The following is a 144,179-nucleotide window of genomic DNA, read 5'->3' on the forward strand; positions in this document are numbered from 1 at the left end:
AATCGTGAAATTATAGTTACAGCTGAGAAATTTGATAGCTGATGGCCAACGCCTAGAACATGTGAACGAGGAAATCAAGGAGTATAAAAGGCAACGACAGATAGAGACGGTAGAATCAGTTTCGATTAAGTACGCTATCTGTCGCGCAATAGTAGAGTTATTTATTGTGAAGTACTTTAATAAAGGCCATTTTGCATTATTAAATATTGGAGTTATTTATTCAACAGTTTAGTGATTCGAACTTAGCAGAAGGTTGCAAATAAGAGGATTTGCAGTAAATTCGTTACAATATATATAATATTTCAAATATAAACTGATTTCACAAATTCTTACGGAATGAATAAATTAACATGCCCAATGAGTACATTTCGTTATGGCAACTCCATTATCTACTAATAACATCTTTACGTGAATCGGTTAACTAGTGGAGTTTTTGACGTTGAACGATGAATTTCGAATCGGCTTAGGTTTCGTATGTTCCTAGGTTTACGAAAGTGTACGATTCCTTGGTGACCGTACTTTTCATAAATTTACCTACATATATTCAGCCAGACCATAGCATAGTTAATAAATTTATCATAAAATTAAAAAAATTGTTCTAAGGAATTATGCAGTTCAGTACTTATCCGGTATTTGTAAACTGATTGTTTCCTATTTCTACTACTAATCGAAAAATCGCAATGAAACAACACAGTTAACGGATATCAACTCGATTTGGGAGCAAAATGGCTACAATTGTCAAAAAATGTGTCACCCGAGCAAACCTCTTGATCATGAGTAATACAAATATTTTTCGTTTATTATTGTGTTAAACTAATTTTGAAAATTATTTTTACCTTTTTAGTTCGATATTAGCTGTGTTTTTTTTTACACTATTGCTTCAACACTTAAGTGTGGTATGGACAGCTAAGTGTTAAACTTTATCTAGAACACTAAAATTGTTGCGCAGAATACTCAGTTGCAACTGAAATGAGTCTCTCCATTTTATCTCTACGCTATTCTCCACTAAGTGTGTGCTTCCACGATTCATCGCAACCGATCATTCCGCTATACATTATACATTATAACCAACAGAGGTTCGTGTCTCAACTTTTAAGCACAACTCATGTTGTAGCGAGTTCTTTAACCACTGCCGCAAGTCTTCAATAATTGCCGCTATATGGGTCTCCTAACTCTCCTTTGCGTGCCTAGCCTAGAGAGTTACAAACATACATACATACAAGTGAAGCTAATATAAGTGTGAAAAAAAACAATGCTACGTGTACGCACCGTCGCCCCTATTATGGATACGTTATGTGTTATATGTTTTTAATAAAATAAGGTCCAAGTTATTTGCTGTCATAAATGGAAGAATGGCCGCATTATCACGCCGTAACTGTTGATATGTATGTATGTTGTTGGATATACATTCGAAATTGCGCTGAAGGTTGAGTTCCGAATGCCATGCTGCTCGGCCGGAGATACCCAGCCCAAATAGCACTCTAGTCACCATTTTGATGAACATTCTCCTGGAACTAATTATTTAATATACTCCGTGTGAGTGTTTAATCCAAACCATATGGCAAGATCAATATACCTATTGGTGTATTTTATGGAACTTTTTCATAAAACCCTTAAAATGGACGGCACATAAATAAGTAAAGTAAAAGACCTTTTCTTTGCTGCAGCTCTTACACCTGTCATTGAAGGGGATTCCCATTCTTTCTACGTGTAGACGAATCTACAAGTGTACTCTTGTTGTGTTTGTGATCCTGAATACTTTTTTCGTGGGCCTACTCGGTAATTTCTCTGCTCTTTTCTGATAGTTGTCAGCCCAATTTTTTTGTGATTTTACAGGAATCCGCAGAGTGCAATTAGCGAATTTCACTTTTCTTTATTTTGGAAAGTACGTCTATTTGTACTGATGTAAGTGGCCGATGCACCATGACTGCCGCAGTTATGCCTAACAATGTATTGGCTTTTGCTAGTTCAATATTCTTGCAATTAGATACCCAATTTGATGTGATTGTCGCATTATTTTATAGTTATCGATGGGCCCGAAGGACTTATATGGTAAATGTAACGCCGTGCGAGATGCTTTGCTGTCCGAATGTATGCATACCTCAACAGAAAACAACAGGCGCTTTCTACTCCTAGTTGCTTCGCTTGAAAGATACTGGATGAGTTTGGAGAACGGAAGGAGATTAAAATTTTTAGATGTTAGGGAAAAGCACCTGCACCCACGTCGCAGTCTACTTATCACCCGTTAGTGTAGAGTGAGATGACACCCTACTTGCCAACTATGTCGCTCAATATGTGAAGGAAGTGAACCTGTCGATAAATCCATGTTGGAGAGATTTCTTAGGATCCACTCTGGCCATTTTGCTTTTCGTATCAGCATCTAAACTCTACAAATGTGTTGCCTGAGCCAGTAGCTATCAAGATAACATTTATCACAACCGAGGTTCACCTCTTAGCCCTGCGCATGCTTACCATTGTATCTTGTTGAGTTTTTTAATATTGTATTGCTTGACCAGAGCCACACCATTAGCTTTAGCGTTAGGCTCCAGTTCCTTCTAACTTTTCCCTTCCAGGGGTAGTATATAATGTATGCATTCTCAACTTTTCTTTCAATATTCAACATTGACTTTCCAGTTAAGTTTGTTGTCTTTTCGACACCAAAGTAGTCATCCCTCATTGAGTGTGAGATTTGTGGTGACAGTTAGCGAAGGTAGACGGAGCCGTTTGTTACTGAAGTGAATCAGTTTTGTATTGCTTGAGTTGATACTAGAGTATTCTTGTCCATTTGGTAACCAGAATTAACATAAAAAAAAAAACAATGTCAACCTGGAAATCTATCGATTAATTACACTGGACCACGAATTTCAACTTTTTTTCTTTACCAGAAACGCCGTTATGAAATTCGTATGTAAAATCACCCCCTGATTTCGAAAATTGAGTTCATTTTTGATTCTATGGTACCGTTTTTGAGATATTTGCAATTTACCGTTATTCGAAAAAACCAAAAAGATGGTTCCCTTTAATTACGTATATCTCACGAACAGGTCAAGCAAATGCAAATAAGTTTACAGAATCCGAAAACGATAAAATTTTCTATAAATGCACCATACATTATTTTTTGCTCAACCATATAGTTTTCGAGATATTAGCTCATCATTTCAGATGTTTGTTTTTTTTATGAAAAAATATGAAAAAAATTACTTTTTGCGAGGGCAGCATTCCAAACCACAACTTTTTTTCCAAATATTTTTTTATTTACGTAAAGCTCTGTTTAATTATAAAAAAGATAAGCTATCATCGAGGAAAACCTATGCAAAACTACGTAAGTTATAAGCGATCAAATAAAAATACCCAGGTTGCGCAACTTCAATGTATGTATACATACATATATAAAAGGTATAAAGTGCAAATGGGATATTATCCTGATAAACGAATAACACCATAACAATGATAATACTTTTTCTTTAAATAAATCAACTAGTACTTTTAATACTCGAATTGTTTTATAGTAGGTATAGTGGTTGCATCGAAAGGAAGAGTGGTTGGGTTCGAAAGCTGCTGTAGGCATGTAGTTATAAACATGTATTTCCGTCACTTATGGGTAAGTATGCAGGTAGATTTTCAAAATTATAAGACACAGAAACTTTTTAAAGCCTACATCTAAAGCAGGTAGTATTTTCTTTTCCTGGCTTCGTATAAAAAGGAACCTTTCTGTCTAGGTAAGATTTGATTTTTTAAATTTTATTCTTGTTCCGATTATAAATATGAGTTAATGCGCCTTGAAACTTCATAACATCTGCAAGGCTCGCCGGAGATAGTTCAGTTCATAAGTCAAATTTCAAAACCGTGATTTAGTAAAAAAAATAAAATGAGTATAAGGACGCGAGAATTTGAGTGTAATAACGATCCAGATATGTTCTGTTTCATGTGTGGCCAATATACTATCATAAGGCGACGACAAGTGTTCTCAGATCATATCAAAACTTTATACTCCAAGTATTTTGGCATTGAGCCTAAAAATGCTGAAAAACCATGGACACCGAACACTTTGTGTACATCGTGTCGAGTAGAATTGATTCAGTCGGAATCCGGACAACAAATAAAATTTGATACACCAATGATATGGAGAGAACCTACTTGCCATTCAATAGAGTGTTATATTTGTCAAACAAAAGTTGGAAGATCAAGAAGAGTAACCTATGCCAGCGTACATATAGTGACATTACCAGTACTACATTCAACGGCACTTGCGGATCCAGTTCCATTGTCAAAAGTAACATCTGAGTGCGGGGAATCAAGTTGTACTGAATTTCGCATGGGAAAGGAGAGAAACGTTCTATCACAAGCACAACTTAATGATTGCACAAGAGATTTGGTACTATCCAAGGAAAAGGCCGAGATCCACACTTCTCGTATGCAACAAGTTAAATATGTATCATCCGATGTTAAGGTGATATATTGTAGAACTCATCACGAACCATTTTCCAAACACTATACCAAGAAAGACAGTATATGCTACTGCTACGACATTCCTGGTTTATTCAAAGAGTTTGGTCAAACATATGATTCAAAATAGTGGCGATTGTTCATAGACAGCAATAAACTGAGTTTAAAGGCTGTATTATTGCATATTGGTAACAAAAAGCCTTCTATCCCGCTAGCACATGCAGTAAATACAAAGGAAACCTACGAGGAAATACAAAAACTACTCAAATTTATCAAATATGACATGATTGGAAAATCTGTTCTGATCTCAAAGTCGTTGCAATGCTATGCGGTCTACAAAGTGGCTACACCAAGCACTGCTGCTTCCTCTGCAAGTGGGATAGCCGAGCTCGTAAGGACCACTACGTCAGAAAGGATTGGCCGGAAAGAGTCGAGTTTACCGTTGGTGTGGATAACATCAAATACACCCCTCTTGTCAAGAAAGAGAAAATCATACTTCCACCCTTACACATCAAGCTCGGTCTCATTAAAAATTTTGTTAAGGCTTTGGACAAAGAAGGCGAAGCATTCGACTATTTGAAAACAATTTTTCCAGATATTTCTCAAGCCAAGATAAAGGAAGGTATTTTTGTCGGACCACAAATAAAAAAGTTGATCAACAATAATCAATTCAAAGGACTACTCTCATCAGTTCAGGCAGCAGCGTGGGAATCCTTTGAAAAGGTCGTTGCTTCTTTTCTCGGTAGACACAAAAGCCCTAACTACGAGCAGATAGTGAATGACTTAATCAATAATTATGCGAAAATGGGTAAATATTAAAGGCCTATTAAAATTAATTTCCCAAAATTCTATAACTTGTTTACCTAACTAATATTTTCTCCAGGCGTAAATATGTCGTTAAAAATTCACTTTCTGCACTCACATTTGAGCTTTTTTCCGGCAAATCTTGGCGACGAAAGTGACGAACATGGCGAAAGGTTTCATCAGCTAATGAAATTAATTGAAAATCGATATAAAGGATTCTTGGACGTCGCAATCATGGGTGATTACTGTTGGTTTCTCATAAGAGAAACCGATCCTAAACTGAATAAGCGTCAAAGTCGAACACATAATTATTTCGACTACATAGTAAAATAAAATTAAGATAAAGATTGTTAGAATATAGTACAAACATAAATAAATTAAAAAAAAAAAGTTAAAAATATGGGTAATTTCATTCATAAATTGAACTTTTAACTAAATAGAAACAGAGCATAGCTTGATATTTCACTCTTCTTTATACCATACATACGTTTTGAGGTATACGTTGAAATTGCGCAACCTGGGTATTTTTATTTGATCGCTTATAAATTACGTAGTTTTGCATCGATTTTCTGCGATGATAGCTTATCTTTTTTCTAATTAAACAGAGCTTTACGTAAATAAAAAATATTTGGAAAAAAAAATTGTGGTTTTGGAAAGCTGCCCTCGCAAAAAGTAATTTTTTTCATATTTTTTCATAAAAAAAAAAACAAAAATCTGAAATGATGAGCTAATATCTCGAAAACTATATGGTTGAGTAAAAAACAATGTATGATGCGTTTATAGAAAATTTTATCGTCTTTCCGATTCTGTAAACTTATTTGCAATTGCTTGACCCGTTCGATATACGTCATTAAAAGGAGCAATCTTTTTGGTTTTTTCGAATAACGGTAAATTGCAAATATCTCAAAAACGGTACCATAGAATCAAAAATGAACTCGATTTTCGAAATCAGGGGGTGGTTTTACATACGAATTTCATAACGGCGTCTCTGGTAAATTTTGGCCGTCGACCAGTGTTATTAATAAAACAATTAAAAAGTAAACACCCCTCATTCATTTTCCTCTCATATCTGTCCTCATGGCCCTAATGATTAACTTTACTCTGGCCGCGTTTTTCCGGCGTTATTTCCATAACTTACTTCTATACCATTGAAGTGGGTTAAAACTACATACTCAACAGGTGTGTTAATAAAAAGAGTTTGGTTAAACGTAAAAATTATTAAGAACTACAAATGAAACACCTACAAAATAAGTGCAACAGAGAAAGCTATAAACCAAGAAAGTGAGCGAGAACACGATTTAAGCTATAGTAAACAACCACCAAGCAAACACTTTAGTGCTTTCACATACACATATTAAACAAACATATACATACAAATATTAATGTGGCGCATACTGTTGTTAGTGCATTTTACTGTATCAACTTGAGAGTAAAGGTAAAAATTTTAAGCTTTTTTTGGGCAGCCAGTACGTTAAAAAGGAGAGAATAAGCTAACAGGTGCATGTAATAAATCAAAATTTATGCTTGTTGTTATTGTTTATATGTATATGTATATCTTTCGAAACAGGAGCGAGCCGACAAATGAGAACAGAGCAATAAAACAACAACAATCTCCTTCGCAATATGAAATTATTATCGTACTTCTGAAGGCCGTTGTAGTATGAAACTTGTGAATTGTCAAATAACCGTTTTCATGTTATTGTGTTGTATTGGTATTGTTATTTGTGTATATTATGGACATATATGCTATTGTCTCATATTTCATAGCTTTACCCGCGCACAGGTGTCATACGTAAATATATACATTCATACATTAGCATTGCATTTATTTATGCAACTGATTTTTGTTATTTCTCCATTTTGTTCAAAATTGCAGTTGAGAGCGTTTTGTAAAATTTGAAGCATGCGCAGTGACGCCAAGTTAACAGCGTTTTCGTGTTGCAACATAGTCGAATGCAAGAGTTTTATAATATTTTTATACTCAGTTGAGCAGAGCTCACAGAGCATATTAACTTTGATTGGATAACGGCTGGTTGTACAGGTATAAAGGAATCGAGATAGATATAGACTTCCATATATCAAAAACATCAGTATCGAAAAAAAACTTGATTGAGCCATGTCCGTCCGTCCGTCCGCCTGCCCGTTAACATGATAACTTGAGTAAATTTTGAGGTGTCTTGATGAAACTTGGTACGTAGTTTCCTGGGCACTCATCTCAGATCGCTATTTAAAATGAACGATTATCGAACTCTAACAGCGCCCACTTTTTCGATATCGAAAATTTCGAAAAACCGAAAAAGTGCGATAGTTCATTACCAAAGACGGATAAAGCGATGAAACTCGGTACATGAGTTGAACTTATGACGCAGAATAGAAATTTAGTAAAATTTTGGATAACGGGCATGGCACCGCCCACTTTTAAAGAAGGTAATTTAAAAGTTTTGCAAGCTTTAATTTGGCGGTCGTTGAAGATATCGTGATAAAATTTGGCAGGAACGTTACTCATATTACTATATGTATCCTTAATAAAACTTAGCAGAATTGGAGAAAAACCACGCCCTCTTAAAAACGATTTCTTTAAGTCAAATTTTAACAAAAAATTTTATTTCTTTACAAAATATAAGTAAATTATGTCAACATTCAACTCCAGTAATGACATGGTGCAACAAAATACAAAAATAAAAGAAAATTTCAAAATGGGCGTGGCTCCGCCCTTTTTCATTTAATTTGTCTAGGATACTTTTAATGCCATAAGTCGAACAAAAATTTAGCAATCCTTGTGAAATATGGTAGGGGCTCAGATTCTAGGACGGTAACTCTTTTCTGTGGTAAAGGGCGAAATTGGTTGAAGCCACGCCCAGTTTTTATACACAGTCGACCGTCTGTCCTTCCGCTCGGCCGTTAACACGATAACTTGAGCAAAAACAGATATATCTTTACTAACTTAGTCCACGTACTTATCTGAACTCACTTTGTATTGGTATAAAAAGTGGCCGAAATCCGACTATGACCACCACGTCCACTTTTTCGATATCGAAAATAACGAAAAATGAAAAAAATGCCATAATTCTATACCAAATACGAAAAAAGGAATTAAACATGGTAATTGGATTGGTCTATTGACGCAAAATATAACTTTGGAAAAAAACTTTGTAAAATGGGTGTGACACCTACCATATTAAGTAGAAGAAAATGAAAAAGTTCTGCAGGGCGAAATCAAAATAAATAAATTAGCGGTACCCGACAGATGATGTTTTGGGTCACCCTGGTCCACATTTTGGTCGAAATCTCGAAGACTCCTTCACATATACAACTAACACAACTCCCTTTTAAAACCCTCATTAATACCTTTAATTTGATACCCACATAAAAACAAATTCTAGAATCACTCCTGGTCCACCTTTATGGCGATATCTCGAAAAGGCGACCACCTATAGAACTGGGGCTCACTCCCTTTTAAAATACTCATTAACACCTTTCATTTGATACCCATATCGTACAAACAAATTCTAGAGTCAGCCCTGGTCCACCTTTATGGCGGTATTCCTAAATGGTGTCACCTATAGGACTATGGCCCACTACCTCTTAAAATACTCTTTAATACCTTCCATTTGATATACATGTCATACAAACACATTCCAGGGTTACCCTAGGTTCATCTTCCTACATGGTGATTTTCCTTTATTTTGTCTCCATAGCTCTCAGCTGAGTATGTAATGTTCGGCTACACCCGAACTTAGCCTTCATTACTTGTTGTTTTTGTGCATGCATATTTATGTGTTATCACAATAAATTTTATTAGCCATCTACTACGTATAAGGAATTTGAATCTTTAAAAATAGTCTGCACATATATGTAATCAAACTGCTTTTCAACTAAATTAATAAACGCTGTCTAGTCCACTAAATGAATAACGTTTTTACTCCGAACTTAGTGTGTGTTTTAACATATTCGAAGTACTGTAGCCAGAAGTAATGTAAAGAATGAGAAAATAGAGATTAAAGTTTTCACCTTTACAGTTTGTTGTTAGAAGCTTGCCTCACAGCAGACCTATAAAGTACTGAATACATACTTGTATTAAATAAGTACAAGTACTCAAGTACTTCAATTCTAAGTACAAAGTATAAGTACTACAGTACTCGTATTTCGAATCCGAAAGTACAAGTAAATATACAACAATATAGATAAGCAACAAAAAGTAAAACAACATATTAAGTAAGTATAAATCGTACAACAGCTAACAATATTAAAGTAGTTTTGTATTTGCCTTCAATAGTACTAGCTTTTCAACCAAAATTCCGTCATTGAGTGGCTTCTAGGACTATAAACAATGCCTGCTAAAGAAAATATACGCTCTACTGGGGCGGAGGAAGCTAAGGGCGTATTAATTTTGAGAGATACGCTCTTCGTAAGAGGATACCTCTGAAGCATATTGAAATTTGTTGATGTATCATTAGATATCTGTAAAACTCTTCTTTGGCCATTTTGCTAAAGTTAGGTGATCGTAAGGTTGCTGGTTGATCATGGTCTATTTCTTCGAATAGCTCATCTATTTTAAAAAACTAAGGGTTAATAAAGAAATGTGTAATTTTTATTATTTTATATTTTAGATGAGCTTCATCACTCTGAACTGTGGAAAGGGAATCATTCGAACAAATGTTGAAAGGAACTTCGCTAAAGGTGACGTTCGAAATTGTTGACTGAATTAGCGAATGATTTACAAAATTTTTTAGTATCACAAAAGATCTCATATTTGTGGAAAATACTGTTTCGATCAGTAGTTGAGCTGATTGTTAAAAATATTAGTTAATCCGCTTCAAAACCGTTCAATACTTGGCAAAGTACAACCACTTCGATACTTATACTTGTACTCATTATTCTAGGTACTGAGGTGCTGATACTTGTACTTGTACTGGTACTTTTTTCACAGGTCTAAATAGATAAATGTGAGGCGCGATAACCTCCGAAGAGATTTTAGACCGAGCTTCTGCTCCAATTTGCGTCGCGCCCCTTTTTAATTTTTCCTACAAATTGGACGGACGGGACCTACATGTTTTATGCCGACTCCGAACGGCGTCTGCGAGGCAGATGAGTTTTCACTGAGAGCTTTTCATGGCAGAAATACACTTGGAGTGCGTGCCAAACACTGCCGAGGGGCGACCCCGCTTAGAAAAATTTTCTTCCAATTGAAAAACCTTATTTCTAAAATTTTGATGTTGCTTTGCCCGGGGTGTTTTTTCAGGTCTGCTTTACAGTAAATTTTATTAATTGTACCTATTACAGTTTTGAGAACCTAAATGATTGTCCTTTGAAAAAAAATTTTTTTACAAATTTTTTATAAAATAAAATAATTAGTAAATAAAGAAATATATATAATTTAAAAAATAAATAAATGTGAGTCGCAATAACCTCCGAAGAGATTTTAGGCCGAGCTTCTCTTCCAATTTGCGTCGTGCCCCTTTTTAATTGTTCCTACAAATTGGCCGGACGGGACCTACATGATTTTATGCCGACTCCGAACGGCGTCTGCGAGGCAGATGAGTTTTCACTGAGAGCTTTTCAAGGCAGAAAAAAAACTCGGAGTGCTTGCCAAACACTGCCGTTGGGCGACCCCGCTTGGAAAAATGTTCTACTAATTGAAAAAACTTTTTTCTAAAATTTTTATGTTGCTTTTCCCGGAGCGTGAGCCCAGGATCTTCGGTGTGGTAGGCAGAGCACGCTATAATTACGCTTCATAGTATATTTATTATGCCGATAACTACTCCCTATACAACCTTCACCCCAGTCATTCCAGAGAGAGAGGAGTGTCGAAGAGGAATTATCTGGGGCATGGGACTAGTTAACTTGTTCACGGATGGGTCGAATCTGGATGGAAAGGTTGGTGAGGGTCTTTTGTCAAGAGCTAAATTTAAGCCGCAAGTTTAAGTTGGCTGATCACTGCAGTGTATTCCAAGCGGAAGTTGCTGCGATTAAGGATGCGGTGGATGGAATGCTATCCAGTGCTGCTACGGTTAGGGAATTTAACATCTACTCTGATAGCCAAGCGGCTATCAAGGCCTTGAGCTCAACTACAGTGCAATCTAGGGCAGTCTGGGAGTGCCTGACCTCGCTTGCGATTGCATCTAATTATTTTACAATTAAGATTATCTGGGTCCCGGGCCATAGTGATATCCCGGGTAACTGTCAAGCGGATCTCTTAGCCCGCATCGGTACAACTGAACGGGATGAAGATGGCTGTAGGGATTGCGGGATCCCTCTGGCCACCTGTGGATTGCTCCTCCATAGCTGGGCCTCGAGTCAGCTCAGCAATCGTTGGGCGGACACCATGTCTTGCAGGGTAGCAAGATCTTTCTGGCCGAAAGTGGATGGCAGGAGGTCTGCTGAAATAATTGGGTTCACTAAGGCTCAGCTATCAATGGTCATTGGGGTTTTGACAGAGCACTGTCCCATGGGTATCCATGCGGTACGTCTCAATATACTGGAAATTCCATCCTGCTGCAGCTGTACGGAGGATGATGAGGTAGAATCACCAAATCACTTTATGCTTGATTGTCCAGCCTTTGCCAGAACTAGGCGAAAGTAATTCAGTCGCGACTCACTTGGATCTCCCGAGGATTTATCCAATGATGAGATCGGTATCATTCGCAGATTTATCGTTGCTACCCAACGATTCTCTAAGTAGCTAGATCTAAGTCACCGTTATTTTTGGTGTATGTGGTATCACATCGGACCTTCGTGTTGTCCAAGTGAGCTATCCTTATCAGGGCAGCTACCACCTAACCTATCGTATTCTATCCTACTATATTTATTTCTCACAATAAACAGCTGTTGGTTTTAGTGGTACCACCTTGAAGATTTTTTTCAACTCCACCTCAACTCGATATGCACTGTGGGATATAAACTGGAAAAGTGTATTGAATATTCATTTGAGAATTGTACATTTCTCAAAATCTCTCGAAATTAGGATAATAATTGGAAAATATTAATGACGTTGGAGATCAACTCGAAAACTTTTAATTTTACAAATAATGAAGTTGGATATTAACTCAAGAACTATCTGGTTTAAGAATAATTAAATAATAATGTTGGATATCACTTCCGGAACTAGATATATATTTCGCTGGAGAATACTTTTTTCCATGTTTGTTGGGTAAGCAAAATACAGCTGTTGTATCTACAAACTATCTACTGCCGTACTAAAAAGCATACTCAATTCAGCCTTGAACTGTGACTGAAAAACTTCACAGTGTTTTAGCTGAAATTTAAATTTTACCGTAGTGTGATGGTAGCGTGCTCCGCCTATCACACCGTATGCCCTGGGTTCAACTCCCGGGCAAAGCAACATCAAAATTTTAGAAATAAGATTTTTCAATTAGAAGAAAATTTTTCTAAGCGGGGTCGCCCCTCGGCAGTGTCTGGCAAGCGATCCGATTGTATTTCTGCAATGAAAAGCTCTCAGTGAAAACTCATCTGCCTTGCAGATGCCGTTCGGAGTCGGCATAAAACATGTAGGTCCCGTCCGGCCAATTTGTAGGGAAAAATCAAGAGGAGCACGACGCAAATTGGAAGAGAAGCTCGGCCTTAGATCTCTTCGGAGGTTATCGCGCCTTACATTTATTTTTTTTTAAGAGTTTAAACAAACTTAATTTAAGCTTCGCTTAACCAACTATTGAAAAACCGGGCCTAAATGAAATAAACTTTAGTTTGAATCTGTTTTAACATAATCAAAGCTGATGTTAATATAAATTTAAGCTAAAATACATAAGTTTTTTTTATTAAAAGTTAAAGTAAACAGCAAAAATCTATTAAAAATTCACAAAAACTTTAAATCAGCAAAACAAATGTAAATAAAATGAAGATTTTTTACTTTCCCTCTTTTAGTGGCCATTTTAATGACGCAGAAGCTTCTGACCTTTGTGTTTGTTGCTAACTTTCACTTAGCGGCTTATCGAAATCACCCAAAACTTGATTTTCATGCATCCAGTTACCTACAACAACTATTGACAAATGTTGGGCATAATTCAGCGTAATATACATACATACAAATACCTCACAAACTGCTTAATAACATAACAATAAGCAACAATGTGGGGTTACGTAGTCTAATGTAAGTTTGAGTGCGTACGTGTGTGTGTGTGTGTGTGAGTTTGTCTAGATTTCAAGGCTGGGGTTTAAGGAAATGTACAAGGAAACTTGGCGCCAGTCTGTCGTCTGTAAATTACATTCAACTACCAAGGAACATTATTTTATATGTAAAAACTAGACGTGTTTACGTGTAATGTTTGTGTAGTTGTATACCAATTTAATGTGTTAATGTAGTTGTGCATATTTCTATTAAGCGTTGATGATGTTTCATCTTTTCATGGTTAAAACTCACGTAGCACCATAATATGTCATCAACGTAAGAGTAACAAATGCCACATTAAACAAATAGAATGTCTGAAGAGGCAGACAAAGGTGCAGACATAGAGTGAAGTTCTATGAAATAGAGTCAGGCACTCGCAAAACTATTTAAAGGAAAATTACTCAGCTACTGGTGGTTTAAATTTTTTTTTATTCTAAAAGGTGGATAAGGTGTATTTATGGGTTAAATATTGAATTATTTTTTTTTAACGTACAGCTTAAACCGTAATCCTGAGAATACAAAATCCATTAGTATATCCTTTTATCGCTGGGACAAAAAATATAGGCACGTTCAATTTCTTAACTTGATAGTCTTGTTCTGTGGCACGAGTCCTTGAGTTTTCAGGAAAAGGTCAATAGAAATGGTTGAAATATAACTAATTTAAGTTCAATGTTTGTATGACTATCAATTATTTTCGCTAGTTTCTGTACAGTGCCTGGACCTCCCATCTACTACTTTTATTAGGATTTGGCAGGGATGCATAATTTTCTGGTCTCCAAGTTACTCAAAATTGGTTGAATAGCTGTCTGTTTGACCCACTTTGCTCTCTAGTCGTAAAGTTTGTATAGGACTACCGTTCAACAACTATGTCGGCCAGTCTAAAATGTCAACGATATATTTATTGCCTGAACTATTACCCAACCCATTTTGACGTTAGTTTTGTTTCTTTATCCTACTTGGATATCCACCGAAGCGATTTATTGAACTCTGCGAATCACAATATAGTTTCACTATAAATCCTATTGCACCATATAGAATCCAGCCTTACCCCAAAATGGAATTTGGGAACACAGTAAAGTTACTAAGTAAATAGTAATAATTTGGTGACAGGAAATTAAAGTAAAGATCCTTCAATATTGAACCCTTTCTTTGGAACACTTTTTAGATAGACATGGCGATAGGACCATAATAATTTAGGTATGATTCAAACCGAATTACTAAAATCTATTAAAGTTATGGGTAATGGTCAATAATTTAATAGAAAAGAGGAAACCAAGTTATGATATTCAAAGTTTTCCATGAAATTTTTTTGAAATGACTCAGAAGAATAAGGAACCCAAAGTCCTGAGCCAACAAGAAAACCTATCAAAGGACTCGGTCGTCAGATCTCAATATGATAAAAAAAAAATGATATGAAGCTTTTAAAGTGATTCAAGAAGTCACCTATTGATCAATAAATAGTATCCATAGCGTCCAACAAAGGGTGCATTTCCTGCCTATTCCTATCAGCCACTTGGGTACTAGGTCGTCCGTCAAAGCTCAACAGCCACCAAAAATAAGGGGACTCCCGAACAAGTATTGCGCTGATATTAAGTGTCTTAAATCAATTTGTATTCAAAGTACTTTGGAATTTCAAGCAGTCACATCACTGGATACACCTAGGTTAGGTTAGGTTGAACTGGTCGGTCAATAAAGACCTCACATAAACTAAATGTGTCCATAGCGTTACCAGAATTTGTTTGACGACCAAACAGAAGAACTTCAAGCAGGTGCCAGGAATTATGTTATAGAACAACTCTGTCTTCTTGGGAAATGCTAAGTACTAGAAGTTTTCTACGACCTAGTTTAATTGCTGCCTCGAGATATGGAAAACTCATATATATTGCCGTATATTGCCGCAACTGCAGCTTAAGCACGCTTTCTCCAGAATTTCTGATGCTTTCTTCACGGCTATAATTTCGGCCAGACAGACGATGCAGTAATCGGGCAGCCTGTCGGATCTTCTTATTTCTGGATCGACGCAGTTAACAGAAGACGCGACCCCTTTCGTTATTTAAGACCCATCGATATATACGATAGTTGTATGTTCTGCCATTTATGCACCCTGCCACCAACCCTCCGGCTCAATCATGACCACAATATATCTTTAAAAATGTGGCTCGGGACCCTATATTGCGTTTACCTGATATTAGATGCTGCTTTTCCTCTGACACGAGGCCTCAAGCCTTCTTGCAGTTGCTAATGCGATATTTTTGGGCATAAGGTCTGCAGGCGAGATGTGTAGAATAGATACGATTAAAGGTAAGCAATTTCTCCAGGCTTTATTTTAAATTACACCCATCGAGATAATGGTGAAGACTTTATTAATTTAATTGATGTATTTTAACGAATTTTGAGAAATGCTGCTTATGTGAAACGTTCTGCTAACGTTTGAATCGCTGAGCTGTATAATAAATAACTCCAATATTCATAATTGTCTAATGATCTTTATTTAGACTACTTTGGAAGTAGTATTTCACGACTAAAAGCGTGTTTAAATCAAAACTGATAAGTTATTCCTCAGCTTCTCGTTCACACATTCCTCCTGAGGTCTAGACTTTCCACGAACATGGAACAGTTGTATCGCATACTTGGTTAGCTTACTATATACGTGTGTATGTGTGAGTAACAACTTCTTCTCTTAGCTGATGACTACATGTGCGTATGTGATATATCTCTTCGCTTCGAGCTGCTGGTTATGTGTGTCGAATATTCTTCGTTGCCTGGTACGTAAGTGCAGCTGCTTGTTTTATGTGTATATGTATGTACATAAGTGTGACTGCTTGCTGTTTTTGTTGTTGTGATTTTATACTAGCAGGATAGCGATGCAAATATTCGCACAGTATCCATTTGAATCCTATAGATATTATTTTCTTGCTATTCAAAAAACTTTGAGTCCTATGCTTTAGTTTTTTTATCTATACGATGTTAATAGTGCTTGGCTCTCTTTCATGGAACATTACTGTATTACTATATGTTTGCTTGCAGTTAAGCTGAGAAAAAATCTTAAATAAATTAAGACGAGCAACTACCACGCAATGGCCGACGACGACTTTTGCGTTTTTGCAAAAAAAAAAAAAACAAAAAAAAACAAGTAAGGAAGACTAAGTTCGGGTGTAACCGAACATTACATACTCAGTTGAGAGCTATGGAGACAAAATAAGGAAAATCACCATGTAGGAAAATGAACCTAGGGTAACCCTGGAATGTGGTTGTATGACATGTGTATCAAATGGAAGGTATTAAAGAGTATTTTAAGAGAGAGTAGGCCATAGTTCTATGGATGGACGCCATTTAGCGATATCGCCATAAAGGTGGACCAGGGCTGACTCTAGAATTTGTTTGTACGATATGGGTATCAAATGAAAGGTGTTACTGAGCATTTTAAGAGGGAGTGGGCCTTAGGTCTATCGGTGGACGCCTTTTCGAGATATCGCCATTAAGGTGGACCAGGGGTGACTCCAGAATGTGTTTGTACGATATGGGTATCAAATGAAAGGCGGTAATGAGCATTTTAAAAGGGAATGGGCTTTAGTTCTTTAGGTGAACGCCTTTTCGAGAAATCGTCATAAAGGTGGACCAGGGGTGACTCTAGAATATGTTTGTACGATATGGGTATCAAATGAAAGCTGTTAATGAGTATTTTGAAAAGGAGTGATCCTTAGTTCCATAGGTGGACGCCGTTTCGAGATATCGCCATAAAGGTGGACCAGGGGTGTCTCTAGAATGTGTTTGTACGATATGGGAATCAAATGAAAGGTGTTACTGAGCATTTTAAGAGGCAGTGAGCATTAGGTCTATAGGTGGACGCCTTTTCGAGATATTGCCATTAGGGTGGGCCAGGGGTGACTCTAGAATGTTTGTACGATGTGGGTATCAAACGAAAAGTGTTACTGAGCATTTTAAGAGGGAGTGGGCATTAGGTCTATAGGTGGACGTCTTTTCGAGATATCGCCATTAGTGTGGGCCAGGGGTGACTCTATAATGTTTGTACGATATGGGTATCAAACGAAAGGTGTTACTGAGCATTTTAAGAGGGAGTGGGCACTAGGTCTATAGGTGGACGCCTTTTCGAGATATCGCCATTAGGGTGGGCAGGGGTGACTCTAGAATATGTTTGTACGATATGGGTATCAAATGAAAGGTGGTAATGAGTATTTTAAAAGGGAGTAATCCTCAGTTCTATAGGTGGACGCCTTTTCGAGATATCGCCATTAGGGTGGGCCAGGGTGACGCTAGAATGTGTTTGTACGATATGGGTATCAAACGAAAGGTGTTACTGAGCATTTTAAGAGGGAGTGGGCATTAGGTCTATAAGTGGACGCCTTTTCGAGATATCGTCATTAGGGTGGGCCAGGGGTGACTCTAGAATGTGTTTGTACGATATGGGTATCAAACGAAAGGTGTTACTGAGCATTTTAAGAGGGAGTGGGCATTAGGTCTACAGGTGGACGTCTTTTCGAGATATCGCCATTAGTGTGGGCCAGGGGTGACTCTATAATGTTTGTACGATATGGGTATCAAACGAAAGGTGTTACTGAGCATTTTAAGAGGGAGTGGGCATTAGGTCTATAGGTGGACGCCTTTTCGAGATATCGCCATTAGGGTGGGCAGGGGTGACTCTAGAATGTGTTTGTACGATATGGGTATCAAATGAAAGGTGGTAATGAGTATTTTAAAAGGGAGTAATCCTCAGTTCTATAGGTGGACGCCTTTTCGAGATATCGCCATTAGGGTGGGCCAGGGTGACGCTAGAATGTGTTTGTACGATATGGGTATCAAACGAAAGGTGTTACTGAGCATTTTAAGAGGGAGTGGGCATTAGGTCTATAGGTGGACGCCTTTTCGAGATATCGCCATTAGGGTGGGCCAGGGGTGACTCTAGAATGTGTTTGTACGATATGGGTATCAAACGAAAGGTGTTACTGAGCATTTTAAGAGGGAGTGGGCATTAGGTCTATAGGTGGACGTCTTTTCGAGATATCGCCATTAGTGTGGGCCAGGGGTGACTCTATAATGTTTGTACGATATGGGTATCAAACGAAAGGTGTTACTGAGCATTTTAAGAGGGAGTGGGCATTAGGTCTATAGGTGGACGCCTTTTCGAGATATCGCCATTAGGGTGGGCCAAGGGTGACTCTAGAATGTGTTTGTACGATATGGGTATCAAATGAAAGGTGGTAATGAGTATTTAAAAAGGGAGTAATCCTCAGTTCTATAGGTGGACGCCTTTTCGAGATATCGCCATTAGGGTGGGCCAGGGTGACGCTAGAATGTGTTTGTACGATATGGGTATCAAACGAAAGGTGTTACTGAGCATTTTAAGAGGGAGTGGGCATTAGGTCTATAGGTGGACGCCTTTTCGAGATATCGCCATTAGGGTGGGCCAGGGATGACTCTAGAATGTTTGTACGATATGGGTATCAAACGAAATGTGTTACTGAGCATTTTAAGAGTGAGTGGGCATTAGGTCTATAGATGGAGGCCTTTTCGAGGCATCGCCAATAGGGTGGGCCAGGGGTGACTCTAGAATGTTTGTACGATATGGGTATCAAACGAAAGGTGTTACTGAGCATTTTAAGAGGGAGTGGACATTAGGTCTATAGGTGGACGCCTTTTCGAGATATCGCCATTAGGGTGGGCCAGAGGTGACTCTAGAATGTTTGTACGATATGGGTATCAAACGAAAGGTGTTACTGAGCATTTTAAGAGGGAGTGGGCATTAGGTCTATAGGTGGACGCCTTTTCGAGATATTGCCATTAGGGTGGGCCAGGGGTGACTCTAGAATGTGTTTGTACGATATGGATATCAAATTAAAGGTATTAATGAGGCTTTTAAAAGCGAGTGACCCTTAGATGTATATGTGAAGGTGTTCTCGAGATATCGACCAAAATGTGGACCAGGTGATCCAGAAAATCATCTGTCGGGTACTGCTAATTTATTTATATATGCAATACCACTAACAGTATTCCTGCCAAGATTCCAAGGGCTGTTGATTTCGCCTTGTAGAACTTTTTCATTTTCTTCTACTTAATATGGTAGGTGTCACACCCATTTTACAAAGTTTTTTCCAAAGTTATATTTTGCGTCAATAAACCAATCCAGTTACTATGTTTCATCCCTTTTTTCGTATTTGGTATAGAATTATGGCATTTTTTTCATTTTTCGTAATTTTCGATATCGATAAAGTGGGCGTGGTTATGGTCGGATTTCGGCCATTTTTTATACCAAGATAAAGTGAGTTCAGATAAGTAGGTGGGCTAAGTTTAGTAAAGATATATCGGTTTTTGCTCAAGTTATTGTGTTAACGGCCGAGCGGAAGGACAGACGGGGGACTGTGTATAAAAACTGGGCGTGGCTTCAACCGATTTCGCCCATTTTCACAGAGAACTGTTACCTTCATAGTATCTATGTCCCTACCAAATTTGAGAAGGATTGGTAAATTTTTGTTCGACTTATGGCATTAAAAGTATTCTAGACAAACTAAATGAAAATGGGCGGAGCCACGCCCATTTTGAAATTTTCTTTTATTTTTGTATTTTGTTGCATCATATCATTACAGGAGTTGAATTTTGACTTAATTTACTTATATACAGTAAAGATATTAAATTTTTTGTTAAAATTTGAATTTAAAAAAAATTTTTTTTAAAATGTGGGCGTGTTCTTCATCCAATTCTGCTAATTTTTATTTAGCACATATATAGTAATAGTAGTAGCGTTTCTGCCAAATTTCATCATGATATCTTCAACGACTGCCAAATTACAGCTTGCAAAACTTTTAAATTACCTTCTTGTAAAAGTGGGCGGTGCCACGCCCATTGTCCAAAATCTTACTAATTTTCTATTCTGCGTCATAACTTCAACCCATCTGCCAAGTTTTATCGCTTTAACCGCCTTTGGCAATGAATTATCGCATTTTTTCGGTTTTTCGAAATTTTCGATATCGAAAAAGTGGGCGTGATTATAGTCCGATATCGTTCATTTTAAATAGCGATCTGAGATGAGTGCCCAGGAATCTACATACCAAATTTCATCAAGATACCTCAAAATTTACTCAAGTTATCGTGTTAACGGACGGACGGACGGACATGGCTCAATCAAATTTTTTTTCGATCCTGATTATTTTGATATATGGAAGTCTATATCTATCTCGATTCCTTTATATATGTACAACCAACCGTTATCCAATCAAACTTAATATACTCTGTGAGCTCTGCTCAACTGAGTATAAAAAAAAACACACATCGACGCAATCTAGTGTAAGCTCACCTTTCGACCATTAGTTGAAAGCTATGACGTATCTAAGTGTATTTATGAATAAATAGTTTCTTGGTCATACAATATTAATCATTAAGACGTACATAGGTAAATACATATACAGTAGTATGTATATTTAAAGCCCCGTCACATAAGAAGTTTTTTACAATCTTATTCATTATGAGTAGATTGCACGCATTTTTATGGAGAACAGTAGATTTAGCGACATTGGCGTCATCTGACATGAATCAGTAGCCAACTTGCAACTTTTGTTGCAAGCAAAGCATAAGAAGGCTAAGGCCAAGGGTGCTAGCACATTTTGCAAGTGAAATTATTTTATACGACACTAGCTGTGTTTTTTTCACATCTAAATTAATATGTGCAACTACCACGCAATGGACGACGAAAACTTTTGCGTTTTTGCAAAAAAAAAAAAATTGAGCGACATTGGCGTCATCTGACATGAATAAGTAGCCAACTTGCAACTTTTGTTGCAAGCAAAGCATAAGAAGGCTAAGGCTAAGGGTGCTAGCACATTTTGCAAGTGAAATTATTTTATACGACACTAGCTGTGTTTTTTCACATCTTCATATATACGTTTACGCTTAAACTTTATATGGACTGCTAAGTGACAAACTTTAAATACAACTCTGAAATTGCTACGCATAAAATTAGTACTACTAAATTTCAATACGCATTATACTCAAATGTAACTGAAATATGTGTCTATGTTTCACCCTCTGCACTAATTCTATGTATGTTATGCGCATCCACTATTTATCACAACTGATTCAGTTATATGTTATCCACAGAAATGCAACAAAGGGTTGTGTCTCCGCTTTTCGGTACACCCTGTGCTGTAGCTGGTTGTTTAACCACTGCCTCTAGATGGGTCTCCTAAGCATTATCTAAGAGAGGATATAAGTTTTTTTTCCACGCGCAAACGAAACGTATTTTGTGAATGGGCAAGGCGAAATAAACTTCAATTGCCAAATCTAAAGTTCCTTCATATTTATAAAAGCAACATCTTGCTTGATTGTTGCGATATTACTGGAATGCACAAACATATGTTAAACGCATCTATATGAAATATTGCATTGTGCCGCGGTCTTTAAATATGCGTATAACCAAGTCTACGTAATATATTTTTACTTAACATTCAATGAACCTGAAGCAGTCCGTTCTCCGGTGTCATCAGAATTTTACTTGACTTTTTCTCATATCTACAAACATACACATCTACATACTGTAACGTAGCAAATTCTAAGCCACAATATCTATTTCCTATTTAGCGCCCACCCCTAACATTATATTTTCCATTTACTGCCCACCCTAGTAGTGTATGTACCGACATACATATATACATACATACCGGCCCAACAACCATCGCGCAAGCACAAGGCAAGCCAGCGATGTTGAACGCACAATGCTTGGGAATTATCATTCGTGGCGCGTTGTGCGTACAATGCGAGCATAATTCCCAATTTGTTCATAGTTACATATGAATAAAATGATTGGCCGGAATACACCAGGCACACTTCGCCGTAGGTAAGTGAAGTGCGTGTCGGCCGCCATTGGCGGTCGACAAGGGGTGCCCTTTGGGTTAGGAGGGTGCGTTACAAGGTCTGTTCCACCGATGGTACGCCCCCGCCCTGCTTACCGGACGCCCCGCAGGTTTACCTACATTTCCGGTGAGTAAGATGGGATTTACACCCCTTATTACACATCGGAAAGGTAATGCACGAGCAGCCTTCTCGGGTAGGAAGGAAACCCGTCCCAACGCCAGTGGCGGGGCGGATTTCCCCACTACCCTGGCAGACTGCCCGAGCCAATATAAATACATTGTAGGGGCTCCCTTTGGGTCGACGGGGGCTAAAGTTACAAGGTCGGTTCTGCCGATGGTACTTCCCCTCCCGGCCTATTGGGCAACCCTAATATTTCGTTATCATCTCCTCTGAGTAAGACGGGGCTCAACCCCTCCTATTACTCAGAGGAAGGGTAATGCACGGATATACATCTCAGGTAAGAGGGGAACACTTCCCAACGCCTGCGGCGGGACAAACTCCCCTACTACCCTAGCCGAATACCCGAGCAAATATATTGTAGTTAGTTAGACTAGCCTCATTCTAATATCGACACTTCGTCGTAGGTACAACATCATCGCCATCCCGATCCTTGGACATCCCATCCCGAAGTCTAGCCACCACCGTCGTCATAGCTATTTGGTGAGAGCCACCGTAACTCAGTACTCTCTCTTCGGGCGTGATCCTAACTACCGCCGTCATTACTACCGTCGTTAGCACCTCTTAGCGAGAGCCACCGTCGTCTTCACCATCTCAGCCAGCGCTTAGCTAGCACTCTATCTCCCTCTCTCTGTGGAGAGCCGTCGTCCTTGGGTTACACTATATTGTCAGCGACACTACCTAGTGAACATCTCTATCTCTCTCTCTCTCTCTCTCTCCTGGATTCAAGGATGTGGATATTTTAACCTGAGAGCCGCGTGTGTGAGTGTGTGTTCGAAATCAACACTAATTTACTGTGCATTTATTTAGTGGGGGAAGTGGGACCTCCATCCGACTCTGGATTGACTTGAGCATACCTCAGCCTTTGACCAAACCCACCTCATAAATGGCGCCCGAGCAGGGACCCGTCTCCTCAGGCGACAGTGCCAAAACCAACGAGAGCACCAACACAGTAGGAACGGATTCACCGAACACACCACCAACAATTGACACAAAGATAAGCGAAAACACCACCACCACGCTCAACGTCGACTCTCTAGGCTGGATTTACCTGCTGAAGAAAGAGAGGCTAATCGAAGAATGCAAACGCTACCGAATCTACACCGAAGGACATACCGTCGCCGAATTGCGCAGCACACTCAGTGCATACGTCCAAGAGCAACGAAAGCGTAAGTCAACAGAAAATCTTTTGAGAGAGGTAGAGATGGAGATCGCCGCCTAAGAGGCCCTGACAGTCACATCTACGCGAAACACCACGCCGGCCGTCACAATTAAAGCAATATCCCCCCAGCGCGAGCAGAGTGGCATAAGTAACACGGAGGTCATGGATACAGTCCGCCGCTGGGATGTACATTACGCTGGAGGCGACACATTATACGACTTCCTGGAAAGGATTGAGGAACTGGCAGAATGGTATCTGATTAAGCCAGATTAACTCCTCCCAACCCTTCCAGAGATACTGCGTGGCAAAGCCCTTCAATGGTTCCGCCTACGAAAACAACAACTACGCACATGGGCTGACTTCCGCTCCGAAGCCGGAAAATTCTTTTTGCCAAAGCGACACATTAACCAGCTAGAGGACGCTATCCGCCAAAGAAAACAGAGGAGCAGAGAAAAGGCCAAGGACTATATCATCTAGAACGCATATACGGCGGACTACGGGTTGAATATCGACTTTTTGTGAAGCGGCGCGAGTTCCAAACGATAGAGCAGCTTGTGGAGCTCACCGATGAGTACGAACTGCTGCGAAGCGAAGAGGACAAACAGAGCCGACTGTTAGCACATAGCTTGAGAACAGTAGTAATCGAGGAGCTGGAGGAGCAGAATGATCAAACAACGCACTCCCTGTCCACACTCACTAACCGTTACGATGCAAGAAACACCTGCTGGCGATGCAAGAAACGCGGCCACCGCCGCTTCCAATGCACCAACAAAAGACGACTTTTTTGTTCTAGATGCGGCCGAGGTGGAACGCTCTCCAGGGATTGTGCATGCTACGGAATGAACCGAAATAATCCGATAACACCCGCACTATTATCATCCGTAGCCAAAGGGAAGGGGAACGACGGACGTTTTTACATACAGGTGTCCATCGAAGGATTGATGTGCCGCGCCCTGATCGACACGGGGTCCACCGTGACATACATCAATGAAGCCGTAAGAAGGCATCTGGAACGAGAAAAAATTTCACCGTTATCCAATCGTCGCAACGTGCAACTCGCCGACCAATCATGCATTGCGAGCACCCACTCCTACCTGGTCAAAGTCAAATACAATGATCAAACAGCCAGTACGTTGGTGTCTATTATCCCTAATTTGGCCGAGAGTGTTATCCTGGGTGTGGACTTTTTGGCAAAGCGCAACGTTACCGTCTCACTGGATGGAAAGCCCCTTACCACAGCCGGTAAAACCAAAGCAAACGCACCCGTAACCCTGCATTACATAAGAGAAACGGAACACCTCAACGAAGAGCGAAAGATAGAATACCTAGAGCTCATAGAAACACATCAAAAAGCACCCACACACCTAAAAGGGCCAAACACTACCGCAGAACATAGACACAACACAACACTAAAACAAACTTATTACCCGGCCATCCTCCTCAGCAAAAATGGTGAGCAAGTCGTCACTAACGCTCCGGCAACGATCCTGAAGGATCATAACATCATCCACCGATTTACCAAACCGTGTGCCCCCCACAAAAATCCTACCGAACGCGTTAATCGCGTTATCAAAACAAGGGTGGCACAACGTACGAAACAAGACCGTCGGAACTGGCAACGGGAATTACCAGAAAAAGCGTTCCCCATAAATACGACCCAACACAAATCAACCGCCGAAATAAATTCTAACAGCAACTTCGTTGGGCCAAGAGAAGCACGAACAAAATATGCCATGCCCGAAGAACCGCCTCCATTCGACGCAGTACCGTGGCCCGCAAATAAGCCACGAATACTGGACGCTAAGATATTCCTGTGCCCGCCATTAATAGCCGGCCATCTAAACGCCATCGTATGAGGCAAACCAACCGCTGGTGACACTATACCGTATGCACCAAACCGAGAGCCACACGATACTATTAATGGAAACCACACCCAGACTTCTTTGCCCGGATTATGGCTAAATCGCAAAAGGGTGTAACACGGCGCGTAGGGTGGACGAAGATCACGCCATAATCAAGCTGAAAGAACACTCCAAGATGCTACGATTCGCTGGCTGAGGAGAAGCAAGATCCGACCTAGTTTGATAAGTTTTCTATACATGAAATGTATATACCTTAATTTTGAAATATAAATTTAAAATGTAATATAAAAATGTACATATGTATATACCTTAATCTTGAAATGTAAATTTAAAATGAATTTCTACTTGCAATGTAAATTTAAACACAAATGAAATGTACACATTATTGTTGAAAAAAAGAGAAGAAAAAAAATCAATCAATCATAATAATAAAAATATCAACGAACACATATACACACATGTCGGCCGAGCCATCGGATTCAACCGATGATAAAACATACCTGGGCTCTGCCCATGGTAGTTCAGGCCTCCGCGCAAAAACCCTAGAATACCACAACCTTTCGTCCGCCGAAGTAGGAGGGGGACTGTAACGTAGCAAATTCTACGCCACAATATCTATTTCCTATTTAGCGCCCACCCCTAACATTATATTTTCCATTTACTGCCCACCCCTAGTAGTGTATGTACCGACATACAAGTTAATCTCTCGTGTCCTGAGAGATATAAAAAATTAAAGGTGCGGCGAACCCACTGTTCGCCGATACTGATTTAAGAGTAAAACACGAACAACTTCAATTTAAATTAATCACAATTTATTACGTGCCACTTGCACGTCCCAAAATTAACTGAACTAAACATCCAAATTAACTTATTAGCTAACCTATTACTGCTAACTATTTATGCTGCGGTTGCAGTTCCCATATTTCGTAAGTCGAACGCTTGCGCGTGTAGACAGGAATTGCTTATATTGCATTCCCCATGATTTCAATAATTTCGATACCTGACCTGATCGTTGGTTGCGCGTGTGCTGCGTCAGCGAAGTTAGTAAGTGGAACAATATGATCACATGCCTGGCAACGTGAGTAAAGGGTGCGCCATTAGTTAGTATTGGGATTACAGGTGACATAACTTACATATATACATACATACCGGCCCAACAACCATCGCGCAAGCACAAGGCAAGCCAGCGATGGTGAACGCACAATGCTTGGGAATTTTCATTCGTGGCGCGTTGTGCGCGACAATGCGAGCATAATTCCCAATGTGTTCATAGTTACATATGAATAAAATGATTGGCCGGAATACACCAGGCACACTTCGCCGTAGGTAAGTGAAGTGCGTGTCGGCCGCCATTGGCGGTCGACAAGGGGTGCCCTTTGGGTTAGGAGGGTGCGATACAAGGTCGGTTCCACCGATGGTACGCCCCCGCCCTGCTTACCGGACGCCCCGCAGGTTTACCTACATTTACGGTGAGTAAGACGGGATTTACACCCCTTATTACTCATTGGAAAGGTAATCCACGAGCAGCCTTCTCGGGTAGGAAGGAAACCCGTCCCAACGCCAGTGGCGGGGCGGATTTCCCCACTACCCTGGCAGACTGCCCGAGCCAATATAAATACATTGTAGGGACTCCCTTTGGGTCGACGGGGGGTAAAGTTACAAGGTCGGTTCTGCCGATGGTACTTCCCCCCAGGCCTATTGGGCAGCCTCACCCATCCAGGGACTCCCTTTGGGTCGAGGGGGGGCTAAAGTTACAAGGTCGGTTCTGCCGATGGTACTTCCCCTCCCGGCCTATTGGGCAACCCTAATATTTCGTTATCATCTCCTCTGAGTAAGACAGGGCTCACCCCCCTTTACTCAGAGGAAGGGTAATGCACGGATATACAGCTCAGGTAAGAGGGGAACACTTCCCAACGCCTGCGGCGGGACAAACTACCCTACTACCCTAGCCGAGCCAATATATTGTAGTTAGTTAGACTAGCCTCATACTAATATCGACACTTCGCCGTAGGTACAACATCATCGCCATCCCGATCCTTGGACATCCCATCCCGAAGTCTAGCCACCACCGTCGTCATAGCTATTTGGTGAGAGCCACCGTCACTCAGTACTCTCTCTTCGGGCGTGATCCTAACTACCGCCGTCATTACTACCGCCGTTAGCACCTCTTAGCGAGAGCCACCGTCGTCTTCACCATTTCAGCCACCGCTTAGCTAGCATTCTATCTCCCTCTCTCTGTGGAGAGCCGTCGTCCTTGGGTTACACTATATTGTCAGCGACACTACCTAGTGAACATCTCTCTCTCTCTCTTTCCTGGATTCAAGGTTGTGGATATTTTAGCCTGAGAGCCGCGTGTGTGTGTGTGTTCGAAATCAACACTAATTTACTGTGTATTTATTTAGTGGGGGAAGTGGGACCTCCATCCGACTCTGGATTGACTTGAGCATACCTCAGCCTTTGACCAAACCCACCTCATAATACGTATATTGCCATAAATCTTTACTCTTAAATATGTTGCTAGTTGATGCTATAATTTCTTGTCTTTTGTTCTTCATGTTTGCCCATCAGAAGTGAAGCAACGTCATCGTTTGCTACGCACTATTAATTTTGGGCCATGAATTTAATATTTTATTAACTCAATCAATTCTTATTACTTATTATTAGTGAACTTGAGTAATAAAAATTGTCGGTTAATGGAAAATACATATGCACGAAATTTGCTACTCATTTAATGTGTAATATTTTCACATATGTATATATATCGAATATTCCATAGAAAATCATAAATTTGATCGGTTTTGGGATTGTTCTCCTTATTAGTTTTCAATGCCAATATATAATATATTAACTATTCTTGCTACTTTAGCTGTTTTTATACATGGAGTTACACGCCTTTCGTATATGGCAACATTTCTCCATTTCGTATATGCTAAGAAGTGATATACATTTAAAATTTCCCTATGCAACCAGTGCTGCCGCTCACATATTTTCCTTCGTATTAAAAAGCGGGCCAACACGATTTCGAGAGTACCAAAATAAATGTTTCCTAGTTATAATCTTCTATCTATATCTATATCTTCTTCTATAATCTTCTTATAAATCTTATAAAATAAAGTCGCTAAATTCCATGTATGCACATAACTTCACACAGAATGTTCCGATTTTAAAACGGTTTTTTTGCATTTGAAAGCTTAGCTACGTGAGATGGTACAGTTAATATAATTTGAAGGTATATATTATAGGGGCGCGGCAAATTGCTAAAATGTAGTAAAAAATCAAAAAATTTTTGTTTACACAGTTATAACTCATAAACGGATGGATGGATTTAAAAAATTCTACTTTTCAGTAAAACTTTGAAATATCTCCTTCGTTCTGCATCAAAAAAAAAAAAAAAAAAAACTTGATTCCTTTAATAATTTGGGAAAAATTTAAACAACGTGACATCAGGACGGACAAGGCGACAGCTGTTTCGATTATACCTTGTAAATCTCTTCAAAGCCTTTTCTCCCGGGAGTGGGAGTCGAACTCGCACCCCTACGATAGTTGAAATGGTTGTAAACGCATTCAGCTACGTCATGCCTGTTGTGAAGTCTTTCCCAATTGCCTTCTTTTTGCATATTTTAATCTTTTACACATTGCATACTTCGTATGCAGTTATGGTTTGAAAACCGCCGTACCAAGCATAGCTTTAACACATAACTGCATACGAAGTATGCAATGTGTAAAAGATTAAAATATGCAAAAAGAAGGCAATTTGGAAAGACTTCACAACAGGCATGACGTAGCTGAATGCGTTTACAACCATTTCAACTATCGTAGGGGTGCGAGTTCGACTCCCACTCCCGGGAGAAAAGGCTTTGAAGAGATTTACAAGGTATAATCGAAACAGCTGTCGCCTTGTCCGTCCTGATGTCACGTTGTTTAAATTTTTCCCAAATTATTAAATAAATTATAAAATTAAAAAATTGCTTCAAATAAATGTTTTCATACATTTAAAAAAAGCAATATGGGCAATCCCCGATTATTAAAAATTATACAAACTTGATTCCTTTCTTATATCAGCCAAATTTTTTCAAAAAATTAACATTTTTAACAAAAAATGCGTGTGTGTGGTTGTTCGGTGTCAACTGGGTGCGCTAATTGAGTGAGGCAATGCGACACATAGCATTCGCCGCTCCGTTATTTAACTTCGGGGGTACATGTATATGTATGGATGTATGTATGTAACATATCATATCAGCTTGACATATGTATGTAAATACATATTATTGCATTGTTGCCAATGCTACATAAATAAGAATGCAAACATCTCTTGAAAAATACCCTTTCGTTAAAAATATTGAACATTTCCTTAAAATTCTTAAACAAAAGTTTTATTTTTTGGTATTTTTGCATGTATATGCTAATATTTGTGCACTAAGGAGGTTTAATTCTTCAATATATTTTTTATGCTAAAGTAATCCTTTGTACAATATGGCTATCAAATGGAAGCTGTTTATGAGTACTTTGATACGGGGAATTTTTCGTTCTCCTGGGTGACCAGGGTCTCGACCCGGGTTACCCTACACAATGTTTACACAATATGGATATCAAATGAAAGCTGTTGGTGAGTGCTTTAGTAAAGGGTAGTTTTCATACATATCAGTGACTAGAGTACGAGATATAGGACAAAACGTGGACCCGAGTACCCCTAAAATGTGTTTCTGCAATATGGATAACAAATGAAGGCTGTTGATAAGTACTTTAGTAGAGGGTAATTTGCATACCATTGGGTGACTATGGTCTCGAGATATAGGCCAAAAGGTGGACCCGGATATCCCTTGAATGTGTGTGTAATATGGATATCAAATAAAAGATGTTGCTGAGAGCTTTAAAGTAATTTTCATTGTGATATTCGATTTAGTCGCTACAACCTGGCAATACTGATAAATATGCATGCGAAGCCGAAATAAAGACATGAATTAATAATACCCACATACCTATTTACATACGTACTGTTCGATTTGCCTGAAATTTAGTATATAAATTTGTCTATATTAGTATTTACGATCCTTTTTTCGTGGAAGTAGAGCAGAGACGGACTGCGATTGGGATTAGGACTATGACTGTGACTGAGACTCCGAGTGGTACTGGGACTCGGAATGGGGCTGGAACAAAATAGATACCACCCGCTGGGACTGACAATAAAGGATGAAGAAAAATGAGAAGAACTTGAGAGAAGAGAAAAGATGGAAAAAGGAGACTGAGAAAGAGATAGAGTGAGACGAAGATAGAGATAGATGAAGGGAAAAAGACGGAGGGAGGAGTGAATAAAAGGATTAAGAAAAATGAAGAGGGGGAGGGAAGAGTTAAAATGTATGCAGGTAGACCAAATTTAGGGCAGAACAATGTATGCCGGGTCTGCTGCTCTTAATATATATATATATAAATTTCGTGTCACATTGTTTGTGCGCGATGGGCTCCTAAGATACCTAATCAATATCAATCAAATTTGCACAACGTGTGCAGTTTGATCCAACTTTAAAGATAGCATAGCGTTCCTGTGAAGTTACTTTCCCGGAAGAGGTATATAGGTAGCCCTTTGCATATATTAGTATCTATTATATCCTATTAAAGAGAGCTTCCTAAAAAAGAGGCGGCATCACGCCCATTTTCAAAATTTCTTTAAACTTTGAAAACAAATTTCCACAAGTGGGCGTGGTAGCAAATCGACTTTGCTAATTGTCATGAAGCGAATATAATAGAAAGGAGAAACTCTATGCAAAATTTCGACACGTTATCCTCAACGGCTTTCGACTTACGGCTTGAATGACTTTACAATTTTCTTCATTTTCCAGAATTACGAATTTCTTGTTCTAAAGTTAAGCAACATATCGAGTTTCATTACTTTATCTGTCTTTTCCATTTTTTGAAATTTCGGTATAGATTTTTCTTAAGTGTGCGTGGTTTGTCAATCGATTTTGTTAATTTTCACAAAATTTATAAGACCAAGGACACCGACCATGTCAAATTTTTAAATTGATACTTTGATTTTGGTTAGGTTTACGACTTGCGAAACTTTTAACTTTTTCTTCTTTTTCAATGTAGGCGGTGCCCCACCCATTTTCCAAAATTTAAGTTTTTCGTCATAAAATAAACAAACCTGCTAATTTTCGTCACTTTGTCTTTGGTAATGAATTTTCGCATTTTTTTCATTTTTCGAAATTGATATATCATTTTTTTTTAAATGGGCATGGTCGCCAACACGTTTTGTTAATTATCATAACGTGTATATGTAATAGCATGGACATCTTTCGATTAATGGCTTAGAAACTTTAAACTTTTCTTCTAGAAAATGTGGGCGGCTCCACGCCTATTGTCCAAAACTTTACCAAATTTCTATCATGCGTAATAAAGTCAAAACACACGTCAAATTTCGTTTTTTGTTTTTCAACGAATCACTTTTCGCATTATTTGATATCGAAAAAGTGGGAGTGGTTATCGTTTGATTTCGCCCATTTTTAATATCAATATATTCTCGGCAGAGTTTAGCCAGTATAATAAATTTCGTATTTCTATTTTTGCTAAATTTATCGTGTTAAAGGATAGACGAATAAACAAGGTTTAGTCAATATATGTGACCCGGTCTATGAAGAGGTGGCTTATGACTCAAACAAAAACAGCTGTTTACAGCTGTTTCTCGCAAAACAAACAGCTGTTAACAGCTATTTCTCTCAATTGCTTTTTTGAGTCATAAGCCACCTTTTCAAAGACCGGGTCACATATATTCGAAAATATTTTGACAATTTTGACATAAACATATATCTATCTTGATTCCTTTAAGCTATTACGTAACGGTAGTATCAACAAGCGTGTGCTGGGTGTAAAAATTGGATACGATAATGTTTGAAATATGAGTCACTATGTTGTACGAAAAAAGTTTAAGAGCTTTTCAAGAATTTAGCACAATTTTTTGATGGGTCAGTTTTTTAAAACTTAGCTACTTAGCAGAGTATACAAAACCCAAAAACAGCGGCAAACAGAAAAATAGAACTTAAAATTTTTTTTCTTTTAAATTTTATCAAATCAGTCCTTTTTCTTTTTTATTTTCGATATTTTATTAAAACACTTCTAAGAATTTGGTAACTGAAACTATGTGAACCAATATCAAAGACGTTTTCGAAAAACTTCGAAAACTTTACGAAAATATTGAACTGTTTACTAGGAGTTCTCTGCATTTTTTTGATTGTGCAATTCTGTAACCCAATAAATTTTAGTCTAACAACGTAAAAGTCAATGCAAATACAAATTTCGAAATTTTAGTAAAATTTTCTTGACTTTTCTAATTTCTTGGAAAATGTTTTGATAGGTTGGTTTACATTATTCCCGTTACAACCGCCATGGAAGTTTTTTTCTAATATCGAAATTTAAAAAAAAATATATAAAACCAAGTAAGGACGGGACTGTCCCCGGCTGTGCCAAAGATTTCATACCTTTTAGGAATGGGGCTGAAAAATAGTCTTATCCAATTCGTAATATCCAAATAATCGGCTGTATAAGATAAGAAATATATAGTGAACAAATGTATATACATATGCGACTTTTAAGATAAATATAAAATAAACAAATAAGGAAGTCTATGTTCGGGTCAAACCGAATATTACATACCCAGCTGTACACTTGAAATGCTGTTGTTGTTTGTTTTGTTTTGTGTGCTTAATAGTGCTAAAAGGCTGCGCAATAAAACATATACTTATGGTTCTATTCTGAACTAATTTTTCTTCGAGTTATGGCTCTCAAAACATAGAAATAAAAGAGGCGGTGCCACGCCCATTTTTTTAAATTTGAAGTTTTTCCTCCTTATTGTTATAAATCTACTTGGGAAATGAAATACCATTGATATAAAGCTCTTTCTTGCAAAGATATAGCTTATTTTATTCGTCCACAACCCTTTTAAAAATTTTTTACATAAAAGTGGGCGTGGTCCTTAACCAATTTCGTTATTTTTTCTTCAAAGCATTCCTTATAGTAAAAGCAACCTTTCTGCCGAATTTTGTTACGACAGGTTTAACGATTTTTGATTTATGAATAATAATATTTGTAAAATTGATTTTATAATAGGTGCGACGCCCATTTAAAAAAAATTTGAAATTTTTATCAAGAGTCTCAATATTAGTCCACTCATCAAATTTCAACATTCTTAGTGTATTATTTACTAAATAATCAGTTTTTTGTGTTTTCCAAAATGTTATATATATAAAAAATGGGCGTGGTTATCATCAGATTTCGCTCATTATACCATATACTATGTGTCCAGATAAGCTCGTATACCAAATTTGGTGAAAATATCTCAATATTTACTCAAGTTATCGTGGTAACAGACAGACGGACGAACGGACAGACGGGCGGACATAGCTCAATCTAATTTTTTTTTCGATAGTAATGATCTTGATATATGGAAGTCTATATATATCTCGATTCCTTTATACGTATAAAACCAACCGTTATCCAATCAAAGTTATAATACCCTGTGTAAAAGTGCAGCTGGGTATAGTAACCTTCGAAGAGCTTTTCGGTCGCGCTTTTCTTCGAATTTGCGTCGTGCGCCTTTTTAATTTCTCCTTCAAATTGGCGGGCCAGGACCTACATGTTTTATGCCCACTCCGAATGGCATTTGCAAGGCAGAAAAATTTTCACTGAAAAGCTTTTCATGGCAGAAATACACTCGGAGAATTTGCCAAATCACGGCAGAGAGGCGACCTAACTTAGAAAAACTTTTTGCTAAATTTTGGATGTTGCTTTGACCGGGAGTTGAACCCACAATCTTTGGTAGGCGGAGCACACCACTAATATAATTTAATTAACAAAACTTGATTAAAATTTTCACTCCTGTATTTTCGTTCGCTACTGTAATTTAATAGAAATTTGTAGCTAACCATGCAGTATAGATAGTCCTCTGTTCATTTGTAGGCATTTATATATACCTGCAACAAAGATTTCAAAGAGATGCTCAACAGCTGTTACCAATATTGTCCATGTAGTAATGTCTATGACTTCAATCACAAAAACAAAACAAGCAATCCACGATAAAATAGTATACCAAAGCAGCATTCAAAGATCCCTTTAAAAAAAAAAACAAAGTCCAACATGTGCAAGTGCTTTGTAGGGCGACTACGAGTGAAGTATAAAAACACCGTGGGTCAGCAAAAACCAAACTGAAGTGTTGGCGTAAAACTTCCTCGCATATTAGCGCAGAACATATTGGCACTTTCACTCACATCTAACATCCCCCCTACCACTTGCATGCTACTCATTCGTTTGAACAATATTGCGATTTTTGCGCTTAATCCAAAGGTATGCTAGAGAAGTCAATTCGAAAAGTGTGCATATATCTCTCGCTTTAAGTCCAAGTTCATGTGATGCCAGCTGTGGCAAGACAAGTATGGTATGAGAATGTGTGTTTGTGTGTGTGCACCCCAACGGATTGCGGATGTCGTCGATATCGCACTAATGGCTTGTTGTTACCGATATTTCACACTGAGAACATGTGAACATTAGAGAATATGAAAAGGTACATACGCGTATAAGTAAAACTCTACGTTAGCCATGCTGATAATCAAGGTGGAGTTACAAAGCTGACCGGCTGACCGCCTGACATTGCCATACGTGTAAGGATAAACTTTATTACTATCTCTCCACCAAAGCAACACACACATACATTTATACTTATATAAGAGAAATGGCATATGATTTATGTGCCTTCCATGCAGAAGTTAGTCCATTAGTCAAACAGCGTATGAGACAATGGTAAGAGATGAAATGCTGCATGTCGAAGACAAAAAAGTGAAATCGCTATGGCGCCAACTGTTTGAAATGCATCGCCACCGGTGTGAGTAATCATCACATGCGTGTATTCGGAAAGGATACATTTGTCGAACATAATCGATTATTGAATTTGCCATATTTTCATTGAAGGTGGTTGGGTTATTGTTGGCGTGGAGTTTGAGAAAAGTTGTTGTGGAAATTATGGGAAATTAAAATGAAAAGAACAAAAATAGTGAAAGATAAAGTGCAATTAGCTTTTAGGATCGATGGCATGGAGAAGATATTGATAAACATACATACATACGAAAGTGTTAAATAGATTCAACAGCGAAATGAAACATCACAGTGGCAATTTTTATGGAATTTTGATAGTTAAATTCTTCGTTTTCATAGTTTTGATAGTTTAGGGGAAAACTTCTTGCATTTTGGTAACTGAACCTCTGCAAAACAATCTCAAAAACGTTTTCGAAAAAGCTGCAGTCATAGACATTAATACATTTTCAAAGAAATTCGAGAAAGTTATTGTTAAGTGTTCCCTGAATGCTTTTGAGAACGTAGCTTGTAGTCTAAGCACTTTTAGGTTAACTAAATGCAAGTTACAGGTCTCTCAAAAAAGTGAGATTTTCCTCCACACAAAATGTACAATATTTTTTTTTTTTTTTGTAGCGAAGCAAATCGAAAACATCCTTCGGAAAAAATTGTCAAAAATCATCGCAAACTGATTGGGCTACAAAACTGCATTCTCAAAAAAATCAGAGAAATCGAAGTAAAAGTTCGAAATTTTGGTAAAATTTTCCCTATTATTCGAACTTCATCGAACACGTTTTTTAAATTGGTTCGTATTGTTTCAATTACAAATTTCATAAAAGTTTTTTTTGTTAATATTGAAAATAAAAAATAATTTATTTAATGGATGGAATTTGAAAAAAATCGCCATTGTTCATTTTCTATTTGCTACTGAACATGGATATATATATATATAAAAAAAAAATCGCTAAATACGTACTGACTTATTTTCATTTGAAGTGTGTGCAATGTGGAATGGTTACTTTCAAAAAAAATGGGAGGAATCTATATAAGGGGCGTGGAAATATGCCAAACTGGCAGCAAATCATGAAATGGTTACTTAAACAGCTATAAATCAAAAATGAATCAATCTAATGAAATATTTCTAACTTTCAATTAAGCTTTGATATATTTACCTACAATGTGCATGAAAAAAACAACTAATTAAATTTCTATATAACAAAAATATTTTGAACAAATATTATTATTATTTAAAAAAAAAAAAAACGTTTTGTGTGTTTGTTCGTCGTAAAACAAACGTTAAAAACCGTGTTCAGCGAGAGCCCTCCACCATGTCACATACGTGCATGTTGAATTAGATAAAATGGTGAAAAACGCTGTCATTTGTGCTCGTCCGCCTTGAACCAAAGGTTCTAAAATGCGTGCAGCGAGAGTAGCAAAATTTCGTGTACGTACATGACGAACTAATTCGAGTGGTGGAAAAATACCTTCATCTTATCATTAATAATATATCCTAGATCATTCAAACAGAAATTTAGTTATTTCCTAATCAACTAGTTTTATGTTTTTTTGCTCTGGGAAGCAAACGTTCAAACACCAATTCAGCGTGTAATCCTTGTCTTTCGACTACACTCCACCGATTTTATTAAATCTCCAACATAGCTGCATAGATACCAAGAGGCTGCTCCTGTTAAGAGTTTCGCCGGAATTAACCCATTGACCGATTTATTCTCAAAATTCATACTTCATCATATTCTTGCCTAGATTATGATATAGAACATAGTCCCAAGTTAATGTTTTTCTGGGTTGGGGTCTATGGAGCGATCTATTCAGAAATTTCTGACACAATCTTCGAGCCTTTAATACTTTTTTACAAGAAACAAAGTAATCACACAGGTACAACAGACACACACACAACAACAAATAAACAAAAAAAAAAAAAACGCGCAAAAACATCAAATCCACAAAGAAGGTCAAACGACAAAAATCACGGACTTTTACCTGCCATAGTCAGGCACACAAATCGATCAGTAAAACCCACCCTCGGTTGTGAATGAGCACACAGCACATACACGTACCTAAATATACACATGCATCAATTTGACAATACCTGTTCATGTACTTACGAACTATAAATACAGGACAAACGCCAAAAACAGATCAGAACGAAAATCGACACTGATGATGTCACAACGCCGAAACCGCTTTTTCTCGAAACCAATTTTGACTAGGGATGACGGGAAATTGTTCCAAGTTAAGAAGGATGTTTCGATGGTTCCCAGCATGCTGATGGTAAGACAAAAACCAATACTGCCTCTGCTGTAATCGTGCTAATACCAAAAAGGATCTAGTATCGGAACAAACCAGATTCATTAACATCGAATACTGCCCATACCCGTACTCCCCTAAATCTTCTAGACATCGTTTTACAGTTACAATAATTCGAAGTGGTAAGCGCTTACTATTGATCCTGTCGCCAGCTTAGTGGACAACTGCGACAACGCATGAGCACAGTTGTCAATTACTCACACTTAAGCCCTGAAAGTTCAAGTTCAGAGGATTCATCCAAAATTATCGGTGTTCTAATTTGGTGAGCCCGATGCTCCTCGAATGGATAAACACACGTTATTAATTTTTATTGCATATTAAATTTCCCAAAAAAAATTCAACGGTTAAAAATTTGTTTCATACGACGCAAGAATTCCCCGCATAAGGAGAGAAATGTCAAGCCGGGTAGGCCAGTTTCAGTATAATAAGTAAAGGTGTCTAAGTTTTGGTGTAACCGAACATTATATACTCAGCGTGAGCTTCAATTGTACATTTCATTTAAGATAAATTACTTTTCTACATAACACGTGACAACGCCCGTTTAAAAAAAATGTCTCCCCATTTCCTCTTACAATAAAACTTGATAAGTGAAATATCACTTATTCAAAACTATTTTTTGCTAAGTTATAGCTTATTATTCTAGTCTACGACCCTTTTAAACTTGTTTTATATCTAAGTTGCTGGGTCTTTAACCGATCCCGTCCATTTTTTATTAGAAATATTTCCTGCTATAAGGAAAATATGTGTACCCCATTTTTTAAGATCCGCTAATTTTTCTTCGAGTTATGGCTTCCGAAACATAGAAAATTTCTTAATCATAAAAGGGGCGGTGCCGTGCCCATTTTCAAAAATGTTACTGTTATCCAATTTAATGTTATAATTCTATTTGGAGAGTAAAATACTATTGACACAAAGCTCTTTTTCGCAAAGATATAGTTTATTATTTTCGTCTACAACCTTTTCAAAAATCTTTTATATAAAAGTGGGCGTGGTCTTTAACCGATCTCGTCCATTTTTTCTAAAAATATTTCCTGCTATAAGGAAAATTTGTGTACCCAATTTTATTACGGTCCGTTGGTTTTTCTTCGAGTTATGGCTCCCGAAACAGGAAATTGCCTAGTCATAAAAGCAGCGGTGCCACGCCCATTTTTTAAAATTTGAAGTTTTTCCTATTTATTGTTATAAATCCACTTGGGAAATGAAATACCATTGATATAAAGTTCCTTCTTGCAAAGATATATATAGCTTATTTTATTCGTCCACGACCCTTTTAAAAATCTTTTATATAACAGTGGGCGTAGTCCTTAACCGATTTCGTTAATTTATCTTCACAAGCATTCCTTATAGTAAAGGCAACCTCTCTGCCAAATTTTGTTACGATAGGTTTAACGATTTTTGATTTATGATTAATAATATTTGTAAAATTAATTTTATCACAAGTGGGCGGTGTCACGCCCATTTAAAAATTTTTTTTTAATTTTTTATGGAGTCTCAATATCAGTCCATATCAGTCAAAGAGTCTCATATCAGTCAAATTTGAACACTGTAGGTGTATTATTTACTAAATAATCAGGTTTTTTGTGTTTTCCAAATTGTTATATATATAAAAAGTGGGCGTGGTTATCATCCGATTTCACTCATTTTCAATACCAATCTATTCTGGATCCGGGTAAGCTCGTGTACCAAATTTGGTGAAGATATCTCAATATTTACTCAAGTATTGTGTTAACGGACGGACGGACCGACGGACATGGCTCAATCAAATTTTCTTTCGACACTGATGATTTTGATATATGGAAGTCTATATCTTTCTCGATTCCTTTATACGTGTACAACCAACCGTTATCCAATCAAAGTTAATATAATCTGTGTGCAAAGCACGCTGAGTATAAAAACAGTGCTTACCTATGCTTACTTAAGATTCTAGTTCGAAACGTAATGAAAATGCCATAATATTGGAAGATTTTATCATGGAATATACAGGTGCAAGTTTGCAGTATGATGTATATTTGAACACACAGACAGGGTTAGTTGGAGTGGTAAAGAGTTTCCATATGCATATGTGAGGTTCTGTCGCAGCTTCCCAAATCGTGTGATTCGGAAAAAAACGAGACCTTAAGGGACATGGCTTCTAGCGCCCAGCATACCTACCGCAGAAATATTTAAAAATCGTGCCTTATGGTTTGGTTCCTAAACGGCAAGAGTTTTGTAATTTGAGTCTCACACTGACTTTTGCGCAGTCGATGCTTCCACCCATGAAAAAGAAAACTTTTGATTCAGCACATGAGACAAATCTGGCACTGTTTTCGTACCTGTTTGAAGATTCCAGATACACTTGACACCGGCACTCCTCCTTATTTTAATAGCGTTCTGCGGGACGAAATTTTGTACTATTTTCGGTTCTAAATATCTGACGAGCAATTTATCAAGGTAAGGATCTAAGCTTAATTTATCCCTGTCCCTCTGCCTGAAATTTTGAAACATTTATTCGTTATTTGTTTTTATATATTACTTACACTTAGGACTTTAATTGATATTTCTTAGAAGAATGTCTATACCAAATAAATTATTTTGAAAATAATACAAGATTTCTTTAAGGTAGGCTCAAGTATTTTGCAAAAGGACTGAGCACAAAAAAAATAAAAATTTGTTTAAGCTATGCACAAATGCAGTGTGAGGTTTTAATTGAACGCCTAGTTCATTCTTGCCTAATTCAGTGACCTTCATAAAGGTATAACATCTTCGACATAATTTGATGCAGTTCACATACTTGTTGTGTTTGCGTACGTTTCTCAGAATTTTAATAAATTATGAACTTTGAATTCGTTCCTAATTTCTTCTTAATATTTATACGTCTTTTGTTGCTACTTAATTATTCCACATACCTCATGCTGCTTTTGCTTCATTTTAGTCACTCATCCTCAACTTTAATTTATATTTCTTAAACATTGCTCTTACGTTTTTATTATTTAACTTTACTACATTTTCCGTGCAATTACCCTTTGTTGAACATTGAAATGTTACTTTTTTGCGTTTGGTTTCTTTGCTCTTCACTTCTTGGCTAATGGACCTCCAACTGCATACCTTTTAATGTTTTAGCTATTGATGTGCTTCTTGGTATCTGTCTTCGATGTAAAACATGTTGGCTGTTGTCTTGTCTTCACCGCTCATGGTCGAACTTTTACTAAATGCCGTTGCAGCTGCATTCCTGCCATAATAAAAAAAAATAGGAAGGTGGCATTAAACGAAATCGTCTGTAAAAGTGCAGTTATAGTCATTTTCGTGTTGCTATTTCTTTTTATATTTTTTTTTTCGAGGTACTAAAAGAGAGATTATTGGTCATATTAATGTTTTCGACTTTTGCACTTGTCGAAATTATAAACGAAAGCGAAGCGTTTTAATTTATTACGCTCGTACATACATATGTAGGTTTATTAGGGAGGTCCTTGTTCGAAAATTTTGTTTTTAAATAATCTCGCCACCTTTTTTCCTGTTTTAGTAAACAAAATCTTAAACAACTGATGTTATCAACATTTGACCAACTAGGTTAGGTTAGGTTGAACTTGTCGGTAACAAGGACCTCACATAGACTGAATGTGTACATAGTGTTACCAGAATTTGTTTGACGACCAAACGAAAGAACCCAATCAGGTGCCAGTAGATACGTTTTAGAATAACTCCGTTCTCTTGGCAAATACTAGCAGTTTTCTGGGACACAGCTTAATTGCTGCCTCGAGATCTGGCAACTCTGCTGCCCCTAATAGCTGGAGCCTAGACCTGGCGAGCGCAAGACATGAACACAGAATGTGCTTAACCGTTCCTTCCTGCAGCTCACACTTTCTACACTTGTTGTTACTGACGAGGCATGTGATTCCAGAAAGTAGTGTCCATCATGAGCCTTAAGTCTTCTTTCTTCAGAGTTATGAGCCACGTTATGAGTCTAATATCGTAGGCTTTGCACATGAAATTAGAAATTTTGCAGCCCCGCGCTTTTTCCACGCCTTTCCTGCTTGATGGATCATATGCAACTCTTTCCTTCTTTATTAACCAACTATCAACATTTAAATTTGGAACGCCCTTATGTTAATTAAGTGTGTTTCGCTTAAAGTGTGGAATACGTATCAACTTTTCTTCGGTTGACCATCATAAGGACCACCCCAATAAATAATGTTACATATAAGCGCCTGAGAGAAGTATTACTCTATTTCAGCTACAATTTGGAAATATAAAACTTTCAAAGTTAACTCGATATATTTTGGTTGCAGACCATCCTACCTCAAAATTTTTCTTTGCAAATACTCTATCTCATAGTTTTACTGAATAACTTCCTGTATCAGGATTCGGTGGAAAATGACCAAACCCACAATTTTCTTCATTACGCAACCAACTTTCGTGATTGTTGAGCAGTTCTTTTTTTTTTTTTATATAATTTACATACCAAACTTTGTCACCCTATCTTCAAACATTTTTAAGATATCGCAATCAAAGCTGTTGTTCTGAATATAAAAGCGGAATAAGAAGATGTAGCCACACCCATTTTACTAATTATATTGCTTATCCAAAACCTTGCCTAATTTTTCCGCGAAATGCTATCAGTTTCTTATAAACACCCTATTATTTTATTATCGAAAATTTACCGATTATTAATTAAAAATATACCGATTACTTTCAGAAAACATATCGATATAATACCCTGAAGTTATCGACAAGTTATTGACAAGCTACCGGCAAGTTATCGGGTTACTAAGAAGTTAAAGATATTTTATCGAAAACCTATCGATTTATTACCGAAAAGTTTCCGATAATTAATCGAAAAATAATCTTTATATTATGAAAAAGTTATCAACTTAATATCGAAAAGTTATCGATTTCATAACGGAGTGTTACCAATTTCTTAGCGGTGTATTACCGGCTTGTTATAGCTTTGTTATCGACTTGCGATCGACTTTTTATTGAAAATTTATCGATTTATTATCAAAAGGTTATCAACTTCATAGCGAAAATCTTGCGCTTTGTTATCGTTATTTGTAATCGGCGTGTTATCGATATGTTATCGACAACTCATGGTATAATTATGAAACAGATATTCATAAAATTTTACTACATAACCAATGACATATCCGTAACGCAGCTATAGCAAGCAAATAAGAAGTCGAGGAATCGGCTATAAAAAACTGGTAATTTAGGTTGAATTGTGTGGTCAGTAAGAACCTCACATAGACTGAATATGTCTATAGTGCTACAAGAATTAGTTTGACGACCAAACGGAAACCCCCCAATTAGGTACCAGGAATTACGTTATAATATAAATACGTCCGTATGTAAATGCTGAAAGTTTTCTAGGACCTAGATTAATAGCTGTCTCGGGATCTGACAAACGGTTAACTCCACTTTAACAACTCGCTCTCGGTAATAAGCCGATAATAAAAATATAGCATTTCGGTATAGTTTATTACCATAAAGAGCAGAAAGAGGTCTCGAAAATTTCAAAATGGTTTTTTTCGAGTCAAGTTGCCTCTATTGTGGCTCAACCTCTGGGCGAGATCTAGTTTACTTACTTTTCAAGTTTGACCTGCATAATGTTAAAAGAACTTCCAATAAAAATATATATACCATTTCCGAATTCTGTTTACTTTTAAATTACATTTCTTAAAAGGAAAATAATTATGCTATCAAATTAATGAAATTTTAATTATTTTACTTTAGGAAAATTCGTATTTGCATCGACAATTTATATCCATTATATTATTTTTCAATCAATATATACATCACATTGCCAATTAGTCAAGTCACGTCTTAATTTTGAAATAAATAAACGTCACAGTGATGCTGTAAAACTAACAAATAAAGCTCTTACAGTTAACAACGCCAAAATCCAAAGTATCATTTCAGTAATTAAATTTGCCCAAATAAAAAAAATGTTCCATGTTAAATACCTCACCAAATTTCCACTTGTCATGCAAACTCTGACTAAATAGGAAGTGCTAAGAAGCTTCAGATTGTACAACAATAATGAGATGCGAGGATTTTACAAAGTCACTTGCTCTATACAAAGACACGTACGCGTAATCATAAGGTAATTTACATAAGGAATTTGCACAACAACAGCAACAACAATAACTGTAGCAGTAATAGTTAATTTCAAAAATCGTGATGTCATCATACAAAATAAAATATGCACGCTTTCACTCATTAATCTTAATAAACTTAAGAATGCGACAACTTCGTTAAAATGAAATTGATTTCTAATGTCACTAACAAAGGTGAGGAATGAATAAAGAGGAAGAAAGTCACAAAACAATGTGACGATTACGTACGAGCGAGTGAGTGAAGTAGGAAAGCTTAAGTGAGCACGCTTTCTGGTGGAGTAAGCGAAAATGTGGAATGAGTCATATCTGCTGTAGAAAGAAGGCAATCCCCAATGAACTTGTTGGCTTTCGCCAAGCAGTAAAGTTTACTACTTATTTATTTGTATAAAAAGTGAAAGTCATCACTGCTTTTTTTGTGTAGTGAAAATTTTGGCTGTATTGTATTTAAAAAAAAATGTAGTTCTAAATTTCTGCACGAAAAAAGTGTCATTGAAGAAGTACTCATCGTATCGTAAGTTTTATGTAAAAACAAACATCAAAAAAGAGTTCCTTGCCCCAAAAAACATTAATTTAGCCACTATTTTGTAACCAATTGCTTCATTTTATCAAGTTTTCCTCTACACATAGGGTTAAAAACTTTAAACTCAAACAAAAAAAAACCAGACCTACAGGCCAAAAACTTGGTATGAGGTTTCGATACGAGAGGGATAGAGCTTCCAATTTTGTGGGTTTCATCAATTACTGAAAATCTTGTTGTACAGTGTTATTAAATAACGAGATTTTTTTGTATGTGTAAACATCTTTGGTCAGAGTATGGAGGAATCCAAAATGTAAGTGTATGGTAAGTGTGAGCGTTACCGTAGCTTCGGAATTGGCATGTTATGTGGGGCAATATATAAAGTAACCATAAGTGTGGTCACTACACTTTAGGGTAAAGGGGGAGTATTGTACGTGGTAATGCAGACATGAGAAAAACCTTTTGATGGCGATTTTTTATATATGATTTATCGATTTATTATCGATTGGTTATGGGCGTTACATCTGAGAGTTATCGGTATATTATATGAAGGTGTGTTATCGACGAGGTATATACGAGTTATTGAAATGTTATAAATTTTGAAAAGTTGTTTAAGTTCACATATGAATCATCGCTTTATATTATATTGGTTATCGGTTTGTTATGGAAAATTTATCGGAAAGTTATCGAATATATGTGAAAATGTTGTCGATGTGTTATTAAAAAAGCAGTGATTTGTTATCGATGTGATATCGAATTGTTATCGATTACTTACTGAAAATTTATTGACTACTTATCTAAAAAATTATTGATTTGCTATCGAAAATTATCGATTTTTTACAATAATAATAATAAATCCAACGGATTAATACCCTCTAAAGCCCGCCCCACCGACGCACGGAATTTGATTCTGCCGAGTTGTTGATATGCGGAGGTTTGTTAAACGTTGAGATCTAAAACTGCTCTGGTACAGAACAAAAATCATCAGCTGAGTGTTATACATACATAACAGTTGGAAATTATAATAAATATAAAATATAAATATCGTTCTACCATCGGTTTGTTATCGAAAAATTTAATTTTTTTATGAAAAAGTTGTCGCGTCATGGCAAAAATTTATATTTGTAGATAGTATCGAAGAGTTAACGGTTGCTTCTTGGATTGTTGCCAATTTGTTAGCGGCGTGTTATAGACTCATTATCGACATCAACGACTCATGAGCTTGTTAAGGAACAGATACCGATAGACCTTTAATGCGACAAAAAAAGAAAAAAACAAAAAGTCGCTATCGATAATAAGCCAATAGCTAAGCAACAAATTTTCGGAACTGATGGTTGCCTATAACGAGCTCTTTTCAAGAAGCCTGATTATATCTGCCTCAAGTTATGCATTAGCCGTGGATTTTGATTGTCCGATAACTGCATCACATTTCAAGCGAATTTCGCCGCTATAAAGGATGCGGTAGATGGGATGCTTTTCGCCGCTGTAACTGATAGGCGATTTATCATCTTTTCAGATAATCAGGCGGGTATCAAAACGCAAAGTTCTGCCACCTTGAAGTCTAGGGAGGCGAGGAATTGCTTGATCACACTTGCAGTGGCATCTTATAAAGTTATTTGAGTGCCAGTGCTTAAAGATGTCATTGGTAACAGTGAGGCTGATTCTTCGGCTCTGGAAGATACTCGAGAACTAAACTTTTCTGGCAGTAGAAATTTTGAAACTCCGCTCGCCACTTGGTCTCTGCTTCGAGAGAGGTGGGCCTCGAGTCAGCTAAGCAAACGCTAGGCTGGCACCACTTTTCCGTCTGTTGAGATTTGTTTGGCCCGTTGTTGAAGCGTTAGCGGGGCACTGCGCCTCAATATAGTGAATAACGTCAGCTGTGTTAGCTGTATGAAGGACGGCGAATTATACACATGCTTACACATACAAACAACGCACACCTACCAATGTATGTAAGTACATTGAAGTAAGTTTGTGTTGTGTGGTAATTTATTATGTGGCAACGGCTTGTGAAATTTTGCTTGAATTCATTTGTTTTTGTTGTTGTTGCCATTATCACTGTACTAGCTGTGACTGTCTATGGAAAATCACCTGCTAAGCATGTTTCTAAGTAGGTGTTGAAAGCCGTTTTAATGCTTATCATAATTACTCATGCTAATGAGATGTTCGCCTGGCATTATGGTTTATGCAAATTTCTTAGACACTGAATGTCTTGTGTAAGTAAAGATTTAAGTACTTGATGAGCGTCAACTTCCGTAAAAGGAAGTAGAGTTCAAAGCGTTTGTGATTATGGCAAAGTGTGGGTGATATTTTTGTAATTTGGTGTGACGCGTAATCTTTTTATTATAAGGCTGCATTGAATTGAATTTTTCCAAGAAATTTTGAAAAGACGCAGCAGCAAACTCGGAGATAGCAATTGCAATTTTTATCACATTTCCTCAATTAAATTCTTCCTTTTTTTATTTTTGATATTTTTTTTTGCTTTTTCACCTTTTGAATTGTAATAATTTTAATAATCTAAAAGCGGGTTCTAGGCCACACACTTGTTGTATATATTTAGCGATAGATTTAGGTCGATATTTCGATTTCAATTCAATTTGAAATCATCTTCAGGACTGAAAAAATGTTATAATATTAATAAATAAACACATAAAACCATATAGCAGACATCGTAATGGAAGAATTACTATGCAAATTTGAAGAAAAATCACCCCATAAACCACGCCTTCTCAGTAATTATGTAGACGATCTTTTTGCTATTGCGCGAACTGGCGCGATAGAGGCAATGGTGGCCGAACTAAATACCTACAACAATTCCATAAAATTTACAGTAGAAGTTGAGAGTGATGGACAGTTGCCATTTTTGGTTACACTCGTTCTAAGAAAAGATAACATCCTTACATTTGATTTGTATAAAAAACCCACAGCCTCCGGGAGATTATTAAATCTCCTAAAAACGCCATTCAAATAAGGGAGGTTTTCTAAGGACCAACTGTAACTACGCCTGTAACTGGACTATGTAGTTGGGAATCTTTACTTCCCCAAAGACAATGCAGATATCAGGTTATTCTTCATCAGATGTTCAATTGTACGAACTATGCCTTTGAAATGTAACTTTTCGACTTTTCTGATTACACGCTGCCCAAAAATTCTAATTTATCGGATATCCTTGCTCGCAGCTTGGTATTTATTCTGGTCTGTGCGAAAAACAATATCGAAGGATACAAAATTGCTGCTTTATATATAAATAAATAAATGTAAGGCGCGATAACTTCCTAAGTGATTTTGGGCCGAGCTTCTCTTCCAAAGCAATCTTCCAATTTGTGTCCCGGTCTTTTTAATTATACTCAGTTGAGCAGAGCTCAAAGAGTATATTAACTTTGATTGGATAGCGGTTGGTTGTACAGTTATAAAGGAATCGAGATAGATATAGACTTCCATATATCAAAATCATCAGTATCGAAAAAAAATTTGATTGAGCCATGTCCGTCCGTCCGTCCGTCCGTCCGTCTGTCCGTTAACACGATAACTTGAGTAAATTTTGGAGTATCTTAATGAAATTTGGTATGCAGGTTCCTGGGCACTCATCTCAGATTGCTATTTGAAATGAACGATATCGGACTATAACCACGCCCACTTTTTCGATATCGAAAATTTCGAAAAATCGAAAAAGTTTGGTATTTTATTACCAAAGACGGATAAAGCGATGAAACTTGGTAGGTGACTTGAACTTATGACGCGAAATACAAAATTAGTAAAATTTTGGACAAAGGGCATGGCACCGCCCACTTTTAAAAGAAAGTAATTTGGAAGTTTTGCAAGCTGTAATTTGGCAGGCGTTAAAGATGTCATGATGGAATTTGGCAGGAACGTTACCCCTATTACTATACCTACGCTTAATAAAAATTGGCAAAATCGGAGAACGACCATGTCCATTTTTTAATAATTTTTTTTTTTTAATTCAAATTTTAAAAGAAAAGTTAATATCTTTACAGTATTAAAGTAAAGTATGTCAACATTCACCTCCAGTAATGATATGGTGCAGAAAAATACAAAAAATGCAGAAAATCTCAAAATGGGCGTGGCCACGCCCTTTTTCATTTAATTTTTCTAGGATACTTTTAATGCCATAAGTCGAACAAAAATTTACCAATCCTTTTGAAATTTGGTAGGGGCTTAGACGGTAACTGTTTTATGTGAAAATGGGTGAAATCGGTTGAAGCCACGCCCAGTTTTTATACACAGTCGATCGTCTGTCCTTCCGCTCGGCCGTTAACACGATAACTTGAGCAAAAATCGATATATCTTTACTAAACTTAGTTCACGTACTTATCTGAACTCACTTTGTATTGGTAAAAAAATGACCGAAATCCGACTATGACCACACCCAATTTTTCGATATCGAAAATTACGAAAAATTAAAAAAATGCCATATTTCTATACCAAATACGAAAAAAGGGATGAAACATGGTAACTCGATTGGTTTATTGACGCGAAATATAACTTTAGAAAAAAACTTTGTAAAATGGGTGTGACAACTACCATATTAAGTAGAAGAAAATGGAAAAGTTCTGCAGGGCGAAATAAAGAGCCGTTGGAATATTGGCAGGAATACTGTTCGTGGTATTACTTATATAAATAAATTAGCGGTATCCGACAGATGATGTTCTGGGTCTTCCTTGTCCACATTTTGGTCGATATCTCGAAAACACCTTCACTTATACAACTACCACCACTCCTTTTGAAAACCCTCATTAATTCCTTTAATTTGATACCCATATCGTACAAACGAAGTCTGCAGTCACCCCATGTCCACCTTTATAACGATATCCGTAAAGGCGTCCACCTACAGAACTAAGGCCCACGCCCTTTTAAAATACTCATTAAAACCTTTCATTTGATACCCATATTGTACCAACAAATTATAGAGACACCCCTGGCCGACCTTTATGGCGATATCTCGAAAAGGCGTCCACCCATAGAACTAAGGCCCACTCCCTTTTAAATTAATCATTAAGACCTTGCGTTTGATACCCATATTGCACAAACGCATTCTAGATTCACCCCTGGTCCACCGTTATGGCGACATGCCTAAATGGCGTCCATCTATAGAACTATGACCCACTTCCTCTTAAAATACCTTCCATTTGATACACATGTCATACAAACACATTCCAGGGTAACCCTAAGTGCATATTCCTACATGGTGATTTTCTCTTATTTTGTCTCCAAAGCTCTCAGCTGAGTATGTAATATTCGGTTACACTCGAACTTAGCCTTCCTTACTTGTTTTCCTAAAATTTGGTGGGACTGGACCTACAGGTTTAATGCCGACTCCCAACGGCATCTGCAATGCAGATGCGTTTTCACTGAGAAGCTTTGAATGGCCGAAATACACTCGGAGTGCTTGCCAAAGGGGCGACTTGCCTTAAAAAAATTTCTTCTAATTGTAAAAAATTGTTTCTAAAATTTTGATGTTGCTTTTCCGGGGGCGTGAACCCAGGATCTTCCCAGGATATGTTAGAGGGAGCACATTACCACCACACCACTGCGGCCGCCAATAATATATACAAGAGGGTATATAGAAGGAGACAGAGTCTTAATTTAAGTCCAAATCTTCCTATAAATAATTGCATGCATGTGTGTGATCTATGGTTATATAGGGTAGTCAACCGATCCTAACGAAATGTCCACAGTTGGTCCTCTTGGCCACCCTTTATGTTTCTGGCTTTAATAATTTTGGAAGTTTGGATGGAACCACCCCTCCAAGCAGTATATATTTCACTCTACCAATAATCTGGGAGTGGAAGTGATGGTGGTGGTGGTAGTAGAAGTGGTAGTAGTACCTGTAGAGGTAATATTAGTTTTTTTTGGTAGTGGTAATGGGCAGGACAACGTCTGTCACGTAAGCTATCATTTAACTTAATTTCTTGAGGAGATATATCCAGAGAAGGTTTCGAACCAACTGATTTCTGCTTTTCTAAAACGATCTAAAATTTCGCAAAAATCGGGACAAATTTCAACACTATTTAAAGAAACTTCTTCAACTCTCACTCTTGGATATATGTTTTTGTAGTTTAAGTTGAACTGCCCGGTTGTTGTAGATCTCATATAGACTTAATAATTCCATATTATGAGAACTTTTCTCAATGCCCAAACTGAAAAACAAAATAGAAAACCTGGACAAATGCTATAAAGTATCTTCGTCCTAGAAGTTTCTAGGACATATGCTACTTGCTGCTTATAGATCAGAGAGCTGTGTCGCTCCTTATAGCTGAAATCTTTGCCTGCGTGCCAGGGTACAAGCAAAGTGCATAACGTATCCTCCATAAACCCGCACTTCCTTCATCTGCTATTACAGACGAAGTCTCATTTAAAAGCATGTGAGGAATATCCATCATAAGCCTATAGTCCTCTCCTCTTAGTGATAAGAGTAATTTTGTTAGTCATTTTTTGCAGCCCATTATTTTTTCCACGCCATATTTGCTTGGTCGATCATGTGTAACTATTTTAGTAGCTCGCAATCTTTTTTGGTCGATTGTGGCTTAATCTTCTTAGCTATCTTATCAGCTTTTTAAAATCCCATATGTCCGGAGAGAAATGTAGATGTATGTATATTTCTCCCTATCCCAATTCTTTCTAGGAATTGCTAACAGTCGTACACACTTTCAGATGTCTTGGTATGCGAAAATGTAAAAGTTAACGTGGCTGCAGCTTGAGCTATTTTTTTGTGGCATATTATTGCTTTGTTCACGGCTACTACTTCCGCTTGACAAACAGCCAGCTTTTCAATTTCCCTACGCCTTCAGTTACTTTGGAACCATCGATGTATTTGCAACCCTAACTGTGGCTCTAAGAGCCCCATCGCAACGCAGGTACAGAATCAGCTAATCCATCCCTCTAATATGCCATGACTACTACTATGGCCGTATTATCTGCTCTCAAGCTTTCTCGAGCCAATCAGTTTCATTGCAGTTATTAAAGCTAATTTCTTCGCCGCCAGATTGGGTTATTTTCAAGGCTTCCGTTATGTCTAACACTGATAACCTGCATATCCAATCACATTTTTTCAATTTAGGTTCTTTTTTGTATATCAACTCAAGCAAGGACTACATAGTTAGGATCGGCTTAACAATCGCTACCCATTGAAAGAGGGGGAGAGAGAGGGGAGGGAGAGAGATATAGTGAGCGATAAATCGATGCCTTTTTCTACATTGATTCCTTGATATTATACACAAGGCTTCATCTGCATGGTCACTCCTCCTAGCGTAGGCTTAACTCAATTCGGGTCCTTATATCTCTTAGTAAATCAGATCAAAGGACGTATATGGTACGCACTGATAACCAGATAAACCAAATAAGAGAAGCTCAATTATGTACATCCCGAAGCGCCCGATCCATTACAGGGCTATTCAGAGCTAATCATTGGAATGTAGCATCCACTTATTACAACTGCAAGGTCATCTGTGTATGCTGTAAGTTCGACGGATTCATCATTGAACCACCTGAGGAGTTGGTGGATTCTAACTAGGGTAGATACTTTGTCGACGGTGGTACGGCCTAGCCGAACTCCATAGCACCTGACTATGTGGCTGAACGATTAAGGGATCTGCATATATGCCGTTCCGACTCGCAGGAGTATGATGGGATGTCGGAGACCTAGAACATACATTAAAATCTTCTAGATTGTGTCTTATGGCGATTTCTGAATGGGATAGTGGGGCTGACCCGACAAACGTACTACACATTTAAAGTGGTGACTGCACGCATAGCAGAGTCAAACCTTGTTTTACAATGAGAGCATAAAAATTATTCTCATCGACCTTTCCCCTTTAAAAGGAGTTCTTCTCCCACCAATGCCAAACAATTTGCATCAATAAACAAATTCAACTGTCCTACCAGCCTTCTTGACTGTGCATCGAATTATTCACAGATCAAAAGATATGAATGAATATATGCAAATAAACTTAAAATGTACGTAGGTAGATATGTAAGTAAGTCCACATGCACACGTTTCTTGGTCCACCTTCGTACTCAATCTGTTGGATCATAAATTTAAATATGCCGACCACATTTTCCGCAATAAATCATTTCCAAGTCATTTCCAAGCACAAACAGACCAACTACAATAATAACAGCAACAACAATAAAACACAGCAAATGGCAGACGGCAACAAATTGGCGGCTTTTCACAGGTGAGTTGAAAATAAATTTGAACTGAATTTATATGTAATATGCGGAAAAGCATGAAAAAAAATTATCGGCAATGAATTGCAAATGATTTGTTAAGGCGCCACCAAAGAAATATTGAATGCAACAAAAGCGAGGGAGATGACAGTAGGTATAGATTGGCATTTAGGGCAGGTGGTGAAAAATTGGAAAAAATTTGAGAAGTGCAATAAATTCAAGTTTTCTCCTATTTTTAAACTTAGCGCTTAAATAAATTTTCGGATATTTTAGACTGGCGAAAAATAAAAGAAAGCGCTTTCATGTAATACAAAAAAAGAAAACACACACAATTCGAATATTATTTTTTTTTTTTTTTTATTTCACTCGCGCTTATCAAATTTATCGCTCTCACTCGAAATTTATGCTTGCCACATACAAAAGTTACGCTGAACTAAAAATGTTAGGTGACAAAGTAGGCACTTGTTGGAGTGGCATACGATGGCATAGCGGTTAAGACTGACAGCCAAAATGGCATGACAATGTGACAGGACGATTCTGCGGAGCGGTGGTGATCAAGTCACATGACAGCAGTTAGCGGATGTTAGACAGCGCAATAGATGGACGTCAGGATATGTTGAAATGAATGAATAGTTTGGCAATTCCGGCGGCGGGCAGGTCGAATGAATTTAGTGCAGTTAACGTTGTTAGCAAAAGTTATGTGTTCAAATTTAGTTTAGGTTTGCACTCTAACACGCTAATACATCAGACGCGTATTTGTTAGTTTGTTACGTATTGGACACATTTGCTTTTCTATTTTTTAATAGCTGTCAACGCGAAAACATAAAAATTGCAGCAAAATACTTCAAATCGTCAATTGTGTAACATGCAAATAGAAGACAGGGGATGAGAATAATACTCTAACAGTAAAAATTTATTATAATCTTTTTAATAGAGATACCTTCGTACATACATGCAAAAACGGACAGTGACTAAAGATATTCTTCAAATTTTTTAGCACATACATGTTATCTGATAAAAAATGTGTCTCGTAGTTTCTTGGCAAGGTCCAACATGAATGAAAAAGTCTTCTCCATAGCACAACATTCGTGCACCAAAAGCAATTCGGTAGAAAAGTCACTAGAGGAAAAACGTATCTTAGGAGTCTTTTTTGAAAATTGAAATTAACGTACATCCAGCCATAACCAGATGGATCAACTGCATGTTGAATTGTAGGAAGATTACTTTAAAATATGGGTTGTTTGAGGTCACATAATCAATGGAGAGGGGCACGCTGCAGGGCGCGATATTATCACTTCTACTGTGGACGCTGGAACCAAATGTGCAGACGGTTCCATAAGATTCTCATCGAGTTTACTTGGTACGCAGGTGACGTTGCAGTTCATAAGTGGAAAAAGCCTTCCAAAAATTAAGAAGACGGATATGATGTTGTTTACCAAGAGGTTAAAAGTCCCAAATTTTGCCTAGCATAAGCCCTCATAAGAAAACTTGCACAAAATATTCAAGATTCGTTGTAGGCAATAAGTTATAGTGTAAGCCCTACATGGAGCAGAAAGTGAAGAGTGTATATGAGGTCTGTAATACTCACTCTCTCTCTCATTAGGTATTTGCAGCGATTGTAAGACCTATCATATACTAAGAAATCCTTATTTTTGGTGGACAGCCAAACAAAAAGTGGCCCACCTCAAAAAAAATAGAGGTGGTATGCAAGCTATCAATGATTATTATTACGGGAGTCCGGTTAGCAACCCCGATGGCTGCAATCTATGCCATTCTGCACATTCCAGCTGTAAACATGCTGCCAAGTAACATAGAGTTAAGACTCGCAACTAGGTTCAGTGCCTCGAGATAGCTTCATAGCGAACCATATGACCATATTACTATAGCGTCATCAATAGCAGGACGAACGGACTACCTGATTTGGTATCTGCGCATCAAGCGGGCTCTTAGAGCCCCAATAGCGGTGAATAAAACCAATGGTTCTTAGATAAGAGAAGGGGTCGGGTTCGCTGTTTACTCAAAATTATTGCCTTGAAGAAAGCAGGAGACATTCTAGGCGAAGCGCGCTTAAGCTTCAGTCGCGTCAGTATACAATATATTGGCAGTCAGGTGGCAATAAAAGAACAGTACTTTATCAAGAAATATCCTGGAATGCAAAGGAGCATTGGAGAAGCTTCACTCAGTCCGAATCACACATCTTTACTGAGTTACTGGTCATACAGTGATAGAAATTAACGAAAAGCCAATGAGGTGGCAAAGGAGGGCGCAATACTCGCCGAATCGATAAAATACGTCCTAATCCATTTGGGAGAAATCGAATGGGGACAGGATAAGCATATGATTCATCAAGCAGGAAAGGCGTGGACAAGCGCGGGTTACAAAATTTCCAAGATCATGTGAAAATCCTACGATATAAGGCTCACAAAGTGGCCCATATCTCTACAAAGTTGGACTTGTTAACGTGGGCGAACCAACTGAGCACTGCCTTCTGGCATCACATGCTTATAAGTTAGCCCTTGTCAGTAAAAGCAGATGTAGAACGTGCGAGGAAGTATTGGTGCTATGCTCTTGTCCTGAGTTCACCAGGTCAAAGCTCCAGCTGTTAATGTCAGCATAGCTCCAAGATCTCGAAGTAGCAATTCAGCTGGGTTCAGAAAACATTTAGTACTTTAGTACTTGCAACGTGGACAGATCTTTTCTAAAAGTCGCGGTACCTAATTGGGATTCTTCCGTTTGGTCGTCAACCAAATTCTAAGTAACATTATGGACAATTTCAGTCTATGTGAGGTTATTATTGACCGGCCAGTAAAGCTTATCTTAGCTGTTTCAACTTAACTCTTTTCGAAACCAGTTCAACCCCTTGTTAGTTTCTGATTATTTTAATTATGAAAAGTTCTTTTTCGTTATTACTCATTCACAGCATTCGAATCCAATACTTTTTAAGATAAGTTTAGACCATCACTGTGGTGTATACAAAAAAGTTTTTTTCTGTCTTTTCGCAAGCATTGGTTGGTTTGCCAATTTAACAGCCTGCAACGCAATGTCATCAACAACAACGCACCCATCAAATAGGTATGAATATGCAGTCATATATAAGTTTGAATGTGTATGTGTTTTTGGAGTATTTTTGTACGTGTTAACAACTGCAACAGTAAAATTTAATTGATGTGCAACAATGCAACAATGGTGCTAACAAAATTGAAAGGAAAAAAAATATAAATATAAAAAAAATCATTTGACTGCAATAACAATATATTCTCACACATAGGTATATTGCATATCTATATTTTTTCATGCAGCATAGACAAAAAAGGAGTGCCCCAAAAAAAACATCTTCAAAAATGCAATCGTCACTCTAGCAAGTTGTCGATGTGTCAGTAATTTATGTTATTGCGCTGCGACGTGCATTCAAAAATAAAAATTTTAAAAATCGTTGATTTGCACTTCAAATAAATAAAAGTGAGCGCAAGTGTTGAGGTACTATGACTCGGTGCAATTTGAAAGGATTCGTAATTGCTGCTTCACATCAACAAGCAAAAATATTACTCATACGCCCCGCTCCAGGCGTTGTATAGAAAATTGTAGCATGCGAAAAAATATATGTACATATATAATTTAAAATTTAAGTAACAAATTTATATAATTTATTATTTACACATGCGTGAATACTCTTTTTTATATTGAAACCCTCTTTTTTTCTCCTTTCAACGCCAATTCGCTTTTGTCAACGCTTCGTGCGTTAATTTGAGCATATTTACCAACGCTTAGCTGCCGTTCCTTCATCCGTTTACCTTCATTTACATTTTCCACTATCAGCCTGAAGTGTTTAACCATATTTGTTAGAGTGTTGCCAATACTTCACATCACACCCCACCGCTCTACTCTTACCATTTAGCTTATCACGTGTTCAATAATCCAATAAAATTCCGCCGACACGCCACGTCAAGCTACGCCGTCTGTTTGCTTGTGTCTCGATTGTAATTGAGTTTACGCCTCATTTGAATCTGTCACTTCTGTGTTATGTAATGCGATACAATGTGGCGCTTGGCAGCATTTTCCCAGCTACATTTCTTCCTTCCTTCCTTCCTTCCTTACTTCATTCATCTCATCCTGAATCGCTTTAGCATAACAATGTTTTCTTGTATGTGTATGTGTATGTGTATAAATGTGTGAGTATGGGTATGTATAGGAGTATGTTTAAGCAGCGTAATAATGTTTCTCTTTATTGGCGAAAATTGAATGTTGATTACATTGCAACCTGTTGAAGTGTATAATGGAATGTGTGAATAGATAAATGAGCTACGATTGATTGAATGAATAAAATTATCCTTTATTACAAATTTTTTCTTTACTTTCGTGTCATGATTCAATTAATTCAAATTAATCATTTACACAACCGTGTATTTGTAATTTAATTTAGGAAAAAAGTTACTGTCAAATGTCGTAACGCTTTTGAAGTTTTTAGGTTTCTTTAATTATTATTATACTCAGTTGAGCAGAGCTCACAGAGTATATTAAGTTTGATTGGATAACGGTTGGTTGTACATATATAAAGGAATCGAGATAGATATAGACTTCCATATATCAAAATAATCATGATCGAAAAAAAATTCGATTGAGCCATGTCCGTCCGTCCGTCCGTCCGTCCGTCTGTCCGTTAACACGATAACTTGAGTAAATTTTGAGGTATCTTGATGAAATTTGGTATGTAGGTTCCTGAGAACTCATCTCAGATCGCTATTTAAAATGAACGATATCGGACTATAACCACGCCCACTTTTTCGATATCGAAAATTTCGAAAAACCGAAAAAGTGCGATAACTCATTACAAAAGACAGATAAAGCGACGAAACTTGGTAGATGGGTTGACTTTATGACGCAGAATAGAAAGTTAGTAAGAATTTGGACAATGGGCGTGGCACCGCCCACTTTTACAAGAAGGTAATTTAAAAGTTTTGCAAGCTGTAATTTGGCAGTCGTTGAAGATATCATGATGAAATTTGGCAGGAACGTTACTACTATTACTCTATATGTGCTAAATAAAAATTTACAAAATTGGATGAAGAACACGCCCACTTTTTAAAAAAAAAATTTTTTAAATTCAAATTTTAACAAAAAATTTAATATCTTTACTGTATATAAGTAAATTAAGTCAAAATTCAACTCCAGTAATGATATGATGCAACAAAAAAAAAAAATAAAAGAAAATTTCAAAATGGGCGTGGCTCCGCCCATTTTCATTTAGTTTGTCTAGAATACTTTTATTGCCATAAGTCGAACAAAAATTTACCAATCCTTCTCAAATTTGGTAGGAGCATAGACTCTATGACGGTAACTGTTCTCTGTGAAAACGGGCGAAATCGGTGGAAGCCACGCCCAGTTTTTATACACAGTCCACCGTCTGTCCTTCCGCTCGGCCATTAACACAATAACTTGAGCAAAATCCGATATATCTTTACTAAACATAGCCCACGTACTTACCTGAGCTCACTTTTTCTTGGTATAAAAAATGGGCGAAATCTGACCATAACCACGCCCACTTTATCGATATCGAAAATTACGAAAAATGAAAAAAATGCCATAATTCTATACCAAATACGAAAAAAGGGATGAAACATGGTAACTGGATTGGTTTATTGACGCAAAATATAACTTTGGAAAAAACTTTGTAAAATGGGTGTGACACCTACCATATTAAGTAGAAGAAAATGAAAAAGTTCTACAAGGCGAAATCAACAGCCCTTGGAATCTTGGCAGGAATACTGTTAGTGGTATTGCATATATAAATAAATTAGCAGTACCCGACAGATGATTTTCTGGATCACCTGGTCCACATTTTGGTCGATATCGCGAGAACGCCTTCACATATACATCTAAGGGCCACTCGCTTTTAAAACCCTCATTAATACCTTTAATTTGATATCCATATCGTACAAAAACATACCAGAGTCACCCCTGTCCCACCCTAATGGCGATATCTCGAAAAGGCGTCCACCTATAGACCTAATGCCCCCTCCCTCTTAAAATGCTCAGTAACACCTTTCGTTTGATACCCATATCGTACAAACATTCTAGAGTCACCCCTGGCCCACCCTAATGGCGATATCTCGAAAAGGCGTCCACCTATAGACCTAATGCCCACTCCCTCTTAAAATGCTCAGTAACAGCTTTCGTTTGATACCCATATCGTACAAACATTCTAGAGTCACACCTGGCCCACCCTAATGGCGATATTTCAAAAAGGCGTCCACCTATAGAACTAAGGATTACTCCCTTTTAAAATACTCATTACCACCTTTCATTTGATACCCTTATCGTACAAACACATTCTAGAGTCACCCTGGCCCACCCTAATGGCGATATCTCGAAAAGGCGTCCACCTATAGACCTAATGTCCACTCCCTCTTAAAATGCTCAGTAACACCTTTCGTTTGATACCCATATCGTACAAACATTCTAGAGTCACCCCTGGCCCACCCTAATGGCGATATCTCGAAAAGGCGTCCACCTATAGACCTAATGTCCACTCCCTCTTAAAATGCTCAGTAACACCTTTCGTTTGATACCCATATCGTACAAACATTCTAGAGTCACCCCTGTCCCACCCTAATGCCGATATCTCGAAAAGGCGTCCATCTATAGATCTAATGCCCACTCCCTCTTAAAATGCTCAGTAACACCTTTCGTTTGATACCCATATCGTACAAACATTCTAGAGTCACACCTGGCCCACCCTAATGGCGATATCTCGAAAAGGCGTCCACCTATAGAACTAAGGATTACTCCCTTTTAAAATACTCATTACCACCTTTCATTTGATACCCATATCGTACAAACACATTCTAGAGTCACCCTGGCCCACCCTAATGGCGATATCTCGAAAAGGCGTCCACCTATAGACCTAAAGCCCACTCCCTCTTAAAATGCTCAGTAACACCTTTCGTTTGATACCCATACCGTACAAACATTCTAGAGTCACCCTTGGTCCAGCTTTATGGCGATATCTCGAAAAGGCGTACACCTATAGAACTAAGGATTACTCCCTTTTAAAATACTCATTACCACCTTTCATTTGATGCCCATATCGTACAAACACATTCTAGAGTCATCCTGGCCCACCCTAATGGCGATATCTCGAAAAGGCGTCCACCTATAGACGTAATGCCCACTCCCTCTTAAAATGCTCAGTAACACCTTTCGTTTGATACCCATATCGTACAAACATTCTAGAGTCACCCTTGGTCCACCTTTATGGCGATATCTCGAAAAGGCGTCCACCTATAGAACTAAGGATTATTCCCTTTTAAAATACTCCTTACCACCTTTCATTTGATACCCATATCGTACAAACACATTCTAGAGTCACCCCTGGTCCACCCTAATGGCGATATCTCGAAAAGGCGTCCACCTATAGACCTAATGCCCACTCCCTCTTAAAATGCTCAGTAACACCTTTCGTTTGATACCCATATCGTACAAACATTCTAGAGTCAACCCTGGCCCACCCTAATGGCGATATCTCGAAAGGGCGTCCACCTATAGACCTAATGCCCACTCCCTCTTAAAATGCTCAGTAACACCTTTCGTTTGATGCACATATCGTACAAACACATTCTAGAGTCACCCCTGGCCCACCCTAATGACGATATCTCGAAAAGGCGTCCACCTATAGACCTCATGCCCACTCCCTCTTAAAATGCTCAGTAACACCTTTCGTTTGATGCACATATCGTACAAACACATTCTAGAGTCACCCCTGGCCCACCCTAATGGCGATATCTCGAAAAGGCGTCCACCTATAGACCTAATGCCCACTCCCTCTTAAAATGCTCAGTAACAGCTTTCGTTTGATACCCATATCGTACAAACATTCTAGAGTCACACCTGGCCCACCCTAATGGCGATATTTCAAAAAGGCGTCCACCTATAGAACTAAGGATTACTCCCTTTTAAAATACTCATTACCACCTTTCATTTGATACCCTTATCGTACAAACACATTCTAGAGTCACCCTGGCCCACCCTAATGGCGATATCTCGAAAAGGCGTCCACCTATAGACCTAATGTCCACTCCCTCTTAAAATGCTCAGTAACACCTTTCGTTTGATACCCATATCGTACAAACATTCTAGAGTCACCCCTGGCCCACCCTAATGGCGATATCTCGAAAAGGCGTCCACCTATAGACCTAATGTCCACTCCCTCTTAAAATGCTCAGTAACACCTTTCGTTTGATACCCATATCGTACAAACATTCTAGAGTCACCCCTGTCCCACCCTAATGCCGATATCTCGAAAAGGCGTCCATCTATAGATCTAATGCCCACTCCCTCTTAAAATGCTCAGTAACACCTTTCGTTTGATACCCATATCGTACAAACATTCTAGAGTCACACCTGGCCCACCCTAATGGCGATATCTCGAAAAGGCGTCCACCTATAGAACTAAGGATTACTCCCTTTTAAAATACTCATTACCACCTTTCATTTGATACCCATATCGTACAAACACATTCTAGAGTCACCCTGGCCCACCCTAATGGCGATATCTCGAAAAGGCGTCCACCTATAGACCTAAAGCCCACTCCCTCTTAAAATGCTCAGTAACACCTTTCGTTTGATACCCATACCGTACAAACATTCTAGAGTCACCCTTGGTCCAGCTTTATGGCGATATCTCGAAAAGGCGTACACCTATAGAACTAAGGATTACTCCCTTTTAAAATACTCATTACCACCTTTCATTTGATGCCCATATCGTACAAACACATTCTAGAGTCATCCTGGCCCACCCTAATGGCGATATCTCGAAAAGGCGTCCACCTATAGACGTAATGCCCACTCCCTCTTAAAATGCTCAGTAACACCTTTCGTTTGATACCCATATCGTACAAACATTCTAGAGTCACCCTTGGTCCACCTTTATGGCGATATCTCGAAAAGGCGTCCACCTATAGAACTAAGGATTATTCCCTTTTAAAATACTCCTTACCACCTTTCATTTGATACCCATATCGTACAAACACATTCTAGAGTCACCCCTGGTCCACCCTAATGGCGATATCTCGAAAAGGCGTCCACCTATAGACCTAATGCCCACTCCCTCTTAAAATGCTCAGTAACACCTTTCGTTTGATACCCATATCGTACAAACATTCTAGAGTCAACCCTGGCCCACCCTAATGGCGATATCTCGAAAGGGCGTCCACCTATAGACCTAATGCCCACTCCCTCTTAAAATGCTCAGTAACACCTTTCGTTTGATGCACATATCGTACAAACACATTCTAGAGTCACCCCTGGCCCACCCTAATGACGATATCTCGAAAAGGCGTCCACCTATAGACCTCATGCCCACTCCCTCTTAAAATGCTTAGTAACACCTTTCGTTTGATACCCATACCGTACAAACATTCTAGAGTCATCCCTGGCCCACCCTAATGGCGATATCTCGAAAAGGCGTCCACCTATAGACCTAATGCCCACTCCCTCTTAAAATGCTCAGTAACACCTTTCATTTGATTCCCATATCGTACAAAAACATTCTAGAGACACCCCTGGTCCACCTTTATGGCGATATCTCGAAACGGCGTCCACCTATGGAACTAAGGATCACTCCTTTTCAAAATACTCATTAACAGCTTTCATTTGATACCCATATCGTACAAACACATTATAGAATCACCCGTGGTCCACCTTAATGGGGACATCTCGAAAAGGCGTCCACCGATAGACCTAAGGCCCACTCCCTCTTAAAATGCTCAGTAACACCTTTCATTTGATACCCATATCGTACAAACAAATTCTAGAGTCAGCCCTGGTCTACCTTTATGGCGATATCCCTAAATGGCGTTCATCCATAGAACTATGGCCTACTCTCTCTTAAAATACTCTTTAATACCTTTCATTTGATACACATGTTATACAACCACATTCCAAGGTTACCCCAGATTGATTTTCCTTATTTTGTCTCCATAGCTCTCAACTGAGTATGTTATGTTCGGTTACACCCGAACTTAGCCTTCCTTACTTGTTTTTCTTTAAATTTTCATTGACGATTTTTATTAACGAACAAAAATTTTAATTTCGTAAAAGTTGATTTTTTCCTTGAGATTATTTATTATTTTCAATCAAATTCTAAGCCAAGGAAGTTTTAATCGTTTTTGGTGATGCACAGCATTCGGTCCAGTTCAGGAACCTAACATCGAAACCAAGAAGAATTATTTAAAGGATGTCGCAAGGCATGTTTCATCACCACTATTGTGTAATTTTGACATATCGAAGCTGCCTTTCCCACTCGAAGTACCTACCATTGTTTTCTACGCCACTGATTACACGATACTTGCACCAAGTCCTGCCCTTTTATCTATGCACTTTGCTGTAAAATTAACAACTATCTTCCGAGTCTTTCGTGTTCTTCCACCTTATGAAATTTGGCATTATCATCGGCCAATTCTTCTACGACCATATTCACTACGTGAACTAAAAACTAGTCGGAAATGTCCTAGCCGATTAATGCCAGGCGAACCCCGTTCTCAGAGTCCAATATCCGAACCTCCCAGTTGAAGAAAGCCAAATCCCCAGGGAATCGATGTGGCACAACTTCCAGCTGAATACCGTATAGGTAAAACTTTTATTCAAGGTTCGAATCGAGCTCAAGGCCAGAACAATAATTTTTTTTTTTTTTTTCTAATGATAATTATTGTTATTTTTTTTAATTTTTCTAAATTTGAAAAATTGTATTTTGTTTTTAGAATAGTAAGTAGAAAATTGTTCAGACAACCTGCCATAGCTGCGCAGATAGATTCATTTCGAAGGGTGCTAAGCCTTCATCATCAGTACGCTTTAGGCATACAGCGGTATACAGCTAAATGGTTAGCGCAGCATGCCTAAAGCGTACTGATGATGAAGGCTTAGCACCCTTCGAAATGGATCTATCTGCGCAGCTATGGCAGGTTGTCTGAAAAATTGTCTACTTACTATTCCAAAAACAAAATACATGTTTTCAAATTTAAAAAAATTAAAAAAATAACAATAATTATCATTAGAAAAAAAAATAAAATTATTGTTCTGGCCTTGAGCTCGATTCGAACCTTGAATGATTTATCAATAGGCCGATAAAAACAAAAACAATTGGTAAAACATTTATTTAGCCAGAATCAACCCCTATATACATAATGTATGTCTTGTATGTACGCCACCAACGCCTTTAACTTTCTTTGGTAAAAAATTGTTGAAACACCAATTTTCCGTGGAATTCTGTTAGAGGTTATGGCAATTTCTGAGTGATCGCACCAATTGGATGGGGCAAGGTACTGCTATAACAACAACCAAACGGAAATGCACGACATTTAAGGCGTTTTATCTTGATATCAGACATCAGGATATCTTCGCATCTGCTCCCCTTTTGTGACGATCTCAAAAATATATTTTGAAGCAGTTTGAATTATGGAGCTCACAGTGGGGGAATAACGAAGGACACTGTATGGATTAGGCTCCTCGTGGTTTTTCTTTCACATGAATGTAGAACTGTGTAAATCATTGTGTATTATTTACTGGGATGTCTTGTTTTTCGCAACTTAATACTCTTTGGCAGTAAGTACTTTTAGCGTCACTATATGAATGATGTTAAGGAGTCATAAGTAGACATTCCTCCGCAGGTATGAACGCAGTATTCTAACAGGCCTGCAACCTTCGCCGTTGAGTTTCATTTAAGTCAGGCGGCTGGCCAGTTGCCTTGAAAACAATGTTTCTTTATCATTCTCTCAAGCCCTGGCAGCAAGTAACTTAAGGATTTTATTGCGCCTTAGAAATTTGGAGGAAAGAACACTAACCACTGGCAATTTTTCGGCGGGGTTTCTAAAATCCATGGCTAACGTCTTAAAATAAAGTTTTGTGTAGTTTTTATTTAGGATTTCTCATAAATTAATAATTTGAATTTAGTTTTTCCTATAGAAATTTCAAAAAATAATAATAAAAGTCCAATTCAAACAATTTTCTTTGTTTTTTGTCTTTCCCTTTTATTAAATTTCACTTCGTTCGAAACATATTTCTAAAGCGTCACGTCACAGCAGAAGTTTTACTTTTTGTTGTTGTCTTTAATCCGAGATCTGTTACTTGGTTCATGATAATTATTTGTTCTTTTCCAAGCCGATAGCAGCAAAAAACCCCATATTTGGCGGATGACATTCAAACAATTTGAGAAGATCGAATGCAAAAAAAATTTCAATGGCGTTTTTAGACAGAAAGCTTTAATGGAAGAAACTTTTACACAGTTTCAGATGTGTACTCCTAAAGAGCAGCTGGGTGTGAAGGCGAAAATTAAAGCCACTCATGCTCAATATGCTTGGTCAAGTTCGCGTGCTCCGCCTACCACACTGAAGATCCTGAGCTCAATCCCTGGGCAAACCAACGTCAACATTTTAGAAATAAGCTTTTCCAATTAGAAGAAAATGTGTCTAAGCACGGTCGCCCCGCGGCAGTGTTTGGCATGCACTCCGAGTATTTTTCTGCTATGAAAAGCTCTAAGTTGAAATTCATTTGCATTGCAGACGCAGTTTGCACTCGCCATAAAACAAGTAGGTCCCGTCCCGCTAATTTGTAGGGAAAAATTAAAAGGAGTACGATGCTATTTGGAAAAGAAGCTCAGCCTAAAATCTCTACGGAGTTTATGGCGCCTTACATTTATTTATTTCAAATTAAATACTCAAATAAAAGAGTTGTTTCACCAGACACTTATATTAAGCGATCCAAAGGAGTTGAAAATGGAATTCAAGTGACAGAAAAGCACAATGCACCGCTTTCGCAACACATTTTTCAACCTCAGCTACGTCGCACGGTGGGTCGCGACGCAATGCGCATGCTGTTACAAATATGAGTGTAACCTGCACATATTTAGCAGACGAGGCTCTGCCGATCTCAAGCTTGTTTTCTAAGGAAAATTGGGTTAGGTGGTGGGGGCGGGCGAGTGGCCTAGAAGGTTTAATATTTGTTCGTATTAAATAATTTCCAATATGGTTTGGCTAGTACCGTAATGGTGCTTGTTACCGAAATTTACCGCAACTATATCCGGCAAAAGAGCTTCAACATCGATAACACTCCCCAAAAACTTCGTGAAGTATTTTTGTTGCTACAACAACAGCAGTTTCACCATTGGTGAGAATCATTTTAAATTTTTGAAATAAAATTATATCTTGAGGATTTACAAGTGCTTAAAAGCCGATTGTCACTCCAGAAAGTGGAAAACATCATAAACAAATTAGACAAACTGTTGTTTATACCCAACTGTACTGGTGAACATGGTTTATAACTTTGATTGGATAACGGTTGGTTGTACAGGTATAATGGAATCGAGATAGACTTCCATATATCAAAATCGTCAGTATCGAAAAAAAATGTGATTAAGCCATCTCCGTGTGTCGGCTATTAACACGATAACTTGCGCAAATATTGAGATATCTTCACCAAATTTGGTACACGGGCTTATCTGCACAAATAGAATGGATTGGTATCGGAAAATTATCGAAATCGAACAATAACCACGCTACCTTTTTCGATATCGAAAATTTAGAAAAATGGAAAAAATGAGATAATTCGAAAACGAATACCGCTAAGCTAATGAAATTTGATGGGTGGATTGATTTGATGACGCCAAACATAAATCCTAAAACATTTCGAAAAAGAAATCAAAAAATCAAAAGCTTTAAATCAAATTTGGCAGAGACACTATCCTTTCGAAATTGTATAGACTGAGTGAAGATAATCAAAATCACTTAAAGACTGCAACCACTTTTTCTAAACGTCTAACCTTAACAAAGTTTGCAATAACTCAATGGTATTTAACTACATTTGACTGATATTCTACCTCAGTAGTTGTATGGCTGAGCTGAGAACAAAACTTAAGCAAACTTTGAAAAGGGGCGTCACCCGCTCCTTTTTTGTTACTCTTTCCAAAATACTTTTAATACTATAAGTAGAACGAAAATCTTCCCATTCGAACGAAATTTGGCATAAACATTTTGTCATAGCTACAACTGTTAAACTGCATTTTTACCCGCTAAAGTTCGTTAGTGGTAGCCTCTGTATCCTTTTTGCTTCTTTTGTACGGAAATGAGTTGATAATAGAACTAAGTATATGTGTGGTATTGCGCAGCCTTATAACAATATTAACCACACAAAGCAAAACACAACAAGTACACAGTTGGATATGTAATATTCGGTTTCAGCCGAACTTAGAATTTCTTACTTGTTGAGTTTAAAACTAAAAAATAATGTATTTGTGTTCTTTTTTTATGATTCTTATGTCCTCACCCAATTTTTATTAAACTTTTTGGGCGATAGCACACCTACAGCCAATATAAAGCTTTTTTTACCAAATGTATTCGTATTTTGTGTACTTTATATCTTCCTGTATAAATGTTTTAAAAAAGTGGGCAGTGTCACGCCTTATATTAGGCAAAACCTTAATTTTCTAAGACGTATATGACAAATATATGAAGAGGGAGAAGAATAGGTGAAGTGAGAGTAAGAAGATATAGAAGAGGTATATGTGCAGAAAGAAAAGAAAAGAAAAGAAAAGAAAAGAAAAGAAAAGAAAAGAAAAGAAAAGAAAAGAAAAGAAAAGAAAAGGGAAGAGCTAGATGGATCGAAATAGGTATAAGCCAGAGATAGCGAAGATTACGAGGCAAGAAAAAGCGAGTGAGGTAAAAGGGATGTAGAAGTGATTTAGAGGCATGGGTATAAGATAGTCTGTTTCCAGGTAAGACAATATATGTCGTGTTTTGTTACAAAATTCGGGAATAAATTAGCTCAGTAAGACTGTACACACTCCTATACCGAAGCAATGCCAGATTCTTACACACCAGAGCTTCGTAAAACGCGCACTGCCTTATCGTGTTTTCTTTTCTGGAAGAAGTTAACACTCATGATGCAATCTTAACTTCTAAATTTTGAACTAGATCAACTGGCGTTCTTCAAAATAGCTGAACTTTTAGGTAACACTTTCCGTTTTCTTATTCATTGGGAACAATTTTGTAAATGGAATACACAAACTTAGGGGAAAGCTGAGAAGAACTCACAGGGTGACATTCTTTATAGAAAGGTTATATTGAAATCACCTACATAATTAAACAATTTTCACAGATCGCTCAATCGTTACCAAACACATTATTGATATTGCCTAAGTGTCTCCTGCATCCAAATAATGACGAGCTGTATGAAGTTTGTCCACATATAAAGATAGTGCAATGAACAAAAGCTGGAGGGCTTCGCTGCCTAGGTCAAGTTGTGCGAATGGATGAAGACGCGAAGCCCATAATTTTAATTGATAGAATCCGATAAAAGGGGTGATTTGCATTGAGTTGGGAGAGGCAAATGGAGGATAACTTAACCTCCCTTGATGTTCGAAATTTGTTTCAGTTATCGCGAAATTGGGAAAGCTGGTGTCACTGGTTACGTTGGTTAAGCGCCAATAAAAATTGATAACGATCTCTTCTGCGCCCAATTACAATATTTTCCAGCCGAGTTTAAAGTGAAATTGCGTAACAGCAACTTCCAAACTGATAAATGGTTAGTCCCATTTGATTTCAATAAGCGCATTAGGCATAAAAAATACGACTACTTTTAAGCCACGACCTAAAACCTCGTTTACTTTACTCATCTCTTTAAGTTTAATTATTTCAAAGCTCCCTAGATAAAATATTCTTGACTTCAAGTTTTGGGGTTGTTTTCCGCTACGTGTTTACAATGAACAAAAAAGGCGTTCCCGCGACCCGCGCCAATTACCGCGGAATCAGTCCACTTAATATAGCGTATAAGTTTATATTAGTGTACTGCGCGAAAGAGTGAAACCCGAGGTCAACGAACAAATTTGGCCTTTACAGTGTGACTTCATCTAGTTAATCTATCATCGACCGGATCTTCACGATGAGCCAAATCCTGGAGAAGACTTACGATAAAAGAATCGAAACTCGCCATCATTTGTCACATTGAAAGAAGCCTTTGACAGCTCAAATCCCATGCTGTTATATCTGAATTTAAGTTCCCTGCAAGGTTTGTAAGGCTCTGCGAAATGACGTTGAGCAAAACCACCAGCTCCGTAAAAAATAAAAATAAATGTAAGGCGCGATAACCTCCGAAGAGATCTAAGGCCGAGCTTCTCTTCCAATTTGCGTCGTGCTCCTCTTGATTTTCCCTACAAATTGGCCGGACGGGACCTACATATTTTATGCCGACTCCGAACGGCATCTGCAAGGCAGATGAGTTTTTACTGAGAGCTTTTCATGGCAGAAATACAACTGGAGTGCTTGCCAAACACTGCCGAGGGCGACTCCGCTTAGAAAAATTTTCTTCTAATTGAAAAATCTTATTTCTAAAATTTTGATGTTGCTTTGCCCGGGGTTTGAACCCAACGCATACGGTGTGGTAGGCGGAGCACGCTACCATCACACCACGGTGTTCGATTGGGAAAAAACTCTATAAGCCGAAACGAAACGAGGCTTCAGACAAGGCGACTCCCTCTCGTACGATTTCATTAACATTATGCTGAGGAAGATAATTCTAACAGCAGAAGATTCTGATATCATTGGCCTGAACAAACACGATTTGAGTTTTGCCTACTGTGAAAAAGATAAAGAACTAAAAAAATTGACTCTTACGGTTAATGAGGACAAAACGATGTACTTGCTGTCATCTAAGAAAGAATCAGCGCATTCGCGGCTTGGCAGCCATATCACTGTTGACGGATATAAGTTCGAGACAATGAAGGATTTACTCTATTTGGCAGCTTGGAAATCAAACAGAGAATATTTCATGGCAACAAGTGCTACTTTAAACTGAGTAGGCAATTGAAAAGTAAAGTCCTCTCCCGAGTACAAAAATCACACTCTATAAGTCGCTCGTCATGTAACGTGATGTAACCTCGAAGTGCAAAAACGAGTATGCTTTTTTATATGGTGAGTGAATACCTTCAGATGAGTGAAGATATATGTACATAACCACATACAAATATTGCATTTTACTTTCCGTTGTTTTACATTTTCAACGGTTTTTCTTTGCAACATCATTTTCGTCTGCATACGAGTTGATATATTGATTGTCTGTTGAATTATTTGTTCACCTTAGCGTTAGCAAGAAATGAGATTTCTTATATTTCAACAAAATTTATTACGAGCACAGTTGTAATGCCGGTGGTAAAAACTACTTTCAAATTGGCAGAAAGCCAAGTTGTATAAAAAAAATTAAAAAAATAAAAAAATAAAAAAAAAAAACTACTTACACCAATTCACTTGTCTAGGATGGCAATAGAGTTACTACGTGTACTAGCTGTATTATTTGTATGTAAGTATGTATTTATATGAAAACAAATTTATTCTCTAGCCACTGCATTTCGTAGATAGCCATAATAATATCCATTACAAAAACTAAGTATGCGATTTGTTGACTTAAATGCTTTTAATTTTGTCCATTTACCTCACTATTCATGCAACACTTGCAACGCATCATTACCGTTAAGCAAATTATGAGACACTCAACAGACGAAGCGTGCCACAACGGGTGCATTCGCTGCCGCAACACTTTACACACGTATATATTACATTAGTTGAATCGGTTTCTATATTTATACTCAGTTGAGCAGAGCTCACAGAGTATATTAAGTTTGATTGGATAACGGTTGGTTGTACATATATAAAGGAATCGAGATAGATATAGACTTCCATATATCAAAATAATCATGATCGAAAAAAAATTCGATTGAGCCATGTCCGTCCGTCCGTCCGTCCGTCCGTCTGTCCGTTAACACGATAACTTGAGTAAATTTTGAGGTATCTTGATGAAATTTGGTATGTAGGTTCCTGAGAACTCATCTCAGATCGCTATTTAAAATGAACGATATCGGACTATAACCACGCCCACTTTTTCGATATCGAAAATTTCGAAAAACCGAAAAAGTGCGATAACTCATTACAAAAGACAGATAAAGCGACGAAACTTGGTAGATGGGTTGACTTTATGACGCAGAATAGAAAGTTAGTAAGAATTTGGACAATGGGCGTGGCACCGCCCACTTTTACAAGAAGGTAATTTAAAAGTTTTGCAAGCTGTAATTTGGCAGTCGTTGAAGATATCATGATGAAATTTGGCAGGAACGTTACTACTATTACTCTATATGTGCTAAATAAAAATTTACAAAATTGGATGAAGAACACGCCCACTTTTTAAAAAAAAAATTTTTTAAATTCAAATTTTAACAAAAAATTTAATATCTTTACTGTATATAAGTAAATTAAGTCAAAATTCAACTCCAGTAATGATATGATGCAACAAAAAAAAAAAATAAAAGAAAATTTCAAAATGGGCGTGGCTCCGCCCATTTTCATTTAGTTTGTCTAGAATACTTTTATTGCCATAAGTCGAACAAAAATTTACCAATCCTTCTCAAATTTGGTAGGAGCATAGACTCTATGACGGTAACTGTTCTCTGTGAAAACGGGCGAAATCGGTGGAAGCCACGCCCAGTTTTTATACACAGTCCACCGTCTGTCCTTCCGCTCGGCCATTAACACAATAACTTGAGCAAAATCCGATATATCTTTACTAAACATAGCCCACGTACTTACCTGAGCTCACTTTTTCTTGGTATAAAAAATGGGCGAAATCTGACCATAACCACGCCCACTTTATCGATATCGAAAATTACGAAAAATGAAAAAAATGCCATAATTCTATACCAAATACGAAAAAAGGGATGAAACATGGTAACTGGATTGGTTTATTGACGCAAAATATAACTTTGGAAAAAACTTTGTAAAATGGGTGTGACACCTACCATATTAAGTAGAAGAAAATGAAAAAGTTCTACAAGGCGAAATCAACAGCCCTTGGAATCTTGGCAGGAATACTGTTAGTGGTATTGCATATATAAATAAATTAGCAGTACCCGACAGATGATTTTCTGGATCACCTGGTCCACATTTTGGTCGATATCGCGAGAACGCCTTCACATATACATCTAAGGGCCACTCGCTTTTAAAACCCTCATTAATACCTTTAATTTGATATCCATATCGTACAAAAACATACCAGAGTCACCCCTGTCCCACCCTAATGGCGATATCTCGAAAAGGCGTCCACCTATAGACCTAATGCCCCCTCCCTCTTAAAATGCTCAGTAACACCTTTCGTTTGATACCCATATCGTACAAACATTCTAGAGTCACCCCTGGCCCACCCTAATGGCGATATCTCGAAAAGGCGTCCACCTATAGACCTAATGCCCACTCCCTCTTAAAATGCTCAGTAACAGCTTTCGTTTGATACCCATATCGTACAAACATTCTAGAGTCACACCTGGCCCACCCTAATGGCGATATTTCAAAAAGGCGTCCACCTATAGAACTAAGGATTACTCCCTTTTAAAATACTCATTACCACCTTTCATTTGATACCCTTATCGTACAAACACATTCTAGAGTCACCCTGGCCCACCCTAATGGCGATATCTCGAAAAGGCGTCCACCTATAGACCTAATGTCCACTCCCTCTTAAAATGCTCAGTAACACCTTTCGTTTGATACCCATATCGTACAAACATTCTAGAGTCACCCCTGGCCCACCCTAATGGCGATATCTCGAAAAGGCGTCCACCTATAGACCTAATGTCCACTCCCTCTTAAAATGCTCAGTAACACCTTTCGTTTGATACCCATATCGTACAAACATTCTAGAGTCACCCCTGTCCCACCCTAATGCCGATATCTCGAAAAGGCGTCCATCTATAGATCTAATGCCCACTCCCTCTTAAAATGCTCAGTAACACCTTTCGTTTGATACCCATATCGTACAAACATTCTAGAGTCACACCTGGCCCACCCTAATGGCGATATCTCGAAAAGGCGTCCACCTATAGAACTAAGGATTACTCCCTTTTAAAATACTCATTACCACCTTTCATTTGATACCCATATCGTACAAACACATTCTAGAGTCACCCTGGCCCACCCTAATGGCGATATCTCGAAAAGGCGTCCACCTATAGACCTAAAGCCCACTCCCTCTTAAAATGCTCAGTAACACCTTTCGTTTGATACCCATACCGTACAAACATTCTAGAGTCACCCTTGGTCCAGCTTTATGGCGATATCTCGAAAAGGCGTACACCTATAGAACTAAGGATTACTCCCTTTTAAAATACTCATTACCACCTTTCATTTGATGCCCATATCGTACAAACACATTCTAGAGTCATCCTGGCCCACCCTAATGGCGATATCTCGAAAAGGCGTCCACCTATAGACGTAATGCCCACTCCCTCTTAAAATGCTCAGTAACACCTTTCGTTTGATACCCATATCGTACAAACATTCTAGAGTCACCCTTGGTCCACCTTTATGGCGATATCTCGAAAAGGCGTCCACCTATAGAACTAAGGATTATTCCCTTTTAAAATACTCCTTACCACCTTTCATTTGATACCCATATCGTACAAACACATTCTAGAGTCACCCCTGGTCCACCCTAATGGCGATATCTCGAAAAGGCGTCCACCTATAGACCTAATGCCCACTCCCTCTTAAAATGCTCAGTAACACCTTTCGTTTGATACCCATATCGTACAAACATTCTAGAGTCAACCCTGGCCCACCCTAATGGCGATATCTCGAAAGGGCGTCCACCTATAGACCTAATGCCCACTCCCTCTTAAAATGCTCAGTAACACCTTTCGTTTGATGCACATATCGTACAAACACATTCTAGAGTCACCCCTGGCCCACCCTAATGACGATATCTCGAAAAGGCGTCCACCTATAGACCTCATGCCCACTCCCTCTTAAAATGCTCAGTAACACCTTTCGTTTGATGCACATATCGTACAAACACATTCTAGAGTCACCCCTGGCCCACCCTAATGGCGATATCTCGAAAAGGCGTCCACCTATAGACCTAATGCCCACTCCCTCTTAAAATGCTCAGTAACAGCTTTCGTTTGATACCCATATCGTACAAACATTCTAGAGTCACACCTGGCCCACCCTAATGGCGATATTTCAAAAAGGCGTCCACCTATAGAACTAAGGATTACTCCCTTTTAAAATACTCATTACCACCTTTCATTTGATACCCTTATCGTACAAACACATTCTAGAGTCACCCTGGCCCACCCTAATGGCGATATCTCGAAAAGGCGTCCACCTATAGACCTAATGTCCACTCCCTCTTAAAATGCTCAGTAACACCTTTCGTTTGATACCCATATCGTACAAACATTCTAGAGTCACCCCTGGCCCACCCTAATGGCGATATCTCGAAAAGGCGTCCACCTATAGACCTAATGTCCACTCCCTCTTAAAATGCTCAGTAACACCTTTCGTTTGATACCCATATCGTACAAACATTCTAGAGTCACCCCTGTCCCACCCTAATGCCGATATCTCGAAAAGGCGTCCATCTATAGATCTAATGCCCACTCCCTCTTAAAATGCTCAGTAACACCTTTCGTTTGATACCCATATCGTACAAACATTCTAGAGTCACACCTGGCCCACCCTAATGGCGATATCTCGAAAAGGCGTCCACCTATAGAACTAAGGATTACTCCCTTTTAAAATACTCATTACCACCTTTCATTTGATACCCATATCGTACAAACACATTCTAGAGTCACCCTGGCCCACCCTAATGGCGATATCTCGAAAAGGCGTCCACCTATAGACCTAAAGCCCACTCCCTCTTAAAATGCTCAGTAACACCTTTCGTTTGATACCCATACCGTACAAACATTCTAGAGTCACCCTTGGTCCAGCTTTATGGCGATATCTCGAAAAGGCGTACACCTATAGAACTAAGGATTACTCCCTTTTAAAATACTCATTACCACCTTTCATTTGATGCCCATATCGTACAAACACATTCTAGAGTCATCCTGGCCCACCCTAATGGCGATATCTCGAAAAGGCGTCCACCTATAGACGTAATGCCCACTCCCTCTTAAAATGCTCAGTAACACCTTTCGTTTGATACCCATATCGTACAAACATTCTAGAGTCACCCTTGGTCCACCTTTATGGCGATATCTCGAAAAGGCGTCCACCTATAGAACTAAGGATTATTCCCTTTTAAAATACTCCTTACCACCTTTCATTTGATACCCATATCGTACAAACACATTCTAGAGTCACCCCTGGTCCACCCTAATGGCGATATCTCGAAAAGGCGTCCACCTATAGACCTAATGCCCACTCCCTCTTAAAATGCTCAGTAACACCTTTCGTTTGATACCCATATCGTACAAACATTCTAGAGTCAACCCTGGCCCACCCTAATGGCGATATCTCGAAAGGGCGTCCACCTATAGACCTAATGCCCACTCCCTCTTAAAATGCTCAGTAACACCTTTCGTTTGATGCACATATCGTACAAACACATTCTAGAGTCACCCCTGGCCCACCCTAATGACGATATCTCGAAAAGGCGTCCACCTATAGACCTCATGCCCACTCCCTCTTAAAATGCTTAGTAACACCTTTCGTTTGATACCCATACCGTACAAACATTCTAGAGTCATCCCTGGCCCACCCTAATGGCGATATCTCGAAAAGGCGTCCACCTATAGACCTAATGCCCACTCCCTCTTAAAATGCTCAGTAACACCTTTCATTTGATTCCCATATCGTACAAAAACATTCTAGAGACACCCCTGGTCCACCTTTATGGCGATATCTCGAAACGGCGTCCACCTATGGAACTAAGGATCACTCCTTTTCAAAATACTCATTAACAGCTTTCATTTGATACCCATATCGTACAAACACATTATAGAATCACCCGTGGTCCACCTTAATGGGGACATCTCGAAAAGGCGTCCACCGATAGACCTAAGGCCCACTCCCTCTTAAAATGCTCAGTAACACCTTTCATTTGATACCCATATCGTACAAACAAATTCTAGAGTCAGCCCTGGTCTACCTTTATGGCGATATCCCTAAATGGCGTTCATCCATAGAACTATGGCCTACTCTCTCTTAAAATACTCTTTAATACCTTTCATTTGATACACATGTTATACAACCACATTCCAAGGTTACCCCAGATTGATTTTCCTTATTTTGTCTCCATAGCTCTCAACTGAGTATGTTATGTTCGGTTACACCCGAACTTAGCCTTCCTTACTTGTTTGATAATGCCGCTGCCCTCACAACCACACGCATTGTTGGCGATTTGTGATTGCATTAAATAAACCGAAACAAAAAAAAAACATAAATATAATTTTAATATTTTGCACTAAATAAAAGTGTTATTCTATGCGTGAAATTTAACAAACGTAGCGCTATGCAGTGTGCTGCATAAACAGCAGCGAAGACAAAAATAGCATCGGTAATTTCAACTAAACTTCTTCAATCAAACTCCTTTCTTATTTTCGATATTTTAAGAAAATGTTTTCCAAACCCGTTTTCGAAAAAACACAAACATTTGAAAACTTAATGCATATACAACAGCGAACACAAAAATAGTAGCGGTAATTTCAACTAAACTTCTTCAGTCAAACTCCTTTCGTATTTTCAATATTTTAAAAAAACATTTTCCAAAACCGTTTTCGAAAAAACCCAAAAATTTTAAAACTTAATGCATATACAACAGCGAACACAAAAATAGCAGCGGTGATTTTAACAAAATTTCGTCCATCAAACTCCTTTCTTATTTCGATATTTTGAAGAAAACATTCCCCAAACTTATTGCATATACAGCAGCGAAGACAAAAATAGCAGCGGCAATTTTAACAAAACTTCTTCAATCAAACTCCTTTCTTATTTTCGATATTTTAAAAAAACATTTTCCAAAACCGTTTTCGAAAAAACACAAAAATTTGAAAACTTAATGCATATACAACAGCGAACACAAAAATAGCAGCGGTGATTTTAACAAAATTTCGTCCATCAAACTCCTTTCTTATTTCGATATTTTGAAGAAAACATTCCCCAAACTTATTGCATATACAGCAGCGAAGACAAAAATAGCAGCGGCAATTTTAACAAAACTTCTTCAATCAAACTCCTTTCTTATTTTCGATATTTTAAAAAAACATTTTCCAAAACCGTTTTCGAAAAAACACAAAAATTTGAAAAATGTATGCATATACAACAGCGAACACAAAAATAGCAGCGGTGATTTTAACAAAATTTCGTCAATCAAACTCCTTTCTTTCTTCGATATTTTGAAGAAAACTTTCCCCAAACTTAATGCATGTACAGCAGCGAACACAAAAATAGCAGCGGTGATTTTAACAAAATTTCGTCAATCAAACTCCTTTCTTATTTCGATATTTTGAAGAAAACTTTCCCCAAACTTAATGCATATACAGCAACGAAGACAAAAATAGCATCGGTGATTTTAACAAAATTTCGTCAATCAAACTCCTTTCTTATTTCGATATTTTGAAGAAAACTTTCCCCAAACTTAATGCATATACAGCAACGAAGACAAAAATAACAGCGATAATTTTAACAAAATTGTACCAATCAAAATGCTTTCTTATTTTCAATATTTTAAGAAAACATTTTCCAAAACCTTTTTAGAAAAAACTAAAAAAATTTAAAATTTATTGCATATACAACAGCGAACACAAAAATAGCAGTGGTGATTTTAACAAAATTTCGTCAATCAAACTCCTTTCTTATTTCGATATTTTGAAGAAAACATTCCCCAAACTTAATGAATATATATCAGCGAAGACAAAAATAGCAGCAATAATTTTAACAAAATTGTGCCAATCAAAATGCTTTTTTATTTTCGAAAGACACAATTTGAAAACTTAATGCATATGCAGCAGCGAACAGAAAAATACCAGCGGTAATTTTAACAAAATTGTGTTATTCAAAATGCTTTTTTATTTTCAATATTTAGAAGAAACATTTCCCAAACCGTTTTAGAAAATCACAAAAAGCAAGCACCTACGAGTCGACGTTTTGGGGATGAGTCCGATGTGTGCAAGGCGAGACATCCCCATCAAAGACACCTTTTCGAATTAAAAAAAGAAGAAATTATTTAACGGAATTTGATCAAAAATTTCACTGCTAGTTTTCTGATCGCTACTGTAGGTATATGCAGCACACGGCATAACGCTGCATTTGTTACAAGAATATGTACCACTTAAATAAATCTGCTAGAAATCTTACTGCAAATACGAACTGCGTTATGAAGTTTATAACGTTTTCTAAATCTTAAGCAGCCTGCCACGGCGGCTGGTTAGGGGGCGTAAGCATGGAGTTATTTGCACTGAGGTGGTCAAAATTTTTAACGCACTTAATTGATTCAAACAAATGCACTACTTTCTTGCATGTGTGTGTGTGTGTATAACTTTACTTTGCTGCTGCGTGTGGCATGATCGTCATGCTTGATGATTGCGATTTTAATGAGCGATGACTGTGGCGGCTGTGGCGGCTGCGACTGCGTTGGCCACATAATTTGTGTAGTTAATACCTGGACTGGCATTGCCGGTCATAATTAATCTCTATGTTTATTAACACTAGACGCGCAAATGTGAGCGCGTACACATACATACATACCTGTTGTTTGACTCTATTTTTAATTTCTTGTCGTAATGTTGGATTTGTTGCATGCAACATTTAAAATGCATCCGATTATGATGGCAAATTATTGTATGAATTATTATGTGGCAAATTGCGAATTAGCCATATTAAAAATATGTATGCTTTAGTGGATTTTAGTGTGACACTGTTGGTGGCATTTTTTATGGATTGGATCATTATTTTATGATGTCTAAATATGCCAAAGTTATATTATTTTTGCTCCTCCCATATGCAATGGTGGCCACTGTGGTAGAAAAGTTGTTTGATGGTGTGTTTTATTCGTTGTCCTAGGTTCAAATAATAGTGATTCGCTGCATCAAAAAGGTGCGATCTCTCACAAATTGTCGACAGTATACTTTAAAGAAAGTCCAAGTAAACCTACAGTTTCGAAACGGTTAGACAAAAGAGACATATGAAGGTGTTAGAGACATTAGTTTCGTATTACAGTTGAAAAGAAGGTTGGCGTCATGTGGAGAAAATTACATGCAGGACATATTTTGCGTACATCTGGGTTGGTTTTAGATAAGTAAGAGTGAACCGAAGTCCTGCCAGGGAGGGACATAATTTGGTTGGCGGACAATTGGTACCATTATGCCATCGATATGGACGTCCAGCCTTGCCAGTATTTGGCTAAGTCCAAGTCATAAAATAGGTCCCTGCAGACTTGGTCTGTGATTATTATTATTATTAGGCCTGGAAGCAATGCGACCTTTGTGTATATCTATTCTGCACGACCTTTCAGACTAATTTTGTATGTGGAGGCTTTTGATATATCTAAGTACCTCTTCAGGCTTTTTACTCCATATCACATAGGGATTAAGAGTCACACCTCCTAGATGGGAGAGTCTCTGCCTTGCCAGAGCGACGCATTCGCAGAGAATTTGAACCGGCGTTTCATCCTTCAGCTCACAGAAATTAAAAATTTTGAGTACGCGACAGATTTAACTTACTTACATAGGTGATATCGTAGACCACAATACCCGTATAGTACCCAGTGAGAGTTCGTAGGTAATCCATGCTTAGATTCATGAGTTTGGCTGATACATTCATTTCCGGAAGTATAAACACTTTGGCCTGTCTTTGCCCTGGGCCGTCAATCTAGTGACGTATGAACTGTGTTGTTTCCCAGTTACTTATGGTTTCCCTGGTGTGTGATTTTCTGATTCAACAAAAGAGCTCTGGGCCATAGAATGCTGATGTAACACCCTGCTTTGATAGGTAATCTGCATGTTCATTACCTTCATGTTACTGATATCTGGAAACCCATCCTAACAAAACCTTGTCTCTGGGTCCCTGCAGACTTGGTCGGTGATAGTGTCCAAGCACGAGAGACGAAAAACCATAAACACTAGCAAGAAATGTATTTGTTATATTTAGAGCATGGCTCATCTACGGAAGGGCCAGAATCTGTTGCCATTACCATGCAATCGTTGATGGAAAACAATAGTAACTCCTTCTGGTTGGCAAGGGAGCTTCCAGATACACAAATTAAGAAAAAATTTTGATAGAACCCCACCCTGAGGTTCACCTTGTTCAATTCTTCTTGGACCGATCCAAGGCCATCGTTCAAAAAGTTGCCCTCCACCTTTTGAGATAAAGTGAAAATTGGAACCTTCCAAGTCAAACTGGTAATTTATTAGAGTGCTAATGGCTCTTAGCGATTTGACAGGGCTATGCGATTTTCGGAAGCCATGGTAATGTTTAGAAACCTTCAGGTTTGTAGTAAAGTAGGAAGAAGATCGGTTTTGATGTCTGCTCAGCGGAAATAAACTGCCACAAAAACCATTTTAAAACTTAACCAATATGCCAAGCTAAGTCGTAACGTATGCAAACAACTGGATTTCAAAAAAATTATTTTTCCGCCAAAAATTTCAAAACGAATTTATCTTAAAATTACTACAACATTCTTGTATGCCTCCCGCATGAACTAACATATCAAGCGTTTAAACGGAATAGCCATTTTTATTGATTTACAATATACATATTTATCACTTGGAGTTTTCAAATGATGCGCAAATGGCTCAGGTTCATCATCTTTTCTGGGCGTTTTGGTGCTCTATCCATGGAAAAACACACAGAGCAGAGTTCCCTCCATAACCTCAGTACCCTCTGGGTATCGGTTACCAGGTCGCCATTTTCGGTTTTACTATACTCAGTTGAGCAGAGTTCACAGAGTATATTAACTTTGATTGGATAACGGTTGGTTGTACAGGTATAAAGGAATCGAGATAGATATAAACTTTCATATATTAAAATCATCAGGATCGAAAAAAAATTTGATTGAGCCATGTCCGTCCGTTAACACGATAACTTGAGTAAATTTTGAGGTATCTTGATGAAATTTGGTATGTAGGTTCCTGAGCACTCATCTGAGATCGCTATTAAAAATGAACGATATCCGACTATAACCACGCCCACTTTTTCGATATCGAAAATTTCGAAAAACAGAAAAAGTGCGTTAATTCATTACTAAAGACGGATAAAGCGATGAAACTTGGTAGGTGAATTGAACTTACGACGCAAAATAGAAAATCAGTAAATTTTTGGACAATGGGCGTGGCACCGCCCACTTTTAAAAGAAGGTAATTTAAAAGTTTTGCAAGTTGTAATTTGGCAGTCGTTGAAGATATCATGATGAAATTTGGCAGGAACGTTACTCTTATTACTATATGTATGCTTAATAAAAATTAGCAAAATCGAAGAACGACCACGCCCACGTTTAAACAAATTTTTTTGAAGTCAAATTTTACCAAAAAAATGTAATATCTTTACAGTATATAAGTAAATTATGTCAACATTCAACTCCAGTAATGATATGGTATAACAAAATACAAGAATAAAAGAAATTTTCAAAATGGGCGTGGCTCCGCCCTTTTTCATTTAATTCGTCTAGAATACTTTTAATGCCATAAGTCGAACAAAAATTTACCAATCCTTGTGAAATTGGGTAGGGACATAGATTCCATGACGATAACTGTTTCTGTTCTGCAGGGCGAAATAAAAACCCTTGAAATCTTGGCAGGAATACTGTTCATGGTATTACATATGAGCCGTTTATTTTGAAAGTGGCATAAGTCATTTCCAACTCGTGGTCTTAAATGCATTGTTATTTTTGAACGAATGCATATATAGATGGTTCTACAATTATAGAATAATAATAAGAGTTGCATCTTTTGGATATTGGACTCTAACAAACTGGAGGCGAGGAGAGATATAAACAAATTATCACTGAACCTAAACGACATGAAATGACTTATGCCACTTTCCAAATAAACGGCTCATATATAACTAAATTAGCGGTATCCAACAGATGATGTTCTGGGTGACCCTGGTCCACATTTTGGTCGATATCTGGAAAACGCCTTCACATATACAACTACCACCACTCCCTTTTAAAACCCTTATTAGTACCTTTAATTTGATACCCACATCGTACAAACACATTATAGAGTCACCCCTCGTCAACCTTTATGGCGATATCTCGAAAAGGCGTCCACCTATAGAGCTAAGCCCCACGCCCCTTTAAAATATTCATTAACACCTTTCGTTTGACACCAATATCGTACAAACAAATTCTAGAGTCAACCCTGATCCACCTTTATGGCGATATCTCGAAAAGGCGTCCACCTATAGAACTTAGGCCCACTCCCTTTTAAAATACTCATTAACACTTTTCATTTGATATCCCTGGTCAACCTTTATAGCGATATCCCTAAATGGCGTCCATCTATAGAACTATGGCCCACTCCCTCTTAAAATACTCTTTAATGCCTTTTATTTGATACGCATGTCATACAAACACATTCCAGGGTTTCCCTCGGTTCATTTTCCTACATGGTTATTTTCCCTTATGTTTTCACCATAGCTCTCAACTGATGTTCGGTTACACCCGGACTTAACCTTCCTTACTTGTTTTTTAGTTAAATTTGCGGACGCTATTTCTGGTGGCAAGCAGTTCAAGCTCCTCGCACTCTCTCCTTTCTTACTCTATCTTTTTTTTTTTGCTTCCTGCAAATGTGTTTCGCTTTCCTTTCAACTCGCCGTAGCGTTCACACACTTTTCTTGTTGTTTTCGGTTTTAATGGAGCCTGTTATAAGCGTATTTTCCTTCGACTACAGCGCGGCATTCTTTATCGAACCAGTTATTTTCAGTCGCTGGTAACCAATTTTTTTCTCGGTAACAACACGAAATGCTTTTGAGATATGCTTCTGCATTCGGTCGGGTTGACCTGTACTCTCAGAAAGTATGTGTGGGAGTCGAGTTGCGAAATTATTTGCAGTCTGTTGCGATTTTAGCCTTTCAACGTCCAGCTTTTCTTGTGTTTTTGTTCCTTGCTTTTAGCCGTGCGGAGGCGGGCGCGTATTTTCGGCTGAAATGAGATCCGATGGGATGTTAGGTCATCGAATCATGCATAAATCTAAAACACTGAAGGCACACCGTAGGTCTATCGCAACGTAGTTGATGTGGTTATATGTATTTCGATTATTGGACAGCCATGTAGCTTGAAGTATATCTTTACTCTGGAACCTTAAGTATCTTATGACCTTGTTTCGAACACCAGCAAAGTTGATTAGCCTCAGCCCATTTGTGGAGGTTTCGTTGTAACCGTAACTGTAACCATAACCGTAACTAAAACCGTTACAGTAAATTTAAGTGTAATGTTAATCGTAATTGTTACAGTAACTTTAATCGGAACCGTAAACGTAACTTTAATACTGTTACATCGTAACCGTAAGTGTAACGTTAGCTAATAACATAACAGTAACCTAACTGAGACATCAACCTCAACAATGAGCGTGACCATAACTGTTACAGCTGACTTGACAGCTTAGCTAAGGGGCTCGTGACTGTGTATCTAGTAATTTGACTGCATGTCCAAAAGAGATGCATACATAATATGGGCATACTTTCAAAATCAAGTTTAATTTGAAATTGAACAACAGTGTGTGTAAAATGCTGAGGAGCTCATTTAGGGTATGCACAGGCGGATGGCAATAGAAGGGAGATGATTAAAAGTGACAAGTGGCGTACGAAAACTTGTGATTTATTTGTTTCCTGCTATCGCCTGGTTGACTACTTAGATTGCATAGATTCATGCTAGGTGTCTATTGATAGCATTTACTTAGAAACTGTCACACACAATCACTGCACACATTCACACACACACACACGCTTATTAGGATAACTTTTCGCCAACCTGCTGGCAGATTTGCCGTGTGTGCTACTTTTTTATATAATTTCAATTAAAATCTTTTCATTTTGGCGATATTCACGTGAAATATGCCCCAAATGAATTTTACGATTTGGTCGTCTTTCGCTGTCTGGCGCTCTGTACTTGTTTTATTATACGATCAGCCCTTACCGATCTGCCTCATACACGAAAAGATTGCATGTCCATATACATATATGTTGGTTTGTCTCCAAAAACGTAACATATACAGCCCAATTCTAAATATTCCCTCGGAATTTTGTTCTCACGGATTGTTTTATTCCCGCGGAAAAATTCCTCCAATTCTTTTCTCCTAGGGAGAACAATAATTGTGGAATAGGAATTTCGGATTTTCGAAGTCAGCTGTTTTGTCAATTGAAATTTCGTTGCGCATTTCTTATTTTGTTTAAAGAATTGAGAAGTTTAATTATTGTTGCAAATTTGATTGAAATTAAGAAATAAAATATAAACAATGCACAGTATTGCATTTCACTGGTATTCACTGAAATGAATAATTGATTGGTGCCACAGCAACATCAAAAAAGGAGCATAAGAAGAAGAAGACGGCGGGATAACACAAATCCGCCGGAGTTGCCTCCTTCCATTCAGCAAAGGACTTTTCTGATGGTCAAGTCGAGTTGAATTCGTCTTTCGTCATATGCTAAAATCTATTTAAGCCTTCTTAAAAAATCCTTGCGTAATTTCTGCATGGCTTCATCAAATATACCGTTGCTAAATCTTCCGTTGCTTATGATATACTTTCGTCTTAAAATAAAGCATATTTTCCTTCTTAAAAGAACAAATTTCCTTTAACTATTTGATGCATTCCCTTTAATTTAACAAGTGAAAAAACTCCCAGAGAAATCTCCCTCTCACTCGCATTCATAATACCTACTTTTCTTCCATAACCGGTTTCCGCTTTTTCGAACATTGTTCAGAATAGGAGGAAGGGAGAAGTGAAAAAACTCACAAGGAATTTTTATTTAGAATACGAGGAATCAGAGAAGGGAAAAAACTCGCACGGAATTTTTGTTTAGAATTAGGCTGATAAAGTTTACATTGATGTCAGATTGTCTGGTTATCTGCCACAAGTTGGCTGTCGCTTGCTTTTTGCCTCTTCTGTTGTTCTTGATTTGCGGACCAGCATCACTTTTCATTTGCTTTTTGGAATAGAATTTGTCTGTCTTTGGTGGCGTCCTTTTGTCTATTTTAATTTCTAATATAATATTGGATCGCAAAACTTTCACTTCATCAAAGCCATGTAACAATTTGTCTGCCACAAAAAAAGGTGTTTTAAAATATATATTATGTATATATGTGTGTACACATTTAAACTTGTTTCTAGTTTTCATACTGCATTTTAATTTCTGGCCGTTTGCACTACTTCAAATATTTCGGCATAATAAGGCTGAATGAACATTTGGGCTTTTTTTTAACAAGTATGCATGTATTTCTTAACCCTAAACGAATGGAAAGGTATATTGGTATATTGGTAAATTCTAATAGTTTTTTACTATCGCATGACTCAACCTCACGGCGGATCTAACGGATCTAATTGCATGATCAGCGGCCCAACGAAGCAGCTACATAAAGTGTCACAGCTAGTCACTAGTTCAGACGCCACCCAGTCTCAAACATTTCAAAAAGAAGAGTGGGCACCTACACCACTCTTACAATTATCAATTGTTATTCACAAACGATAGGCAACTGCAACCCGGAAAAGTTCGGTCAATTACATAAAGCACAATTTTGGAATGTGCATCTCAACCTTTTCTTAGAACTTCCGCAGAAAAATCAATTGAAAAATGTAAGCTTCGCACAGAATAGGTAAAGAGGCCTTTCAGAACTTGATAACAGAGCCTCCAAAAATGAAATTTATTGCCAAGTTTCCAACGAAGTGGCCGAATTACTACGAAGAGAAAGCTTTTATTATTAACTTCGAAACCGCATTACACCCAAAAGAATGATTAATTGTCAACGTCCCCCAAAGTCAACTGCTTTCCGCTGGTATGGTTTTTAGTACCGACTGTTGCTCTCTTTTTCGAGTAAAAGCCTACTCATGTATTGAATAGCCAAGGTACTTTAACCGCCTTTTACGACATGTATATTTTTACCCTTTACCCGCAAGTGGATAAATTTCAGTAAAATATAAAATGGGGATCCATTTTGAGATATTTATTTTATAAGACAAATTCTCTGACCGCTGATCTTTCAGACCGAAATTAAAGTAGACACAGTATATACATCTGTACAACTACCTAAAACTTTGGGTATTTTATACTCTTCATGTGTTCACGCATTCAATGCATTCAAGTGTTAAACAATTTATTCTTTATTCGCAGTTGGTTTTTTTTTTTTTACTAACTATTTGCATTTTTTTTGAAACAAATCTTAAAATCTTGTTTTAAAGTTGATAGGCATTCATTGACTTCACATGCCAGTCAAAACGCTTTCTAGAGCACCCGCGGCTAAACGGTCATCTTATCTCGCTAACCGCTCATAAAATTACATCTTTAAAGTTTAATAAAGCAGGACTTTTTCGTGCTTTTACCTTTCATGAAACGAATCTCAAAATTGTAACTCCTTAAAGGAGAAGAGATAGATACACAAAGAAGTATACCGAATTGATTAGTTTGACGATCTGCTTTAGCCTTGTCCGTCTGCTAGTTACTCAATTTTTAAAACAACTTGATGTATTTGCAGAACTAGACATATGACGGAACCGACCGGGCTGGATTACTATAGCGTACAACCGATGTTTCAGAAACATCTTCATCAATTTATCATTTAGAAATTTCAAATTTCTCCAAATGCTTCCCTATGTGGCACATATCGTTATCTAAAAAAATCCTAGAGATAGGTAATTTGAAAATTATAGATAGATCGGATCAAGTTTTCGTCATTTCTGCATCACTTTAATAGCTAGAAGCTCAAATTTCATCAAACGCCTGCGTATATGTCGTATATTACGTTCGGATAAGTGATTTGATGGACATAGCTATCTCATGCAGACAACAAGGAACGTGAAGCTCTGTATCGTCACACAAAGTACGGATCTATTTTTATACCCAGCTGTACTTGTATTATAACATTGATTGGATAACGGTTGGTTGTACAGGTATAAGGGAATCGATATAGATATAGACTTCTATATATCAAAAGCATCAGGAACGAAAAAAAATTTCATTAAGCCATATACGTCCTTTACCACGATAACTTGAGCACATATTGAGATATCTTCACCAATTTCGGTATACGGGCTTACCTTGACCAAGAATAGATTGGTATTGAAAATGAGCGAAATCAAACGATAACCACGCCCACTTTTTCGATATTGAGAATTTAGAAAAATGGAAAAAATGAGATAATTCGAAAACGAATACCGCTAAGCTAAGGAATGTTGATGGGTAGATTGTAACTACTTAATTAGTATTTATTAACCACACAAAGCAAACAATAACAGCGTTTCAAGTGTTGGGTATTTAATGTTCGGTTTCATCCGTATTTAGACTTTCTTAATTGTCTATTTTACATTTATCAAAAAATATCGCTTAAGTATGCACATCTTTTCTCTATATACATAAGACACAGCCGATTATTCGGATATTACGAATGTGATAAGAGTATTACTCAGCTCCATTCATGAAAGGTGTGAAGTCTCCGGTACAGCCGAAGACAGTCCCGTCGGTTGTTCCCAGTCAAAAAATTTGATAATTTCAATATCTACGAATTTTAGTGAAAATATTATTATTATAGGGTACATTAACTGTGAAAAAGGTGGTACCGAATCTTGGACGGATTGCGATTATACAGGCGTCTCGAAATTTCTATATTTTTTCTTTGAGATTATTTTCGATAAATATTCAGCCAAAAAGTTTCTTCTAACAAAACCAAAAAATCTAAATATTTGTCTTTCAAAAAACGGATATATAAAAAGAAATTGCACTAGTTTTTAGCAACTTTTCAAATTTCGATTTTTTGGTGTTAATCCAAATAATGCCCCCAACTCTCCCTGAAAATAAATTATATGTAGGTCATATATGTAGGGGGGCAATGTAAATTTTTATGAGTTTTTTCTTTTTAAAGCCTTCTGAATACAGCGCAAAACAGTTTCAATCTCAAGAAAACAATAAATTGACGTTGTCATCTAAAGAAGAGTAAGGGATTTAAAGCAAGCTTAAGCAAATCAAAATTGGTTCAAGTTGTATAAAGAAGCTCGGCCTTTATTCGCTGCCCAAATTATGACATGACATAATCTCAAATGGCATAGTCCCGAGTAAAAAACTTGAAACCACACAGGTCTGTTTTATACATATACATATCTAACCACCTCAGCCATTTCACTCTGAAACATTTTTCTCTGCAATGATAACACAGTTGACTTTTCATATTTTTATAACAAATTTTCAGCAACATCACATTAAAAAGTGTATCAAATTGTTAAAATCCAAATTTGAAAGTGATAATAACAAAAACAGCAGCAGCAACAGTTGGCAGCACACACTGTCTCTACCCGCACTTCTTAAACAAAGCGATGACAAATGTTTTTTGTTGGCAAAACCAGCAGAAGATGTTGTGGGGCAAATCCAACTTCAAAGCTTTTGCAAGCTTGCCGTATGTTATGTGTACGATACACACACTTAAACATGTTCATATATATTAAGACTGATATTTAGAATCATAAGAACATAAATACAATACATTTCAAGAATAAGTTTATGATGACAAGCACTTTTCAACTTTGCCCGCATATATGTACACGGAAAAATTTGAATATTTTCAGTTGTACGTAAGTATGTATGTATAGGTATGTGGAAATGTAACTTTTGGTATACAAACTTGCATACCTACATAGCTAAATATTAGTTTGTTGGCTATGTGTTTCCGTTAGCATATTTCAGGTTGCTCTTACTTGATTAATGTATAAAAGTTTAAATGTTAAAATGAAGAAATTTATTTAAAAGCGAAAGTCAGACAAAGTCCAAACCATGCGTGTGTTGATTGAGTTATACGATTATGTTCATATGTAACGATAAGGCTGGTCCAGATATGTTGAAACAAATAATGTTTATACTCAGCTGAGCAGAGCTCACAGAATATATCAATTTTGTTCGCACAACGGTACCCCGTATCGGCATAAACTAATTGAGATAGATATAGACTTCTATATATTAAAATGATCTGGGCGAAAAAAGAAATTCCTTTAGCCATGTCCGTCCGTCTGTCTGTAAATTTGAGTAAATTTTGATGTATCTTATAGCGTTTTCTTTTCTGAAATAAATTGTTGCCTAAGTAAATTGTAAAGCCTTAATAGTGTTACTCCTACCCCAGAAAATTGTCAACATTTATAATGCATACAAAGAACATTTCATCTCACCATATTCACTCATATCACAAATCACACAAAAGATTGCGCATGTAAACATTAGATCATCTCTTTTTTATGGCCAGTTCTTACGTCATTTTCCTTTAGCTCTTGTGTTTTTTGTCTCTTTCTTTCATTCGTTCAAACAGTCAACTGTGACGTAGATGCGCAGAACGAAGCAATTTTGAACTCGTGAATGCGCAATCTGGGAACTGTGCACTCATGTTAACAGAGTATATGTGGAACTCAAGAGCTAATTGAGAGTTTCACAGAGTTGCACTGCCACACCGCCATTTTATACAGGGTAAAAGTGTAACACTTTGCGTTGCGAGCAGGCAACAATTTTCACAAAAGAACGAAATAACCCGTAAACGCGTTGCCTGTTTTTTAGAATAGAGCAACAACCCTTGCGCGGCGTAAAAAAAGCGTAACACTATAGCCAGAAAAGAAAACGCTATTAATGAAATTTGGTATGTAAGTCCCTGGGTCCTCGTCTCAGATCGCTATTTAAAATGAACGAAATCGGACAATAACCACGCCCACTTTTTCGATATTGAAAATTTCGAAAAACCGGAAAAGTGTGATAATTAATTACCAAAGACAAATAAAACGACGAAACTTGGCAGGCATTGTATAATGATTGCTAGACTTTAGTAGATAGTGGTGTTGGCACACCTAAATCAATTGTTTCTCGACCACAGGCTCAGCTGTGTCATTAACAGCGTACCTAAAACTTTCACATAAACTTAAACTTAAACTTAAACTTAACCTTAAACTTAAACTGAAACTTAATCTTAAACTTTAACATTATAGACAACTAATCACGTTTTAGGCTAGTGACACGTTAATCTCAATGCTATTAACTTCACGAAAAGGAAAAATCTTATTATAATTAATACGATGATTAAAGACCGATAAGTAGAAAAAAGCAGATCTAGGAAATTTTAGAGGTAAGTCTAGCCCCATATGAGAAAGCTTTTCGTATCCCACTCGAATTTCATATTCTTGTAAGGGCCAAAATCTGGACGAATTTATTGAAATATCAGAAGTATCGAAATGTACCTCGGACCTTTGCAATGGTATACTGGTATTGATTCAGCCTATCGCACCACTTCGATATAAGAGGAGTTGACGAATTTAGCGCAGAAGTAAAGAGCTAATTTTGTCACATACGCGAGAGAAACAATCCGGTCCGGCAAAAACAGTGAAAAAGCAGTAAGTTCCGTAAATATCTACATAATCTCAAAGGTTGAAATCCCGCACTGCACTGGCTGTAAAAATAAAGGCGACGCACATCATCTTCTTCGAATACGATCACTTCGCTAAACAACAAAATGGGATATGAAGAGACTCTTAGAAATCATCCTCAAAAATTATCACTGATAGGCTGACCTGTTGGGGTGAAAGATAGGATACGGTCAGCAAATACGTAAGACATAATTCAGAACAAACAGGGGGATGGTTGTCAAATCCATTATGAGAACAGCCTCAGAGAAATTTATTCAGACCGTGGGAGGTTACGTTTTTGCGGACATACTTCACATGAAAAAGGGGCTTACACTAAAAAGTGATTGCTGATAGATCGCCTTGTACCAAAGGTTTTTACCTGAACTACAACTGAAATACATTATTACTAAAAGTTCGAAGGCATATTTGCCAATTCAATTTATATACTTTAAGATTTACACAATTATCGAATTAAACTAAATAACTTTTCAACAACACATACGTGTGTACATGCACATGCCTTTAGACCATCAATATTTGTGGTCTGTTTTCACTTTTTCTGGCATTGAATGCAATTAGTACCGAGTAATTATTCTTGCTTTACACGTCACTTGACGTTTTGTTCAGTCATGTGTATGTCAACAAATGCCAAGTGCTTGTCACCTTATTTTCTATTTTTTTGCTGGTTTTTTTTTTTTTTTTTTTTTTTTTTGATTGAGGAATTTCGACAAAAAAAAAAGCCGTTAAAAGCACCTTTCAGGTGCTATTTGTTGATTTGTGTCCGACCCTCTGTGTCAAACTGTCAATCATTTAGTGAGTGCAACAGCAAAATAAAAATGTTAAAAAAAGGAAATAGCTTAAATACAATAAGCAGAAAATACACATTGTATAAATGCATATAAAAATGGTTCGGATATTACAATTTGTTCTATTTTTTCTTTCTTCAAAAAAAATATCTAAACTAGAAAAACATATAACTTAGAACAGATCAATTATCGGAAGGAGGCAGGATACTAATGACAACGAAATCGAAATTAGAATCAATCAGCTATTCTTTGGAAAAATGTGCGGAGACAATGCCACTGGAAAAGTGTATTTTGCGCTCTTTCAGGAGAATTTTAAGATAATTGTGAGACTGGTCTTAGATCAATTCTGTATTGTTTAAGGGATCATATTGGAACTACTTCTGAACCGCATCGGGTTAGCATGTTGTTGTTGTTGTTTTTGTTGTTGTAGCGATAAGGACACTCCACGAAGGCCTTGAGGAGTGTTATCGATGTTGATGGTCCTTCTCCGGATGCAGAATCGTTACGTTCCGTTACCAAGCCCGACCATCTCGGGAACGATTTATTATGTATAGGGTTAGCATTGGGACTATCTCTGTTTAGTTTCACGACTATTTTCTGGATCTTTCTGGAACTATTTTTTGGTGATTTGGATAGTTCTCTGAAAAATTTCGATATAATTTTGTTGCCAACTCCGGAAAAGTTAAGGGTCCTTTTAGGAATGATTCTAGGAAAATTTCCAAACAACTATATAGGACTTTGCTCCCTATAATTTCAGGGCTATTTCAAGTTCATATTGTCAATATTTTGGAACTGTTTTCAAAATTTATTTGCTGCGATTTGAATATGCTCGGTATTATTTCAGAGTGATTTTCTTGGTAGCTTCGCGTATATTTTGGCACCGTTTCGTGATTGCGTTCTGGATCATTTTGGCAACATTTCGAAATAGTTGAAATAGTTTGAGACTGGTTATTGGGATATTTTCGAGAATATTTTGGAATAACTTCGGGACTGTATTTAGTATCATTTCGCGAAACTTTACGGATACATTTGGATTTTTTTTTGGATATTATTTCGGCAGATTAGGGAACTATTTCCTGACAAGATAAGGAACTATTTCGTGATTATTTTTAATATCATTTGTGGAATGTTTCGAAACTAGCCTGGAATGAAATTGAGAATACTTTTAGGATGATTTCGTGATAATTCGTGATTCGTAAAAAACTTGGAGATAATTGGGAAAAGTGCTTGGTATTCAGGATTATTTTGAGATCACTTTTAGATCTTTTAGGACTGTTTTGGGATCATTTCAGAATTGCTTTGGAGATGAGTTGGAACAACTCTCAGATAACTTAGGTACTGTTTTTGGGATAAATTCGGAATTACGGGATTCTTCGTGTCATTTTAGCATTAATTGTTTTCAGCATCATCTTAGCATTATTTTCGTATAATTTATTAAATAAAGGCATTGTTTTGTGAAATGAGATTAAAAATCATACTTGTAATTTTATGACAGAATTGTTAGTTTAATAAACTTCAGTATTGATCCTTTTAAAAATTAAATGAGTTTGTTTCGGACAGGGAACGCAGTGATGTCAAAATCCTTGATTTATTTATCTAAAGCCATTTCTCTTCGAAAATATTTTACATAAAGGGGCATGTTATATATAACGTAAACATTTATCATATTTTCTTCTATGAACAAGAACTCGTATGATATAAGATCATTGGCAAAGCAGGTTGCTGCACTCGCTGTATCGACTGTACGCGCCGCAATCCGTTTGGGAGAAGTCAAATGTAGACAAATCAAACATTATCCATCACGCAGGAATGGCGTGGACAGAAGCGCGGTGATGCCAAACTTCTAAGATCACCTGCAAATCCTACGATTTAAGACTCACAAAGCGCCTCACTTAAGCGAAGACTTAAGGCTCGCGATGGGCATACAACCTGAACACTACCCTGTCGTGTCACATGTTTATGAGTTAGGTAGCGTCAGTAACAGTAGATGAAGCAAGTGCGAACTGCACGAAGAAACGGTACAGCACTTTCTGTGTTCGTGTCCTACACTCGCCAGGTCAAGGCTCCAGCTATTAGGAGCGATAGAGTTGCCTGATCTTGAGACAGAAATTAAGCTAGGTCCTAAGAAAACGTCTAGTGAAGAGAACTGAGCTTTCTATAACAAAGATTCTGACAACTCATTGGGGTTCTTACGTTTGATAGTCAAATTCTGGTAACACTATGTACACATTCAGTTTACGTGAGGTACTTATTGGTCGGCCAGTTCAACCTAACCTAACCTTAGAGCATTCATTCACCTCAGCGAGTGACAGTTAACCTGATTGCCTTTGTAAAATTTTTGGTATATAGTGTTGAATGCAAATGTGACTGCGACGCAAAGTGTCACGGCGTCATACATATTCTGGCCCTAAGTTGCACAAGTTGTATAATAAGTATTTCAAAATTTTCTAATCTAGAATTTTCTTGCATGACTTGTCACTAAAATTTCGCTTAAAAAATATACAAAAACTTCACCACTTGCACGTATAAACATTTGAAAGTAATTCTTATTTAACTTAATAGTTTTCGTAATATTAGACACGTACATACGTTGTGTGCATCACAAACCTTTCCGGTTAAAATTCCATAACTAAGTAAATACTGAATAAGCCATTCATACAAAATTGCACTGAATTATGTTTACATAAATCAACTGATAATTTTACCATACTTTCAACACGAAAGTAAAGAAAAAGTTATAAAACTAATGCAAGTACGCCACCCATACACTCTTTCCCTCTCCCTCTCACTCTCTTTCATACAAATAAAAACAACTTTTCCTACACGCATTATTGTTATGAATATATTTGCATTAAGTTATAACTGTACTGTTTTTTATCTGTTAATCTATATCAGTGGTGCACAACGCCGGCAAAGCATACAATACAAACGCACTTTTTTGTAGTCATACTTATATGTTTACATGGAGAATGTTTGAGCATAAAATTAACGCAGAAGATGTTCATTGTAAGGGCTTACAAGCAATATATGTGTCAGCTGTTAACCATAATACTTGTTCTGTCTCCTCTTTTGTGGAGGTTATTCGGCAGCTTTTTACTACTTTGGTACAAAATAGTGTAGTGTCAGCTGTGTAGTTCTGTGTGGAGTAGCCGTTGTTGTTGTTGTTGTAGCGATAAGGATACTCCCCGAAAGCCTTTGGGGAGTGTTATCGATATTGATGTTCCTCTGCCGGATGCAGATCCGGCACGTTCCGGTACCAAGCCCGTTCATCTCGGGAGCGATTTTTTATGACCACATGCGACCTTCAAGGCCATCCCGACCTCCCACCCCCTTCATCCATGAGGAGATCTGGGTCGCCAGAGCATCGGCCGTTAATGAAACAGGATTCGCCACGAATAGGTGAGGTTGACAATTGGGTTGGAGAAGCTATATATTGCGCTGGCAACCCCTTGAAAGGGTTGCGCTCACAACCCCTTGAATCTATTTCGTATTTTAGTCGTCTCTTAAGACAGGCATACCTACCGCGGGTATGTTACTTACAGGGCATGTAGGTAAACGCCGAATAGTTTTTCGAAGATATACGTAGGTCTCTAGTGCACCACTGATCTATGTGTATATATTTAGATATGCATTTGTTTGTGCGCATGTGTAAATGGTAAAAGATATTGGTAGATTTTTGCATATGAAATTAATATTGTTTATGTTGTATAAAAGTCTACTTGGGAAAACTTTGCATATGAGTGGCACTTTAAAAAGCCACCGAAACCATAGCTGAATGCTACATTCCATTTGTAACTAACAAAACTACTCATATTAAACGATATTCAAATAAACTAACTGGCATTCAAATACTATTCTATGGTTGATAGCAAATGTAAGTTTTCGCTTGTCTTCACTTAATTTTAAATTTATATACCTACATAAAAAGTATTTGTTGTTGTATCTCACATATCATCTAACTTGCTCGTAATTTGTTTTCAACATACGCAAATACATATAAACTTTCACCTACACCCATACATACATACATACATACATACATACGTACATATGTACTACATAAAAATTTGTTTGGTTGTGAATATGAAACTTCATTGCTTTGGGACTTCCAAATTGGTAGCGCTTTTCTTTAAGCTCACTTACAGTTGTGTAGCTTTCACATTTTACCACTCATGTAAAAGTGCACACTTTTAAAATTTCTTCCAAAACGAATTGAAATTTTTTTGAATTTTTGGTAAGAGCTTGTAGTCACAGCTCAATCGTATGTGCCAACAGATATAATGGTTAGTAAAAATTTCTGTTGTAGGAATTTTATTTTATAAATACAACACTCGATGAGTTAAGATAATATAATCACTATTGCGGATCATTTCGAGACTATCTACGGACAAAATGAGAGGCTATGATGGGATAGTTACGGAAACTTTCTGACCGTATATCCTTAGCAGTAGAACACCATCTAATATGAGATGAACAGACCAGAATAAAGTCGTAGGGTTGTCGTAAAGGTGCAGAAGTGACAATGCATACAACACACTTGTATACCGCTAGTTCCAAGTTAACGGAAGGGATCTGGTCTGCTGTTCACTGTGTGGATCCAAGAATAAGTAGTTCCTACATGCTGCCAGATCACTGAAGTGTCTTTCAGGCGAAAATTGTTGCAGCACAAATTCTGGAGGAAACGTGCTTTAGCTGCAGTCTCACGTCAATATGTATAGTCAGGCGGCGATCAAGGCAATAATCGCACGCGGTACCTCATCAAGAAGCGTCCTGGAATACATATAAGCATAATAGAGATTTGGGCAGAACGAATCATACATCTATACTAATGTGCATACACTACGACGTAAGAAACACAAAGTTGCTCATGTATATAAAAAGAGAAGACTTAAGGCTTATGATGGACATACTAACTGAACACTGCCTTCTGGCGTCATATGCTTATAAGTTATGCCTTTTCCAGTAACAGCAGATATAGCAAGTGTGAGCTGCAGGAAGAAACGGTTGAATTCGTGTCCTCCTCCTCGAGACCAAAACTGCAGTTACTAGAGACGGCAATGTTGTCAGATCTTGAGGCAGCAATTAAAATAGGTCCTTGAAAACTTCTAGTATTTCCTAAAAGGAAGAAGTTCCTCCATAACCTAATTTTGTTTTTTCTGTTTCATCGTCAAAAATTCTGGTAACACTATGGACACATTCAATCTGTGTGAGGCCTTAAATGACCGGCCGGTTCAGCTTAGCCTAAGGGAATATTTTCGTTACACTTCGAGATTGTATACTTAGCATTTCAGCATAGTTTCGGGATTATTTCGTTAATGTTTTAGAAATCATTTTGGAAATATTTCGGAACAATTTTGGGATATATTTATGAACCCTACTAGAATTATTTTTGTCATCATTTTTTATTTATTTTGGGACCATTTTGGTTTTGAGTTCGGCGCAGTTTTGAGACAAGGACGGGACTGGTTCAGATTGTGTTCGGAATTATTTTGGACTACGATAATTTCAAGATATTTCCAGGACTAACTTAAGCTAGATTTTTGGCAACATTTTGGAACTAATTCGATATTGTTTTCGTTATGTTCTTGGGCCCAGGCTTTTGCAAAGTTTATTTGAATAACAAATAAAAGATAAATAACTTTTTGTTGGTTATTTACGACTACAGATATTGTTTTTTACTTAAAGACATTTAGTTGAGTATTGAATAAATTATTCTCTTCATTATACGAATAATAAATAAGTACGGATAGCAACACTTTAGTGTTAATTTTTTATTTTATTTTATTTTTTTTTTTTTTTTCAAATAATTCAGAAAATAATTTATTTGCTTAAATTTACTTGAGCAAAGTGTGAGATTTTAAAATAAAATTTCAATTAGGATATCATTTAAAATAATAATATCTATTTAAATTTATTCATGAATAAATTAACTTTTTAGTAATTTTTTAAAGATTTATTTTCATTTGAATAATAATGTAAATAAAACCTTATTCAAATTATGCCCCACTCTGCTTGAAATTATACGGAACCTATTCGGGACTGTATTTGAGATCATATTAAACTACCTGGGGGCCTTTTGAATTCATTTCTGCACTACTCCAGTATTACTCAATATTTATTTGGAACTACTTATGGAAAATGTCGGAAACGTTTCGAGATATTTTTTTCTAAATCACTTAAGAATAGATTACGAGATAATTTCGAGCTCATTTCATAGCAGTCAATGGATCGTTTCGTATACAACTCTTCATAGGGCACGAAGGAGACATTCTACCTATCCTTTTAGCTATTAGCTATCTTTATACTAAATTTAATCCCATTCCGTTTAGTCTTTCTATCGTGACTGATTCAAAATTGTAAACATCTGAACAACCAAGCTTCAAGACATATAAATTTCCTCTTTATAATACATAGTTCTTAATTCATATAGATTGTAATATGACTAATTTTATTTTAATAATAGGCAGTTTTATGATTCTTTATGGTCCCGAGGGGCCATTTTTTTTTTAATTGCCACAACTCTGACTAAGGTCAATAAAATATGATAGATGGTTCAGATATAGTTCCACTCGTTTTTGGAGAGGTTAGCGAAAATAAAATATAGAAATTAGAAATGCAAAATTTTGTGAAGTTGTTTGTGTTATCTTATCTTTGTGCTGACAGAGCCGCGGTATGGGCTGCTATAGAATAATACGGGGGTTTACGTATGGAATATCGCCTTCCCTTTCGTATAGGGGGTTTGAAGCGATTGTGAAGCCAGTTCGGTAGCGTTTACTTTCAAAAACCCACACAAAAAAGGTCTTATACTAGTAAATCAGAGCATGTGGGCATTCAACACTCAGTATATCGGGAGTTATGAAAAGCGCCCGACAGCATCACTACCATTCTGCGTTGAAAGTACAACTTTCGAAGCATATAGCGGATATGTCCCATAATCAAATATGCAGATTAATGCTGCATCTATTAGAAGTGGCACAATTTTCCCATAAAATAAGTGTCTTATCACTACCATTCTGTGTTGAAACTACAACCCTCGAAGCATGTACCCTAGACGTTCGCGGAAGTATTTGCGAAAAAAAAAAAATTCAAAGTTGAAATAGCTGGCACCCTAATTCACTAGCATACAAATATATCTCCAGCATACGAAGGTGTTATAATCATACTTCAATCTATAATTTATACTAATGTTGTGACTGCTGTTGTCAATATTAAACTGATGATTTTTTATTTTCATGCAAACACCCACCTCATCCTCACATATCCTCACCACTTTCACAACCCTTATCAATAACAACTCTCAATTTCAATATATGTTTTGCTATTTACTAAATCTGCTTATTTTGCAATATAAGTGAAAAGTTCTGTTTTTCAAACAAATAAAAAAAAAAACTACATGCAAGGAGATTTGAGTACGAGTAGAAGAAAGTATAGAATGGTAAACAGAGAGTAGCAGGAAAATTTGTTTACCATTTAAATTCGATTTTGATCCTATTTAGCCGACAAATTGTTACATTTGAAAGGATTTCGCCACGGTTGTTATATGGTGCTCCGCGAAGAAGAAGAAGATACACCTACACAGGCAAATACTTTTGATGAGATTGGCGGGAGTATTTCAACTGATACAAAAACAGTGAGATATGCCCGGATGTTGCTGGAATGCTTGTTTGTTTTATGTGTCACCCTGAATGAAGAGTATTTGCATTTTTAAAGTGTAATGTTTGGTTTTTAAATTGCCAAATATCGTTTGATTATATTTAATACGGGTTTCTTGAGCTATAAAAAGAATTTAATTTAGGGATTATCAACATTTTTTTAAGTTTTTCCAGTTACATTTTTCCTTCTGCTCTTAACATACGGATTTTAAAGCTGACACATGTTTAGAATTTAAAAACCCAAAAACTACCCAGTACAATGAAATCGGAACTTTTTATTGCAATGAAGTTACCAAAACTAGCTGGAGGTTAGGTAAAGTTGAACTGGCATCTCAATGAACACCTTACAGAGGAAATGTATCCATAGTGTTACCAAAAATTGTTTGACGACCAAATGGAAAGCCCTCAATTAGGTGGACGGACTTATGTTTTCGAATAACTCCATACTCTTGGCAAATACTGGAAGTTTTCTAGGACATAGTGTAATTGGTGCTTCGAGATTTGGCAGCTCTGCTGAACCAAGTAGCTGAAGCCTAGACCTCGCGAGCGCTAGACAAAAACACGGAACGTGCTCAAACGTTTCTTCCTGCAGCTCGTTCTTCCTACATCTGCTTTTACTGACGATACCTAACTTATAAGCATGTAAATCCAGAAAACAGTATTCAGTTAGTATGCCCATCGTGAGCCTTAAGTATTGTCTCTTTAGAGATGTTAGCAACTTTTTTTTGAGCCTAATATCGTATTATTTGTACATTGTTTTAGAAATTTTACAACGTGGAGCTCTCTACATATACAATTCTGTGTCCTTTTTCCAAACGACTTGGTTACCTATCGCCTATAAGTTGAGTGCTGCAACTTCCTTTGCCAATTCATCGGCCTGATCTCTACCTTCTAGTCCTTTATGACCGAGTTGACAGTATAGAAGTATATCCGGCATGAGCTGAGTATCTTCAATATTTCTTTCTTTCTTGAAGAAGTACTGTTTGAGATTATTTTCTTGATCACCACTTGACTAAGAATATATATATTTTAACTGTGTCTGGAATGTAGGTACTTAAAGCATCTACACCTAAATCCTTCGTACCGAAATTTTTAGATGAAATAGCAAAGAACGGTAGCGAATTGGATACACGCTAGGCGTAGAGCTTTGTACGACCACTGCTGGGATATCTCCTAAGGAAAATTGAAGAATAGTAGACAAAGACACTTGCTGTAGACGAACAATATAACATCAAACCCCCTCGGAAGATGCTGTTAGAACAAGGAGGAAGATCAATGGATTCATGACTTTCTCTGCCGATGTCCACGGCTGCAAACAAGATAACGAAAACTGCTGGGCGCATGGTTTTTGGACAATATAACACAGTTCATAGCACTATTTCTCCGATGCTCTGAAGATGGCGCATACCACCAAGCTCCCTATGTAAATAAGGTCGTCAGTCTGAGGAGGAACAGGAGTGGATTCACCAATTTCTCTGCCGATGTCCTTGACTGCAAAAAAGATGACTCAGATTTCTGGACGCACTTTTTTCGGGTTTCGTTCCCAGTTATGTCTATCAGAGAAAGCAATTAGTTAATTGAAAACTACTACGAAGTTTTATAGTTATTACCAAGCCTACCATGAAATTATTCAGAAAGCCGACTTAGTACACATCATTTTCGCTGAATATAACTGAAGCTCAGCTCATTTAAGAGGTCACAAAGTCAAACTGCTTGTGCTTTTCTGTTATGTCTGAAATCATATATACTTCCCGAATTTTATAGTAATCTTTTCTGTGCGTTCCAATCATTTCAAACCTATAACGAGACATATCAAGACTGCCTTCTTTTATATTAGTTGTTTTCGCTTAAAGTGTTGTTTACTTTATCTCAGCTCGCGTTCACCAAAAAAAGCAACCTTAAATCCTATTTGCCACATATTACTTATTTACGTTTATCCCGAACTCATATACGACGTTACATTTTTGCGCGTCCGTAGGCTAAACCTGTCGCTGAAGTGTTCAACTAAACAATGTTTTTGTTTTTATTACATCATCAACTTAAGCGGATGTTATCCTTTGCTACATACTCGCACTTACTAACATCCAGTTCTATATGATATATCACACAATTTCGGTGCCACCATCAATGATTGCGCTGTGTTTGGGGCAAATTACTTCAAGGCCGTAAAATCAACTACGCAGAAGACACCTTTGAGGTTTAGTAAGTAAATATACGAGTAGGTAGTACGGCATGTTGTAAGCTTTAATTTTCTTGAACGCGCTCTTGGGAATAGAATATGATGTGGTAGCTAAATATCTAGTTCATGGCAAAGAGGCTGTGATGCGATATATTATATGGTTATGAATTTAATATATATGTACAAATATGTTAGTATATACATCTTTATATAGAGTGTAAGTTGTGCGTTATTAGCATTTACGAAATTAGTTATTTGTTTTTGTTTAGAATTGCGTTGATGGTTATTTGCAGTATTTATATTACTCGTTCACCAAGTTGCTCAAATATGTATATGTAAATATCGTTACCACTATGAGAAAATATGTGAGAAGCACAGTAGCAGTGCACATCTTAAAAATAACTTAGTTAAAGTCATGATCTTCTATATAAATAAAAATCTAATTATGTGTGCGTGTGTGCGTGTTCCTTATGAAAACATATTTCCCACACTTAAATCATCATTTGGCCGTAGGTTTCTTCGATCAAGACTAAGTTTTTTCATATTTAAATTTAAAAAAAAATTTTTTTCATTTCACGTGCGCCACTAGGTTGAGCGACAAATTTTGTATTTGAGCAAAAGTTACTCATACGCCATTTACGTACTTAAATGTAATACTTTTGTTTGGTCATATTATCGAATTCACAAAAAGCTAAAGCGATTGCATTGAGTGATTTAAAAGTTTTTATTAAATTTAAGCATTCTATTGTAAAAAAATAAAAAATTTAAACACTTCCTTTATATAAATGGAAAAAAATTTGCGAAAAATGTTTCCTTATATAAAGACATATTCTTGCTAAACTTTGATTTTTAAATTTTGACATAGAAGTTGCAAAAATATTTATGAGAAGTAAAAATATAAAAGGCAATACCTTACATATCTCAAAAGGGAATTTAGGCCGAGTTCTCTAATATATATTGAAGTGAATTTTAGGGAATTCTCGATAATTTTGCGCTTGCTATTATTGCTCGAATCACTGAACTGACGAATAAATACACAACAAATGATCTGTATATAAAATGCTCTTTATTTACAATACTATTCTGTTTGTAGAGCTTCACGGTGTATTCTCGTACTCCATTTATAACGTGTTAAATTGAAACTCAATGACTCTTTTCCAGACTGCGCTGTTTATATACTCAGTTGCCTCGTTCGCCTATTTCTCCCAGGACATAGACTATTCGCAAACAACCTTCTCGATTATTTGCTTATTTACTTCTTCCATATCTCTGGATCTCGCATTCACTATTGGCTTCTATGCATATGTGTGTATATGTGTGAGTATAGACATCTACGCTCTTTGTTGCTGAGTACTTGTGTGTGTAATGCAGACGTCGGCAAAATGAAAATGCAGATGTGTTATTGAGAGCGCGATGATCGCGCACATCCATTGATGCATCGTTTTGCGTAATTCATTCGCTTACTGTGGCAATTTGACAAAACAACCTATTTCGAGTTAAGGTAATGGCGATAAATTCAACTATAGCTCAAAAACTATCCGCAACTCATCACTGTGACTTCCAATTTTTTGTAGCCGCCATTTGGCGTTAGGGTTATGAAGAAATAATATTGAGATCTGTTACGGATTTCTGTTAAGAAGCCAAGATTTCAATTTAACCCTAACTCGAAATAGGTTATTTTGTCAAATTGCCACAGATATATTTGCTTACAAAATATGTACTCATAATATACATATGGACAACATTCGTCAACATTGCGAGCGACGCACCAAATCGATGTTGCTGTGCCAAATGCTCAGCGACTACTAAACTAAAGAGAATAAGAATACGTGTGAATTAAGCGTGCACAATTGTTCCACTATTTGACGACGTCTGGTGTATTTTAACTATTGTCTATTTCCACCTGGTCCTTCCCACGCAGTGGGGGCCCTCTTCCTCTGCTTACAAAGGTTGATTCGATAAAAAATACTGTCTTAACCGGAACATCACTTTCATTGGGATAACATGGCCTAGCCAGCCTGGCCGCTGCATTTTAATTCTCTGGACTATGTTGATATGTACGTAAAGCGCATACAGCTCATATTTATAACTTGCTTTGTACTCGCCAACGCGTAGACGTCCGTAAATCTTTCTTTGTCGCCTTGTATGCTATGCTGGGAGCCGCAACTCAGCACAATAAGCAAAACTGATAACTAAAGAGTAAGTTTTCATGGAAACTCCATTTGGACGAGAGGCCAGGGGAGCCTTCTATGGTACTGCATGCACGCAAGTCAATGCTGAGGTGCACATGAGGTATATTTCGTCTCATACACCTACTTGATATTTCGACGAATGACATGCTTATATTTTACTATGAGGCCACTATTTTGGTGGAAATCTGCATAAAAAAGTACGTGTGTTAAATAATTTTATGGGGTGTGCAAGCTTTCGGTAATGATCATGAAGACAGCCGTGAGAACCTCCATAGTAGCACCACATGTCACCCTATAAATTAAACATTCTAAAGACTGTATAACTGAGTAGATCCAGGTATTAAAGCGCCTGTTACCGGAGTGAGATAAACTTTTTGGTTGTTATTGTTGTTGTTATTGTACCTATAAGGAAACTCCCCGATGGCCTTGGTGAGTGTTATCTATGTTGATGGTCCTTTGCCGGATGCAAATCCGGTACGTTCGGGTAATAAGCACCATTAAGGCACAAGCTCACTATTTCGGGCATGATTTAGTATGACCACACGAAACCTTCAACGGCATACCCCCTTCCCAGCCCCTAGATTCATGAGGAACTTGGGGTCGCCAGATCCTCGGCTGTTAAAGTAACAGGATTCGCCACGGGTAGGTGAGGTTAACAATTGGGTTGAAGAAGCTATATTTTGCGCTGCCAATACCTAAAAAGGGTGGCGGTCCACAACCCCTTAAATCAATAAATTCATATAATTTGAAATGAATAAAGAATTGACAAAAGTCAAGCTTTTTGGTCCCATGTCATGGTGTATTCAAAAGAGTTTTTGAAGAGAGAGAGTTTTCACAGGTTACAATACACTTGTATACCGTTCGTTTCCCATTAACGGAGCGGTTAAGGTTTGCTGTTAGCTTTTTCGATTAGGCAAATCACAAAGCAGAAGTTGATATCGGTCCAATAAAACTTGTAGTATTAGTCAAAAGGACGTCGCAAATAAGAGCGAATAAGGTAATATCTACCTGATGACTTACAATTATAAAGCTGACTGGATTGATTGCTCATATTAATGCACTCAATCTTTCATGAAAGCTATGGTAAAGCTGCTGGACTATATAAACACACACATATTTCGTATCTAAAATTTTTGAAAGACAAGTTTGTATGTCTTACAGTCTTCTTGTTATTCAAAATACTGCTTAAGTAAAGTTGAGTTTCGTTTATGATTCATCCGTTGACGCTCACTGTTCGGTGGAGAGCAGCTCAAAGTTACAAAGTTACGAAAAAAATTTAAGCCCAAAAATGTTTTTCTCGGGCTGCTCATATTTCCATCAAGTGGTAATAATTTAAGTCAGTAAGTAAAACAAGCATCTCTGTATAAAAAGGCTTCCTGCTTAATGTCAGGACTTTCCTTATTATGCTTCGTTTTTCCCCTTCGTAAAGTGCTTCTTATTTAAAGTTGCACTACGTTTTCAGACACTTCATTGATTTTACGATTGGTTTATAAAATAGCAATTTTTATGTTCATTTCACCTGCTACCACAACCCGAAGAAACCACCACCTTGTCAATGTCGTAGTCAATAAACAACGAAATATATTAAAAATATATACACGTTCCTATAACTTTCGTATAAAAAGTAAAAATGTTGCACATATATATGTATGTTTGTATGTTGATTTAGCAAAATATTTGTTGCAAATTTTTATAAGGTAACTGATTTGAATTTTCAAATCATAGTGGCGATTGCAACACCTGCGTCCTTACACCAGATACGACATTGTACCCCGTAGGTGTGCGTGTTTGTGTTAAGTTAAGCAATTGCAATTTGCAAATATGTAGCTTATATGTGCGTGTGTGTGTAATTGGGCGTGGTTGTATGTGCGTATGCGTAAATACGTTTTAAATTGGAAACAAGAAGAGCAACAGAACAATTTCATTGTTACAAAATAATTGCAGAGATTTGCACAGCTGAGGTTTGTATCGACAAAACACACGGGAATTGCACGAAAATCATAACAACAATTAAGGAAGGCTAAGTTCGGGTGTAACCCAACATTACATACTCAGCTGAGAGCTTTAGAGACAAAATAAGATAAAATCACCATTTAGCAAAAAGAACCTAGGGTAACACTGGAATGTGTTTGTATGACATGGGTTTCAAATGGAAGGTATTAAAGAGTATTTTAAAAGGGAGTGGGCCATAGTTCTATAGGTGGACGCCATTTCGGGATATCGCCATAAAGGTGGGCCAGGGGTGACTCTAGAATGTGTTTGAACGATATGGGTATCAAATGAAAGGTGTTAAATCTGTATTTTAAAAGGAAGTGGGCCTTAGTTCTATAGGTGGACGCCTTTTCGAGATATCGCCATAAAGGTGGACCAGGGGTGACTCTAGAATGTGTTTGTACGATATGGGTATCAAATTAAAGGTATTAATGAGGGTTTTAAAAGGTAGTGGCCCTTAGTTTTATATGTGAAGGCGTTTTCGAGATATCGACCAAAATGTGGACCAAGGTGACCCAGAACATCTTCTGTCGGATTCCGCTAATTTATTTATATATGCAATACCACGAACAGTATTCCCGCCAAGATTCCAAGGGCTTTTAATTTCGCCCTGCAGAACTTTTTTATTTCTTCAACTTAATATGGTAGGTGTCACACCTATTTTACAAAGTTTTTTTCTAAAGTTATATTTTGCGTCAATAAACCAATCCAATTACCATGTTTCATGCCTTTTTTCATATTTGGTATAGAATTATGGCATTTTTTTAATTTTTTGAAATTTTCGATATCGAAAAAGTGGACGTGGTCATAGTCCGATTTCGCCCATTTTCACAGAAAACAGTTATCGTCATAGAATCTATCCCCCTACCAAATTTCACATGGATTGGTAAGTTTTTGTTCGACTTATGGCATGAAAAGTATTCTACACGAATTAAATGAAAAAGGGCGGAGCCACGCCCATTTTGAAATTTTCTTTTATTTTTGTATTTTTTTGCACCATATCATTACTGGAGTTGAATGTTTACATAATTTGCTTATATAATGTAAAGATATTAATTTTTTTTTTTAATTTTACTTAAACAAATTTTTTTTAAGTGGGCGTGTTCGTCGTCCGATTTTGCAAATTTTTATTCAGCACACATATATTAATAGGAGTAGCGTTCCTGCCAAATTTCATCATGATATCTTCAACGACTGCTAAATTACGGCTTGCAAAACTTTTAAATTACCTTCTTTTAAAAGTGGGCGGTGCCACGCCCGTTGTCAAAAATTTTACAAATTTTCTATTTTGGTCATAAGGTCAATGCGCCTACCAAGTTTCATTGCTTTATCTGTCTTGTGTAATGAATTATCGCACTTTTTCGGTTTTTCGAAATTTTCGATATCGAAAAAGTGGGCGTGGTTGTAGTCCTATTTCGTTCATTTTAAATAGCGATCTGAAATGAGCGCCCAGGAACCTACACACCAAATTTCATCAAGATACCTCAAAATTTACACAAGTTATCGTGTTTACGGAGGGACGGACGGACATGGCTAAATGAATTTCTTTTTTCACCCAGATCATTTTGATATATAGAAGTCTATATCTATCTCGATTAGTTTATGCCTTTAGGAATTACCGTTATGCGAACAAAGTTAATACACTCTGTGCGCTCTGCTCAGCTGAGTATAAAAACAACAATGACAAATATTGTTATTGGTGTTATTGAGGGTGGTTTTGTTGTTATATTTATTAAAAAAAAATGTTCTGACTTTAAAAATTTAAATTATTTGTTGAAGGGAAACAAATAAGTAATGCCTAGTTGGACTCATTGTATAGCCAATAGCGGGGTTCCGTACATAAGTGTGTTTTGTTGGCTTGATGTTTCGCTTATTTTATCAAAGAAATCCATTTCATTATAATAGTGGACCGTTGCTAAAGAAGAGTTTACTTAATTTTTATACAGCGTGATCCACTCAATGCACTTCTATACTAAGACCAAATTCGGTTCAACTGGCCGGTCCCTGAAGACCTCACATGGACTGAATCTGTCCATAGAATTACCAGAAATTGGTTAAACGACCAAATTGAAAAAACCCTATCAAAAACCAGGACCTATGTTACTTATTAGGATTCGAAAGTAATATTAAATCCAATCCCAAGGCATTCTGAAGTTTTGTTAACTCTAAACGTTCTTCTTCGATTATTCCGGCTTCAATATCTTACAATGATAAGAAATCAAATACTATTTTTGAAAGTGCAAATCTGTTTGCCGAAATTTTAGATCTACTTTTGTTGATGACGGCATACTTGATAATTTCTGGAGTGTTGAGTTTATTCCATCTTCGCTTTACTTTGGTTCTTTAGTGTTAACCCTTTCACCCCTGAGTTTTTTTTCGAAATCAGGTGGGGTTTTCATCATTGCGACACAAATACTGTAATATGGCTAAAATTTAAGATGTTTGGCATACCTAAATCCTTACCGTTATCCTGGGATATATAATCCCAATAACATTTACAGGTGGTACGCTTAAGTCCCAGTAATATCAAAAGGGCCAAAAAACTGTACACATCTAAAGGTAAAAACAAATATTGGGATATTATTATCCCAAACAAATGGATTATTGGGATTATATGTCCCAATGCAGTTATAAATATAAAATCTTAGTTTTCTCATTATAACTTCTTTCCAATTTCGAAGTGGAAAGTTACATCGGTAATTCCAGTTTTTAAATCTGGAAGTAAAAGTAATGCATTGAACTATCGACCAATTTCTAAAATAACTTATACTGCCAAATTGTTCGAAAAATCATTAGCTCATAGCTATCATTTGCTATCAAACCATACATTTCGCTGTCCCAACATGGTTTTATACGAGGTCGATTAATCTAGCTGTTTTTTCCAATTACTGCATCTCAGCTTTTGCAGATCGTCTGCAAGTCGATTCCATTTATACGGATCTATCTAAAGCATTTGATAGAGTATCTCATAACTTATTAATTCAAAAACTACAGTTAGTTGGATTTATCTCATCATTTTTAGCCTGGGTGAAATCATAACTAACAGAGTTAACTTTGCAGTTGTTGATGGTGTAAAATCATTCTCATATAGAGCAACTTCCGGAGTTCCTGTTGTTGTTGTTGTAGCAGTGCTTGGCCCCACCTAATAGCTGCGACAGATTACAAATTGTCATCAATATCCTCTAACGGGAGTCCAAGGAAACTTGCTGTATCAACAGGGGTGGACCGTAATGAAAGGGGTGTTAGAGGCGTTGGTTCCACATTACAATTAAAGAGATGGTTGGTGTCATGTGGGGACACATTGCAAGCGCGATATACAATATGTATGTCTGGGTTGATTCTGGATATGTAAGAGTTTAACCTGTTACAGTATCTAGAACGAAGTTGAGCCAGAGTGACTCGCGTTTCCCTGGGGAGTATGCGTTCCTCTTCCGCAAGTTTTGGGTACTGTTCTTTGAGTACTGGATTCACCGGGCAATTCCTGGCATAAAGGTCCGACGCCTCTTTGCGGAGTTCACCAAGGACCTGCTTGTGTTTTTTTTGCTTCATACGGCTGAGTTATCAGGTGCCGTATTTCCTCCAAATACTTACGGAGGTGACTCCTTAAGTCCTTAGGCGGTGTTGGCTCATCAATCAGATGTCTGTTTGGATGCTCAGGTTTCTGGGTATTCAACAGCTACTGTTTGGTTAGCATCTCATTTCTCTCCCTGATGGGGAGTATTCTCGCCTCATTATGCAGATGGTGTTCTGGGGACATAAGAAGACAGCCCGTGGTTGTTCTGAAAGCAGTATTTTGGGAGGCCTGTAGCTTCTTCCAGGGGGCAATAATTAGGCTTGGCGACCATATAGCGGATGCATAGCATACAATCGGCTGGCCAATTGCTTTGTATGTGGTAATGAGCGTTTCTTTGTCTTTTCCCCAAGTACTGCCAGCAAGGGATATGAGGATTTTATTACGGCTCTGGATTTTCGGTACAATTGCGGCTGCGTGCTCACCAAAATTTAGATCCTGATCAAACGTCACAACCAAGCTTTTGGGGTATAGGACAGTCGGTAGCGTAGTGCCATCGACGTGGATGTACAAAATGTACGACATTTTGGACATCCATGTTGTAACTAAGGTCGCGGAGAATTTAGTCGGTGACAATGCCAGGTTTCGAGAGGCGAAAATACCAGAGAGATCAGGGAGGTAGCTGTTTATTCTGTTGCAAAGCTCATCGATCTGTGGGCCTGGGTCTGTGGCAATTATTGTGCAGCCATCGGTGTAGGAAGTGATAGTAACTCCTTCTGGTGGCGAGGGTAGCTGAGATATGTAGAAATTAAACAAAAGTGGGGATAGGATACCACCCTGTGGCACCCCCTGTTTAGTTCTTCTTGGTTTTGATGTTTCATTTCTAAACTGCACCGATGCCTGGCTACCAGCCAGATAATTTTCGGTCCACCTTTTAAGACATGGGGGAAAGGTAGACCCTTCCAGATCTTGCAGTAACGTGCCATGGTTGACCGTATCAAAGGCTTTTGATAGGTATAGCGCAACGAGTACAGTTCTATGGTGGGGGTTTTGATTTAAACCGCAATTTATCTGGGTGCTGATGGCATTTAGCGCGGTGGTGGTGCTATGGAGTTTTCAGAAGCCATCCTGATGACAGGCTAGCTGCAAATTTGCCTTGAAGTAGGGGAACAAAATGACTTCAAGCGTCTTGGCTACTGGCGGTAGGAGAGATATCGGGCAATATGACTCTCCTATGTTACCTGGTTTCCCAGGCTTTCGTAGCGGGACCACCTTGGCCATTTCCCATTCTTCTGGTATGACAAAGTTGGAAAGAGACAGGTTGAAAACATGTGCTAAATATTTGAAACCCTCTTTACCTAGGCTTTTAAGCATCGGCATGGCTATGCCGTTTAGGCCCACTGCTTTGGATGGTTTAGCATGACCGATGGCATCCTCAACCTCTTTGGCGGTGATGGTAATTGGTGACGCGCTGAATTTATGTATATGTGCGTATCTGTTGGCCCTCCGTCTATCTTTGTTGACCATAGAATGCATTATATATTGTCGGCAGAAAGCGCTCGCGCATTTTTTCGGACCCGACAGCACTTTATCGCCAAAGGCGATGGAAATTTTGTCATTGTGCCTAGACGGATTCGATAGGGACTTTACGGTGGACTAAAGTTTACCTACACCGGCAGAGAAGTTACAACCGCTTATGTGCTCCTCCCATTTCACCCGCTTATGTTCATCCACAAGCAATCTGATGCGTTTGGGGACCGACGGGATTGAGTTGTCTTATAAGGTCACGTTCTCTCGCTAAACCTGCGGCCTCCGCCGAGAAGTGGGGCAGAATTTCGTGAATTCTACCGACGGGAATGAAACCAGCCGAGGCGGATTAAATAAACTTGCGGAATGCACGCTCCCATTGGCGGGCATCAGTCGGAATAGTGAGGGCAGCAAAGCGGTTGTCTGTAAAGGATTTGTATTCGTCCCACTTTCAAATTCTAAAGTTAATGAAAGTGTGTTTTTCTGTGACGATGAAGCCGGAGGTATGCTCGAGCGAAATAGTATAGGCAGGTGGTCGGATGACAATGTTAACATCGGCTGCCAGCTGACAGTTTTGCGCTCACGATTGAGATATTCGGCGAACTCTGACGGCTTCCTACCATACGTGTGGGGGCGTCCCCGTTTATTGTGCAGAACGTCGTTTCTTCTATTTGATTAGGCAACATCTCACCCCTACTGTCCGCCCGCAAGTTTGAATGCCTTTGATCGGCGGTATCCACTGGGGCAACAGGTGGAGCTGCATTGGGCGGATGTCGCAAACATATATATTCTGTGCTGGCAGACGGTGCAAATGGAGGTAGGGACTAAGAGTATGTGTCCCTGACCTACACAATTGCTGCCGGAAAAGTGGGGGGGGAAGACGGGGCAGGGGCTGATGTTCGGCATTGCTCCCGACTCTACTACGGAGATTGTATGTATGAGTGGGAGCAGTCGCGTGAGTTGGTGGCGCCGTGAAGTGCGAGCAGCAGCGGATACTTGTTGTGGCTTGCTGGGCAGCGGGGCTACTGGAAGGTAGCGGGGGCGCTAAGGCGCAGACTACGGGACGTCCTAGGGCGTGAACAACAAGGAGCCACAAAATATTTATAGAAGTTACGTGGACATCTGGTTTTGGCATCTAGCCCAGAACAACCTGTCCGATGCAACCATCCCTTATACGACACACACTGACAAGAGTATGACCGTCCTAAAAAGATTCTTTTCCGATAGATGCAGTAAAAATTTTCATAAATTTTGTTTTATTTTTATAAAAGCGGTATTCATGTATAAATTGACGTGCAACGTGAAATGCCAAATTAAGTATTGAACATTTGAATATTTTTTTTCTTTGGATATTTCATTTTTCTTCTGTGGGGGGGGGGGGGGGGGTGGGGGGGGGAGGAGGGGAGTGTCCCCTATGGAAGGGATTACCATGCAAGATTATTGCCTTAATTGCTGCTCAAAAGCGTATCTATTCCATCTCACTAATACGGAACGACTTTCACTCGCAGCCAGAGCGGAGAGAAGGAGGCCCCTTGGTTATGAATATGTTCCCATCAAGTCGAAAGGTTTTCATTGTGAATTTGTGATTTTCTTTTTAAAAGCACATACGATATAGAACACAACGAAATTCCCGGAAAATACATCAGCCTTGCAGCACACATAGAGATGGCATGTCTTAAGGTAAGGTAAAATTAAAAATTATTACGACGCAAATTGGAAAAGAAGATGGCCTACATCTCCGCGGAGGTATATCGAACCTCTTATTTATTTATATACATATATATATATATATATTTTTTTTTTTGAAGCAGTACGCACATTTGAAGGGTCTTCAAAAGTAACGAGACCCCCAAACTTAACTAAAAATTTAAGGAGTCTTTCCTAACTTTTTTTCATACAGTGCTTTATTTTTAGTAAGATAAGCTTTGTTATTCAAGGTCGTAAGTCTTGCACATGATCTGTCATATTTTGCAGCCCCATGCTTGGTTCGACGTCTTTCAGGCTTGGTCGGCCTTTTGCAACTCTCGCTGTTCTTTCGAATCAATACTGTGGGACCTCTGAATATGCTAGCGCTATCAGATACACGTAAATATGTTCTTCATATCGCTGACGGATAGCTTATAAATTCATTTTTATCGATTATCTACTACATCTAAAAATATCCTATAAATATAATAAATATGAATGTATCTGTGTGTGTATGTAAGTATATGTAACAACATAATATTCGAAAAACCTATTTAATAAAGCTAAGCAGCGTTTGGGAAATCCTTCATCGTTATTATCGCTTGCCAATCGATTACCCAATAGTAATATCTTATTAACGTATGCATGTGTGTGTGAACCTCTTGCTAGCAGCAGTTTCGTCACGCTTGATAAGTGACGCTTATAGGCAATAGCAATTCAGCAAAAATTTACTCATTTCGTCTCACCTACATAAAATGATGCAACAACGTGTAAGTGTGTATGTATATTTGTGTGTTTATATATTTACCTACTTTGCAGCACGCTATTGTGTACCTAGCGGTATTATCTACCTTCATACACCGGCATTTGTCTACAGTATCAGCGTTTATTCATTCATTTATGCATTCATGCGGCCCATTACCTTATTGGAAAATAGACACACTCACCAAAATACACACTTGCATATACACCTTACATGAATATCTGCTAACAATGAATGAAAAGTGCCAATAAAGCACATTCTTTGTCCTTTAGCAAAGTGTTCAACAACGGGTAAAATAACAGAGGAGGAGTAGCAGACGATGACAAAAGCCTGCCTGGCATCATATGAACGTCGACTGAAGTGAAAGCTAAAGTAAAAGCCAATGCATAAAGCTGGTCAGGAAACGTTAGATAATATCGTATCGTATTTAGTTATGTATGCATGTATGTGTGGCAATTGCTACTAAACGACAGCTTAACGTGTTTGAGAACATTGCAACATATGAATAGGTAAAAAAATCGAAATGTTTCAATGAGCCTTCAGCTTGGTTGACTGCAGGCAGAAAGGCGGATAAGCTGTTTTGATGTGAAATAAACTTCGATGCGCAAGTTGGCGTTTATTCTTAAGTCTTTTGTTGTTGTTTTTATTGTATTATTACCACGTTTAGATTTCCGTATACGTAGATTGCATACTTTGAACCTTAAACGTGAAGGAAAAGCGATTATTAAAGCTTAAATGATTATGAATTGATACAGGGTGTACGAAAGGCATTTGTAGGTATTGGTATAGATATAAAACATTCGAAACGGATTGCTTACTATGACCTAAATTGCAGTGTTCTAAATTTTTTTCACAGAAACGTGTTCGTTGACACTATGGGTACATTCAGTCTACGCGACGTCCTAATTGGCCGGCCAGTTCAACCTATGTTCGCGTTAAGTTCACGAAACTATAATGATACAATCTTCCAAATGCATGATTCAAAATAAATTTAAATGATTTTTATTCACCAACATTCCAACTAGTCAATATATTAATATCTGAACTTTAACCACAGTGCGACATCCCTTAACGGTTTTTTCGGGATTAAAGTTCATATGTGCTACCGACAGCTATAGTATTAACGATTTTGGGTATCAGAAATAAAAAAGTGTGTCACCCTTTAACGGTTTCCAATCTCGCCCAAAGCTTTCATATGATATTTTTGACCTGAATATTACCGCCTGAAGGGTTGGTACGGAAAGAAAAATGTATATGATGTATAAGGACCGCTTTAATGTAATCAGAAATACTAAGTGATACCATAGAAAAAAATAAATGTAAGGCATGATAGCCTCCGTAGAGATCTTATGCTGAGCTTCTCTTCCAAATTTCTTTGTGCTACTTTTAGCTTTTCCTAAAAATTGCCGGGACTGGACCTACTTGTTTTATGCCGACTCCGAACGGCATCTGCAAGGTAGATGAGTTTTCACTGAAAAGCTTCTCATGGCAGAAATACACTCGGAGTGCTTGCCAAACACTGTCGAGGGGCGACCCCGATAAGAAAAATTTTCTGCTGATTGAAAAAACTTGTTCCAAAAATTTTTATGTTGCTTTGGCCGGGGCGTGAACCCAGGATCAACGGAGTGGTAGGCGGAGCACATTACCATCACACCAGCGGTCACAAATTTGTTCTCCATGACTGAAAATGAATCTGCCCATATAATCCTATTCTAGTTCAACAGAAGGGGAGTCTACCGTACCCTTTCAAACGAAAAATTTTCTTCCTCGAAGAGAGTTAAATGATGCCCGGATTTGAATAAAATTTGCGACCTTGCCTTTGAGAAAGAAAGCTAAAGTTCTTCTTACGAAAACGTAACTCGTTTTGGTGCATTTTTTACTATGCTTTTTAATTACCTTGAGATCTCGGTATCTTATGATGAAAAATAATTTTTTTCAGATACTGAGGATGTGAGACTGAGGATGTGCAAAGATGGCATTTTTGCTTGTATTTATTTTTTCTAAATAGTATAGACTAGTAGCAACTTTAAGGCCAGGGTGCTATAAGAAGAAGTTTCTCACACCAGTCTTGGAAATTTCAGCCTGCACAACGAAACCTCCGCTAATGAACTGAGGCTGATCGACTTCGCCGGTTCTGGAAACATGGTCATAGCCACACCATAGTTAAGCATTAGGATAAACATCACGCTACATGAATGTCCCCTGATCGAAATGTATAGATCCAGATCTACCACATTGCGATAGATGGACGGCATGCCTCCGGTTTTTTAGATTTACGCACAATTCCACAATCTTACATCGACTACGATCAAGATCTCGTTGCAGCCAAATACGCGCCCGCTTCTGCGCGTCTAGAAGCAATTAACAAAAAACAAACGGATTGTTAGACGTCGAAAGGCTACAATCGCAACAGACTGCCAAATATTTCGCATCTCGACTCAAGCACAAATCAACCCAACAGAATTCAGAAGCAGTGGTAGCATATTTCTAAAGCAGTTTGTACTGCCGCCGAGTAAAAAATGGTTGCAGACGACACCGGAAAAATAACCAGTAACATGAAGAATGCCGTGTTGCAATGTTAAAAACGAAAGAAACAAGTAGAGGGTGTGAACTCTACTGCGCGTTGAAAAGAGACAAAAAGGCGTGGATGCAAGGAGATTGGTCTGATGGCCACCAAGAGTAGCGCCCAAAAGTTTGCGCCCTGGGAGCCACGCCATTGTGGGCAATTTCGAAATAGTAAAAGACTTCATATAATTGCGGAATTGGCATTATCATAAACAAAAACATCAGCTTGGAAATCCAGCAAAGAGTCACTATTGCCAAAAATATTACTTTGGAATATGTAGGCAGACGATAGTCACGCTCTACTATTCAGGCCATGTTATACGAATAAAAGATGATGCTCAGGCTAACAAAGTATTTTTATCGGAACCCGCTAATTTAACCAGATAAAAACGGCCGCCCACTTCTCTGATAGCACCGGATAGAAAACGATTTCAATTCTCTTGATGTCACCGCTTGCCGCCAATTAGAACCGAGACGAAGCGACTCGCCCCGCTGAACGGCCACAACCATTTAAACGGTTCAGCACCAATTACGCATGTATGTAAATTCTATATCCAATTCTGCCGAGAATGCAAATAAAATAATTCAAAATCCTTCAAAAAGTTTCCCTCAAGACGGCAATCCTGTTCAAAATCAACAAACACCAGGACAATTGATGCACACCTCATTGGATTTGTATTTTATTCCTTCCGAAAACGGCACCGCAATAAAACACAGTGCAATAACAACAAAAATAGCAACTATCGAACAATTGAATATGAACAATGGAGAAAAATAAGGCGGAAAAAAATTCTGAAAATATCATCAATGCAAACACACCTACACTCTAGAGCGCTCAAGTATACAAACACATAAGTAACTCAACACGTGTGTGGAGAGACGAACATACAACTTACGACTCAGCTAAAAAAGTAGGTGGGATGCGTATATTAAATGTGGACAATAGCTGATAATAATAACTTTTACGCTGACGATTTCGATCTGGTCAAAAAATAATAAATTGAAAGTGCCAACCAAGTTGCCGCAACAACAATATAAGAGGGTTATATGAAAAAGAATTGAAAGCCTTAGCAAATCCTGCGAAAATAAAAAAATAATAATAATAATAAAAATATGCGCAAACGTTCGCCAACTTAATTTCTAGCTGAGCCGTTAACCACTCAACTCCTTAAAGCAGCATTTATGGTTATGTGCGATGTGCCAAGTGAAATAGCTGCATACACCTTTGCTATGAAATTTGAGCTGATCAAAGCGCCAGGATATTTCATATAAGCTCTGCGAAGAATTTTATTTCACTGACGATTATATAAGCATTGAATACGAAATTTCTCTTGGGAAATAATTTGATGTGTGATATGAAGTGCAGATAGGCGTGGAAAGCGATTGAGCGTTCGCAATCCTCCAATACCTAATACCACTTCACGTTATGTCGCGACCTCAGCAGCATAAATGATCCAATGACGCCATAGCCACTTAACCTTGCACATACTTATCCTTTGTAAGGGAAAATTGTTAGCAGTTTTTCTTATTTTTTTGTTTTATTGACCACTTGAATTGGTTATGGGGGCAACAGTTGAATAAATACATACAAATGCGATGCGTTGTGATGTGATGTGCTTGTTAGTCAAAATCTTTAACTTCAATAGGGATTCACGGTTTCACATGTGTGGAATATTCACATTTGAAGGGAAAATGGACGCTGTGATTCACCTAAAACGTTTCTAATTTGTTTGCTTTGATGAAACGTGAGTAAATGTTTAACGTTTCTTTATTAACCCTTTCGCTACGACTGGTACGCATGTGTACCACCGTTTTTTGAAATTTACATTACATCAAATAATGTGTTGTAAATAGGTTAATAAAGTACCAAACCGTATTTTAAAGTTTGTAGCTATTTAAAAGGAATGGGAATTCCCCATTTAGCAATATGCAACAACGTCAAGTGCTTTGAAAATATGGCATTTATTGCGCAAACCTCGAAGGAGTTGGATGTATTATTATTTAAAGTGATTCAAAAGTGGAAAATAATCTGTGAAAGGGGTTTATCAGAAATGAAAATTTAATTTCCTGTATATTTTGATTAGAGTAAGTATAAAAATTACTTTTATTTTCCGAATTTTTATAATAATTAGCGCTTGGTACCTTTATGTACCATCCGTATTTTACTGTGGTACAGATAGGTACAACCGGTTTATATGCAGAGATTTTTGTATATTTCATATATAAAAATGTAAGGTTTTGTGAGCTCGAGGCCTTGCTTTGAATACAACACTGTGTTAGTATTCATATAATTATTTGGTCGATATTTCGACTTCAATCTGAAGTCGAAATATCGACCAAATAAATGTATATGCCTGATCGCATTTCCATGCAATCTTGAAAATGACTTCAGATTGAAATCAAAATATCGACCAAATAAATGTATGAATACTAACACACAAGGCCTCGAGCTCACAAAACCCTACATTTTTTAAATAAACAAGGCCATCAAAAATCAAAAATTATTTTATATATATAAGGGCGGGTCGATTTACATATCGCTCATTTCTCTGTGAAAATCGTATTCTAGGGATCAAAATAGGAAACTTTGCCGAAGGAACCATACCTCTAGAACGAATTATGATGTCCCACTCTTTGGGTCGACCTTTGGGTAGGGGCAATTTCAATTCTACCTGCTGTGTCTTGTGATGGCTTAAAGAAACAACGCAAGCAATTTTACGACATGCAAATGCATCACAGTGATGCCTTAGTTTTAAAAGGGGGTTGTAAACACGCTAATTTCTAATAATTTTTTTTAATTTCTTTTATATTACTAATTTAAATTCATTTTTTCATTTACATATGTTCTGACTAATTAAATTTCTAAAGAGAAAAATAAACTCCAAAAAGAAAAAACATAGGCATTTCAAAGTGGGATTTTTCAAAATTTTGCCCCTACGACCCAAAGGGGGACATCAGAATTCGTTTTAGAGGTATGGTTGCTTCGGCAAAGTTTCTTATTTTGATCCCTAGAATACGATTTTCACAGAGCAATGCGCAATTTTTTCCCCACAATTCGACCCGGCCTAATATGTATATGTTTTTTTTAGTGACAACTATTACATAATGAATCCAGATGAAATTGGGCGAATAATATTTGAAGATAATACTGATGAAGAAAGTTTGAGTGCATTTTCAGATAGAAATGATGGTGTTTACGAGCCACCAAGCCTAATTGATAAGCAATCAGTTACGTCAGAATAGTTTGAGAAGGTAGCATTTGGAGACGAAAGCAATGGAGAAAGCGAGGATGACTCTTCTCCAGAAAGTGATGAGCCACCAGCTAGTTTACATGAGGAAAACACTGGTATTACTTTATGGTCTGACAAGTACTTCGCGAAGGTGTTCAACATCGATACATCGCAATGCCACTTACTTACTTACTTAATTGGCGCTTAACCGTCTAAACGGTTATGGCCGTCCAACAAGGCGCGCCAGTCGCTCCTTCGCTCCGCCAACCGGCGCCAATTGGTCACACCAAGGGAGTTTAAATCGTTTTCCACCTGGTCCTTCCAACGGAGTGGGGGTCGCCCTCTACCTCTGCTTCCATAGGCGGGTTCCGATAAAAACACTTTCTTGGCCGGAGCATCATCTTTCATTCGCATAACATGGCCTAGCCAGCGCAGCCGCTGCGTTTTAATTCGCTGGACTATGTTGATGTCTGCGTATAGCTCGTACAGCTCATTATTAAATCTTCTTCGGTACTCGCCATCGCCAACGCGTAGAGGTCCATGCCACTGCTTTGGAAATTTTCAACAAGTTATTTCCGAAATCCTTGCTAATGTACATTGCTCAGTGCACAAACGAAAGATCAGATATCAACGAGAAATCGCAGCGAAAAAAAAAAACAAAATGTCTAAGAACTAATAGCGGTGAAATACAAGACAGAAAAATGGGGAAAAAAGTCAGACACCATGTCCTGAACCTGAAGTGATAAAATTTTAACATCAAATTATGGGAGGAGTAGATAGGGCAGATCAAATGTCCACCCTATATGACCAAGACCATGAGTCAGCTAAATGGTAGAAAAAGGTGTTTTACCGATTATTGATGATGTCTTGTGTAAATGCGTGGATTACATAATGTGATATGAACCGAAAGAAACCGTCATTCAAGGCCTTTTTGTTTCCTTAGCAGAGGCATTACTTGAAAGTGGTTTGGAAACCACAACTGTTCAACGATCGAGAAAACCGGGACCACTGCCGCGTGTAACATCCAGCTCCCAACATTTGCCGGTTAAAGGAGGAACCAGGCGACGTTGCACCAGATGCTAGCAAAATAAAAAGCAAACTCGTACGAAAAGAATGTGTATAAAGTGCAACTTACCATTGTGCAAATTCTGTTTTGCACAGTATCATAAGCAATATTTCTTAGTTTATTTTTTACTTTTCTTACTAATTTTATTTTATGGCATTCTAATATATGGAAATATCAAAATAATAAAAAAATTGTTTGAGTTCATCAGTATAGTTTGGATTTTGTTATAGTTCAGACGGCCCTGCTTGTACATATATGTACCACATAAAAATATGGATGGTACATATGTGAACCAGGGCCTCCAACCTAGGCCCTTATTCTCAGAAAAAATATGTTAACATATTTTGCCTTCTTCTTCGTCCCTTAAATGAAATCAGTTCAAACTTGAATCATAACTCACGTATTCGAAAGCCGCGGCGAAAGGGTTAAGTCAAGTCTATTACCTATACGTTGGCGGGATGAGCACCCAATCTTGGTTTATTGAGCAAATAAAAAAATTAAGAAAAATAAGTTAATGGAAAATTAAATGGAATGAGATACATGATATTCACACAAGAATAATAAGAAAAATTTTCCTCCAAATCTTGCTTAAATTTTCGAAAAATTTTAAATGTCGATGGCTGCGCAGAAGATCACTAGTTTTGTAAACACCGAAATCCGTTGAAATTTTACACATAGATATCCAAATAACTAGAAGGTTCTAAGGGGTATATTTTTTTTTGAAAAAAGGGGTGGGGTCTTTCGGCTTTTGAGAATTATACCGTTTAATTATTTTTCGCCGCTATAAATATTTGGTATCTATTGATAAAGTTCTAAGTAAAAGTGAGTAAAAGCGCATTGTCCTCACACAGCTGCCCCACACCTCTTTAACCGTGTCCTACACCAATAATATTGAGAAGATAGACAGCTTTAGAAAGGTGCACATTGGCGTGCTCATATCCCTACCCCTCCTTTTTGTGAATCACCATAACTCTGAATATATTTACTTTAGGTCAATAATGTTTAGTATATGGGTCACACAAATAGGGGTCACAGAAATTTTGAAAAAGTGAGCAGAGATATAAGCTTCCATATATCAAAATCATCAGTATCGAAAAAAGCTTGATTTATCCATATCCGTCCATATCATATAAAATTCGGCAGATAACTTTCATTTACTATAAGGAATGCTTACCGAACCCATTTTTATATAAACGATTTTTAAAGGGGGCCGTGGACGAATAAAGTACCCTATATCTTTGCAAAAAACAGGTTTATATCAATTATATTTCTTTTTCCAAGTGGAAGTATAACAAGAAATAGGAAAAAGTTCTAATTTTTTAAAATGGGCGTGGCACCGCCCCTTTTATGACTAAGCATATTATCGGGAGCTATATCTCGAAGAAAAATTACCGTATCGTTATAAGATTGGGTACGCATATTTTCCTAGTATCAGAAAATATTTTTAGTAAAAATGGACGGGATCGGTTAAAGACCACGCCCACTTTATAGAAGAAGTTTAAAAGGGTCGTTTTAAAGGGTCCGTAGAAAGCGGAAAATAGTTTTGTATCAATGCTATTTCACTTACCAAGTTTTATTGTATAAGGAAATTGGGAAACATTTTTTTTAATGGGCGGGACCACGTGTTATGTAGAAAAGTAAGTTATCTGAAATAAACTGTACAATTGAAGCCCACCTTGTGTATATAATGTTCGGACATATCCGAACTTGGACACCCTTACTTTTTTTATTCTTTCGATACGATTTAGCAAATATTTATGTGATTATTTTGGCACTATTTCAAAACAATTCCACTACTACCGCCGAATTGTTTTGGTTGGTTGTAGGTATATGCGGACGAGGTATATTGATCTGCAACTGAGCCATCGATAAGACGGCAGAGGAATGCATCTCTTAAGACTAAAAAGTTAAAACCCGAATTATGTAGCTTATTTCATAAACTAGACCTTATCGAGAAAGCAGGACGGATTTTATCTTATCTATCAGAAGCCGTTTAGTGTAGTACGCCAATAGCTTGTCGATAATGAAAGCGGTCATTTATATTAATAATCTATGCCCCGAAATGTAATGCTTCCTTCCTGTTCTGTATAGCTTCTTTGTCTTCAAGTTATTTAAAAAGCCGAAAAAAGAAGAAAAACGCTGCGCAATGTAAACAAGATTAAACATATTCGAAAAAATGGAAATATATAAACAAAAAAAATATATTAAGGAATTATAATAAAGCAGCAATGACACCCCGCGGCTGACGCTTTATTCAAACCCCTCAGAAAAAAATGCCAAATCAGAACAAAACACAAATAACTCAAGCGAGCACAACAGCACAAATACAGCATCCGTAAAACAAACAAAGTGAAATCACTGACTTCTACCCTTCCCGAATCGCACACAAAAATTTACCAAAATCTCCTCCCCCAACGACCACGTTAGGCGTATACACATGAACTGACCACCTGCTATGCAAACAAGGCGTACCTAATCAAATAGATTATTACAACGAAATTGAACACTGAAGATGGCCGAATGCCAAAATGGTTTTGTGTTCAAACCAAATTGACAAGGAATGACGGAAAATCGTCCAAAAATAACTCTTAATCTTACCTTGCTGAAGAAATCAGACTAAATTTAAATCGACGTCTATCCAGTTCACGGCAGACAAAACTGATGACAGTGCTATTAAATACCCACAACCAAGCACCACTATTCCCTGGCTTCCTTGAAGAAAATTAAATTAGATATTGCTGGAAATGTCGAAGCAACCTTAAGTATGGCAAGAAAGCACACACATGCCTACAACGCAGTCACCTGAGAGGACACCCCAGTAGACAGCTTCTTGTTGCTGACCTTGTTCACATGCGAACATCAGTTTTAATGGGACCATGGAAGACCAAATATTGGAATTTTATTATAATGAGAGGCAACCACAATGGATCAAAGACTGGCCCAAAGATATCAAATATATCTGCACATACTGAATGATCTTCGGAATAACCAGAAAAAAAGCTTTACGAACACTAATATCAATGTGGTTCAACCCTGTAAAACTACAAAGTTTCCCAGAACTACTCTCATTAGATTATAATCCCCGCAAACTTCAGTTTGAGGGCAACATCACCACTGTCATTCCAACTCGGAATGATTGGAAGAGGGGAGCGGCTCCATAACGTCATACTAATCTACACTGATGGCTCTGCTTGATGGCAGGCCTGTAAATTACTCGAGGCCAGGAGCATAATTGGTAAATTATCTATCCTTTCTGATAGTTAAGCAGCAATTAAGGCATTAGCTGCACCATATACTAGCTCAAAGCTGGTAGAGTCATGCAAACAACTCTTATCGACGCTGACCGACACTCTGGAAATATCCATTATCTGGGTTCCGGGACATGGGGAATCGAGGAAAATGAGATGGCTGATGAACTGGCAATTAGGGACTCAGCAGAGGAGTAAATAACCAGTGTCGAAGTACGTATACCACTGGGGGTGGCCAAGAGAGATATTCGAGATTTTTATGTGAACAAAGCCCAACAAATTTGGAAGAGCGCCGCGGGTTGTGCGATTTCGAAAGCCATTTGGCCGGACTACAACGAAAGGAAAACAAGGTATATGCTGGGGAGATCCAGGGCCGACATCCATAGACGTATAGCGATCTGTACTGGTCACTGGGCTTTAAGCACGCATGCGGAAAAGATGGGTATTCCGCACAATGACCACTGCATAAGTTGTAAGGACATAGATGAAACAGAGACTGTCGAGCACTTTCTGTGTAAATGCCCGGCTCTAGCCAGAACTCCTTTAAGATCATTATGGAGCCCTTTTTTGCAAGATCTAGGAAGATTAGCGGAAATTGGGATGGCAACAACTCAGGGTGGTTGTAAAACATATCCAAAACTGCTTTTAGTTAGCTATTTGGGCGACCAGGGTCGCAGCGATTATACCTGCCTACATACCTGTTCTTATCAGATCGTATTGACCATCCTTGCATAGACGTTTCGACTAAGCAGGACTAAAACCTTGCCCATAACTTTAAATATCATATTAAAAGATCTTGGTAGAAATATTTTAGACAAACCATTTCATTCTTGGCTACCCTTGGTATCGAATGGATTTTTATTTGCCTCTCTGCACACTCTACAATTGGTGACACTAGGTTCTTTTGTTACACGGCCGTCCAGGACTTATTTTCGCTCTAATAACTTAATATTTCTTCTTCTCAATTGTGAGTTATTCAACATTTGGCAAAGCCGAGGGAACCCAAGTGCTTATCTATCTGATTTCCAAGCAATACTGTATTTGCTTGTGGAAATATAGAAACTTTTACTTGAACTCTTTAAGATGGTAGTGTTAATGTAGGAAGTCCATAGCACTAACTGTGCATTAGTACTATAATTAAGAGTAAGCAAGAATCCTCTTTTTCTGCGGGTAAAAATACAAAATGATTGAAACTCCTTCCTTTCGAAATCATGGCCCGTTCCGTGACCGCTATTGAATTGCTTCAGGGTGGTATTATATATTTATAATATTTTAAGACCTTACCTATAAAAAAATAAAAAAAAAAAAATATATATATTCTTTTGAAAAATTATGGGCAGTGAATAGGTGCACTCTTTGCTCACATGTTTGTTAATTTTATTATTCGATCATTTTCATTCTACGAATTAATTTCTTATATGCCTATATTCAGGGAACTTTCCTGTAATCGAATCCCTAACGTCTATTATCTGTATTACTGGCCAACTGCTTCTTTGTTCATTTTCCCAGCGGTCTTGTCCCAGCCTAAACTTATCCTCTCGGATTTTCTCATTAAAGATTTCCATGCGCTCTTGATCCGTAAGGTTCTTCTATGCTAGTAAGTACGTCAAGTCCTTTTTCCAAGCTGCTTGGGGTAGGTCCTACTGGTTGTTCTACACTATATACAAAAGGTGATTTTACGAGCTTTTAAAAAAGGTATGCTGATGGCGTGCTATTGCAAATTAGTATTGGTTGAAACGTCAACCACTTTTCCTTAGTCGTGTGTTGTAAATAATCACCAGGACCTTTGGATACATTTTTTCTATTTCTTTATTGACTTCGGCTAGGGTTCCATATGTTGCTAGGCCTTATTCCTTTTTAAATCCTCTTGCTGAAGGTTGTACCTCTATTATCGTAGATCGTGAGGTTGTTGTAGCTGTAGCGTTAAAGACACACCCCGAACACTTTGAAGAGTGTTATAGATGTTGATAGTCCTTTGGTGGATTTAGATCCCTTATGTTCCGATAACAAGCACTATTAAGGAACTAGCCGACCATCTCGGGAACAATTTCATATGACCAAATTGAACTTTCTAGACCATACATTTACATTTGTAACAGGATTCACTTTGCGTAAACGCGTTGACAATTGCAGAAGCTCTGAATTCCGCTCATTAACATCTCGCATCCCGAAGGAGGTTTTCAAGCGTATTGGTCTGGTCTTCGCTAACCCCCCCCCCCCCCCCCCCCCCCACACTTATATCGTAGCAGCATATTGTATACTATTATGGCTGTATCTAGCTCCAGTCTCCGTACGTAGCCCGAGCACATGAGTCTCTGTTGACACCTTTTCGAAAGAACCTAATTTTTACATCTTGCAGCTTATGAGAAGCCCTGTATATTTAAACCAGAAGGGTAAGGCAGCAACCTATTCATTGTATTCATTGGTTCCAGAGAGATTTAGTTCCTGTGAGAAAATCCAACCATACGGAGTCGGCAATATCGGTATCAGAAGCAGTTTTGGCTTCAGTTGTTGTCTAAAAATATAGCTGTTGATATTGGTGTAATCTTGGGAATAAAAGATCGTAATAGGGTCCATCAAGGTGCCCTTTTTGTTGCCGTTCTCCATAACTTAACACAATGGACCTTCGGGCATTGCCGTGTGATAAAACAATTCAAGCTTATACAAAATTTAACTTTAAATGAAGCGAACAAATTTAAGACTCTCATCATCCACCACATAACCACGGCAACTATTAAATTGCCATACAAGTAATAGCCCTCAGCACAATCATAAAGCATTTATTTCATGCTTTCGCCCTTTATCGCTACTTTATGTTTTTAAGACACACACCTACATACATACACTTGTTAAACACGCCCAGCTATCCTTGATTGAGCTCATCGAATTGCGATTAAACGATTTTACCTACATAATGAAACTCAACGAAATCAAATTCAAAATTCTTGCATTCCTTTGCCATAATTTTGCGCATATCGAAAGTATTACAACCATGCCGCCCCACTATAAATAAAACAACAACGAGGATACCTTCCCCAAGTCTTCGTTGTTATTGATGCTGCCAAATATTTTATTAGACTATTCAACGTCGTATGGTGCAGCTTGAGGCTAAGAAGAACATCATTTTGTGAGTTCAAGTATCGGTGTAATAAATTTGGTTATTTGCTTAAAAAGTTGTTTCTTTTGTTTTCCACATCAATGGGAAATTATGCTTCCTGTGCTCTATCCCTTCAGCGTGGGATATTATAGAAAGTTGGGGGAGTGACAAAAGTTCGCTAAGTGATGATGATAATTATTATCATCAGGTACTATCTATTGTGAAAAAATCGGTAAGACCTTAGACAAGAAATCCTGAGGCTAGTAAAACCTTTATATTGACAGAGATGGTAATCGATAAGGACAATGAAAAAGAGAGCTGGAAATAGAAAGTAAAAGGACGACGGCTATGGAAATGTAGGTAGGCGTAGATTTCGAGCTATAAATAGGGGTGATGAAGGGATATGAGTAAAAGATAAGTGGAGATGAAAAGACAGAGAGAATGACTGCAAATTTTAGATAGATAGAGGGACTAAAAGGAAAAAGGAAATTAGGATGAAAATTTCAGAAAAACAGAGAAGCTGATGGGGGAAGAAAGAGGGACCGAGGGTAAAATTATAATTGAGATATATTGAAAAACTGAGAGGGGATGAGATGTGGATATGAAAATTAAAATTGAAAGTTAGACTAAGAAATAAAGCGAAAGGGAGACGAAAATTAATACGAAGTGAGGGGCTGACGGGAAAGGGTAATATGAAGATGAAAAGTCAGGAGTTTGATAGGAACTGAAGTGGACAAATGAGGTGGGAGATGCAAGTTTAGATTAAAGGAGAAACTGAAGGGAAAAATAATAAAGATAAGAATTGAGAAATGGAGAGCAACTAAGAGAAAAGGAAGGTGGGATGAATACTCAGAAGAAAAGAATAAATATGGAGGAAAGGATATGGATGTGAAAATTTAGACGGAAGAAGTGCTGAGAGGAAAAGAGATGTGGATATGATAACGGAGATGGAATGAGGGACTGCGTGAAAGAGGCGGTTCAGAAGAAAATAGAGGGAGATGCAAATTTGATATAAATTGAACTGAGATATGAATATGAATTGCGAAAAGAGAGGCACTGAAGTGAGAACATTTAAGTGAAGATGGAAAGTTATATAAAATTAGGAGCTGTGGGGAAAGAAAGGTTTATACGAAGTTTATATAAAAGAAAGAAGAAAAATGCAGAAAAAAGTGGTGACAAAATGGGAAGAAAGAGGGGAGAAAAAATTAAGGCTGTGGGAGAATAGAAAATAAAGATCGAAATTGCCAAAATGATGGAGATACTACAAAGGATGGAGCAGATCTTTCTTTACTAAGAAGCTAATCGAGAGATGAATTATCACCAAGACCGCCTCATCTGACCGGAAGATGTACCTCCTTGGATAGTGGATATATTCCTTTGAAATGAAGATCGTATGCTTTTCGCGGACCGTGTCTTAAACTAAACTTAGCCACACTTCATGGCTGTCGTTCTCTCCAAAAAACAAAAACTGACCCTTCAACAACCAGCTTGTCTTCTAGAATATAGAAAAGCTTCAGAACTCATAAGCTCATTGGGTCTGGTACAAATTTGATTTAGATGTATAAAAACTCCTTTCCAAAGTCTTCAAGGCAGTGGCGACATTGTCCATATTACCTTCCACCAAAGAAAACGTGTATCAGCATAATGTGTTTTTTAGTTATATCGTCGGCACTACATTTTCATTACAAGTTCATAACTTTTATTTGAAATTGAGGCCATTAAAATAGCTTTACCTCGATCCGCTATATCCCAAACGAAACAAAGCTCCAATTGACTAAACTCACCGAAATTTCGTCGATACCCTCGTGCTTGAACTACAATAAACTTAAGGATGAGCGCAGCAGATTTTGCATGGGTAATCGACAATTTGCCAACAAAAAGGACACACCCCCACATTTGCTGCAAGCGTTGCATATTCCTACAAACCCACAACCTACAACTACCCACTGAACGATTTCTAACTGAAAAGCATATCTACCAGCTTAGATGCCCTTGTAATCGCGCTTTCCACTACCAACACCACCAATAAAAGCCACCACCTGAAATTGCGTAATGTTATCGATAGCAAACATCAGAAAACCATCACCGCTGCCATCATAATTTTATGCTGCATATGCTTTTATAGCATTCTAATAGCTGAGCGTATCAATTTCATCCATATTCCTGTTCTTGCTTTCTTACATTGAGTTCGATCCAATATTTTCCAATGAGCTTCTCTTTGCGTTGCATTTCACCGCCTTTTGTGCACCACCTCAGTCATTGCGTGTGCTTGGCTCGTGGTATGGCTGAAAGTCATCATATTTTCTTAGTTCAGTTATGCTTGAGGATACCTTTTGTGCATTTAAGTTTAAAATTAAACCGCATATTGTTTCGGTTGTTGCTTCCGGTTGTTAAATATTGAACTTGCCACAAATCGTTGCCGCACAGATTCTCAAACCTTCTTACGTGTATGCCATCGTCAGTGCAATCTTTCTCCAATTTTATTACTGCAGCGCTGAGAAGAATGAAGATACTGTGCATGTGCGTGCTCCACGTAGCACAGGCGCCAAAGATATTCATATTTTTTATATTTGGTTGTATGTGGCTGTCTTCAATCAGAAATTTACATGAAAATTCCATATCGTTTGCTCAAGAGATTTTCACATACATTTTGCTGGAGCATAAAATTTCTGAAGCATATTTATTTTTCACATATGTTGAAAATAAATAACTCAGGTATTAAAATACTGGTTTCTTGTTAAAAAATTTAAAACATGCAGAAAAAGTTGTTTCATAAAATTTTATACTTATGAGTGGTTGTGAAAGCTGTGGATTTCAGTATCCAATGAAAAGTTCCAATACTAAATAAAATTCATTAAGTATGAATTAAGCGGGGATTGCCCTCATTACACTTAAATGTATGAAAACATTTATTTGATGCGATTTTTATTTTATTGTGGCGAATTTAGCATCACTAAGCTGTTAGTAAATAAAGGCACAACAACAAAAACATTAAAGCAAGCTACATTTGTGGACATGAACATATCAATCATCATTTAAACACATACATAGAAGGCGACGAAGAGATATCTCACACACACACACATGTAGTCATCAGCCGAATTAGTTACTTACACATACACACGCATATGGCTATAAACTACCAATATACAGGTATATAGCTGGTAACCAATCATAAGTTACACCTGCTCGTGAAATTACTAGAACTTAGAAGTAATGGTTGAACGATCAAACCGAGAATATAAAAGCAGCGCAAGCTGAGCAATAACTAATAAGTTTGATTTAAACACGCTAATAGTTGTGAAGTGAAGTATAATTGTGAAGTACTAAATAACGACTAGTTTGCAATATTGAATATTGGACTGCTTTATTCAATAGCTTAGCGATTGGAACGTTAGAAGAAGTTGCGTAATTATCAGAAATTCCCAGAATTCAATATATTATAACTTATTTAATAATTTGTGAAAAATTTAAACAACGTGGCATTAGGACGGACATTTTACGATTATACTTTGTAACTCTTCAAAGCCTCCTCCTACGGGAGGGCAATCCCCGCTTAATTCATAAAATGGGCTACATTGGTTAATTCTTTGTAATTCTATAAATAGCACAAAAATAAAAAATACCAGTTTCTATGAAACCGCCAACAACAAGCATAACGTTAACAGATGATTACATACAAAGTATGTACTTTGCAAAAAATAATAAAATGTGCAAAGAAGGCAATTGGGATAAAGTTGGCAACAACTTAGGCATGAGGTGGCTGAATGCGTTTGTAACACTTCAACCAATGTAGGAGTGCGGGTTCAAATCCCACTCCCGGGAGGCAAAGCTTTGAAGAGATTTACAAGGTATAATCGACACGTCTGTCGACTTGTCCGTCCTAATATCACGTTGTTTAATTTTTCCCAAATTATTAAAGAAAATTCATTACCTTCTTTTTAATTATAGTTGAAGCGTCAAGACGATCTCGGGTTAGTACAGCCAAATTACAGAGTAACAATGTTTTGGAAATAAGTTGAAGAGAGATATATTTCCAAAAAAAATTTTCTTTAAATTCATGAAAATTTCAATTTAATCAGTTACATTTTCTAGTTTTTATATAAAACTTTCCATCAATTTGAGGCAAAGTGTTTCTTAAATTTAATCAATCAAGAATATTTGGTTGAAAATTTCTCACAATATTTACATGTACGAATAAGGGCACATCGACTGTAAGATTCATTCTTAAACTTTTTTTTAAGTAATACTTTTTGGGCACGTTATGAAAAGTTTATGAGTGTGAAATTTAAAAAAATGTAATGCAAAGAAACAGGATGAATATGTAGTTCGTTTGTATTTTCGCTGTTAACCGTACGAGCAAACTAGCTTTGAGTGGGACTTTCACCAAATCACCTTATGCGTCACATATATGCATGTTGAATTAGATGTAATGGTGACAAAACCAGCATCCGCTGGCGTTTATAAATTGGGCAGCGCATTTATGGTTATAAATGGATGTATTTTCATTTCATATCAGCTTATACACATATATATTTATGCGTGTTACTGTTGTTAATGCTAAAGAATGCATACATCTCTTTAAAAATAATATTTCGTTAGACATTTTAAGCGTTTCGTTTAAATTCTTAAACAAAAGTTTTTTTTTTGTATGTTTGTATATATGTATATACATTTATGCCAATGTTTGTTCACTTAGGAGATTTAATCTAACTATATATAGAAGGACGTATGTACATATGTTTGAATGCAATTTATGGACGCCGAACCTCTTTCGCCGATTTTATTCAAATTTGCAGAGTAGCTTCACAGCAGCCCGAAGAGTGTCCCGGTTCATTCCGGGAAGTGTACCAAGAACCGATCTATTCGATTAAATTCTATTCATGGTTCGATTTGCTTGAAGTTTGGTAGCCCTTTGCCTAGATTAGTATTTACGATTAATGATGCCAAAGTAGTATAACTTCTCACGCGCGATCATAAGTACATGTACTCATTCCTTTTATAAAATTTTCACTTTTTTTAAGAAAACTTTTTATAATTTTAAAATAATGATTGTTTAAGTGGAGCATTCTTTGCTTGGCAGCCACATAACTGTTGACAGCGAAAATAATGCCACCCTAAAAACCAAACGGATAATAAATCTGGCCAATAGGTGCTACTTTGGACTGAGTAGGCAGCTAATTAGTTATGCACTCTCTCGAAGAAAAAAATCACGTTCTACAAGTCGTTCATCATATCTACCTGTTCTGATGTACATATGGTCTGTCTGTATGTACTGCCTGGAAATGATATGAGAAAGTTCTTGGAGTGCTCGAGAGGAAACTTTTACAGAAAATGTTTGGTTCTTTACGTGGTGTCGACGGCGAGTATCGAAGGAAGTATAATGATGACCTGTATGAGCTTTATGTAGATATGAATATAGTATAGCGAATAAAAGCCTAAAAGCTTTGTTGATAAGGTCATTTTATGCGAATGGGCGAAGACACTCCGGCCAAGAAAGTATTTCAATCGCCGACGCAGTTTGAAAGCAAAGGAAGGAAGACACCACCACTGCGTTTGGAGAGGTAGGTAGAGGAGGACTAGAACTCCTTTATTACTCCAAATTCGTGTCAGTTATCAGCAAGTAAGCATACCTAGCGTGATTACGAAACAGTCAAAATCGCTTATGCGATTTGGCTTAAAAAGGCCAAGCCGGTGTGATCTTTTTGGCTGATTAATGTATATGCCGTTTGCTTTCAATGGCTTTGTATTTCCAAAATATGAGAAACAAAATGAGAAGCCTGTGCTCAGACACTTTAAGTTATTTGTACGAATTTTGTGTTTACTACAAAAGCTAAACACCCACCCCTTACAGAGGAAATACTCTGTTTTTATGCAAACAACAAATTTATTGCTTTAAAGTTTACACACACAGCTTCGCTATATAGTCACACGTAAAGCGTCTGTGTGGGCTTATGTATTAGTAAAAATTTTAAATTGATATTTTAGCGCTATATTTAACTTTTTATACTCAGCTGAGCAGAGCTCACAGAGTATATTAATTTTGTTCGCATAACGGTACCCCGTAACGGCATAAACTAATCGAGATAGATATGGTCTTCTATATATCGAAATGATCTGGGTGAAAGAAGAAATTCTTTTAGCCATGTCCGTCCGTCTGTCCGTCAACACGATAACTTCAGTAAAGTTTGAGATATCTTACTGAAATTTGGTATGTAAGTTCCTGGGCACCCATCTCAGATCGCTATTTAAAATGTACGAAATCGGACTATAACCACGTCCACTTTTTCGATATCGAAAATTTCGAAAAACCGAAAAAGTGCTATAATTCATTACCGAAGACGGATAAAGCGATGAAACTTGGTAGCTGGGTTGACCTTATGACGCAGTATAGAAAATTAGTAAAATTTTGGACAATGGGCAAGGCCCACTTTTAAGAAAAGGTAATTTAAAAGTTTTGCAAGCTGTAATTTGGCAGCTGAGTATATAATGTTCGGTTACACCCGAACTTAGCCTTCCCTACTTGTTTTTTATGTCCTACACTGCTACTTGAGAAATCCTATCGATACATATACAATTAGAATTATAGTTTGGTCGTAAAAAGAGTGCGAAAATTTAGACTTGCCTATATATATTATAAATAGATTATTTTCTCTTCTTTCAGCAAATTCAATGCCAATACTCCTCCACAAAGAAACTTGAGTCAACTTTCTTAAAAGGAATGTAAACAGTGACCCCTTGGATTTTTTCACTCGTTAAAGATTTCCCTATAGATGAATAAACTGAAAATACGCCAACAGCGTTATAAAGTGGCAGAATGCATACATATGTACATGTGTGTATGGTATGCGTGAAGGTATGAGCGTAGCCGCCAGGATGTGTGCACAAAATATGAATATGAGCCATGCGAAATTTCCTTATGGTCGGTGTACCCCTGAGCAAATTCATACACGGGCGTGCGTGGGTTAATTCAGGCGACTTGAGAAAAGCAAAATCAAGAAAAAAATTTCTATATGCATACATTTAAATATTATCCTGTCGACGTGTGTCTGCATCATCAATATTTGTATGTATATGTTTTGAGGGAAGTGTGAGTGAGTGCTGATAATATTTGTGTGATTGTTCATTCAAATGCTTATGTTTGGACATTTTTATATATTTTCTTAGCGGCGATTTTTATTCTGCGACACGTTTTCTATTAAATGTCATTTTGTCCTTTATGATTTCTTATATTTATTTTACATATGATTTTCGCTTTTATGTGTGTGTGTTTATGTATGACACGTATGAGATCCACGTGGAAAATGCATTTGCGGCAAGCGTAGATGGCTTACAAGAGGCACTTAATATGAAGGGGGAAAAAATAACATATCAGTACGAAGAGTAATTCAATTATGGTTTACGAAAGTAAAGAATTTTCAATAAAGTATATAATCTTCTTTAAATTTATATTAAATAAACACTGTCCAAAATTAATCCTCTGTGCTCATTAGGACATAATCTGAATATTTCTTTAAAAAATTCCACATATAAGGTAAAAACGAACATTAAATTTTTAAAGTCCGAAAAGACAGCTGAATAGCGAGGGATGGATATCAGATCTCGTGTTTTCTTGACATAAGCTATACTCTGCTTGTATGATAACTCGAAATTGCACGGTTTGACTAAGTTTTAGACATGGATTGACGAAGAAGCAATCCTAAGCAGGCGGTTTAAGGATATGATTTGAGGTTAAATTAAATAGCTTGCATTGCTTTTTGTGCTTGGAAACCGCTGTTTTGAAAGAAGTCCTATCTAAGCCCGAGTATGGTACTATGAATGCACAAGACGGTTATGCTACCGGTGACGATCTACGTGTATGCCAAACTACGATCAATCACTAACTCAACGAATCCATGATCATATTTTCGGTACCATGGAAGACGATCTCGTTTCAAATTCCAATGTAAAACTAACACAGTTCATTTTGCGTGGAAAATCTATAATTTTTCTGTTGTCCTTGAAACGTGCTATTTTTTCACGCTAACAACAAACTATGGTAATCTTCCACGCTAATACCGCATTATTTTAGTTTTCCACGCGAAGAACAGAAGTGCTAGGCTTCTATGAGACCGACGATATATTTTTTACGTGGTTCAAAACTCCAGAAGGTTTAAGAAATCTCCAAGTATAAGAGCACGCTTACTACCGAAAACGATATTTATGTTCAATCCTAAATTTTAGATTAGCGGTGATACCATTCAGACCATCACCATTATGGGGTTGGGAGCATGAAAAATAGAAGTTCGTCCGTGATTTGACTTCGCTGTTTAGTATAACCGATTTTTTAAATGTAACATCTTTTCTCAAGTATGGGGGAAACCAAAATGTAAACGTAAGTGTAGTAGCTTAATTTTTCAGACAAAGTACATAGTAGTGTTGATATAAACGAAATCAGACAGCAAATTAAAGCAAGACAATGCAAGAAAAAGTGTTAGCGACGAGTTGACGCTTTGTTATACTTGTTTTGTTTTCGATGAGTATAGATTTTCTATCGATAACAGAGCCTAGATATCAATTGAAAAGTTAACGCTAGATTATCAAAATGTTATCAAAAATGTATCGCTTTATTATCAAAACCGTATCGATTTGTTATTAAAAATTGGCTGATATGTTATCGAAAAGTTGTCAATATACTATCGAAAAATTTTCGATTACTTAGTGAAATGTTATCGATAAATTCTAAGGAGCTTATCGCTTTTTTATCTAAAGTTATCGATTTGGTATCAAATAGCTATTAAAAAGTTATTAATTTTATATTGGCAAGGCCTCTATCGACGACTCACATGCTTGTTTTTGAAATAGTTACCGATAAAACTTCAATTAAAGAACGACGACACTAGAGTAACCCGTCCTTCAGCAAGCCAATAAGAAATCAATTAGAAGCTGATGACTGGGTGAATAACAAACCGATAGCTTGACGATAATGATTCGCTAATGATAATAACAATAACAAAATAATTTTTCGTTATCGATTTTTAACGATACGAAGCCGACGAAGTTCTTCTCAAAAAGCACGAACCTATTTGTTTCTGGTAAAATAGTGGTTTAAATTCAATCCCTGGGCTAGCTTTAGTTAATTTTAAAACAATAGTTTTCCAGATGTATAACTGTATGCTAACACATCCAACTTCACTACTATTTGGTACTCAGTTCTTTTTTTCCTTTAGAGCTCACTTTTCTGGTACACTACTGGCTTTTTCAGTTTTGTCTTTATGAGTTTTTGAAATATTGTTTATTCGGAAGATATATTTTGCATTTGTTACTGTGCTGGTTAGGATTGGTTGCAATGGCCGACCCATGAGGACCTCACACAGACTGTATGAGTCCGTAGTGGTATCAGAAGTTTGTTTAACGACCAAACTGAAAAACCCTATCAAAAACAGGACTTATGTTTTAAAATAACTCCGCCGTTCGGCAATTAATTCAAGCTTTCTAGGACGTATGCCAGTTGCTGTTTGTTAGTCTAAGGTTGTAAATCCTACACAAGATCTTCCACTCTTTACAGCCCCGCACTTGAGTCCTCGCCACTGCCATTCGCTAATTAATTATATATCCACTTTTGCGACTGCAAAAACACTCCCCGAAATGTAACGAAAGTATTGCTGATGTGTTTTCAAATAAAAATTTTATTTGCACCAGAACTAGCACCGATTAGTCCGACTGCTTCGCGAACAATTTGTGTTTACCCCTCGAACCTTCAGGTCTCATGATTTTAGTCGCCTCTAATGACAAGCCAGCCTACCGCAGCCAGCACCCTTTTGTTCGAATGGTTCTTGTCTTTTGTGCCATTATTTAATATTTAAAACAGGTCTTATAATGGATTTTCTGTTTCTTCCCTGAGTTTTCTTGAAACTAAAATTTACATGGGATGCCGTGAAATTCGAACATCAAAACCTCGCAAATACTCTTTTTTAGATATGAAAATTTTTTAGAAACATGGCTCCAAAAACTTCGATTTCATTTCTGAACTTTTTCTTCAACAGTGCACTGTCTAATGAGAATCCATGCGTATCAAAATACTGGGAAATCTCGTTTTGGGCAACTAAATGGTAAGGTGGATTACCTTATTAAAATCAAGCTCAGATAACTCTTTTGCAAGGTTGAGCCTATTGATCGAGCTCTGGGTCATTTACTCTTTTAAGAATTTTTTCAACGTCAAGTTTAACCGTAAATTATGACTGCGCGAAACTCCTGGAATCACTGCCAGTCTTTCTAGCATTTCCCATCGATTTCCGTTTTTTTAAGGAACCTTCCATCTTAATATTTATGTGCATTTATACATGTCTTTGCACTTAACTCCATTTAACCTTTATTACCTGTCAATGTGTGCGTGTAAAATGTTCAATGCAATTTCAATAACTTCTGAATAACCGTAAAAATGTCACAAAAACAAGCAAAACATTGACTAGCTCGCAAAATGCACTGCGCTAGCTTTTCACGATGTCAAATACCCAAGCACTCTTAGAGTCCCATAGCCCTTTTTGTGCTTCCTGTGAGTGGGTGTGTGTGTGTTAACATCGTTACTGGTAATAATTTTTTAAATTTATGAACTGCGTCCATAAAATGACTGCACCGCTACAAAAGCTACACATACATGCACACACATACTTGCTTGCGAACATTTTTACTTGGAATAGTGATATTCGCAGCCAATTTATACCAAGTTTGTTCTCTGATTTCGCCGTTCGCACCCCTCTGCTCCGACAGTGCAGTGTTTTTGTACCTGCAGTTGAGTGACCGCTTACTAACGGCATCGTTGTGACACTGACACCGCAAGCAAGGTAAAATTCACTTTCGTATTTTACACGTTGGGTTTTGTGAGCTCACCGTAGGATGTCTGGTCTGGTGCCTATTTTCATGGAGCGGATATCTGGTTGGTTGGCGCAGACAATTTTTGTTAAATGGTGCTTGTCGCTTTTAATGTTCTTGTTCTTCTTCATACCACCGTAATTGAAATTTGAATATAATAGATTTTAAATTACCTTAGAGATTTTCTAGATATCGTTAAGCGGGACATTTATAATGCCGTATGAATGAAACAGCTGCAACAATGCATTGTATACGATTTTTGTTTCTTACTTATTTACTTAACTGGCGCTTAACCGTTTAAACGGTTATGGCCGTCCAACAAGGCGCGCGAGACGCTTCTTTTCTGGCTCAACTGCCACCAGTTGTTCACAACAAGGTGATTTAAATCCTTTTCGCCTGGTCTTTCCATCGGAGTGGGGGCCACCCACTTCCTCTGCATTTATTGGCAAGAGTGATTCTTCGCTGGATTTAAGAGCTGATGTTGTTGTTTGTGTTAAAGCTAGTTTCCAAATAGACGAGGTCTTTTACTATTTCATAATTATGGCTGCCAACAGTGGCGTGGTTGTCAAAGCACAAATGGGCTGACCTTTTGCTCGATGAGAGCAGATAAGTATACTGAAGACACCAATTTAACAGAGCTATCCCTCGTTCGAGGGTGAAATCAAGTTTAAAGTTGTCAATGATAACATAAAGCGCTGCTATTACGTCTGCACAACCCCAGCGGGTTATAGGGTCACACGCCGCTAGGTATATCTCTAGTAAGAAGTAACTAAAATCTGAAGACTCGATGGTTCGTGTTAATGCAAAAAAATCATTCCCGAGTCAGTCGGAAATCATATAGAGCAAAGGACTTCACTCAACCGCAGCACTCATGATTTCTTTACTTTCGCCCTAAGCTCCTTAACTTCTGCGTTCCACCAAGGAAATGGTTTCTTCTTAATCTTGCATTCCAAGCTTCATCTGATTAAGAAGGTTGCTAAACTAAAATAATTTCTGCTCACTTTTTTCTGTTACTGATATCATATGAGTCAATTAGAGTCACTAATCATTGTAAATAGTTTGGAAAGTCTAACAAAATGAATTGATTAAAGTTTATATAGTCCGTTGCTCGTTTTTAAAGACTTTCTTCTTCTTCTTTACCCCTTTTATGAGTATGATGAACCTGATGAACGCACGAGGATAGGACAATTTTACTTTATATAAAATACTCAATGATCAGCTTCACATCAAGAACATTACTTACTATTATGTTAATGGAAACACTACCGCTGCTACCCATTTTAGGCTACTTATTATCTTAATAGGATCTTCCAACATCTGCAAACTTCCTCATTAACCAACTTTTTTCACTTTTATGGTTGAGTTTACAAGTTTTAATCCATATAGCAGAATGCCGTGGAAAAAGTGTTCTCTATCTCGCTCGACCCTTGTGGCTAATTTAGGCAACATGAATTAGGGCAGAAGTTTCCTTGCTATGATTCCAATTTAAGTAAAATTCCGCGTAGCAAACGCTGAGCCCAAAAACCTTCCCACCAGACGTGTCTGATGTAGCAAACGAACTCTGTCCTGGAATTAAAGGGAGTTCACTCGATATCACTTTACTGTGTTGAAGGTTTATTTGCAGGTCCTGCAGTATAATTGATCTGTTTGTTGGTCTGCCGACATATGTACGTCGCAAAGATAATGCCTTCTTTTTCCCTTCGTTTCAGATTTTCTGGTCTTTTTTAGTTTGCCTGCTTCTACTGTGTTATGATCGTGGTCTTATCTACTTCTTTAACTGAGACAAAGGTAAATACAAAACAGTAGTAGTAGCAATTATTTCTCAAATTTCGTCAATCAAATTCCTCTTTGTATTACTTTCGGAGAAAACTCTTATGAATTACTGAAACTATGTACATCAATATCGAAAACGTTTTCGAAAAAACTTAAAAAAAAATTATGGATCTTGCTTTGAATTAAACAGTATTATGCATCTTCCTTACCCCAAAAGTTTCATAGAGGTTCTTTGACAAGTAGTCATATACACTTACGTGGAGTATACCACTATTAGAGGAGTTAACTTGGCTTCCAAAATCACTTTCTTTAAAAATACTTCCAAACCTTTCAATATCTGCAGTTTCTTGTCTGTTTTTGATAACGCGCATATCCTTAAAACTGATTTTCTCATTTAACCGCATTTCCGTAGCTCATTTACATTGACAGCCGCTAATATCTTGTTTAACCGCCTAAATGTATACTTTACGTTAACCTGCTAATTATCATATTCACTTCGAAGGTAGAAGAATAACGCTGGACGCATAAAGCAACCACCAATTACGCGAACGGTATCTTAATCACACACAAAAGTTTGAAGAGTTAACTTTAAGTAAAGTAACAAAAGTACTTGAATGTAACTGCTGTCAGATACTGCTCCTATTTGTACATATACGTACACACGCACACATTCAAACTTGTGAACTTGAAATATCTAATTGTAACAGAGATAAATGCTTTGTGGCAACACCAAGCACCGCAACAACCACTCTGCACTTAAGACAAAACAAAACTCTCCAAAACGTAAAATAACAAGTAAGGAAGGTTAAGTTCGGGTGTAACCGAATATTACATACTCAGTTGAGAGCTATGGTGACAACATAAAGGAAAATAACCATGTAGGAAAATGAACCGAGGGAAACCCTGGAATGTGTTTGTATGACATGTGTATCAAATGAAAGGCATTAAAGAGTATTTTATGAGGGAGTGGGCCATAGTTCTATAGGTGGACGCCATTTACGAATATAGCCATAAAGGTGGATCAGGGGTGACTCTAGAATGAGTTTGTACGATATGGGTATCAAATTAAAGGTATTAATGAGAGTTTTAAAAGGGAGTGGTGTGAAGGCGTTTTAAAGATATCGACCAAAATGTGGACCAGGGTGACCCAGAACATCATCTGTTCGATACCGCTAATTTATTTATATATGTAATACCTGCCAAGATTTCAAGGGTTTTTTATTTCGCCCTGCAGGACTTTTTCATTTTCTTCTACTTAATATGGTAGGTGTCACAACCATTTTACAAAGTTTTTCTAAAGTTATATTTCGCCTCAATAAACAGATCCAAATACCATTTTTCATCACTTTTTTCGTATTTGGTATAAAATTATGTAATTTTTTTAATTTTTCGTAATTTTCGATATCGAAAAAGTGGGCGTTGTCATACTCGGATTTCGTATTTGTATTTGTATTTATTAGGCAATTCATCCCAGCACAACAATTTGACAAAAATTATTTTACAGTGCTAGTCGTTCATTTTTTATACCAAGATAAAGTGAGTTCAATTAAGTACGTGAACTAAGTTCAGTAAAGATATGTCGATTTTTGCTCAAGTTATCGTGTTAACGGCCATGCCGAAGGACAGAAGGAAGACTGTGTATAAAAACTGGGCGTGGCTTTAAACCGATTTCTCCCATTTTCACAGAAAACAGTTAGCGTCATAAAACCTATGCCCCCACCAAATTTCAAAAGGATTGATAAATTGTTGTTCGACTTATGGCATTAGAAGTATCCTAGATAAATTAAATGAAAAAGGGCGGAGCCACGCCCATTTTGAAATTTTCTTTTATTTTTGTATTTTGTTGCACCATATCATTACTGGAATTGAATGTTAACATAATTTACTTATATACTGAAAAGATATTAAATTTTTTGTTAAAATTTTACTTTGCTATTTTTTTCTAAGCGTACATATAGTAATAAGAGTAACGTTCCTGCCATATTTCATCATGATATCTTCAGCGACTGCCAAATTACAACTTGCAGAATTTTTAAATTACCTTCTTTTAAAAGTGGGCGGTGCACGCCCATTGTCCAAAATTTTACTAATTTTCTATTCTGCGTCATAAGTTCAACTCACCTACCAAGTTTCATCGCTTTATCTGCCTTTGGTGATGAATTATCGCACTTTTTCGGTTTTTCGAAATTTTCGATATCGAAAAATTGGGCGTGGTTATAATTTTAAATAGCGATCTGAGATGAGTGCTCAGGAACCTACGTACCAAATTTCATCAAGATACGTCAAAATTTACCCAAGTTATCGTATTAACGGACGGACGGACGGATCAAATTTTTTTTCGATCCTGATGATTTTGATATATGGAAGTCTATATCTATCTCGATTCCTTTATACCTGTACAACCAACCGTTATCCAATCAAACTTAATACACTCTGTGAGCTCTGCTCAACTGAGTATAAAAATGAGGAAGCTTAAGATAAGAAGCCGCCAATAAGGAAGCTCCAGCACAGAGAGACGCACGCTGTTGTATGTATGAAAAAGTTTGGGGTGCACTTAAGGCAATCTTTTGAATTACCTACTTGAGTAATTCTATTTCAAGTAAGGCAGCGAGCCAGAACGTGTTTCAAGGGAGTAAAGCAATGATGAGACAAGTGTGTCATTATGTCGAACAATTTCAAGTTCTAGATATGAAAGCCAAATGACAATGCTATTACCTGCATTTTGGCAAAGGAGCTAAGTAACAACGCCAAAAATGAATTTGACTACAACACCAAAGTCAACGATGGCCATATGCCATCAACAATCATAAACGGCACAACAACAGCGTAGATAGTATTTTAATGTGAATTTTTTACGAGCTAAAAATATGAAAGTTTTGAAGAGTGCAGCCATTATGAGTTATGAAAAGATTATGAATGCGAAATTTGTGTTTACAACAGCTTAAGACAAATAAACAGGTAATTGCATTATGCATTACTTTTAGTAATTTTGTTTCAGTAAACAAAAGTTTGCTGCATAAAAAGTTTTTTTTTTTATATTTTTCTTTTATTTTGGAATGAGTTCTTAAGGTTAATGTATAAGTTCACACACGTTTTAAAATAAAATAAAATAAGCGTTCACTGAAAATGTAGTGGAAAATTGTAAAATTTTGTTGACTAAATGCAATGCAAACAAACGTCACGTAAATGCAAACTTATGTATGTATGAAGTTAAGCAGGCTTACAGTAGCTGTGAAAATTATTCGAGAGTACATTTATCTGGAAGATATATAACCATTTACGGTTGTATTTGAAATCGCAAGCGTAATTCGCGAAGGTTCAAGAGGGTGCAGCCACCTTTTCTCGAACTAGCTCTTTATGCAAGAAGCAGATTAAACATGTCGGAAAATTCTAGAACAGGGGTCTGCATTCCATAGCACACTTGTGTTCTCATTGTGTATGCGAAATAAGAATCACTTTAAATTTTAAAAGACCCATGTGTTAGACCCAGTACTGAGCCTTTGCTTTTCTAAATGCGTTTAGTACGTTGAATCTCCGGTAAAGAATCCGGTATAGGAATGTTAAAATTGGTACTAGTATTCAAAAAATTTTTATCTGCAAATGCTAAGGTTTTTCTGATACATTCACTACGCTTTTTCGTCACGAGCTCTTATTTATATTACCAAACAAGACATAAAATTTGAAAATGCAACTACTTATTTTCCTTGAACATGAAGTTTTAATTTGGAATGCCCCTACGCTCTTCGAGATATTTTCCTTTTGGCTTCCTTCTCTCACCTTTTCCTTGCGTTTCATTTATATGTTTAATTTTATTTTATTTTATTTTATTTAATTAAATCTTATTTTATTTTACTTTATTTTTTTTTAAGAAAAAATGAGCTTGACACCGATAAATAATAATTCTTATTCAATAATAAATAATACTTCTTATTCACTTATTATTATTATAGTTTTTTTTTCTCCTTGGGAAAACTGAAAAAGAAGGAAACATATATTTCGATGGTATCATTTCCAAAACCGCCACGTCATCGTCGTCAGGCAATTTGGTATAGTTTTTTTTTCAACAGGTTTCACCTAGGATCCAACCACAGTTAACTTGTTTAAAATCACAATCACTTACTTAAAAAATACTAAGCAAAATTGAACACACCACTAAACATACATACACATAAAAATTTTTTTTTATTTTATTGGTTTTTATTTGATTTCTTTTTTTCATTTTATTTTATTTATTTTTATTTTTTTTTTCATTTTGTTTTATATATATTTTTTTTATAAAATTTTTTTATTTAAAATTTTCTCACTTGAGGGTTTACATTAAATATCGGTTATAAAGAACAAGATACTTAGTGCTATTTAATTCTATTAACTAGTTACATTGGTTTGATTATACAGTGGTTGGTAAGATTTTCTATAAATAACTACATGTGTATCAGGTTTTCAAATTTATATGTATAAATCATCGTAGATTAGTGTATGTATAAGAATTTCCTAAATATAGAGCTTGTCGATAAAATAACAGCCTTCTGTATCGCTCGTCGCTTTTCGGTGAGTTGAAGTTTCTCAAGGCTACAGTTTAATGATTTTGGGATAACTCCAGTTGAGGATATTATTATGGGTATTACGTCGACTCCGTGCAGTTTCCACATTTTATTACAAATTACTAGCAGACCTGCCAGAAGTTATTCTTCCCTAAATTTTGCCTATCTGCATACATTTTAATAAGCTTTTTTCGTCTAGCTCTGCCCTCGCCTCTCTACATTTTTTCCTAATCTTTGCATTCACTACTCCCTCCGTATTTTTCGATTCATCTATCTCCATCTTCATCTCATTCTATCTCTTTCTCAGTCTCCTTCTCTCTTTTCTCTTCTCTCAAGTTTTTCTCATTCTTGTTCAAATCTTATTGCCAGTCCCAGAGGGTGGTATGTATTTTGTTCCATTCCCGTTCCGAGTCTCAGTCCCAGTCCCACTCCGAGTCTCAGCCCTAGTCCTAATCCCAGTCCCAGCCCAGTCCCAGTCCGTCTCTGGTCTAATTCCCAGAAAAAAGCATCATAATTACTAATATAGGCAAAATTTATATAAAAAATTTCAGGCAAATCGAATAGGACGTATGCGAATAGGTATGTGGGTATTATTAATTCATGTCTTTATTTTGGCTTTGCATGAATATTTATCAGTTTTGTCAGGTTGATGCGACTAAGTCGAATATCACAATGAAAACTACTTTAAAGCTCTCAACAATAGCTTTCATTTGATATCCATAATACACACAAATTCCAGGGGTATCCGGGTCCATGTTTTGGCATATATTTCGAAACACTAGTCACCAAATAGGTACGAAAACTACCCTGTACTAAAGTGCTCATCAACAGCGAGACCGTAGCCTACCAGTTGTATGAAAATTATCCTGTACTATAGCACTCATCAACAGCTTTCATTTGATATCCATATTGTTTAAACATATTCTAGGGGTACCCGAGTACACGTTTTGGCCTCTATCTCGAGACCCTAGCCTCCCAGCGGTATGAAAAATAGATGTTGGCCGATTCTCAGACCTACTCGATATGCGCATAAAATTTCATGAGAATCGGTGAAGCCCTTTCGGAGAAGTAGGTACGGAGGCGAATATTGTGACACGAGAATTTTATATATAAGATTTTATTTTATTTGTTTTTATTTGATTTCTTTTTTTTCATTTTATTTTATTTTGTTTTATTTATTTTATTTTATATTATTTTATTTTATCTTATTTTACTTTATTTCATTCAATTTTATTTTATTTTGTCTTATTTTATTTCATTTAATTTTCTTTTATTTATTTTTTTTTTTTATTTCATTTTTTCTTTATTTTATTTTATTTTATTTTAATTTATTTTATCTTATTTTAATTTATTTTATTTTATGGGATTTTTTATTTTATTTTAATTTAGTTTATTTCATTTAATTTAATTTTATTTTATTATATTTTATCTTATCTTATCTTATCTTATTTTATTTTATTTGTTTTATTTTAATTTATTTAATTTTTTTAGTTTTTATTTTATTTTACTATATTTTAATTTATTTTCTTTCTTATGTTTTTTTTCATTTTATTTTATCTTTCTAATTTCTTTTTATTTTATTTTATTTAATTTTATTTTAATTTAATTTATTTAATTTTTTTAGTTTTTATTTTATTTTACTTTATTTTATTTTATATTATTATAATTTATTTCATTTAATAAAATTTTATGTTATTTTATTTCACTTTATTTTATTTTATTTTGT

The sequence above is a fragment of the Eurosta solidaginis genome, unplaced genomic scaffold, assembly GCF_040869045.1.
Source record: "Eurosta solidaginis isolate ZX-2024a unplaced genomic scaffold, ASM4086904v1 ctg00000120.1, whole genome shotgun sequence".
Lineage (NCBI taxonomy): Eukaryota > Metazoa > Arthropoda > Insecta > Diptera > Tephritidae > Eurosta > Eurosta solidaginis.